Source organism: Dasypus novemcinctus, chromosome 27, assembly GCF_030445035.2.
Source record: "Dasypus novemcinctus isolate mDasNov1 chromosome 27, mDasNov1.1.hap2, whole genome shotgun sequence".
In the NCBI taxonomy this organism is placed as follows: Eukaryota; Metazoa; Chordata; class Mammalia; order Cingulata; family Dasypodidae; genus Dasypus; species Dasypus novemcinctus.
This window is the reverse complement of record NC_080699.1, coordinates 13462679-13606857: the sequence shown is the minus strand read 5'-3', so window position 1 is coordinate 13606857 and position 144179 is coordinate 13462679. Positions and strand designations below refer to the sequence as shown.

The 144179-nt window shown below is 41.2% G+C and overlaps 1 protein-coding gene across 7 annotated transcripts; it reads right to left on the bottom strand.

The window, feature by feature from the left end:
* Window positions 1-51461: 51461 nt before the first annotated feature.
* ELMOD1 (ELMO domain containing 1) lies at window positions 51462-123848 on the bottom strand. Of its 7 annotated transcripts, none has more exons than XM_071212312.1 (12): window positions 122786-122900; window positions 102256-102358; window positions 92372-92517; window positions 92207-92235; window positions 91233-91330; window positions 78358-78487; window positions 71854-71987; window positions 69034-69102; window positions 66922-66945; window positions 63739-63789; window positions 61976-62109; window positions 51462-52867 (listed from the first exon to the last, which is right to left on the bottom strand). In XM_071212312.1, the coding sequence occupies exons 2-12, from the start codon at window positions 102270-102272 to the stop codon at window positions 52695-52697; spliced, it is 1005 nt and encodes a 334-aa protein (XP_071068413.1). In that variant the 5' UTR covers window positions 102273-102358; window positions 122786-122900; the 3' UTR covers window positions 51462-52694. The 7 variants fall into 7 exon arrangements, with proteins under 7 accessions (XP_071068413.1, XP_071068416.1, XP_012385441.1 ...); XM_071212315.1 differs by lacking the exon at window positions 66922-66945 and adding an exon at window positions 96835-96969 and having other exon boundaries at window positions 122786-122884; XM_012529987.4 differs by lacking the exons at window positions 66922-66945; window positions 122786-122900 and adding an exon at window positions 123399-123848.
* Between the last annotated feature and the right edge of the window lie 20331 nt (window positions 123849-144179).

Genomic DNA, 144179 nt, shown 5'->3' with positions numbered 1-144179 from the left:
CCCTTTTCCGGGGCTTTCCCTGTGGCCAGAAGGGCGGGACTCACACTATCCGTGTGGCAACGACGACATGGAGGGAGCCTCGAGGAGGAGGGCGTCTTCTCCCGCTGGGCTTGGCCTCCTGCGCCTGGCACAGTGAGAGGGGATCACAGGGAGCTGCTCGCTTCTTCTCAGCAGCTGGATGTGAAGGCAGGAGGGTGAAAAGGGCACCACGATGACCGAGTTCATTAGTGTGATGTGCTAAGTGCTTATCGCCTTTCATCGAGATCTTGCACAACCTCCTGTCGTGGAATGGACTGGTAGAATTCACGGCCTGACAGAAAGTCTCCATGTTTCTGTTCCCAAAAGGTGGGTGGAAGAGGGGATGACGTGCAAGAAACTAGATTAGCTCCTACTCAGGCCCAAGAGCTCAGCCTCGATTCCCAAAGGGTGTATTATTTTACCCCTGAGAATATCTACTCTGAGCTAGATGCCAAGGAGATCTCAAGGTCATTGTCAATGTGAACATTGTTTTCTTGACATTTTGGGCCAAGGGCTGAGCTCTAGATGAGCAGGCGTAGAAATAACGTCAAAAATTATTTACTATGTCCTGCTGCTGATGAAAGAAAGCTGACTTGGGATGAATGCTAAGTCGGGGAATTCCTCCCAGGAAGGAAAGTATCATCAGAGTTAAGTAAGGTTAAGCGTTAAGGGCTGGATTTGCTTTGGCATTGAGGTTTGAAATCTTGTCATTCTCAGCCTCTCACAGAGAGGCAATAATATTGTTTAGTTTCTTTCTTACGGACCTGCCGATAATCAGGATTAAACTCTCCCTCAAGCCTTTGAATAGTTGTCACTTTAGGTGACTGGCATTTGTTTCTGGAAAGGTTTAGGCCAAACTAATGACAAGCTAATTTCCAAGTCTAATCCCCCTCTCCAGTGACATCCCAGGAGAAACAGCTAAGATGAAGAAGTTTCTGAATGCACTATCTGGTTGCCAAGCATCATGGGAATTTGTCAACCTACTGGGCACAATGGCCCTGGAACTATGTTGAATATGCTCAAAAGGGACAACCAGATAGACTAACTGAACTGACTTGTGAATTCAGTCAAATAAGCCATGTGATTTTTTTCCCCCAACTCACATTCAAGTTGACCAATTCAACTAGATTGTCACAATTGGCCAGGTTTTTTGTTGATATGCTAACATTTTCCCATTTTATTTAATATTTAAAATATTGTAGCGCTAATTCCTATTCCAACCAAGTTCAAAATAATTGCTTCACCTATGAACACAGCTTCAACATGATTTGATTTTGTTTGAATCAAAAAAGAAAAAAGGTTTTTTGGAGTATCAGAATTACTTTACAAAAAATATCTTCAGGGGAAGCAGATGTGGCTCAAACAGTTGGGTGACTGCCTACCACAGGAGAAGTCCTGGGTTCGGGTCCCAGTGCCTCCTGAAAAAAAAAAGGAAGATGAACGCACAATGAACAGACACAGAGAACAACAGTGAGAACAAAACAACAACAAGGTTGGGGGTAGAAATAAATAAAATAAATCTTTTAAAAAAATCTTTGGAATTTGAGGTTGTGTCTTATGTAGTTCCAATCATCTGAATAAAAAGTAATATAAAGTCCCCCCCCTTCAATAGTGAGATTGAAGGTAATCAATTTTTTCTTAAATATTTTGTATATTTTCAAATTTCCTACAATAAATACACAACTTTTTATTTGGAAAAAAATTTAAGTGGTTAAATAAAGGAGGGATGCGGCGTATGGAAAAAATACACTAAATGTAAGCTATGGCTTGTAGTTACTAGTAATATTTTGATGATGCTCTTTCATAATCTATATCAAACGTTCCACAACACTGCGAGGTGTTGGTGGAGGGGTGATGTATGGGAATTCTGCATGTTATATGTGATGGTTCTGTAAACTCACAACTTCTCTAATAAAAACATATATTTTTTGCAAAAAGGGGGGTGGCGGGTATGGCTTGGTAACTTAGGCAAACATCTTAGTATTTTAACAATCTGGCAAGGGCTCGGAAGGAAAAAAACGAAATCTGACTACATCCAAAGAGTGTGCCAGATGGAAACAAATAATTGCCAATGTTCAATTGCGCTATAATTATTATACACTATCTGTCACTTCAGCAAGCTATCCTTTTACAAGGCAAGTGCTGCCAGAATGCTGTATTAAGATTATGCATCGTTGGGCTTTGGTTGAAATGAATAAATAGAATGGAGAGTCTTTCTTTTAGTAATGTCTCTGGGGTGTGTGAAAGTTTTGACTATGAACACAACTATTTCATTTTATTTGTTTTTGCTTTCTGGGAATTTATTATTATGATTGACCCTAATTGGGATTTCCAAAGATTTACTCTATTACCTATAAAGAAAGGATTTGCTGAGCAAACACAATTGCAAGGGTCAAGTTTAAAGTGCTTAATTGATCTGCTTTCAAGTGTAATTAAACACTTCAGAGGTTTCGTTTTCCTCCAAACATCTGGTATTAAAAACTTGTGTTAACAAGTCAATGCTCATATTTGAAATTCATAAAATTCTATTTCCTTCAAATATATTCCATAGTTCATGTTTTTCACTATTTAAAAAAATTTTTTATTCCCCCTCCCCTTCCATGTGGCTCCCTCATCTGTCTGCTCATCTTCTTTAGGAGGCACTGGGAACCGAACCTGGGACCTCCCAAGTGCGAGGCGGGTGCCCTATTGCTTGAGCCACATCCACTCCCCAGATTTTTCACTATTTTGACCAGTTTTCTTTCTACCCCCAATCTAGTGACTGAGTTTTGCTGAATGAGTTTAGCGTTGTATTAATTTACTGACTGAATATGCAAACCTACCTCATATGCAAAACTTCATCAGCTGTTTCACATGAAACTGTATATTAATGTGTAATTTTGCAATGTGCAACTTAACTGGAAAGTTATTGGAACAAGTGACCGAGAGGAACATTTTCACTGCCTGGACTAAAGCCAGTTCTGAAGAAGCTAAAGATGCCTTTTGAATTCTGGTGCGTGTGTGTGTGTGTATGTGCACACAAGCAGATGTGAGTGGAAGACAGAGAACGCTTTATATTACAAATAGTGAAAGATACGAGTGGTGAAGTGAAAATTCTTTACACCCTCACATGCTGAGTAGGGAGAGCAGCCAAATGCAGCACCAATTTGTTGGTAGCAGTCTATCACTCTCTTGGGGTTTAGGATGTTGTAAAGATATGTTAGATAATATTCATGAAGATGTAAGAGTCAAATTAAAGCTCACATAAAATGCACCAAAGTCAACTTTGGAAGCAGAAGGTAAGTCCTGGTAGTGTTAATACAAACTGGCAGCCAAAGGAACAAAGTGTTAGTCAACCTATTTCTGTGTTACCCTAAACACCAATAAGCCTCGAACATTCGGAGGTTGTCTTTTGAGATGGCTCATCGGTGACATCAGTGTGATGCTACCTCCCTGGGCTACTTTAGGCTCTGCCCAGAGCTCGGGAGTCCACACAGCCCAGGAGAGCAAGCCCTGGGGAGAGGAGAGAGGAGAAGCCCACCGCAGCCGGGCGCTTCCTTGACCCTTTTTTGGGTAAGAGCAGGATTTTCTTGTTTAGCATACATTGTGTGTGTGCGTGTGTGTGAGTGTGTGGGTACAAGCCGAAAAAGAGAAAGGCAGAGGAATGTTTATATTTCTTAATGAAATAGGCAATGGCTATTGTACACAATTTTCAAGATGTAAAGTAAATATTATTGATTCTTGCTCTCCTCTTTTTTTCTCCTCATGGTATATATTTTCACCCTTCCTATTCCTTTTTTAAAAAATATTTTGTTTCCATTGCATAGAAGAAGTTCTGTATTTTATCTTCTCCAAGTCTTCATTCAAGGAAAGTCAATGTCAAACTTCCTGCACAATTTATTCAGAGATTTTTTGGGTTTTATTCCATCTACATGGCAATCTTTTGGGATCACATGGTGTGAACTTGACTTCAGAGAAGGCTTAAAATGGGTGCAAAACTGTCCTTGTGGATTAGCAGCAGAAAAAAATGGAAATGTGCTGAACTGAATTTCTGCCTAACTTGGTTCTTTCTGACTGTAGGTTATAAATGTGTACAGTTAGCATAGGTGTTAAACTGAGTCAGCTTCATCAGAAAGTGTCACACGAACTCTTTTGTGTTTTATTCATTTCAAAAGATATAGAACAACAAATATTTCAAATTTATTGTCAAAGTGCAAGAAATAGTAAAAGATGAACCTCAGGAAAAAAAAGAAGTATGATAGGTAGCCAGTCAACTCAAGGACTATTGAAAAACATTTTGAAGAGTACATAAAACATGTACAGTTTAAACAGTAATTACAAGGCAACAAACACCCAGGTGAAGAAACAGATAATTGCTGGCACCCCACAAGTCCATTCCTGGTTACCTCCTGCTTCTGCCCCCCTAGAGGGAATCACCATTTTGATTGCTGAGATTGTCTTTCCTTGCTTTTCTTTATAGTTTTACTATCTATGTCTGCATCCCTAAACAACTTGATTAAATTCCCTGTTTTTGACTTTGTATACATGGAAACATTGTCTATGTTTCTCTTAAATTCTTCTTTTGCCCAACACTTATGTTTGTGAGGTCCCCCCGTCTTGTGCATTGTTGTAGTTCATATATTTTCTTTGCTCTTTTGCAATCCAGCGCATGAGTTTACCAAAATTCAGCGTTTATTCTACTGTTGATGGGCCTTTGTGTTGTTTCCAGTTTGGCCTCTTGTAAAGTGTTGCTGTGTTCACTCTTGTAGGTATACACATTCTTGAGTTTCTAGGGTAGCAGTGAAATCGCTTTACAACAGAAAATGAGCATCTTTAAGTTTAATAACTTCATTTAGCCAACCCAGTTAATTGCAGTAATAACTCATTCCTGTAAGCACTTCTACGGGGGACCATAATTCTGACAATTTAGCTCCAGTCTTTCAGTTCTAGCTCTGCGTCATTACACAAGCAACTTGCTATGCGTCTAACTTGCTCTGCAGCATTACACAAGCAACTTTACTTTTCTCTAAGAGTCAGGTTCTCAGAGAGTGGAAAAAATAAAAATCATAGTAATACGTGCCTGAGTTATTGTGAAGGTTCTAGAATTAGGAAGCTTGCATGAGCAGAGCTGCAGAAGAGCTTTCATGAACATTTCCTCATTTTCTGAGTTTATTCCTTTTGGACCACTGCCCACGACCCTTTATTTAAAAGCTTGTTCCAATAAGCAGGTTTGGTAGGACAGTTACTTTGCCCTCTTTGAATCAGGTTGCTTTAGTCTTTATAATCATAGCCTCATATTTTCTGCATAGCTCTGTAACTCTTGAGAACTTACCCAAATAAGTAGGAGTTTGAACCAGAGTTTGATTTTATTAATGAACTACTCACAAGGAAGATTCTGACTTTGATTCTAATTCCTTTGCCTCAAGTTTCCTTGCCTGGACTAACCAGATGCCTGTTATCTTTTATATATTCTTACATATTCTCTCTTCTTCCTCCATCCATTCATTTTCTTCCTTTAACTCTCTCTGCCAAGCAAATCTTTGGAAAGATTTTTCAAGGGCAATCTGCGAATTTCCTTCATGCTTAGGGCCAAAACGTGGATAAGAGTTAAAAGGAAAATGCCGCTTAAATCAGTCATCATTGGCCTTGTTTTAAATCAAGAATCAGCAACGTGCTGGCTGGCACCATTGATTTGAACCTGTGTGTGACACCAATAATAACATAATTGAAAAATGATTATTCTGCTGATGCCTGCTCAATTATTAATTTGGTCATTTAATCATAGAGTAAATGCAGTTTCAGTCTTGCTACGTGGCTAAACAATATCATTCAGGCCAAAAGCTTAACAATCTTTCCATCCCCCTGAGCTCCTACCCTTAACCAACCAACCAACAAAAACAGCCTTTCCCCTAAACTGTTTCAGTCCATAGTAAATTTTTTGTCCTTAATATCTAAAACATTATGTTTCCTCTTTCATTTAATTTATTTTGCGCAAACAGAGCTCCAGTGCCAATTATATTTCACAGCCGCAGGTAACTGGATTCACGTAAGGCCTAGGTTCTGAAACTTTGATTTCCTGCGTGGGCTATCTGTACATGCTAGGAAGAGGCTCGCCCTGCTCTTTGAAGTGTTTACAATCCAGGCACATCCTGGACCTGCCTAAAAATAGCTGGCACAAGCCCTTTTTGAAATAGAAGCCCCCATGAGGTAAACACTTGCTCTTTGGATTCAGCACCTGCTGGGGGAGGGTTGGCCCAAGGCTCTGTGCCCAAAGCAGGGCTAGCAAGAGGCCGAGCAGCTGTGAAGCTGCTCTCGGCGCTCTCACCAGGGCTGGGTGAAGAAGTAGCAGCCTGAAGCCCGATAGATGACCATACCCCACAGCTGCATGGGATTCAAAACACGGAGACCACGACACCATAGTTTTCTCTGCTTAGCGCCCCTGCTTTCAGGTGTTCTAAGTTAAAAAAGCAAGCATACACGTAGACACTCAAAAGTGGGAGAGAGAACAATTTAATATTGTGGCCTTTATTAGAAGCATCAAAACCATCATCCCAGGAAAAATCAGGGCTGACCACAGAGAAGCCCGGCTCTCCTTGCGCACAAAGCTTCCGTTTCCTTTGAGGAAAGAACTGGCATTGTCTTACAGTAACGCTGATCCCTCTCCCTCTGTTGTTTTGAACGCCCCGTTAGGAGGTGAGGACGAGCCGGCGGTCTTGGGGGCCCTCAGACGTCTGCCTCGAGTCCTGACCAGGCGGCCTTGAGGATGGAGTGGTCCACCCGGGAGCTGTTTCTTAACTTCACCGTGGTGCTGATTACGGTTATCCTGATGTGGCTCCTGGTGCGGTCCTACCAGTACTGAGAGCCATGCCGCGCTCCTGGGATTGACTGCCAGGCTCCCGAGTCGCCGGCCCTGTGCCCCCGAGACCCCACTGCCGTCATGGGGCGCCCTGCTCTGTCCCCCCGGGCGCCTCTAGCCTGCGCTCGCAGTGTCTGAGGCGCCCTAGTCGTAGGATTGCGTGTTCTCCAAAGATGCTGCTCTCCAGGGCTGCCGAGTTAGAGTCCTCCCCCAACTGACACGGCAAAGGTGGTCGACGAGCCACGGGTTCAAATTCAAGTGGATTCACGATGACGTAGAATTGTAACCAGCCCCTGCCCCGTCTCACCGCGTGTCCCTCCAGGCCACCCAGGCTCTAAATCAACCTGCCAGAAGAAAGAAATTAGAGGAAGTCTTCGTCTGCCCCTACAGCTGTCATGTCAATAAAGATACGTCAACCACAAAAACGACTTGTAGAATTTATTTTAGCTTTTACTCGTGATGCCGATTTGACCCTTGGCTGGGATTCAAGTGGCAAACGCTATAGAATTTCTAGAGTTTGAGATGAGCCAAAATGCTTCAGTTGCTGCAGATTTGAAACCAACTCGACGGAAGGGGTCACAAACCAAACCATTCTGTTGGTTCCATGCTTCTCAAACTTTCCCCCTAAGCTGGTTCCAAGCTGAGAGGGAAAATAAATCCATTCTACTAGGAGTTCTGGGGCATAGCCTAATATGTCCCTAAAAGCAAAAAAAAATTTCTTTGAAGTCTTGTGTTTTATCTTTAAAATTTGTAAGAATTGTATATTCTACTCTATAAAGTTTCTATGTTCCTTTCAATATAAATATTTAAAATTCATACCACTGAGTAAAACTAGAAAATGACTCATGTCTCTGAGGGTAGCATATTCCAGTTTTGTTATGACTATTACATAAATAAAGCTAGTTATTAGTGAACATACATATATATTTATCAAAGAGTCAAATGAAAGATTTCTTAAGCATGTTGCTAGAACATCCCATAATAGGTCAAACCTGTTTCTTGAGCCAATTCGGTATGTAATTCAAACTTGTCCTTTTTCACATGCCTTCTCAAAGTGTTCCCCGCCAAGAATCGTCCAGACCCATCACCGAGGCCCTGCTGTGTAGTACGGTGGTTCTCCACCCTTCCTGCAGTTTTTGCACCCATGGGTGATTGTTTTAAAAACAGGGAATCTTGGTCCTCCTCAGACCAATAAGATTAAAAATCTCAGGGGGTAGAGCTCAAGCATCTGCTTCTCAAAAGCTCTTCTAGAAGGCTGTGTAGCAGAGCCAGCGCGGGGACTCTTTGATGCCAACCAGAGCTTCTCCAACTCTGATGAAATGACACAGATCACCACCTGGCAATCTCGTTTATTTATTTATTTATTAATTTTTAGATTTATTCATTTCTCTCCCCTTCCCTGCCCCCAGTTGTCTACTCTCTGTGTCCATTCGCTGTGTGTTCTTCGGTGTCCGTTTGTATTCTTGTCAGAAGCACTGGGAATCTGTGTCTCTTTCTGTTGCGTTATCTTGCTGCGTCAGCTCTCCGTGTGTGCGGCACCACTCCTGGGCAGGCTGCGTTTTTACACGGGGTGGCTCTCCTTGTGGGGGCGCACTCCTTGTGCATGGGGCTCCCCTACACGGGGGACGCCCCTGTGTGACACGGCACTCCTTGCGCACATCAGCACTGCGCATGGGCCAGCTCATCAAATGGGTCAGGAGGCCCTGGGTTTGAACCCTGGACCTCCCATGTGGTACGCGGACGCTCTACCGTTGAGCCAGATCTGCTTCCCTGGCAGTCTCGTTTAAATGCAGGTGCTGATTCAGTTCTGATTTTTATTCAGTTTGGGGTGGGGCCTGAGATCCTGTATTTTCAACTAGCTCCTAAGTGACTACACTCAGATTAGCCTGAAACCTTTAGAAACACACTTACGATTGTGCCACATTCCTTGGAGTTTCTAATTGAATTGGTTTGGGGGTGAACCTGAACAATGACCTTTTTTTTTGGAAGGGCTCCAGGTAATTCTAAGATCCAACAAGGGTTAAGAATCCTGATAATGCTAAAGAAAAAGAATTGTTGTACTTAGAGGGGTTTCCGATAAGAGTGGGGAAACAACCATGTGTGGGCCCTACTCCCCTGTCCCTAATTCCAGAATTGGACCGCATGTGTGGTTGCGCCTCTTAATGACTGAGCATGTGGCCCATGGTTCCTCCAGGCCCTTGGTAGGTAGGGAGCAGCCTGTCCCTTATTTGAAGAAAACCTCCAAGAATCTGCTGGTGTTCGCATGTGTGTTTCAGAAGGTGTGTGGGGGGGTTGGGAATGGACAGGAGTGACACGACATTTCTTTCAGGGAAGTGGACTTGGCCCAGTGGTTAGGGCGTCCGTCTACCACATGGGAGGTCCGCGGTTCAAACCCCGGGCCTCCTTGACCTGTGTGGAGCTGGCCCATGCGCAGTGCTGATGCGTGCAAGGAGTGCCGTGCCATGCAGGGGTGCCCCCCGCGTAGGGGAGCCCCATGCACAAGGAGTGCGCCCTGTAAGGAGAGCCGCCCAGCGCAAAAGAAAGTGCAGCCTGCCCAGGAATGGCACCGCACACACGGAGAACTGACACAGCAAGATGACGCAACAAAAAGAAACACAGATTCCCATGCCGCTGACAACAACAGAAGAGGACAAAGAAGACGACGCAGCAAATAGACACAGAGAACAGACAACTGGGGCGGAGGGGAGGGGAAGGGGAAATAAATAAATAAATAAATCTTTTTAAAAAAAAACATTCCTTTCAGACTTTAGACCATCTGACCTTTCACTGAAATCTAAGTCCCAGGCCAGCACGTACAAACAGGTCCCAGTAACTGCCTCCACCATATGTCAGGCTTTTCCCATACAGTGTGCCACTTAGTAGATGTGGGAACTGGGGATCACAGACCTCATTTACCAGCATACATGGTGAAGCCAGGATGACAACTGTATCATCCTACTCTTAACTGGGAACTGCATACAAATCCTGCTTCACTGTAGGTCCCAAAACTTTTGGTTGCTTTGTAAGTTTTTACCCTCATGGTCCTTAGCAATCTAAAATACCAGCCTCGGAAAGTGGACTTTGCTCAACGGATAGGGCGTCCGCCTACCACATGGGAGGTCCAGGGTTCAAACCCAGGGCCTCCTTGACCTGTGTGGAGCTGGCCCATGCACAGTGCTGATGCGCGCAAGGAGTGCCGTGCCACGCAGGTGTGTCCCACGTGTAGGGGAGTCCCACGCGCAAGGAGTGCACCCTTTAAGGAGAGCCATCCCATGCAAAAAAAGTGCAGCCTGCCCAGGAGTGGCACCGCACACATGGAGAGCTGACGCAGCAAGATGATGCAACAAAAAGAGACACAGATTCCCGGTGCCGTTGATAAGGATAGACGCGGTCACAGAAGAACATACAGCATATGGACACAGAGAACAGATTGGGGGGAAGGGGAGAGAAATAAATAAAAAATAAATAAATCTTTAAAAATAAATAAAATAAAATAAAATACCAGCCTTATTAGGTAAAGCTTATGGCTGTAGATCCCTAGGGCATCTCTCTGCTTGTCAATCCATCTCCTTTCTCCAGCCTTTCTTTGCCTGACTTCTGTGGCTGATCAGTCCGCATCTGCCCACCAGGCTTCTCACATCATGGGCACCTTGGCAAGGTTAAGACATCCATTAGCAATTTCAGTTATGAGGCCAGGAATCATGTATTATTTTTTCCACATTCAGGAGTGCTGGCCATTATAGCTAAATTCCAGTCTGAGTCATATGTCTCCTTTTGCCTGTTTTTATTTTTTATTTTTATTTTCACATGTCTCCTTTTATAGGTAACCTACCCTGGGATCTCGGATACCCTGAGTCATCATGGTATTCTCTGCTGTCCTCACTGTTGGCCCCGCCCACTCAAACGCTACCTGGTTCCCTCAAAGAGGTTGCCGGTCCCTTTCCAGCACCAGAGCTTTGAATTCTCGACAGGACCCGAGGGGCAGCTCATGGGCTTCATTCAGTCCTGGTTTCTTTCTTTTTTGGTATTTATTCATTTAACAAGTACTTCTTGTTACACGACTATGTATCAGGCATTTTACTAGACACTGGGGATAAAATGGCAAGTGAGACCAACAAGTCCCTGTCCTCGAGGAGCAGATGATTTAGTGAGGGAGACAGATATATAAACTGGCAGTTATAATTGTGCAATAAGTTCTTTGGCAAGAGAAGGGTAGAGTGTTGGAGGAGATTCCAAGGAGAGGGCACAGCAAGAGTAAAGATCCAAAGGTCAGAGTACAAGATAAACTCAAGAAATGGAAAGTTTCACCATGTCAGGAGCATGGAGTGCTTCCCCAACCACTGGCAGGAGTTACACCTTACAAGGGCAGCTCTCCTGACTCTGACCACATCCCCTGGACTTCCAAGTTGGACCACTTCAAGGACCGTTTGCTGGCATGCCTCATGTGCTGGAAGAGACTTCCTGCCACCAGTAATCAGCCAAACCACGTCTATGCTTACACAGCATTGAGACAGTGGACCTTGGGCCACCTGGTCACCTCTAACCATAGAGCAAAGGCAGTTCTCCCCACTCGTTATGTCACCCTATTGAGCAGCTCTCTGTTGGGTGATGGTTTCCTTTTCTTGCCACAAGATCCCAGTGTGTCTTAGAGCTGAGATGCCCACATTAAAATACCCACCAACCATTTGAATTAAAAAAAAAAAATCTTGTAGTGCTGGCTTAGTCTTCTCTAAACTCACTACTAAATTGGACATCCTAAAGAACCTCCTATTTTTATCTATTTTCTTCCACTGAAATGAAGATGCAAGCTTTTATCCATTTCTGGCAGTCCCAGCACTGAATCTGGTACCCCACCTCTCTCTCCAGGACTGTCATATAGTTGGTCCCATAAGGCATAAGAAAATATCAAGATAATTCCAGTCAAAAGCCATGGCTGTAAGGGAAGAACCCCAAGGTACTACTGTCCTCTAATTTAACTTGGGGCTTTCAATCAATCTAGAAGGCATCTGTGGCAGTTTCAGATTATTTATGAACTCCGAAAAGAGAGATGATGTTTGTAAATGGGTCTGTTCCTTTGGGTGTGATGACCCTTTGATTGTATTAGATTCAGCCGAGATGTCTGATTAAATTATGTTAAGATTAAGGCTTTGATTCAACCACATTATTAGAGTGCGACTCAGTGCTGAGTCCCAGCCCCATTGATGGGCTGATAAAACAGACACTCACACAGAAGTAGACACACAGAGAAGAAAAACACAGAGGAAGAGAGACAATTTTTAGACATGGCAGAGACCCCAGGAAGAGAGATGAGCCTGATAGTCTACATCTGATCTTCTGAAGAGACCAGAGCAGCGGAGCCGGGAAAGAAATGAGCCCTGAAGAGAGACAAGCCTTATGCCAGCCTACAGCTGAGATCGGAAGAAGTTGGGAGCATGGGTCCTTAAGAGGAAGAGGAAGGCTGAGCCCTCACAGAGGTCACCCGCCATCTTGCTTCAACAAGTGGCAACAGACTTTGGGTGAGAAAGAACCTCTTACGGTACCTTGAGTTGGACTCTTTAGGTGCTTGTCACTGTAAGCTTCTACCCCAAATAAATAACCTTTCTAAAGCCATCAGAATTCTGGTACTTTGCATCAGCACCTCTTAGGCTGACTAGTACAGCTTCTCAAGGGAGCAGCCTCCTTACCACTTATATTTTCTTGTCATTAAGCTTTCCCTTTTGCTTCACTGGCACAGCTTTTCCACAATCCCGCCTGCCCCCACTGCTGTTTGGCATATGATCCATGCCATTCCTATCTGAGATTCCTCAGTAGGCAGAGTATGTCTGTTATCACCTGGAAATCCCACTACCCAGAATCCCATCCTGGATGCCTGGAGTATCCCAGAAAGCAGTGAGTGACAAAATAAGGCAGATTCTATTCCCTTTTCCTCTGAATATGTTATCTACAATCATAGATTTATTTGTATCATTTTTCTGCTTCTGGAATTTAAAAACTTGGCACAGAACCCCTCTTAGCTGAACCATGACTATAGCCCCTCTTACACTTACCTGCCCATATGCCCTCCTGCCAGCCCTCATTTCTAGCCATTTCCTATTTGCAGGTTTCAAATGCGCCGTGCTCTCTTACACTGCCGTGACCTTGCACATCCATTCCCTCTTCCCGGCCTCCCTTCCCTTCCCTTCTTTTCCTGGCTAACTACTAGTTGTTGGTTAAGATTGCCATTAAGGGTTGATACCTCCTGGACGTTATCCCCTGATAATTCCCTTCCCTGGGAGCAACAAGCTCCCGCCCATCTTGCATGTGCCTTTATCGTAGCAATTACCGCGTTGTGTAGGTTTGTGTGTGTGTTTCTTGAGGAGGGGGCTCTTTTCAATGATTACTTTTAGCTTCTAGTTGGTCCGTCATCATCCTTTTATAAGTATTTGTTGAATATACCAAGGAATACTCGGCTAAATATTAAAAACCTTTGGAAAGAAATGAAGTTGTAATGCATATGACAACCTGGATGAACCTGGAGGATGTTATGTTGAGCAAAGCAAGCCAGACACAAAAGGACAAATCCTGTAGGATTGCATTACTATGAACCAAATATATTGTGTGACATAGTGTATGATGAAAAAAATTTTGTATATGTATCCAGTACATTTCGTTGAGAACTGTTTTTATTCAGCTGTGTTTTCTTTCTATTTTTAAATTATTGTTTATATTTTCAATTATTATATGTACAAAATAAAGTTTTAAAAAAGGCCTTTGGAGTAGAGGTGGTTAGAGTAGTTATTTTTAGGACTAAGTGATGATCTGTGCTTACCACAGTGTAATAGAAAGGAGGTATGAGATCTGTAGTTCTAGAAGTACTATTACAGTAATGAGTAAACCAAACTTCTTTGTAAAGTTTAGGTACTTGGAACAGTTTTTCCAAAGTAGTTTCCTCCTTCATGAAACAAGCAGCATGCTTGCATCTTTTGACCTGTCTCTACCACCACCCTGGACAATCTGCTAATGGTTATCAATGACTCATCAAAGCTCAACGTGCTGGGCATATTTTTAAGTTCAACTACAAACAGGGTGATCCTGGAGAAATTTCCATTTTTCAAATTGGGTAAAGTGGGATCAAATTTCATTTATAGACAGCATATTTAAACAAACCTTATTGCACACCTACTGTAGACTAGGGACCTTCACATGTTCTATTTTAGTTAATTTTCTTAGCTCTTGTTCATCTTTAAGTAATTCTCTAACAGTGAGAAGACTGAGACTGCGCAAGGACAAGTGATCAGCCTCCAGACGTGGAGCTAATGCCAGGAAGAGCTGAGAGCCCCTTCCAGTTTGCTCTGGTTCTGAGGCCAGGCAGGGCGCAGAGCACTTCCCAACCTAGGCACGGTCCTTTACTGTGGACCAAAAAATGTGGAAGAAATGGGTTTTGCCAGAGGCCTCCAAGTAACTTTCTTAAACACTCCACTACACAACCACACAGGAGGTACAACTTACACAATCCTCGGTTTTCCAGCAGTTTGAGACCCACGCTGGAAGCACCTTATCTTTGCCAGTTAACTGAGCAGTAGATAAGAAGGGAGGAGAATACTGCGGGCTGATGAGCTGTTTTCAATGTGTCAGTGTTATCTTTGAGGATTAACTGGAAATGACAGCTGCATCTACAGCATTAGCTAGTTATATACTCTTGCAGGAATTTGTCACATGGTAATTTTCATCTCCCACTCATTAGATCATCCTAAAATAAAGCACTGGAAAAAGCATGGTCTTTGGATTGACAAACTGCATTTTGCTGGGACCTCAGACAAGTTACTGAACTTTTGTGAGCCCTAATTTCCTTGGCTGCAAAAATAGGTGGTATTTTTATATTCTCTTGTAAGATCACCATATTCCATTAGATAATATTTGCAAAGTGGTTAGCATAACACCTGGCAATTAGTAAATGCTCACTATATGGTAGTTGATATTTTTATAACATAAGTAAAGTGTTTACAAAGCTTGGCACACAGTAGGTCCTAAAAATATGCTAAGGATTGGCAATGGCAAGATGGGAATGCTGCTGCTATTTCAACACTGTCTTTTTAAAGAGTGATAATAAAACATTTTGTGAAATTGAGGATTTGTTCATTTTAAGCAGGGAGAGGGCTAGGAGAATTGCAGATCCCTTTACTCCTGAAGAATACAGCATCTTTCTCATGAAGCAAGACTACTTTGATCATAATATCTAAATTACTTATTAAATTGCTAATTCCTAGGCCAACCCCAGACTTGCTGAAATGGAATCTCTAGGAGTGGGTTCCGGCTTATTACCTTTCAAGTCAGCTCCCCCATTTATTTTTATTTTTTTTAAAGATTTTTAAAATTTATTCACCTGCCCCCCACCTCATTGTGCTTGCTGTCTGCTCTCTGTGTCCACTTGCTGTGTGCTCTCTGCATCTGTATGCTTGTCTTCTCTTAAGGAGGCACCGGGAACTGAACCTGGGACCTCCCATGTGGGAGACAAGCCCTCAATCGCTTGAGCCACCTCAGCTACCTGCTTTTTGTGCCTCTCATTGTCTTTCCTCTTTGTGTTTCCTTGTTGTGTCATCTTGTTGCATCAGCTCACCATGCCTGCCTGTCACCCAGCTTACTCTCTTGCTTGTCTTCTCCAGGAGGGACAGGGAACTGAACCCAGGGCCCTCCATGCAGTAGGAAGGAGCTCAATCCCTTGAGCCACATCTGTTTCCCCCTCCCCCATTTAACTATTTATTTCTTTTTAAGGAGGAAGTGGGGATTGAACCTGGGACCTCATACATGGGATGCAGATGCTCAACCACTGAGCTACTTCTGCTCCCCCCGATGATTCTTATAGTCACTAAAGTTTGAGAACCACTCATCTACAATCAGCATACCAGTCCTCTGGATTTGCATTTTGAGTATTAAGGATTTGTACACTGGTTGGATTCTGAGAAGATCACACATTTCCATTTTTTCCGAGGCACAGCAGGATTCTTGAACTACAAACTTGAATTCTTCTTTCCCTTCTCCAGGGACAGCTCTCCTTCCATTTTCTATTCCCCATTCTTAGTTCTCACACCAGTCTTGTAGATGTTCTTCTAAACAAGTCTTTTTTTCAAACCTGAGGTTTGTACAGAATGTTAGACTGTATGCAAGAGTTCTATTTTGACACATTTTTTCAGACCACATCAGAACTGTCTTTGAAATTTTAATAGCTTGGAAACATTACACATCAGTAGATCTTCTGAATTATCCCCCTTTGACTCTCACCTGCTTCCAGGCAGTCAGATTACACCCAAGGATAATCAGCATAAAAACAGTCATCAAGACTTCAGGTTAAAAAAATTCAAAACTTCGTTACTTTCTCCCTAGGTAGGTAAAGTGAAAATGAGTTTTCTCAGCAGCAGCAGCAGTTCCACCCAGGGTGTGCTTGATGTGATAGTTGTCTGGTGGCAGCACCACAGGCGCTAGCCAATACAGGCTGGCCCAGATCTGACTGTGTTGGCCTCTCTCCAGCCACTCACCCACTTTATATTCACCTGACAGCTTCCAGAAGACACGAAAAAAATCTATTTTCAACACTTGCTCTGACTACAACGATGGAATGCATAACAATATCTATCACCCACATACTCACCTAGCCCCTCAAAGTCCAAAGCTAATTTGTCCTCACCACAGCAATCTTTTCAGATACCCAGAGATTTTGTGATTACTCAATAATTGTACATGAAAGCTGCTCCTGTCCTTTGCAGCATCCCCACTGAGCTTTCCATCTGTCTCCACAATTGCAAGGCATTCACAGTTTCTTTTTTTTTTAAGATTTATTCCATTTATTTATTCCCCCCCCCTCCTCCTCATTGTTTGAGATCATTGTCGTGTCCATTCACTGTGCTCTCTGTGTCTGCTCATCTCTTTAGGAGGCACCAGGAACAGAACTGGGACCTCCCATGTGGGAGACAGGTCCTCAGTTGCTTGAGCCACCTCAGCTCCCCGGTTTGTTGTGTCTCTCATTGTCTCTCCTCTTTGTTGCATCATCTTGTTGCATCAGCTTGCCATGCCTGCCTGTTGTGCCAGCTCGCTTTCTCCAGAGGTACCGGAAACTGAACCCAAGACCTCCCATGTGGTAGGTGGAAGCCCACTCTCTTGACCAGATCCCCTTCCCCATTCATAGTTTCTTAAAATTGAATTGGAGATTCCTCTGGTGAATGGAAGAGCTACACTTGGAATCAGGTGACATGTCAAGGCCCTTTTCAGAAGTCACCTCTCCCAACCCCACATCCACCCTAGATCTGTTAGAATGCAGACCACATTTACATGGCAGACCAACAGATAAAGGTAGCAAACTGAACTTACAAGATTTGATTTTGTCAAATGTGATAAGACAATCAGACCTTGATTCTGGAAATGAGAGATAGCCATGTTCAACTTGGAAGACGGGTGAGCTGAGATGCATTATGCATGACGCCATATGTCACTGACTTTTAGGTGGTTCTGGACCAGTTCATTTTGAATGTCACTATGAAAATCACATCTCTGACATCAAATATTGATGATGAGTCTCTGAGCTGTAAAACATTCTGTTCCTAAGTGAGGTGTGTTTAGTCAAATATATTTCCCTTGAAGACCTCTGTACTTGGTGTCATCTTCTTTTTTCCACCTTTTCCTGGAATTTTCAGTGTCCCAAATATGCTTATTCTGATACCATAACAATTAATATGGTCAGCTGCAGTTTTACTTAATTGTCAAAGTAATTCTGCAAAATAAAAGGGCATTCTTTTCTATTTATAGTGAAAAGGAAACATGTCTCCAATGCTTCAGACCTAGCTGTACAAACACCTGGCCACTCATCTATGGATAAGAAGATGAAGGAATATCTATCCTAGGAGAGGATGATGTATTAGTACCTGACAGCAGGATACATATTTTGATAAGCACAGCTCTTTATTTAAAATTCAAAAAGGGCAAATGTTCTCTTGATATTGGTATCATGATTTGAAAAAAGATACCAGTTTTGCCATCTGGGTGCTAATCAAAATAGAACTCAGCTGTGGATTATGAGTTGTCCTCTTACCATACTATTTAAATGACAATTGATTACAACTTTTCATTATAAGGCTGTACATTATATTTTCAGGAAAGAGACAAATTTCCTCGAATTTTGTTTGGCGGGAGTTTCCCTGGGGCTGTTTGAGTACTGTGGGCCCTTGAGTTAAATGAAATTAGGCCATAGTTATGTTTATGAAATCATTGTCTCTCGCCCCACATTTTAAATATATGTGAAATTATTTTAAAATCTATATTCTGTTCTTCATTCTCAAAACTGCAAATTCTCTTTCCTTGTAATAGTATAATAAAAACTTGTACAGTACAAATGTTGCCATCTTTAGGCACAACACGGAATACATTTGTTTCACGGCTACGTATATGAAGTACTGCAGAAAAAGGCCAGAAAAAGATAATTTTTCTAAAGAGAGAAGTTGTAGGTTTACAGAAATAGCACACAGGAAATACAGAGTTCCTATATTCCCCCCTCACACATGCAGTTTCCCTTATTATTAACACTTTATGTTAGAGTAGTTCCTTTATTACAATTAATGAAACATTATTATTATAATTTTACTCTTAACTATAGTCCATAGTTTACTTCAGGGTTCAATGTTTGGGTTGTACAGTTCTACAATTTTATATAAATTTTTTATTTGAAAACATATAAACAACCTAAAATTTCCCCTTTTACCCACATTCAAATATATAATTCAGTGATGTTAATTATATTGTGCTCTGCTACCACTAACACCATCCATTACCAAAACTTTTCCTTCACCTTAAACAGAAATTTTTTATCAATTAAGTATTAACTCTCCATTCCCTACTCCTACCCTGGCCCTTGGTAATCTGTATTCTAGTTTCTGACTCTCTAAATTTGCATATTCTAATTATTTCACCTCAGTGATATCATACAATATTTGTCCTTTTGTGCCTGGCTTATTTCACTCAAAAGATTTTCATCAAAATTGATCCATGTTGTCACATGTATCAGACCATCGTTTCTTTTTACAGCTAAAAAATATTCCCCTGTATGTATATACCATGGTTTTTTGTTTTTTGTTTTTAAAGATTTATTTCTCTCCCCTTATCACCCCCCCGCAGTTGTCTGCTCTCTGTGTCCATTCACTGTGTGTTCTTCTGTGACCGCTTCTATCCTTATTAGCGGCACCCGAAATCTGTCTTTTTGTGGCGTCATCTTGTTTTGTCAGCTCTCCATGTGTGCGGCGCCATGCCTGGGTAGGCTGCACTTTCTTTTGCGCTGGGCGGCTCTCCTTACGGGGCACACTCCTTGCGTGTGGGGCTCCCCTACGCAGGGACACCCCTGTGTGGCAGGGCACTCCTTGCGCACATCAGCACTGTGCATGGGCCAGCTGCACACGGGTCAAGGAGGCCCGGGGTTTGAACCGTGGACCTCCCATTGGTTTGTTTGTTTTTGTTAGATCTGGCACTCAAGGAGATCCTTTCACATCATTGAGCCACAGCCACTTCCCTAATCCATTTACTTTTAAAGGATAATGTAGGACTTCTGCCATTTTGCTACATGGTCTTTGTATGTATTATACCTTTGCCTGCCCCACTTTTCTTTTTCCCTTCTGCTTCTCAGCCTGAATAATTTCAATTATTTTGTCTTTGAGTTCACTGATTCTTTCTACTGTAAGCTACAATCTGCTGTTGAAACCCTCTGGGAAATTTTTCATTTTAGTTGTTGTGGTCTTCAACTCCAGTGTTTCCCTTCCATTCTTCTTTAAAATTTATGTCTCTTTATTGAGATTCTCATACTGTTCATTCATCATTTTCCTGATGTCCTTTAGTTCTCTCGCCCTGTTTTCCTTTATGTTTTTGAACATATTGAACATCATTTTTGAAAAGCCTTCTTCTGGTATGTCCAAAATCTGGTTGCCTTCATTGTTAGTTTCTGGATTTTTATCTGGTTCCTTTGAATGGATCATGATTTCCTGTTTCTTTGTTTGTCTTATAATATTTTTGTTGTACACTGTACATTTTAATATTTTAAGGGGTTAACTCTGGGATTGAGTTCCTGAGCAACTGTTCCTTAAGTTTGTAACCACCTAGTGATGTGAAAGGATCTCCTTGAATGCCAGATCTAACAAAAACAAACAAACCAATAGAAAAATCACCTTTCACAGTCTCTGAAAAAATTAGCTCTGTATTAGCTGGTGTGCTCCTTCAAAGTGTAGCCCTCTTATCAAGATGAGTCTGTGGTGAAAGTACAAGGTTCTCCTCTTTTCTGGGACTGTCTTTTCCTGGCTTTGAGCTTGCTCATGGACTTAGGAATTCCCCCATTTACAGTTCAAATGACCCCCTACTCTCTCCTACATAGACTCCCACCCCCTTCCTGGGTGCCCTGTTATTTGTCTTAAAAGGAGTAATCCTTGCTCCAGGCTACTTTGATTTAATTGTTTCTACACTGCTTCAGCTTCTTTTGCCTGCAGGGCAAGTTCTATGAGGAGCACACCAGAGACAAGTGTCCTGGTTCTGTCTTTCAGGCTGCCATGTGATTGTTCGACCATAACATACAAGCACCCCATTATGTGCATAGGGGTTAATCTGCTCCCTCAGGAACAGCAGCAAGTACCCACAATGGGAGTGCAGGCTGACTACGTACCATGCAGGGGAGGGGTTGGCAAGGGTGGGCACTGGCACCAGGTGCTTCTCCTACCATTTTTTTTAAAATATTTTTTTTTAAACTTATTTCTCTCCCCTTCCCCTGCCCCCCCCAATTGTCTGTTCTCTGTGTCCATTCGCTGTGTGTTCTTCTGTGATCGCTTCTATCCTTATCAGTAGCAGTGGGAATCTGTGTTTCTTTCTGTTGCATCATCTTGTTGTGTCAGCAACACACTCTCCGTGTGTGGGGCACCATTCCTGGGTAGGCTGCACTTTCTTTCGTGCTGGGCGGTTCTCCTTATGGGGAGCACTCCTTGCGCGTGGGGCTCCCCTACGTGGGGGACACCTCTGCGTGGCATGGCACTCCTTGCGCACATCAGCACTGCACATGGGCCAGCTCCACACGGGTCAAGGAGGCCCGGGGTTTGAACCGCGGACCTCCCATGTGGTAGGTGGACACCCTATCCATTGGGCCTAGTCTGCTTCCCTCTCCTACCATTTTTAAAGTTGCATTTTCTTGATTTGGCATGCATCACGTTACTGAAACCCTTTAACCATTTCCTGGAGTTTTCAGGGAGATGGTTTTGCCAGTTTTTGCTAGTTGTTTAAAGATTCTGTGGGGAAATGGCACCCTGGAGCATCTTATACCACCATGTTTGTCAACCATAACTCCAAACCAAAAGGAATTTGATTGTAATTCCCACGACTTTTAATCTAATATTGACTAGTCACATATTTACTAATTTTTATCTCAGAACCTCTTTATATGAATAATTATCTGTAAGTTTGTATAAATGCTGCTATATTACCTTTTGTCTTCCCTCTTTCATCAACAAAACTTCTTGATCAAATTTCATAACTTTTAGTTCTAATGATCTATGACTACAAAATGTTTGAGATTAAGTGTTCTGTACCATATATCATATCTCTATGATTACATGAAGATTTAGAGCAGAAGTGAGGAGAAAAGTTCCCATGTAAAGTTTTCTATTTTGATGTAGTGAAATTCTTTGATTTGTAGAAAATATAGAATCCTTTCAAATGGAGGCTTTACCTTGAATGTTATTTAAATTAGGCCACTTGATGTATGCACAAGTTTAAATAGAGAAGCAGGAGAGATACTGCGACAACAATTTGGGGTAAATTTCAAGCAGAGGGAGTAATTGTCTCTATACTACCAGGCCTCCAATAAGGTTTCTGGGCGGTTGAACCTAGATGGCATTTCAAAAATACTTAGTTCAAGAATGAAACTTTATAGAGGGGAGAATGGGGGCTTGGAGAAGTTAAAGAACTACCCATGATTTGTTAGTAGTAATGCCGTGGTGAGAAGCCAGATCCCATAATCTGATGTTTAGGTCAATATTTTTTCCACTGGCAAGTCTGACTAGTTCGATTCCTCTTTTCACAACTCTTAGAAGGTAAAAAAGACAAAATTTGGTTCCTATAGGATGTGGCCCAAATAATGTATCCCATCCCATATGTGTACAACTGACAGTGTGCAAATATACAACTCACCCGTGACCAGGCTGCCAGTGCTATGGGCTGGAAATGCAGTGGCCCTTCATCCTGAAGAGTCAGTTTTTCAATAGTGCATTTACTCAAAAATGGTGGGCTGAGAGGAGCTAGAATCAGAAGCCTGCTGAATGTTTTCAAAGTCTTCCTTATGGTTATTTAATGAGAAACAATTTAACCATCATTAGGGCTGGAAGTGGAAAAAGGGGTTGAAATTTTAGCTGTGAAGGGGAATAAATAGCCCTCATGACCTCTGCGGTTCCCTACAATATCATTGGACAGATTCCCTGAGAACTTTCTTTACAACTCTCAGATGCTGAAACCAGCTGCTTGCAGATATCTTTTTACTCTCAAGGAACATGATCTAAATATGAATCATCACAGGCACCAAGATCTTGGCTGGAAAATCTTCCTAGTGACACAGTATCCTATTCCCTAAGAAGTGCCAACAGAATTCTTTCCATAGCTCCTTCCTCAGAAGAAAGGCAATGGGGAGTAGTGGAAAAAGGACTGGCTTGGCAACAATTAGACCTGGATTTTAATTTCTGACTCAGCTATTTATTGGTTGTTTGATCTAAGACAAGTTAAACTCCTGAGCCACAGTTTTTTTAATCTAAAAACAGGGATGACATTACCTACCTTAAGGAATAAAGTAGAAAAAGTACATGTAAAAATTACATAGAAAGGACTAAACATGGTAGATTCTAGGTAAGTTTTAACCTGTAATTATTATTTTTAGGTTGTGTCTGGTTACTAAATTGGAGTGCCCCCTCCCTGAATGTGATAGCCTTATGTTGGTATAATTCCCCATCAAGTCCCACATGCTTGTAAGTGTTGGGTGGTTAGATGAGAGAAGACAGGAAGAATAAGAAATAAGATTATTGATTTATTTTTTCACTACTAAAATTTTAGTATGCTCTTTCACTTTCCCTTTCTCATTCCTTCCATTCCCATCTACCTTTCTTTTATTTAAAAAAAATTTACTTTTAGGGAAGCGGATTTGGCTCAACTGATAGAGCATCTGTCTGCTATATGGGAGGCCCAGGGCTCAAATCCAGGGCCTCCTTGACCCATGTGGAGCTGGTCCATGCACAGTGCTGATACGCGCAAGGAGTGCCCTGCCACGCAGGGGTGGCCCCCGCATGGAGGAGCCCCATGCACAAGGAGTGTGCCCCTGCAAGCAGAGCCACCCCGCACAAAGAAAGTGTAGCCTGCCCAGGAGTGGTGCTGCATACATGGAGAGCTGACGCAGCAAGATGAAGCAATAAAAAGAGATGCAGATTCCTGGTACCACTGACAGGAATGCAAGCGGACACAGAAGAACACACAGCAAATGGACAGAGAGAGAGACAATGGGGGGTGGAGGGGAGGAAAGGGGAGAGAAACAAATAAAAAAAAAAAGAGAAAAAAATTTACTTTTAAAACTAAAAGTAGTACATCAAAAAGTTCTTGTTTAAAAATGTGAATAGACCTATCTTTGTCATTCCATTCTTCTGACTATAGGAAAGTCAAAATGACTGCTGCTGTAGAGATGAAATGCCAGCAAGTAAACAACCAAGGCTGGCTCTTCTGTTAGAAGTCTAAATTGTCTTAACTATTCTTGCATATTAACTTTCCCATATGAAGTTTTGAGTTTGTTTCTTAAATTTTGTAAAAAATTCACTGGGGGGAAACGGACTTTGGCCCAGTGGTTAGGGCGTCTGTCTACCACATGGGAGGTCCGCGGTTCAACCCCGGGCCTCCTTGACCCGTGTGGAGCTGGCCCATGCGCAGTGCTGATGCGTGCAAGGAGTGCCGCCCCACCCAGGGGTGTCCCCGTGTAGGGGAGCCCCACGCGCAAGGAGTGCACCCCGTAAGGAGAGCCACCCAGCGTGAAAGGAAGTGCAGCCTGCCCAGGAATGGCGTCGCCCACACTTCCTGTGCCGCTGACGACAACAGAAGTGGACAAAGAAACAAGACGCAGCAAAAAGACACAGAAAACAGACAACCGGGGGAGGGGAGGGGAATTAAATAAATAAAAAATAAATCAATAAATAAATCTTTAAAAAAAAAACTCTTAAAAAAATTCATTGGGATTTTTATTTGAATTACATTCAACTATAAATTGATTTCAAGAGAATTGACATTTTTAAAAGATTAAATATTTCCATCTGCGAACTTGGTCTCATTCTCAAAATTTTCTAGTCTATTTCTTAAAATGTCCTTCAGTAAAATTTATAGTTTTATTGTTATAAGTTGTGGTGATGTGGAGCTATGTACCCAAGAAAAGCAGGTTCCAAATCTTAATCCATCCTGTAGGCATGAAACTGTAATCAGGACCTTTTGATGAGATGACTTCAGTTAAGATGGGTCCAACTGGGCGGCGGAGTTGGCCCAGTGGTTAGGGAGTCCGCCTACCACATGGGAGGTTCATGGTTCAAACCCTGGGCCTCCTTGACCCGTGTGGAGCTGGCCCATGCACAGTGCTGATGCGCGCAGGGAGTGCCCTGCCACGCAGGGGTGTCCCCACGTAGGGGAGCCCCACGTGCAAGGAGTGTGTCCCGTAAGGAGAGCTGCCCAGTGCGAAAGAAAGTGCAGCCTGTCTAAGAATGGTGCTGCACACACGGAGAGATGGCACAACAAGATGACACACCAAAAAGAAACACAGATTCCCGTGCTGCTGACAACAACAGAAGTGGACAAAGAAGACACAGCAAATAGACACAGAGAACAGATAACGGGGCGGGGGCGGGGGGGGGAGGGGGGAGGGGGAGGGGGGAGAGAAATAAATAAATAAATAAATCTTTTTAAAAAAAGTGGGCCCAACTGAATCAGGATGAGTCTTAATCTTTTTACTGAAGGCCTCATAGAGAAAAGAGAGAGGAAGCCAGGGAGCAACCAAAATCTGGAAGCCAATGGAACCTGGAAGAGAAAGACGAAGCTCAGAGATGCCTCCATGGGCATTGCCATGTAACAGAAAAGCCAAGGACCAGCAATTGCTGGCAGCCAACACCAAAATGCCACAGACTTCTGGGAAAAGCACTGCCTTGATAATTCCTTGATTCTGTACTTCTCCAAATGTCAAAAACCATGAGCCAATAAATTCCCATTGTTTAAGCAACCCATTGTATGGCATAGTATTTGATCTATCAGCCAGGAAGTTAAAACAAAAGTTTATATATTTCTTATTAGATTTATACCTATGTATTTTATTTATTTTTTTATAATGAATGGAATATCTTTCTATAAATTTTCAAAAGTAAAATTGCTAGAAATAAAATATGGATTTTAAAAATATCCATCAACATTGCTAACTCTTGAAATAGCTTCACAATTGTTTCGGAATTTCCAGGTGGACAATCACCTATTAGACAAATAACAATTTTATCCTTTTTATTCCAATTTGTATATGTTGTGTCTTTTAAAATTCATATGGCATTGGCTACATTAACCACAAAATGTTGACTCACAGGAATAATAGAGGATTATCTGTTTCTTTCTTTAATGAGAACATTTCTACAGTTTCCCCATTAAGCATGATACCTGATATATGTTTCTGGCAGATAAATTTTACCAAGTAAAGAGAGTTTCTTTTCTACTCTGAATGTGCTAATTTTAAAAATAAGGATTATAGTTTTAGTTTTATTAAACACTTTTACAGCATCTTTTGAGTTCATCACATCATTTTTCATTTGACCTGGTAATTACTTAAGCTACTTGTATTCCTCAAATATATCCTACTTGATCACCAGTATACTTTCAGTATACTCTCAAAGTCAACTTACTATCTTTTTAAAGGATTTTTCTATCTGTAGTCCTAAGGGAGATTTCCTTTTAATTTTATTTTCTTATGCTGTCCTTGTCCAATCCAGATGTGATAATATGATTGTGCTGGTCTTATAAAAAGAATTGGGTAGATTTCCAATTCCTCTTATAATTTGTAATGTTTTATGTAACATTGGAAGTATTTTTTCTTGAGGATTTGGAAGAATTTATCACTAAAACTGTCTTGGTGGTACACAATTATTACGGAGTAGATCTTTGGCTATTTGATTTACTCTATAATTACTGTTATCTAGAATTTCTACTTCATGAGTCAAATTTGATCATTTAAATTTTCTTTAAAAATCTTTCATTTGTTATAAGTTTTTAAATAATTTGACCCAACCCTTTTTCTGAGAAAAACTAGAAAAGTCATACATGCTTTAAAGAACTTAAGAGGAAAAATAGTCTATTTTTTTACCCAGATATTTACCATTTTTGTCATTCTCTCCTCAATCTAATTATCCCTCTGGTATAATTTTCTTTCTACTAGAGGAACTTTCTTTGGCACTTCTTTTGGGGCAGGTCTGCTGGTAAAAAATTCTCTTAGGTTTCCTTTTTCTCAGAATGTCTTTATTTTCCTTCATCCTTGAAGGATATTTTCATTAAATACAGAATTATCAGCTGATTGTGGTTTCTCTCAGCCCTTAAAAAAATACTGTTCCACTGTCTTTTGACCTTCATGATTTCTTATAAGAAATCTGCAGTCATTCAAATTATTGTGCCTCTATATACAATGCTTTGTCTCTGACTGCTTTCAAGATATTTTGTTATCTTTGGTGTTTAGAATTCTGGTTACTGGGAAACGGACTTTGGCCCAGTGGTTAGGGCGTCCGTCTGCCATATGGGAGGTCCGCGGTTCAAACCCCGGGCCTCCTTGACCCGTGTGGAGCTGGCCAGGCGCAGCGCTGATGCGCGCAGGGAGTGCCGTGCCACGCAAGGGTGTCCCCCGCGTGGCCCCCACGCGCAAGGAGTGCGCCCGTGAGGAGAGCCGCCCAGCGTGAAAAAGAAAGAGCATCCTGCCCAGAGATGGTGCCACCCACACTTCCCATGCCGCTGACGACAACAGAAGCGGACAAAGAAACAGGACGCAGCAAATAGACAACAAGAACGGACAACCAGGGGAGGGGGGGAAATTAAATAAATAAATAAATCTTTAAAAAAAAAAAAAAAAGAATTCTGGTTACTATGAGCTTTGCTATGGTTTTCTTTTCTTTTTTTTTTTTTTTAAAAGATTTACTTTATTTATTTCTCCCCACCCCCTTGTTGTTTGCATTTGCTCTGTCTGTTCATCTTCCTTGTTTCTTTAAGAGGCACCAGGAACTGAGCCTGGGACATCCAATGTGGGAGGGAGGCACCTAATCACTTGAGCCACCTCTGTTTCCTGCTTTGTTGTATCTCTCATATGTTTTTCTTCTTGTGTCTCTTGTTGCTTCATTTTGTTGTGTCTGCCCATTGCGTCTGCTTGCTGTCTTCTTTAGAAGGCACTGGGAATCAAACCAGGGCTTCCCATGTGGTAGGCAGGCGCTCAATCGCTTAAGCCACACCCATTTCCCTGTTAGGTTTTCTTTGAGTTTATCCTGTTTGTAGTTCACTGAGTTTTTTGAGACTGTAAATTCATATCCTTCAACAAAAATGGGGTATTTTCAGCCATCATTTTTTTTTCAGATTTTTTTTCTCCTCTTCATCTTTGATCCTAGTGACACAAATGTTAGACATCTTCATATTGTCTGACAGGTCGCTGAGGTTCTGTACAATTAAAATTTTTTCTTTGTTCTATCTTTCTATCGCTCTATCTTTAAGTTCACTGACTCTTTCCTGTCAACTCCATTCTGCTATAGAGCCCATTCAGCGGATTTTTTCTTTTAGTTGTTTTGATTCTAAAACTTTCATTTGGTTCTTTTTAATAGTCTCTATTTCTTTGCTGAGAAATTCTATCATTTCATTCATTTTAAGAGCATACTTCATGGAGCATAGTTAGAATAGTTGCTTTAAAGTTTTGTCTGTTCATGTCAACATCTAGGTCATTTCTGGGCTCATATCTGTTGATTGTCTTTTTATTTTTTTTTTAAGATTTACTTTATTTATTCCTCCCTGCCCATTCCCCATTGTCTGCTCTCTATGTCCATTCACTGTGTGTTCTTCTGTGTCTGCTTGTAATCTCATTAGGTGACTCTGGGAACCGATCCTGGGACCTTCTGGAGTGGGAGAGAGGTGATTATTTTCTTGCACCACCTCAGCTCCCTGTTCTGCTATGTCTTCTTATTTTCTCTCCTCTGTGTCTCTTGTTGCATCATCTTGCTGCACCAGCTCTCAGTGTTGGCTGGCACTCCTGCATGGGGTGGCTTTCCTGTGCTGGGTGGCATTCCCACTCAGGGGGGCACTCCTGCGCGGGGTGGTATTCCAGCATGGACCAGGACTGCATGTGGGCCAGCTTTTCACATGGACCAGCTTGCCCTCACCAGGAGGTCCTGGGCATAGAACCCTGGACCTCCTATATGGTAGATGGGAGCCCAATTGATTGAGCCACATCTATTTCTCTGTTGATTGTCTTTTGAGAGTGTTGGGAATTTTCTCATTCTTTGTATGTCAACTAATTATGAATTGTTTCCCAGACATTTTGAATATTATGTTATCAGGCTCTGGATTTTGTTAAAATCCTCTGGTGAATGTGATTTTTTGTTTTGTTTTGTTTTGTTTTATCAGGTAACAAATCTGGTTCATAGATAACTACAAATCCCAATCTACTTTCTTTGTGCTATGGTTCCAATGTGAGTTTAGTTTTTAAAGATGTTGCTGTGATATCTGGGTAAAGGTATGTCCCATGTGTACCCCACCAGAGGCTAGTCTGAGACATGAGTGGTGGTATACATCAAAGTTCATTCTTCAAAGTCTTTGATATGCTTCTTCATATCAGTTTCACTTATGAGGATATCAGAAGTGACTTCATACTCAGATTTAGGGTACCCATTTCTCACAGTCTCTCCTATGATCTCACCAACATTCTTTTATTCCTAAAGCTCCCCCCTTTTTTTTTTTTTTTTAATCCTCTGGCTAGACACCTAGGGTTTAAGCCTCTCTGTGCTGTCCTGCCCTTTCCATAACTAGGCTGACTGAGAAGCAAAGGTTAAAGAGAAGAAAGAAAAACTACTAAAAGTATCCCCCCAAACACTTTTCAAACCACATGGTCCCCTTTCCAAGTTCCTCTTGTCATAAAGAAGTGTTTTCTCTGAGTTTTAGGAGCCTTCAAGGCTGCCACTGCTGCTGTGGCAAGAGTACAGCTTCCTGATTTGCCTCTAAGCAGGGCCAGGAGACTAAAGAAGAAAATAATAGGGATTCTTCAACACTCACAATCCTGCAGTAGCTCCCTTGACTTGGTCTTCTGACTAGTGCTTTTTTCCATTTAAATCTGCTGTGCCAGTTCCAGGATTTGGGCTGCCATAGGGTCTAAGTTAGGAAACATGAATGGGAAAAAAAATTTTTTAATTCACCATTAAATTGGCTGTTCTGTGAGTTGTATGGAAAAGATAAGGTGGATTCACCTTGCTCATTTTCACCCAAACCAAAAGTCTCTGAATTCCAGATTTGAATAATATAAATATTTGATTGTATTGAAGATGACACAAGATTCTAGTGCCTGTCAAAATAAATGAAAATTCTCTCAGGGAGAAGATTACATATTTCTAGGCCTCCATTTTTTTGTCATACAACTTTTCATATATATTAGCCAGAACTCAATGAAAAACAACAAGACTACGTGATCGAAAACAAGAGAGGGCGGCAGACTTGGCCCAGTGGTTAGGTCGTCCGTCTACCACATGGGAGGTCCATGGTTCAAACCCCGGGCCTCCTTGACCTGTGTGGTGAAGTGGCCCCCATGTCCCCGCATAGGGGAGCCCCATGCACAAGAAGCCCAGCGCGAAAGAAAGTGCAGCCTGCCCAGGAATGGTGCCGCACACATGGAGAGCTGACACAACAAAAGGAAACACAGATTTTGGTGCTGCTGACAACAACAGAAATGGACAAAAGAAGAAGATGTAGAGAACAAAAGAAATAGACACAGAGAAGTGACAACTGGGGGGGGGGCGGGAAGGGGAAAGAAATAAATAAAATAAATAAAATCTAAAAACAAAAAGACAAAAAAAAACAAGAGAAACAATGTCCAAGAGAGAAAGACCCACAGAGTATACAATTAATGGATTCATCAGTCATGGATTTTGAAATAATTATATTTAAAATGTACAAGTAAATAAAAAATATATTGCTATATTGTCTTATAACTTTTAATATCCTCTGTATCTACAATTCAGTCTTCTTTTAGAAGACTTGCCAACTTCTTAGTCTCATGAAATGAGTTGAGTAGAAAAAACTTGAGTTTGTTGTATTGGAGTGTAGGATATCACTTTAAAAGAAAAGAATGTTATAAAGTCAGCTACCTTTCCAGGAAAAAAAATGGTACTGTCATCTATAAATAGTTTAAATAAAGAAGTTAAGGTCAATTTTATTTGTTATATTTAATATATACAAATCTATTTCAGCAGTATTTTTTACTCAACTTGCCTATTTAGTCTGCAGGCTCCAGTGTATTTATGTGCTTTCTTTTCTGATAGTGAGTTTTCTTTGGGGCATCTTATTGTTTCATTTTGTTTTTTAACCTTCTTATCTATCTTGCTTCACCTTAACTTTTTGCCTTTCTTTTCTGTTAAGAAATCTTATGATTCCTTTGAACATGGGCCCCTATTAATTGTCTCAGTTAATACCAAAAAAAAAAAAAGAGAGGGAGGGTTGGTTTATAACCCATACCAATCTGTTAATGCAGTTGCACACCTATCCCTATATCCTGATGAGTGTGAATTGTCAATTTCAGCCAAAATTAATTCTAAAGAGACAATCTTCCAGTCTTAGTGGAAAAAGGGGAATAAAGAAGCTTTGCACTGTGCAAAATGTGATAGTCTAACTCATTTCAGCATCCAGCTTTCAGTCTTATGAACATGAGGCATTAGTACAAGAATATAACATTTCTCCTTTATTAACACTTTACTACATGTATTACAGATGACTGGAAAGAAGATGAAACACAGTACTTTCAGTTGTTCAAACCAACTTTCTTTGAATACCTTTTCTTTTAAGTAAAAAAAAAAATACTTTGCAACATTAAAGAGGCATCTCCCTACCCATATTTCCCTTTTCACCACATTGTCCAACAGAATCTGCTAATATAAGGATTAGACATTATTTTCAGACAAATATATTACTTTAAATAATTTGCTGCAAGATTAATTTCATTTTTAAAAAATATTTATTTTTATTTATTTCTCTCCCTTTCCCCCCCACCCCCGGTTGTCTGCTTTCTGTGTCCATTCGCTGTGTTCTTCTGTGACCACGTCTATCCTTATCAGCGGCACCAGGAATCTGTGTTTCTTTTTGTTGTGTCAGCTCTCCATGTGTGTGGTGCCATTCTTGGGCAGGCTGCACTTTCTTTCATGCTGGGCGGCTCTCCTTACGGGGCGCACTCCTTGCACATGGGGCTCCCCTACACGGGGGACACCCCTGCATAGCAAGGCACTCCTTGCGCGCATCAGCACTGCACATGGGCCAACTCCACACAGGTCAAGGAGGCCCTGGGTTTGAACCTTGGACCTCCCATGTGGTAGGCGGATGCCCTATCCATTGGGCCAAGTCCACTTCCCTAATTTCATTTTTTATCACTTCTGTATAAATGTTTTTTTATAGTAATGAGATTATATAATCATGGCATATTACCTGATTTATAAAAATGTGATTTACCTGGACTTTCCTCAGAATTTATTTACTCCATAAATTGAGGTACATCTACATTCAGGTGTTTTTACTAAAATCTCAAGTCATGGACATGTCCCATATTTCCTTCTTTCTTCTCAAAAGGATTTTAAAAATGGCAGGGGAGAAAAAAAGAAAAGTGAAAAAAAAGGACAGGAAATGGAGTTTTGTGATCTGTCATTTCATCTATTCTACTGTTTTTCTTCATTTCATTATCCTATTATTACTTCAGAAGGGCTTATTTATTAACATCTATTATCTAAACACAATAAAAATCTGGACCAAAACATTTTGTTTCTTCAAAAATCAAATAATATGGATGATTGCAGCTTAAAAACAAACTGACCCAGGTATGGCATGGGGAGGGGGTCAGCATCCCGTTAGGGACAGGACCTTTGCCTGGCATGAGCCTTCCTGGAAACATTCTAGCTTAATTTGGGCCCCTTGGAAGTCTCTCTTATACTCAGATGTGTGAACGTAAACAATAGAGGGTGCCACAGCATAACACAGAGCCCAGGGTCACTGGACAGCTCTGCAATTATTGGGCTTTTGCTCAGTTTTTACACATCTGGTGATATTTGCTTAAAGAACACTTTAGGCACTTCAGAGACAAAGATGAATCTGGCTCAATTCCTGCTTTCAAGAAGCTTATGTGAAGTCCAGAAGGGCAGATGAGCATGACTGTTAACTAACTAAAGATACAGCAGCTACCATTTATTCTCCACTTCCTCGGTTTCAGGCACCATGCTAAGGGCTTTGTTGTCATCAGTTCATCTGTTCTCTACAGGAGTTCTTCAAGCTAGGTACCATTATTATAGCCTGACTCAAACTGTGAGAAGTGCTATAATTGAGGAATGGAATAAGAAAGACTTGATTAAGTCATCCTAAGGGAGTTAGGGAAAGAAAGAAGAAAGCAACATTAACTGTTTACTGGTGTACCTCTTCCTCAAGTGTGAGCTGGTTAAGTGCACAGATCATGTCTTTCTCATTGTTGAAACATCAGTGCCTCGCCTAATAAATAACTGATGAATGAAAGAAAGAATGATGTTTGAGCTGGATCTGGAATAATGAGAAGACCCTCACAAGATAGGATAGAATAAAGGGCATCTTAGGCAGAGGGTATTGCATAAAAAAGGCATTGAGATGGTTGTGAGATACTTAGGAATATCAAGTAATTTGGGATGAAGGGGAATCAGAGTACAAGGTGGGAAGTGGGAGGAGAAGCTGGAAAGTAGTTTGGTGTCTCAGCTAGCTATTGCTGTGTAACAAACTGTTCTAAATGGAGTGGCTTAAACAATACACATTTATTATTGCTTTTGAGTGTACAGGAAAGCTGAGAAGTCCTGCTGATCTGATATCAGCTGGGCTTGGTAATGTGTGCAGTGAGCTGATGCAGAAGCTGGGGACTGGCTTGTCTAGGATGACCTCACCCATGTGTGTGGGGATTGGCTGGCTGTTGACTGGGTGGATGGAGGTGACTGAGTTTCTACTTCTCCAGCAGGGTAGTCTGGGTTTGTTCACATGGCAGTGGTAGAGTTCCAAGAAAGTGAGTGCAAGCGTGCAGGCCTCTTGAGATCTGGGCTTGGAACTGGGCACTCTTTCATTTCTGCCACATTCTACTGGCCATAGAAAGCCACAAGGTCAGCCTAAATTCAAAGGGTGGGGAAAAAGACTCCACCTCTTGATGGGAGGAGCTGAAAAGTCTACAAAGTATTGGGATACAGGGTTTGGTGCAGAATTGGGGATATTTTTGCAATCAGTCTATTGCAACTGGGTTCAGATACCAAAGTGCTGTCACCATCTGGGTAGCAAGAATGAATTTGTAAGTGTCTGTAAGTATGTGTAAAAATGGAAGGCTCTCCAAGTGAGATATAAATTTGGATTTTAGAAAGCTGTATCTGGAGGGTTATGAAAGAAAGTTTGGAGGGAGGAGAGACTAAAAGTAAGGTTTCTTTGAGGAAGGTAAACCAGCAGTCCAAGATGAATGGAACTTATGACAGTAGTTCACTCTCTCCATTGAGCCATCCAGGTCAGCCCAAGACCACCTCCTCCATTCTTGGACCTCACCAATTCATTCTGCACAGAAAGTTAAAGATGTGAGTTGAAATATGTGGGCCTATAAATTAATTTACATGCCCTTTAAATTCATTCCCTCTCCAAGGTCATATTTTAAAAATCAAGTTTTATTTCTCATAAAAGTAATTCCTAGTCATCATGGAAAATACCTTTGTTCTTTTAATTTATTCAACAAATATTTAATAAAAGCCTATGTGCCAATCCCTTTTCAAGGCACGAGGGATGAAGCAGTAAACAAAACAAAACAAAGAACACTGCTCTCATAGAGCTTCGTAGAGAAAAGCAAGGGAAAAAAGTGAGGAAAATCACTCAGATTCTCTCTACTGCTACGTTAACATTTTGGAGTATCTCTTTCCAGTCTCTCTCTCTCTCTCTCTGTTTAGCAACATATTGATTATACTGAATAAGTATACAGCTTTTCTCATTTAAATTAGACTTTTCCCCAGTGTTGGTACAAATTCTTCATTACAGTCTCTTCCTGGCTATGTGAACCTGGGCAACCTCTGTGCCTCAGTTTCCTCATCTAGAAAAAAGGATATAATGACAGTGTTTTCCTCAGGATTACTGTGAGGGCCGAGTTAATACAGGTGAAGTGCCCACCACAGTGTAAGCCCTCAACACATTTACCTACGAGTATTATTGTATTATCTTTAATATTAATATTATGAAACATCATTATTTACCACCATATTGCTGTTTTTATTTAGGCTTTCATTTTAAAGTAACTTTCAATGAGTGTTGCTTTATGTGAATTCCTTTTTCTCTATCTTAGATTACATCCTAGGGACTGATACCCAGAAGGTGAATTACACGGTTAAAAGGTACAAACATTTCTCTGGGCTCAGTGGCTTTGTCATCTGACTTTTCTAAATTTGCTGCCCACGTCGATTAAGCCTACTCACAGCAAATCTCTGAGTTACTCTGTGTGATTAGATTCAGTTCTGGTTAAAGCTGTGATGAAGGGGAAAGCTATTTAGGGTCCTCCATGGTCTCCTTTCTATGCTCTTTTCATGTCCTTCTTTTCCTTCATTCCTCAACTGTTTCAAGAGAACTCGCTTTGTGGTAGGGACCTGATTGGGTACTGGACAAAGAGGGCCCCATGCCTGATTTGAAGGAGCTTCCAGAGACACGATTACAGCTTAGTGGCGCTGTGAAGGCAGGACAGGGCATGAACCGGGCTATGGGAGCACCAGAGAGCCCCCAGCCTCGACTGTTCATCTTCCTGTTTCTTTAGGAGGCACCAGGAGCCACCCTGGACCACTGATATGGGAGGGAGGTGACTAATCACTTGAGCCACCTCCACTCCCTGCTTTTATAGTGTCTTTCGTTATGTTTTTCCTCCCTGCGTCTCATTGTGTCAGCTCGTCATGCCTGCCGGTTGTGTCAGTTTGCTGTCTTTTTTAGGAGGCACTGGGAACCTCTGCTCCCTGCTTTCGTTGCGTCTCTCATTATGTTTTATCTTCTTATGTCTCATTGTGTCAGCTTGCCATGCCTGCCCATCGCACCAGCTCGCTGCCTTCTTTAGGAGGCACTGGGATTCGAACCAGCAACCTCCAGTGTAGTAGGCGGGAGCCCAGTAACCTGAGCCACATCCACTTCCCTAATCTGTGCTTTTAATGGCTACCCCAAAAAAGCCTCCTCAGAATGTGCGATGGTGAATAATTAAAAGAGGAACTGCATACAATGCAAGGGAAACAGTATGTTCAAAGGAATGAAGTAAGAGACAGCATGGAGTTTGACTTATTCTGGGGGAATTTATTTTATCAGCCATGATTCTCAGTTATCCACAACAGAAACCAACATAGCTCAAGTGAATGGGAAGATTTTGTAGGCTGTCAGGGGGCTCACATAATGGACATGAAAACCTGGAAACATGTAGACTCCACAGACGCCACAGAAACCTCGGTAGATATTGTGGGGAAGAGGAGCTGGGAGCGCGATAACAGGAAAGAGCAATGCTGAACCCCAGCTCAGCTGGCTCTAGATTCCAAGTCCTCAGAAAGCATCCTTTTGGCCAGGCTTAGTGAGACGTGGAGCCCCTATCCTCCAACCCCCCAGGCCAGGACAGGGGGCTGTCACCTCCTATTATGGGAAACGGGTTCCAAGAATTATCCTCTTTCCAAGACTATACAGCTGGGGGGCGCTATTTCCCCAGAAGAGAAGTGGGGTGCTATTAGGAGGGAGGTGGATGCTGGAAGGTAAATATTGGCCTCGTCCACGACACGTGTTGAGCGCGCAATGGCAGGTGATATTCAGGTAGCTTTCCCTGTGTTATTAAGCAAGTATTTGTTTGAGCCCTGGGGTTTTGTGTTTCAAGGAGAGAAAGACATTCGGTCATTTTCACACTGTCAAAAAAAATAGGCATAGGCCTCATTACTCTTGAGAAATTTGAAATGTTTCTGGGAAAAGATAAAGCCCCAAATTTACTCTTTTTTTTACTCATATGTTTCTTTTTTCTTTTTCTTTTTTTTCTTTTTTTTAAAAGATTTATTTCTTTCTCTCCCCTTCCTCTCCCCCCCCCACCCCAGTTGTCTGTTCTCTGTGTCTATTTGCTGCATGTTCTTTGTCTGCTTCTGTTGTCGACAGCGGCACAGGAATCTGTGTTTCTTTTTGCTGCGTCATCTTGTTGTGTCAGCTCTCTGTGTGGGCGGCGCCATTCCTGGGCAGGCTGCACTGTCTTTCGCGCTGGGCGGCTCTCCTTACAGGGCGCACTCCCTACGCGGGGGACACCCCTGCGTGGCATAGCACTCCTTGCGCGCATCAGCACTACGCATGGGCCAGCTCCACGCGGGTCAAGGAGGCCCAGGGTTTGAACCGCGGACCTCCCATGTGGTAGACGGACACCCTAACCACTGGGCCAAGTCAACTTCCCCCATACATTTCAAATCTAAAGTGTCTTCCCCTCCAGGATCATCACTGAAATGACAGTGGCTGGCTCTTTTCTCCTAAAGCTCCCTGGTGAAGAGTTGATTCTTAGACGAAATAGCCTAGAAACTACATTTCCTGTTTTACAGCTGGGTTCTTTTTTCATACAGAGAGTTAGGGAATTTTAGAAATGGAAGAAATGTTAGAGATAAGCTAATTTCATCATTTTATAGTTCAGAAGTCCAAAGACATTTTGTTTTTTTTTAATTTTAAATTTATTTATTTATTTATTTATTTATTTATTTATTTATTTATTTATTTATTTATTTATTTATTTATTTATTTCTCTCCCCTTCACCCCCCCCCAGTTGTCTTTTCTCTGTATCCATTTGCTGCATGTTCTTCTTTGTCCGCTTCTGTTGTTGTCAGCGGCATGGGAATCTGTGTCTCTTTTAGTTGCATCATCTTGCTGCGTCAGCTCTCCGTATGGGCGGCGTCATTCCTGGCAGGCTGCACTTTCTTTCGCGCTGGGCAGGTCTCCTTACATGGCGCACTCTTTGTGTGTGGGGCTCCCCTACACGGGGGACACCTCTGCACAGCACAGCACTCCTTGCGCGCATCAGTACTGTGCATGGGCCAGCTCCACACGGGTCAAGGAGGCCCGGGGTTTGAACCGCAGACCTCCCATGTGGTAGATGCACGCCCTAACCACTGGGCCAAGTCCGCTTCCCCCAAAGATATTTTGTATCTTGCCCAAGATCATGGAAAAATAAAAGCTAGGGCTCCTGATCTCCACTCTCTGCTTTTTTCCATTCAGGCACATAGTCAGTGAAATAATGGTTTTTCTCCCAGATTTATTTTTAATGGTTGGCAACTTGACTCAGATTCTTCAGCAAACTTTCTGAGCTTCCAAATTTTGGGGGTATTTTATTCTCTCCATTTCCTGGGGAAACCTGGCTCAGTTTTCTTCTTCTGTTTCCTGCACCCCAGTACCAATTCCCTTCTCCTGTTTCTAACGCATCACGCTAGTTTGCACTAGGTCATACCCCAAAGGATCAGATGCTCTGTTTATTTCAAAGAATGGGTCTCCTGTCTCCAGGGCCTTTTCCCTTGTTCCTGCGCCTGGAACATTGCAACACCTAATAGTATTCAATAAATGTATGAATGGAAACTTGTAAGTTTACTAGTTTGACTACCTCTTTTTATGCACCATACTTCTGCTTCTCAGCCTTGCTGGCTTTGCTTTCCAAGGCCTCAGGCTATGCAAGTGTCCACTGGAGTAACCCACTCAGGCCTCAGCCAAATATCCAGCTCTTTCCTGTTGTCTTTCCCACCATTAAGGGAAGCGGGTTTGGCCCAATGGACATCCACCTACCACATGGGAGGTCCAAGGTTCAAACCAGGGCCTCCTGACCTATTTGATGAGCTGGCCCACATGCAGTGCTTGATGCACGCAAGGAGTGCCGTGCCACGCAGGGGTGTCCCTGTGTAGGGCAGCCCCACATGCAAGGAGTGCGCCCCATAAGGAGAGCTGCCCTGCGTGAAAAAAGTGCAGCCTGCCCAGGAATGGCGCCGCACATACAGAGAACTGATGCAGCAAGATGACACAACAAGAAGAGACACAGATTCCTGGTGCCGCTGACAAGAATACAAGTGGACACAGAAGAGCACACAGCGAATGGACACAGAGAGCAGACAACTTGGGGAGGGGGGTGGGGAAGGGAAGAGGAAAAAAAGTATTAAAAAAAGAAAAAAATTAGCCCAAGTGTATCTTATGCTTTGTTACCTTTGTTACTTTTGATAAACGAAGCCATGATTAAGCATAAATGGAGAATTTGTTTCAGATGACTAGTACTGTATTATAAGCTGCCCCACAATTTAATGGATTAACACAACAACCATTTATGATCTCAGGAATCTAGACCTGGGTGGCTCTGCTGATCTGGGTGGGCTTGGCTATCTTGGCTGGGCTTGCTCTCGCATCTGCTGTCAGCTGGTAGATCAGCTGGGGGCTGGCTAGTCTAGGGTGGCTTCAGCTAGGACTTGACCCTCCTCCACAAGACCTTACATCCTCCAGGAGGCCAGCCCAAGCTTGTTCTTATGGTGAGGGTCAAGTTCAATATGGAAGAGAAAAGTAAAAAAATAATTTTTCAAATCTCTCCCGTGTCAAGTTTGATATTGTCCCATTGGCCAAAGCAAGGCTACAAGACCAAGTCCAGCATCAGTAGGGAGGGCAAAGTGTTTGGATTCAGACAGGCAGGTAAAAAATTGGGAACCTTCATGTAATCAATCTACCACAACATCCAAATAAAAGTACCTTAAAATAATCCATGCTGGGAAGCGGACTTGGCCCAATGGATAGGGCATCTGCCTACCACATGGGAGGTCCACAGTTCAAACGCTGGGCCTCCTTGACCCATGTGGAGCTGGCCCATGCGCAGTGCTGATGTGCGCAAGGAGTGCATAGGGGAGCCCCACGCACAAGGAGTGCGCCCGGTAAGGATAGCCGCCCAGTGCGGAAGAAAGTGCAGCCTGCCCAAGAATGGCGCTGCACACACGGAGAGCTGACACAACAAGATGATGCAACAAAAAGAAACACAGATTCCTGGTGCCGCTGATAAGGATAGAAGTGGTCACAGAAGAATACACAGCAAATGGACACAGAGAGCAGACAACTGAGGGGGGGGATAAAAAATATATCTTTAAAAATAATAATAATCCATACTGATCATGCTTTAGAGAGACACACAATACAAATCAATAGTTTTTCTCCAAAGTAATAATAACCAATGGATTGGACAATGGTTGTCTTTTTTTTTTTTTTGCTCTCCTCCTGAAGTATCCATTTACTTCCCTTGCAAAAGTACCTGTTTTCTTTAGGGATGAATTATTCCTCCCTAATCTTCAATGTATGTATTTTGGGAAGGAGGTTGGCACATAACCCAAACAGTTAAAGCACCATTTACCCCTAGCAAGAGTTTTTGTTCAGGATGGGCACATGCCTCAAATTGAGCTAGTAAGGGATGCCGTCCCTGTTTCTACTTGAAGCAAGCTCCCCTCCCCGCAAAACACCTCCCCAGGTCTGAAGTTTGGGGAAGTTGCTTCAGTCATTTTGCCACTGTGAGCCAAGAAGTGGAGACAAATGTCAGTGACAGTTTTTGAGCTGCTGTATCTATCTGTATCTGAAACCAGATACATGCCTCATGTCTTCAATTTCATGAGTCAAAAAATCTTTTTAAGTGAGTTAAAAGGATAATACATACAATGTTCTTAGAGTAATATTTAGCAATAATAAGTGCTCACTATGTGCTATTATTTTTTCATACCAATTTGAGTTGGATTTTGTCATTTGCAACAAAAAGGATCCTAACTGATGCAATGTGACGTAAAAAAGAGCCCATTTATGACAGGAATAGGAAGAAAAAACAAAAAACAAAGACAGAGGTACTAACCTAGGAAGAAATAAGTAGACCTATTAAAGAAAATGGCAAAGTTTCATTGAGGGACCAAAAGATCTGAAGATTTCAAAGACATAACAAGAACCCAGATGAGGATTCCATACTTTAAATAGATCAAATTTCCACTAAGTAATCTACAAAGTTTCCTTTTCTGGGTTCCTTCCTCCCCTCTCCCACACCCTTGTACTCCTACCTTGGCCCCTCTGAGTGCACACTGTCCTCATATGGTCATTTCATAAATCCTTCTGATTTATTTTTCTAAATTTTTACTGAATCTATTTCTTCTTCTATATACCCACCCCCGTAAGTACAGCTTGGGTTCCCATAACTTATCACCCAGATGCGCTACCGGTGTCCCAGGAATCCTCTCTATTTTGACCCCTGCCAATTCCCACTCTAGTCCCAGCTCTCACTTGGCATTCAATGGCCCCATCCTGGACCTAGTTGCCATCCTCACCCCCTGCTCCCCGAGCTCTGTCCACACCGTCCCAGCTAGACGTGGAGGCACAAAGTGTACAGCAGGTGCTCGCCTATCTGCTGACGTGGATGAATGAATGCGCCGTTCCCTAGCCCGCTGTCAGCGCAGGGACAGGAAGCGAATAGTTGTTAGAGGGGATATTCCACCTATGAAACAGGACAATGCCAGTCTGCGGCAGGGGTACGGAGCTGCTGAGTGGGAGGAAACCAGGACAGAATATTCAGGAAGGACGGAGCTGGTCAGCTGTGCTGAGGCTACCCTTCTCTGCAGCACTGATAATAACAAGATCAGCATGCAGGCTGCTGTTACTCGGGGAGTTGTGAAGGGCCGGCGGAGGATGTGCTGTCTGGAAGTTTTGCTTCAGGGTCTGAAATTATTACCGATAAAATCTCTGCGAGGGAGCGAGGTGAGGAGATGCTGTCGGTGGCTCCACGAAAAGAGGGTCTTGGCCAGCACCAGCCCGGGGGCTCCCATCGGACAAGGCTTGACCTGGGAACGTGGTTAGGGCTGTCATTCCTGGTGGCAAACTGGGCCTGATTATTTAAGACGGTCTCCTTTTTCCTGCCAAGGGACACACATAAACTTACATTCCTGGGGCTCTTTCTTTCTCACAGTGCTATTTAAATAAAAACATTATTTCCTTCAGACCATAGAAGCTGTACATGCACCTTGAAGAAAAATTGGAAAGCAGAGGTATAAAAGAGAATCACTTACCCTATCATCCAAAGGTAATCATTTTGTTATAATTTCTTTCAGTTCTTTTTCTTAAAAATACTGAATTTTAGTATGAACTGGTGGTGTACAGCATATGGGGAGAGCTCCAGGCTGAGCCAGAAAAGCTGGGGCTGCCTCAGATCCTTGCCAGTTTTTAGCTGGAAGGCTCTGAGCGGGGCACTCCATTCTTCTCAGCCTCAGTTTCTCTATTTGTAAAGTGTAGATAAAAACAATATCCCACAGAGTTAGTTTGGTGGTTAAATAAGCTCTTGACTTGAGTAGAACAGAGTAGGTGGCCAGTAATTGGCTGTTTCTCTGAGGTGATTCACAGTTACCTCACGACCTCAGAGCTCATCCTACGTGCCCCCCGGTGCCCTGAGTCCCTCTGCATCCCCTCTGTTCGCCGAGGTTCGGGCCCTCAGGGTTTCTTGTCTGAGCATCACAGTTCTCCGGCTTCCCCTCCTGCCATTCCCCACGCAGATTCAAACGTCCATCTGACCCCATCGCGCCCGCGTGCTGCTCACAAGGCCGCGAGTGCAAATGCGTGTGCCCGCAAACGCATGAGTGTGCGCAGGCGCGTGGCAGGGCTCGAGAAGGGCTGTGTGCGCATGCGCTCGTGGGCCTTTGGGTGCTGAGGGGGAGGGAATGAGCTCTGAGTTTTGGCTCCCGGAGGAGAACGGAGCGCACGGGTGGGGGCTGGATCCCACCGAGGCTCGGGCCTCCCTGGCACGGAGGGGCGCGCGCGGGCCTGCAGCCTTCCCGGCGTCTCTGGGGAGGCTCTGCGGGCGAGAGGAGCGGCTGGACAGGCTGCGGGTTCCCTGCCGACGCCTCGGCGGGACCGACCCCGGCGGCGGGGGCGCGGCCCAGGGCTGGCCTCCCGCAGGGCCACAGGAGCCCAGGGGCGCCGGCAGGCCCAGGCCGGCGGCCTCGCACACCCGCCGCGCCGGGACCTGCCTGGACGTGCAGGGACTCCAGACCCGTCAGGGGGGATTTATTTTTTCTTCCTCTTTCGATTTTTTAGAAACTGAGGTGAAATGCATGTAACATTTAAAATTAACCATTTTAGAGGGAACAATTCCGTGGGATTTAGTACAATCCTGTAATGCAACCACCACATCGACCTAACTCCAAAACATTTCCCTCACCCCCACAGGAGACGCCCCACTCACTCAGCATTCATCCCCATTTCCCCCTTCCTGGCCCCTAGCAAACGCCAGTTTGCTTTCTGTGGCTGTGGACTTAGCTATTCGGCAGATTTCCTACAAATGGAATTGTTGTGGAATTTAAGAGAAGTTCAATTATTTGAGAATAGAGAGGCCAGGACTCAGGAATGATTTTGAGAAGGAAAAATGGTTTATTGACGGCCGGCCGGACTCGGGAGCTTTCTGTTTGAATCCCGAGCCCGGAACAAGATTTTCAAACGTCTTTTATACAGAGAGGAAAGGCCAAATCGTCCCTTTGTTTCAGTTCTCAATAGGCTTCAATTAGCATATATCTCTTCCACATCTTAGGTAAGCTTTTAGCAAGGACTCCAGACATTTTAGATAAGCCTTGGTTTTTGCATTTCCCCTAAATACTTAAAGTTTATAGCCCTTGCTTTGTTAAACATTTCCTGGGACTGGAGCCTGCTGGTCCCCAAGAGCAGGACTGCAGCCTCTTACCGTTTCACACCCACAAGTCAAACAACTTAGTTATCTCTGAAGAGACAAAGAGCCTTCCACCCATAGCCCACATCATTCCCCCCTTTCTGCCAAAGATTAACTTGCTAAGCTTTGGCATAATTATTGTTGGAGCTATGAGGTGGATGGCTGTTTGTTGTTTTGATTGATTATTTATCAGTCTTTAGTACAGCATCAGGACTGTTTTTAGAAGTTTAGAGCTTTTCATTCTGGACAGCAGAATCTTGGGCAGGGGCCTCCTGCAGTTATTCTGTTGCCACTGGCACTCACGTGGATTTCCAGTCAGGTTCCAGATCCATCTATTACTTTTATTTTACTCTTAAAGAGTTTACACCTTTAATTTAAAAGGGGTGCTGAAGGGAGACGATCTCTTTTCTGTAACTGCTTCCTGCTGGCCATGGGCTGTAGTCATTGCCTAATAAGGTGTAAAAACTCTTTAATTTATTCTAACTGGAGGAAGATGGATCTGGCATTCTGTACGAAGTTGGATGAAGTTTTCATATGGTTAATAAGATGTTCACTCTGAAAGAAACAAACTTAATTAAAATTTGGAATACCCGTTTTTAAAAGAGGACACATTGGATTACAGAGATAGACAAGATTAGATGCCTATAAAGATGGCATTCCCCAAAAGCTGGTGGGAACAGCATATACGCTCTTTTTTAAGTTATCCATCTTTAGAGAGAAATTGCAACAGACACTTAGCTTTGTCTGAAGACACATTCCAAGCTGTTCAATGATCGACACTCATTTGCTTTGTCAGATGCTCCTGGTGAACTGGCACTCCTTGGGCAACTGGCTTCACGCAGGATTAGAACACTAATTTGGAAATACTCTTAGTTTTCACCTGTGGGAGTGATCAGAACTACAGAATAAAGATTTTTACACCTTGGTTTTCATTGTACAATTTCTAGCAATTTTGACTTGTTCAATAGGTGACTCACCATCAGCAAGCAAGCCTCACTTTTGCTAACTTGAGACTGGCTGAGACTGCCACCTTATTCTATAGACATGTTATTAACTGTTTAGAAAATGATTTTACCAGGAATTTAACATGTCTAATATACTTCTGCACTTGATCCAAAATAGAAAAGATAACATTACAATTATTAGGCATATATTTAGTACAGGATAAAAGTACAGCACTTAATATTAACTAATGTATTACTTAATGCATAAGGATTCAGAGTTGCCATTATTAGTTTTGAGTTTCAGGTTTGTAATACTTTACATGTTATCTCTCCATGAAAGCAGGCCATAATGCCAATTGTGTTTAAGTTTTACTTACAGTCTCCTGGTATCATGGCTCCACTCAGCATGTTCTTCAACGCAGTGAGCAAGTTGCAGCATCCTTCCAGTATTCCAGAGATTTTCCAGTATTCTACTAGCCTGGTGCATAGTGCTCTCTGGCACCATGGAACAGTGCCAGTCTGGAGGCGATATCCATTGTACACTTGTACCGAGTCATTATTGGCTGCAGGAGCTTGAAACTGCAATATAGTTTCCATCGACTTCAGGAGCAGAACCAGAGACTGATATAGCACATATTTTTAATTGAGGGGTCAGTGACCAGCCTAGCCAATAACTCACATGGAGAGGCCACCTGTAATGTATACAAGGCCTGGTTCGAATGCACAAGAGTTTGACAATGTTAAAGTTTATTCCTTGTTTTATATATATTTTAAACAACTTAACGCAATACATATATCAAATGACTATTTACTTACACAATTTTACTATGAAGATAACAGTAGGTGCTTTACTTTAGTAATAGAGGAAAAATATTATTTTTCATTGTTAGAATGAAAACAATTTTTCCAATAGAATCAAGACAACTTTTTATTACCATTTACTTAAATGTGTATTTTGCAGTGGCCTTCAGACAGGTTTATTATTATGAAGTTATTTCTGCTACCAATACCAATCTAAGTTTCTTTAGTTAACAATAACTTCTACAACTAGAACTATTTAAACATTTTCAGTTTGGAAGATGTTTTACAAACTCTTTATAATTGACTATAACCACATTGACTAGCCACCTCATGTTTAAATAAACTTACTAAATTACAATTACCAATGAAAGAAATTTACTCTCTATTTAAGAGAGCATATCTACAATCTTTTCCCTTTAGCCTAATTTCACCAATGTGAACTTACAATTTTCACTTACAATTTTCATTACTGTAAAGATTTTGTACATATGTTAATTTAGTTTATAAATTAACTATGGGAGATTACACTCAAGTTAAATAAAATTGAAACCATAATAGTTTATGCAAGGAATGTTCTCTTTTTCCCTTACAGGAAGCTAAAAACTTCTTTTCTTTAAGTTATGAAAATTATTAATTTAAAAGCATAACTGACTACCAGGTTTTAAAACACATGCATACTGACTTCCAGGTTTCAAAACACATTACACAATTACTTAATTTTTTTAAAATCATAACCCAGGAAAGATCTCTCCATAGTTTTTATGGACTTTCCTTTACTTACTGAAATTTGTTAATAGAGCCACTAATTACCTTATTTTGTTGGAAAGAAATCTTCTGGAAGAAAATAAGGCTCACCAGATTGTGGAGAAGAAAATACTTTATTCTCAATCTTGCAAGAAGGGGCGCAGAGCCAGATATGGCTGGTGCCCCGAACAAAGAAAAATGACACAATTTATACCCCTAAGCCTAGCATGCAAGCTCTTCCTGTTTTTCCATAGATTGGATACTTCAGAAGTTACAGCTTATCTGAGATTTAACTTTCCCACGCAAAAGTTTGATTTAACTGCTTCTTCTATCACATTCCAACCATTTTAGTTTTTACCTGCTCCCCCCCTTTGTCAAATAAGGAATAGAATTTAGTGCTGAAATGGCACCGACTTAGTTAGCTCCTTCTTGGGCATCCTTCCACTGCCCATAGGACTGGCCTAAACTGGTCTCCTCCACTGCTGTCCAACCCGGGAGTGGGAGACTGAGGCAGCAGGCCGCCGGGTTACATCAACATTTTTCTTCTGTGAAAATTAACCTAATCTTTGTTTTTTTTTTTTTTTTTTTTTTTTTTTTTTCCAATTTATGGCTGACAAAGGTTTAAACTGGGAAATTACCAGGCAAACTGATTCTTAATTCCCTAGCCTAGTAGATAGGTTTAATCTGCCACACCTAGTCTTGCCTTAAAAGCTCTTGCAAAGAGGAGGCCCTTTCCCAATTGTTTCCATAATCAGATTTCTATGACTTTCTCATCCTGCTTAGTTCAATTTGGGCTTTAAGAATATTTATAAATATAACTGCATATTTAACCTCAACAATTTGAGCAAATAGGCAGACATGAATAGTTTGGCACAACAACATGACTTTAGTTACTTTAAACTTTTCAAAGACTTTTGAAACTCTTCTTAATTTGCACTATGACCATGCAGTTTACCACAAGAATTTTCTTTCTTACTTAATGGATTGTAATAACCAAAATGTTCTCAATGCCTTAGCACCATTTTGTTTTAGAACTTTATATTTTACTTTGAAATTAGCAGAATTTTGGATAAGTAACAAGATTAATTTTATATATATTTACTGAGGCTATTTGAAGCCTCAGGGAGACAGACTGCTTTCTCTCATGAATTGCCACTCTTAGGAACACTGACCGTCAAGGCAGGAGACTTCTCCCCCTCCACCCCCCTTTTGATTTTGGAGATAATAAAACTCCAGTGGCCATTTAACCTTATTCTATCAGGCAGCCATTTATTTAGTTTACACTTGAATTCATGAGAGAAAGGGTTACTAATACCAGAAGAGGAGACAGTGATGTCCCAGCTCTTCTCAATTATGAAATAACCATAGGCAAAGGCAAAGGGTGAGGTTAGGCTTGAAGTAACCATAAACAAAGGAAAGGTTAGTGTAGAATTTACACTTAAATAATAGTTTCAGGCTAAATTCACCCAGCTATAATCTCAGTTATTGTCTTTCCACTGTTTTACAATATAAATGCATTTATAAATGATTTTAACTCTTAGTTACAGTTTTTATTAATTTTTTAAAACCTATTAATTTTATAACACCTTTAAATACCTTTCATTCAACTTATAACATATTAAATGAACTTAACCATTACTTTAATTTTTCCTTTAAAGTGAAAGAATAAATCTCTTGCAGTTAGTTTGAAATAAAAGGCTACTTTTCAGGATTTGATTTCTAGAACATAAAATGTTCTTTTAAAAGAGGTAAGACTCTTCTTCAAACATTGAGGATATGATGAGGTTAAAGCACAAGAAGCTATTGATAAAATATTTTCTTTGTATATTGATCTTACTCAATTTAATCATAAAAATTTCCCTTCCACAAACCTTCTACACTTTCAGTATTCATTCAGGTTCTGTCCCACACTCTACTCTTTCCAATAATCAATCATTTTATCTTAGGACAAAATCATCTTCTGTTGCCTTAACAATAAAAACACACTCCATATATCCCACATACTAAGTTACCAGGCAAACTTCTTGCAACATATAATTGCCATTAATACTAAACAAGTTTGTTAAAATAATGAACTTTTCTTCACTTTAAATACTTAGTAGCATGTAATACCAGAAACAGTTTTTTTGGAAGCAAGTTGGCAGGGGAGATTGGCTGCCGAATAAGTTTGTTATAAAATTGCCTTTTATTATTATTATTATCAATTCAGTTTTGTTAAATAATGACTTTCTGCAATTAGCCACTTAAATACCTTAAACAATGCTTTGTAAAACTTTTATAATTATTTATACCCTTAATACAAAGTTTACCTTCACAGAACACATTCTCTTACTTAAGGTTACTACAATACCTTCTAAGAACCTGAGCAGAATGCAAACGTATTTTGGCTTTGACACCCTAAGGAGGGAACTTTACTGCATTTATTCTGATTCTGCTTTTCACCTCCTTCACTTCCCCCCCTTCCAGGCAGTCGGGTGCACAACAAACAGGAATGCAGCTTATGAATAGAAGGGTGGACTCACTGGAAAGGGGCAAGCCGCTCCCCCCTTTCCAGCTTTCAGCCAAAATGGGCAGACAGAACCTACTCAAATTTGGCAACTCTCCCAGGAACCCAGCCACCCTGACTGGGACATTCCCAACAGACTTGGGTGCTTGGCGCGGACACAGATGGCCTCCCAGCCAGGGCAAAGGGCCAGACCAGAGACAAGACACCAGAACATGCACAAACATCTAGACTCCTCAGCTTTTGCCCCAGAATCATTTCACCCCCTTGCCAATGGCAAGGGAGGGCTCCAGCTCAGCTGTAATTCTACTTCATGTAAGGACACAACTCCAACACTAACATTGAGCTGACACAGACAGAAGCACAAAGGTCACTAATCTGACCCACAAGTTTATATATTTATTTTCACCACGGCTGCCCCCACAGCCATCACAAACCTCAGAACACTTAACATTTGGTATAAAGCAAATTCATTCACAAATTAGCACCATAACAAAAGATTCCAGCTAGACTTTTCCACTGTTTAAACTTTACACCCAGACCAAGCTCCACCAGAAAAGCCGATCCATTTTCCTGTAACCAAGTTTTGTTTTCCTTAATCTAGACCAATTTCCAGGATATTAGGACTCGAACCTATAAATACCCTTCCTATTAAAATTGAGACTCCACTCCTTTAGTGGATATAAGACCAGTACCAGATTCTAACATGCAGTTAGACAAACCCAAAACACCAGGGCTTTTCCCCGGTTTTCCTCCTTTTCTCAAGCCTAGAGAGAACGGCTTCCCCCCAGCCTTCTGGGGCTACTAGGGTTCTCTCGGGAGGTGATCAGCCTCCCCTTCCTAGCAATTAAAGCTAGGGCCTTCCAGACTGTGCTCACCCGGGGAGTCTTACCTTCTTCCATGTTCGGAGTTCTTTTTCGTTCCCAGAATCTTTCTCTTCAGACCTTCCATTGCCCTCGATTTTTGTCGGGAAGATTCTGGTGGAGCCCACATCTTTTCTGGATTAAATTTAATCCAGGGGCGCCCAGATTTGGGGTTCACCCGAGTCCTCCCGGCTTCCTCGGGGATTTGGAAGGGGCAGCAAAATGCTACCGTCTCTGGCCTTCATTTTTGTCCCTTCGTGGTCGCCATTAATGTTGTGGAATTTAAGAGAAGTTCAATTATTTGAGAATAGAGAGGCCAGGACTCAGGAATGATTTTGAGAAGGAAAAATGGTTTATTGACGGCCGGCCGGACTCGGGAGCTTTCTGTTTGAATCCCGAGCCCGGAACAAGATTTTCAAACGTCTTTTATACAGAGAGGAAAGGCCAAATCGTCCCTTTGTTTCAGTTCTCAATAGGCTTCAATTAGCATATATCTCTTCCACATCTTAGGTAAGCTTTTAGCAAGGACTCCAGACATTTTAGATAAGCCTTGGTTTTTGCATTTCCCCTAAATACTTAAAGTTTATAGCCCTTGCTTTGTTAAACATTTCCTGGGACTGGAGCCTGCTGGTCCCCAAGAGCAGGACTGCAGCCTCTTACCGTTTCACACCCACAAGTCAAACAACTTAGTTATCTCTGAAGAGACAAAGAGCCTTCCACCCATAGCCCACATCAGAATCAGTGTGACCTTTGGTGACTTCTTTCACTTGGCATGTTTTGCACATTCACCCACGTTGCAGCATGTGTATTTCATTCTATTTTGCAGCTGAATGAGTCTCCATTACCTGGATACATCACATTATCCAGTCGTCTGTTGATGGACATTGGGGCTGATTGCACCTTCTGGCTCAATGTAACCCGTGGATGGCGTCTGCTTGACAGCTTTTCTTTTCCCATGGCCAAATTCCCATAGGCCCCAAATTTAGAGCGGAACCGTCCACAATCAGACCAAGCTCACAACTTGGATTAGTCTTTAAGATTTACCTTGAATATAAAAATTTCTGTTTCTATGGTGGTCTTCTGTCAGAGATTAGGAAGGGAAAGATTTGGGTGGTATTTGCCTAATTGAGTTGTGGTGAGAAAATTCCTTCTAATGCCTCTCTCTTGACCAGGCTCATCGAACATCTCAGTTTCTTCAAACTGTCCTGGTTTACTTACTCTTTTGTCCTAAAGATATGATTAATAACATCCTCTTTCTCTTTCAGAAGTGTCCTGGTTTGGAAGATGTATTATAAGGTTACCTTCTCTATTGGGACTGGAATATATTTAAGTCTCTTTTCAAACATAGAAAAGATAGTGGGTTGCCAAGCAAAAAAAAAAAATTTTTTTTTTAAATTTTTACACTACAGTAAGAATTGGGAGAAGGAAAGTCAAACTGAAGCCACAATTTTCAGAAATGGTGCTTCAAAGGGTTTTATTTCTGTAGTGCAAACTGGAATACGTTTTTATCATAGCAAGCAGTGTTTTGGAAAACTTGGAAGGCACTTGCAACACAATTTACATTTTAAGGGGTCAACCCTTGTTCAACTAAATAAGTATCAAGCAAGCAAAGAATGCTCAAGGGGGAAAACACTCACACATTTCTGATGCTTCTGAAATCTTCTCCTTTTCCTTTTCTCACATCACTTCGTGTTACTGGGTAGAATTCAGCTTCCAGAGAGAGGTGTGAATGAGAAATCTAATAATACTTAACACTAGGAGCTGGCAGAGTTTGTTCATCCTGAAATTGTGCAGCCGTGTTAAGATACAAGAGATCGTCCAAGGAGCTGGGAGGGGAAACTCCTGGCTTTGTTAGCATCAACCACCTAGTCTTGAACAGAAGACATGAGCTGGTGTAAATGCCACTTACCCTTGAGCCATGTCACTGACCACGCCTCGCTGACAAAGGCCACACCGCATGCAGAGTTACGCCTTCGCCTACGCAGTGCGTGGCGGGGAAGCTCAGCTGCGGTGGGAGCCCCAGGTCCCCAACACAGACCACTTACCAGGTTCACAAGGTCTTGCTTACTCTGGAGAGAAAATATATTCTTGTCATCACTTACGGTGCATGTCATTAGCCAACCTGCTTCCCTTTCTTTTTTATTTTTTAGGAGGTCCCAGGGATTGAACCCAGGACCTTGTATATGAGCAGCAGGCACTCAGCCACGGAGCTACATCTACTCCCCAGTGAGAGTTGGTTTTTTCGTTTGTCTTTAGGAGGTACCAGGGATCCAACCCGGGACCTCATACCTGAGAAGCAGGTGCTCAACCACTGAGCTACTCCCCTATTCTAAGCCCTATTTTTGCACAGGGCTGCAAAAGGTGTGATGCAAGATGCTACCCCCTGGTGCCTGGCTGAAAGCAAGAGGACAGCAATGGCCCAGTGGAGGCAGAAGGGGCAAGGAAACTGGCAGGGAGCTTTAAGTTCCCTCTTTACCAGCTGTTTAGCAGTAGAGAAGCCCGGACTTGCGGGAAGTCATGAAGGAAAAGTTGGACCCTTTTCTTTCATTGACGTGCCACCAAGTACGTCTAAGATTAGTTAACGAAAAGAAATCTTTCAGACATAACACATTCTAATTTACATCTGGTTACTCGGAAAGATGGCGAGCTTTTCAAAGACTGTCTTCGACATTCTACCCACTCACATATTTGCATAGAGAGACTGTATGAGCACAAAAGCATTAGAATGAAACCCACCATATGTTTCAGTAGAATGACATGTAATTTATTCATATGATCGACAGGCAGTACTCAAAAGTCATTTAAATAAGCGAGTTGATTACACAAACATCTAATAATACTAAAATTGAGAGAAGGTATAAAATACCATGGGTATGAAATGCCATGGTAACTACTATTCAACAGACTACAATCATAATTCCAAACTAAATTGTGGGTTTTAAAATGATTTTTAGCAGTTTTGGAATGATTTGCTTTCCCTCCCCTTTGAGCAATTTACTCTTTCCACTGATACAAGACCGTCATTATTTTCAAAAAATAATGCAGAATGACATAGCTTAGGTTCCTCTCTTACAGCATATTTTCTTGCAAAATTAAAAAAAAACAAAATTGCCTCTAGGCCCAGGAAACAAAGCAGTCAGCACTCAGTTCCCTAAGCAAAGGTGCCTGGGTCAGAACAAGGCCAAGGCACAGCTCTTGAGTTCAACAAGAGTCAGGCAGTGAAAAATCTTTTGCAGTTTTTGAAATATGCATACTTCTTTTCTGAGGCGCCGAGCATCATAAACATAGTTAGGCATCCAGGCCAGCGAAATTATGGGAATAAAATAATTTGATATCCAGATGTCTAAGACACAATTGCCACCAGGATTTAAGTTACAACGCAATTCTGCAGTACTTCAAACAAAAAACAGCATCTGCCTAAATGTGCGTCTTGTAAGACTTATGACATTTTCATGAAGTGCAGCTATGTTTGCAGGAACAGTTTGGCTTATCATGTGTCTGTATTATTTTAAAGTCTTATACTTTATCGGAATGAGGTCCAGGCATGCACCTGGCTTGAAAAGCTAGCAGCAGTAGTCATGAAACATATCAATAAATTAAAAGGCTTTCACAGAACAAGAATCAGCTAAATCTCTGACATACAAAATACAGCTAGAGAAATACAATCCTTTAATGCTGAATCATGAGGGGGTGGAAAAAAATCTAAAAAAATAGAAAAGTCTCTCCATACTTGGATGTCAAGGCAAGATGTAACACTGCATAATGCCACAATATGAGCAGTCACTGGATGACAGGTACTCTAGAAACCGTGGGATCTGCAGAGCTGGTGATTATGACCAAGAGATGAAAATACTGTATCAAAAGGCATGCATACAATCACTGTGTGCATTCGGAGTGTGAGCTGGGACCTAAATGGAGATGCAACACGACAAGGAGGCAGTGTTCCAGAGCATCCGTTAAAAGCGGCGCGGGCGACTACATGTTGATTAATCCCTCCGAGGCAGCAAAATGTGGGCACAACGCCATGTCTGGGTTCTGCAGTTGTTTTATGATCCTCTTGCGGAATTTCTCCCGCACGCGATTAAATTCCATTATGTCCATGGGGTCCTCTTCGATCCAAAATTTATGAAATTCGTGCATCAGATAGCCTGGTAGAGATAACACCGTGTAAGAATGTAGGGGGAAAATCCACAATCATATTCAAAACCATCCCCAATGGTGAAAGAAGCCAGACCAGACAGTAGCAGCCACAGAGCTCAAAGAAGAGATAGAATGTATAGCAAATACTACTGTATAAGATTATTCTATAAAACCCGTGCAGTAGAGGCTACAAATCTTCATGATTTTTACAACTGGTCCTGGAATTAACCTCACTCTTCTTCAGCAGTTCTGCCATCTCCTGAATGTGAATCACATTGGGAACGTTTTCTGAAAAGCCAACAGTGACTACTTCAACTTTCCCCTCCTAATAAAATTAATATAGTAGTCTGGTTTTTAAAAATTATTCCACTTTCTTTTTCCCTCTTGACATCTGATCTGACAACAATTTTACATTACTCTGACAAATCAAATGTGTTCTGACAATTATAATGAGACAATAGAAATTTGTAAATCAACTCTGAACAACACAGACTGGGACCTTAAACTACATGATATTTTTAATAAGACTTCCTTGCTTTGAGCATAATTTCACAATCAAACACTTTTGGGTCTCAAATATGTGATCTGTGAATTACCTGGATGGTAAATGTTTTTGCATAACTGTTAAGTATGTGATAGAAGAACCTCTTCCTTGTGTTCTGTTGCCCATGTCCTCTCCCTCTATTACATTTAGAATTGAAAAGTGAATACTTTTTAAAAAAGATAATACTAGAGACTTGTATACTGTAGTAAATCCAATGTAAGCTCAGGTATTTCCATATAAAAGAAAAGCATTCTTTAAGGAAATACTCTTAGTTTAAAAAAACAACACGAACATCCTATAAGCTTTTCTTGGTCTTCGTGAGCTTTTTTTTTTGTTTTTATGTTAGAGGGTGGTAAAAAGCAGGAGAAGCATGGACTCTGGAGCCAGAGCCTGGTTTGAATACTAGTTCTGACACCTCCAAGTGTAAATGGTGATGGGAAGGAGGGAGCACTGGGAATAATGGGTGTGTGGGAAGAGAATTTAAAAAAAAATTTTTTTTTTAAAGTTAATAGATCACACAAAACATTATATTAAAAAACATAAGAGGTTCCCATATACCCCACTCCCCACCCCCTGAGAGTTTTTAACAAACATACTCAACACTAATAGTGGAAAAAAAAAAAGTACAGCTTTTGCTTTTCTGGTAACTTGCTACTTAATGACCTTTGATGTAGTTTCATAAACAGATGTTTAAAATCTTTGCTCACATTTTCTATAATACAAAAGTAGAAGTGACCTTCCCCTACCCACTGCTAGGTGTTGGTGCTTGCCACAGACTCACGCCTCAGATTACTCATCTTATGATATGGATGCCTGTGCATCCAGGACAGGCTCTCTCTACAAATACAGGAAGAAGGGTAGTATGGAAAGAGAACTTATCACACATTTCTTTGGGGCTGACAGTTTCATTTCTCTGGGGAGCCTCGTCTCTGGGCCTTCCACACACCAACTGCCATGACTCTTTTCACATCTCTGATGGGGATACACCTTAATGCTTCCCCAACTGGTCTTGGGGCTTGAGAGCCAGGGGTCACTACCAGTGTCATGAGAACATGGCCCCATCAGAGAAGCCCTAAATCAGAGGCATCAGCGACCCCAGGAGCCACCCCAGCTGTCTCTGCCCCATCGACGGTCGATTCCACATCCCGACCTGAAGTCCTTGCAACAGCCATGGTTCCATGAACGAAGAACTCTGATGCTTAAAGGTTCCTCCTCACACTCGGCCAAGTTCTGTTGCCCTGAATTTCACCCATTAGGCTTTGGGATCAAACCTTCTCCAAGTCACAAAGTGCTATTTGCACCCCCAACTATCTCTCTTCCAGGTTGAACATCCCTATTTCTCCTCACAATTTCTCACATTATGTGGTTTGGTCTGTTTATCATCCTGGCTGCATTAGCACACAGTTTCTTCTGATATTAAGTATATTATTCAGCCAAAAGAGTTCAATAATCTTTCCATCTCAGTGAGTGGGCCAAGTCCTAACATATCCCACAACCATATTATTTTTTAATGTGTGGTCCACAAATCCTCCTGTAAGAGAAGGGCCTGAGGTGCTTATAAAAAATGCCCATCCTCTCAGAGCTAACCAGACTCTGTCGCTCAGTAAAGTCGATCTCATGTCATTAAAATTTGAGAACCACTGGTCTAGAGAACTCTCTTTTTAAGTTCCCTTGGCTTCTAATTACTCAATTTTTATGGTTCTACAAATAAATCTATGATAATTTGTCATTTATTTTTCCTTCACTGGGATGGTTTGAAGTGTATGGACCCCAGAAAACCATGTTCTTCAAGCTAATCTATTCCTATGAGTGTAAACCTATTGTAAATAGGGCCTTTTGATTAGGTTACTTCAGTTAAGGGCCTTTTAATTAGGTTACTTCAGTGAGATGTGGCCCCAGGTGGGTCTTAATCCTCTTACTGGATTCCTTATAACAGAACGAAATTCAGACCATGAGACAGAAAGCCACAGAAGCCAAACACTGAAATCAACGAAACCCGGAAAGACCAGCAGATGCCGCCATTTGCCTTGATGTGACAGAGGAGTCCACGCTCCCTGGAAGAAGGCATTGTCTTAATGATGCCTTGATTTGGACATTTTCACAGCCTCAGAACTATAAATAATCTTGTAAGCTAATAAATCCCCATTGTAAAAGCCAACCTACTTCTGGTATAATGCCTTCGACAGTCTAGCAGACTTAAACACTCACTATATAAAACACAGTTATTCCTTCCACATCCCAACTTTCCTGATCGCAATTTCAACTTATCAAGGGTTGCATAAGAAATTATATGGGAATTTTGGGGGAGGTTTATTGAAGCAACAGGTGACAAGCGATGGCCAACAGATGACACAGAGAAATGTGAGAAACTCAGAAACTGCATAAAATATATGTATAGTATTGTATAATATCAACATATTTTATCCTTTAATATCACAAATATACCCAAATTTTACAAGATACTGTAAACACCCCATAAAAGGAAAAAAAAAATTTCAGATTTCTCTGGTAGGAATGGAGGGTCAAAAATTTTTACATAGATTTTCCAGATTATGGTGACACCACACCCCTAACCCCACGATGTGGAATGGGATAACTGCTTATACAAAATATTTTTGCCTTGGCTTCTGAGCTCCAATAAACAAACCTGAGCTATTTTGTATGAAGAACAAGGTTTCTGATACTATGAATTAAAATCATCCATGCAGCACCTCTAGTATCTCATGGCAACAAGGTCTTTATTCAGTGACATTGATAAATAGGCACTATGAATAATTATTTTTGAAGGCCTCACCTTTATGCAATATGCATAAAAATTTCACCTTTCTACTTTATGCAAGTATATTTGCAACTCACTCTAAATATAAACATAATGTAATATAATAAAGCGTTCTAGAATAATGTAGACTCATTTGTTTTCCCTATTTTTCTACCTTATACACAACTACAGGAAAGCAATTTTGAAAGGCTTAAAAATGAGCTAGGTTAAGAGTAGCAATGGTGGGGGGGGCTGTTCATAGTAAGATACCATCACAGGATCAGTCCTTTTAAGCTCACAAAGTCAGGCCGTGAAGCTTGCAGACTGATTCCCTGACTCCTCTCTATCCCATCAGGAAAATAATTAGAGACCATGTAACATGATTTTAATCAAAATACGGAAATGGTGGCATGGCTTCCAAGATACCTACTGTAAACATGAAATTTTGTTCTTTTATATAACACTATGGAGTGCTCAAAAGTTCATTTAGTCAATTGAATGCCCAAAAAGCAAAATTGGAGTAAGTTCAATATTAGGTATTGAGGCTGGAAGAAGCAGGAGAGTTCGCAGGCTCTCCAATTCTCAGTCTCTTGGAGAGAAGGACACAGGTAGATGCTTTCAGGACTAAGTGGTAAGGAGGCTAACAAAGTGGCGTGAAAGAATGGGGAGGAAACAGAGGCCAGGCCACGGCTCACTCTTTCTCATTTACTTTTTTTTTTTTTAGATTCCCCTCCCCCCGCCACCCCCAGTTGTCTGCTCTCTCTGTTCATCCGCTGTATGTTCTTCTGTGTCGGTTTGTATTCTTGTCAGCAGCACGGGAATCTGTGTCTCTTTTAGTTGCGTCATCTTGCTGCATCAGCTCTCTGTGTGAGCAGCACCATTCCTGGGCAGGCAGCACTTTTTTTTTGCACTGGGCGGCTCTCCTTAAAATACTCCAGTTCTTATTCCTACAGATAGCTCCTTCTTTTGAAGGTCAAAGAAAAGAAAACTTCTTTTCCTCTTCTGGCCACTATACCTCCTTCTATTCACTACACCCAATCTCACTATTTCAGTGAGGCTGTATACGTTCTGTGGAGCTTCAGACTGAACGTAATTTTTATATCACATTGCACAGGCAGTGAAGTGTTCACTGAATAATACTGTAAAGTCAGAATGATGGAGCTATTATTTTCTTATATTCCTTCACCTAGATGCAATACTTGTTCTGAATACAAATTTGACCTTCCCACTCAAGCTTGTAGCTTCTTTGCTACTGCTTGCCTGCATCCTGGTTGTGCTCTGCTGCTTTCAGTTAGTAGAGAGCAGAGACAAGTGCCAGGACACAGGTAGTTCAAGAGCATTACAGAGGAGACATTCCTATGAAGGAACCATGCATCCAGGGCACAGTCTGCTTCCTTTACTTTCCTTTAGAGAGGACTAGGTCTCTCTGACTATACCCCAATCCATAGGGAATTCCTGCTTTTCCCAAAACCTGCTGAGATCTTGAGAAATAAGTAATCCTGTTGCCTGCTTGTTCACCTAGGCTAGGATTCTCTTGGAAGCACATCAATCCAGGCTAAGGCTAAATCTTTTCAGAGGAATTAAACTTTCCTTCCTCTAACACCCCCTCCCCTAACAAAGGATAACCCCAACAAAGAATACCATCGATCATTCGTCCTCCCTCCTTCCCCCACCCACCCATCCATGCAACAAGTAGTTACTGAACACTTACCCTGGACCAGGCTTTGTGCTCAGGGTACAGCAGCAAGTAAAAGAAACATTCCTACCCTTAAATATCAATTCCTTATGATACTTTCCTATTTTTGCATTCCCTGGGGGGATCCTCCGCTGCATGGCTTTGCTTTTCACCTCAATGCTGATGAATCCATGAACCTTTCTAACTCCTTAGAAAGCCAAAGACTTACATTAGATTACCTACTAAATAGCTCCAAAAAGAACTTGCCCTTGGTTTGCCAAAACTAAACACATCCTGTTTTCCCCTGAAACTGCTTCCCTAGTTTCCTAAAGAGCATGATAAACAGACTAGAATAAGTACAAGGAGCTAGGGAAGCATAGCAGAGGCTCTTCTTGATCTACATATTTATGCTCTTAACAGAGCTAAGATCTGCCCTCACACCCACTCTTACCTCTCCAGGCTCCTCTTGAGCCTGCCTCTCTCTCAAACTCTATGCCCTATTTCTTGAAGCCGCCATGCTCTCTTGTCTTATATCCTTTGTCCAAGCTGCCGCCTCTGGCTGGGTCACTCAGCCACCGTGGCTTTATTTCCTGCCACTCATCCTGCATGGCTCATCTCAAGTGGCACTTGCTCTGATGGTTCCCAGACTCCCAGACTGAGTAATCTCTGCCAGGCCTTTTCAGCTTTTAAAAATAGTATCTTTACTTACTCTATCACAAAATTCTTTACACTATGTTGTAATGATTGGTTTAGATGCCTATCTCCTTCAGCAAAAAAACCTGATTTTAGTAGAACGTCAGTAATACTTGTTGGAGATGGTCAGATCTTTGGTCTTCTCTTTACCCTCTGTGGGTTTTTGTTTGTTTTGTTTTTTGAGATACGGTGGGTTGGAGATTGAACCTGGGACATCATATACAGGAAGCCGGCACTCAACCACTGAGCCACATTGGCTTCCCTGAGTTGGTTTTGTTTGTTTGTTTGTTTTGCTTGTTATTAGTTTTGTTTTTTTCTGAGACACCATAACTGAGCCCAGGACCTCGCAAGTGGGAAGTGGGCACTTAACTGCTTGAGCCACATCCCCTCCCCAACCCTCCGTGTTTTAAGCATTTTAGGTTCTCAGGAGTGACTACAATTCATCAGTTGTCATAGTAGGTTCTGTAATAATATATGTAAGGGACTTACCCACATTTTTCATTAATAGTCTGGTATGTTTTATTTTTATCTAAATTATTCATGCACAGAGTCAAATAGTTTGTCTTATTACAAAAAATAAGCATCATCCCTGTCCTAATTCCTGCTTCCCTAATATAATATTTCAATTCTTCCAGCTGATTCTTTTCAGTGCTAAACAGCATGCTTCCATTGCTTGATTTTTTTAAATGTCCCTTGACAGAAGATGATTTGGTTCCCTTTCACCTATCTGAACCACATGATCACTTATTTTCTCACAATTTTCTTTCCCTAGTTTTTTTCCCCCCCTAGTTTTAATAACTCCCTTCTTTGTTCATCTGCTTGCTTCCACTGACTTAATTTAAACCTGAACTATCCCTAAGATCAGCTCTTGGAGATTGAATCTTGTATCCCACAAAAGGCAAGTTCAGGTTGTAATCTGTGCTCCTGCGGGCGTGAATCCATTAGTAAATAGGACCTTTGAAGACGTTATCATCAGTTACTGTGTGTGGATTCATTTGTGACTATTCAGATGAAATCAAATGAAACCACGGTGGGCCTTACTCCTTATTACTGGAGTCCTTATAAGCAGAGGAAATTCAGATGCAGCGAGCCCATGAAACCAGAAGCCAGAGAAAGCCACGGGAGGAGACCAAGGAGAGAGCTCACTATGTGACCAAGGTGAAATAAGAGCCAAGGAACCCAAGAATAATGGCAAGCCCAAACCAGAGTGCTACAGACTACAGGAGACGGCATGGCCTGTTGAGACCTTGAATTTGGACTCCTAACCTCAAAAACTGTGAGCTGATAAATTCCAGTTGTACAGCCAATCAGTGTGTGGTATGTGTCATAGCAGCTCTGGCAAACTAAGACATATGTTAATGTCCTCTCTATGTTCAAACACAATAGATGTTCTACCAATTTCACCTTCAAAGAGGCTCCCCCAGAACCTCAGACCTGCTGAAACCTGGACTTATTATTCTCAGCCTATTGCATAGATGTCATTCTGGGCTTTCCCTTCACCTTTATCCTGAAGTTTCCCTTCACTTCTTTCCTGTGATAGATTTCATGCTTTCAGGATCCCATTTATTCCTTTTTGGATTACTCTCTTATTAAAGAGGACCATCCTGCAGGAGTGTCCTGAGAAAGGTACAGGGGAGATAAAATGTTTGAGACCTTGCATTTTCTAAAAAAATGTCTTTATTCAACTACCATATTTAATTGGTTAAGTTAGATCAGGTATAGAATTCTACATTGGAAATCGTATTCCCTTACATTCTTTTACACTTTCAAATATTTGAAGACATTATTCTACTGTCTTTAGATTATAATGCTGCTGTTGAACAGTGCCATGTCATCTTGATTCCCTTTGTGTGATGACTTTGGAAATTTTTAGGATCTTCTGTTTTCAGTGTCATAAAATTTCACAATGATATGGACTTTGGAGAGTGGGTCTAATTTAATCTGTTATGCTGGTGCTTATTGATATCAACGTGAAAACTCATCTTTCAGTGCTGAAAGTTTTTCTTGATTATTTTTTTGATTCCCTCCCCTTAGTTTTCACTGTTTTATTTCTGGTATTTCTATTATTCAGGAATCATACTTCCAGGAATGGTCCTTTAATTTCCCAATCTTTATTTTCTATTTTTTATCTATGTTTTTTTGTTCTTGTTTTATAGTTGTAATTTATTCTCTTAAGTATTTGGATCTCCAATTTTTTCTGTCCTAGTGGGTTTGTGCTTGCTTTAAAAAAATTTTTTTTTACATTGACTTTAGTGGCGTTTCAGAAGGGAAGAGAGCATTATGTATGCATGAATTCTGCTATCTTTGACATTAGGTCCTGAATAAGCAGATATAAAAACACAAAATTCTAGATACCATGATTGGTATTCATTTAGGAGTTTAGATTAAAAACACTGCTGGCAATACATGACTTTGTCACATTTTACAAATGACCTGGGGAATATCGCTCTCCTGTGGTGAATTGGGACTCAAACAGCTATGTCTTAACTACACTTAGCAAATCAACAGCAGGTAAAAGTTGAAAGGAATATGAAGAAGGAAAACCATGTAATTTTCTTCTAAGAAAGCCTAGACACGAAGCCATCAGTGCAGGAAGCGTGGTTTAAATGGCATTTCTCCTTTAAACTGATGAGGTGGTTGGACTACTTGTGAACTCTCTTTACAAGTTTCTCCAAACCAGTTTGTTTCTGGTCTACAAGATCCATAATGATATATGGCTGGGTTTTAGGACTCCGCCTCTATGGGGGGAAAATATCCCAGGGTTCTACCACACGATGCAGGCTTTACTTTTGGAAACTTCGGCACAGTTTAACCCAAAAGGCTCCCTCTCAGTCAAGGACAATACGGGGCTCTGGTTCAGGGGCACCACTACTTTCCTCTATTACTCCCTACTTTCACAGAGGATACTAATGCTACCCTCCCTCCGTAGTAGCCAAAGGAATTCCAAGGACAACTCCTGAAACCAATACCTCCTCTTTTCAGCAGTTAACTGAGCACCAACCATGGGACTAGCTACTAAGAACAGTTTATCCACTAGCTCAATGTATCTTCACAACAACTTGAAAAGAAAGGGCTCGTTTTTTGGTGAGACAGCAGAGGCTTCAAGAGGTTAGTAAATGCAGATCTGGGAGGCAGTGTAGGTGCTCTGTCTTGAGAGCACACTCTTAAACACTAGGCGATGCTGCATGAGAGAGAGAGGAAAACCCATGTGTCTTTAGGTGAGACCAGCAGTCGATACACAGGATATTATGCAAGCGCTAGGAAAGAAAAATCCACGATGCTTCAATATGTAAGTGCAGGTTTCTGAATGAGAAAAAAAAATCAAAACCAAAGGAGGAAGTCCAAAGACCCTACAGAGGCCAGATCACAAAGATATCTCAGCTTTGACCTGAGTCTAGAATGTTCGGTAGAAACCTATATTGATAATTAAGCAATGGGACACTTACAGAACGTCTGTTGGAAGTGGGACAACGTTGGAGCTTCGGGGGCGATATTGTAGAAGTGGGTTTTCAGCGCTCCATTGACCAGCAGGTTATATGCCAGATCCGTTATATTGATGCCCACAATTGCAAATGAGTACCTATGAAGTATAAAACAACTGCATGTCACATAGGAGAAATAAGCATTTCAAAATACAATAGGATTGTTTAAATTACTATTAAATTATTTGTCAGGGCACTAGGTTTCCCTTCTCTCTCAACCTATCAAAACCCTAAATTTTGTAACTTAACAGAAAATTTCAGTAATATTTACCAAAAGTACCGAGACTTCATGTGCTTTGACTTGGTGATTCCATTTCCAAAAATATTACAGAAAACAATCAGATGTGGATGAAGTTTTATACACAAGGATAGTCCATTACAGCATTATTATAATGGCAAAGATATGGAAACAATTTATTCTAAAAAAGATAACTGGTGAAATAAATTATGGTAATTCCATATAATGACATATTACAGCTAATAAAAGTACATTTTTAAAGGCTATTTAAGCAGGGTATATAAAACATTATGTATAGAACTAAGTTTTACTATATACAGACATATGTGCATAAAAGAGGCTAGAATAAAATACCACAAAGTATTAATAATTGATATGCTAGAGTAATAAGATTGAGATGAATTTTTATTTTCTGATATTTTCTAAATGTGCTATATAATAAATTGTATATTATTTTTTTTTTAGGCAAGTAAAAAGCTTTTATTTGGGCAATGGGGGAAAGAACAGAGCTTGCTGAGAAATGGGAGAGAAAGAAATACACACCAAGATTTGGTACAGGCCCCTCTAGGCAGAGAGAGCCTGTATATTACTTTTAAAATTAGAATTTTAAATAGGCATCATAACGTGCAGTTTATATTTCCTTGCCCCATTTATACTTATCTAGACAAATTGAAAATTAAATCCTCTTTGCTCATATAAGTTCAGCACAGCAAAAAGGTGTTCCCTGTTTAGAAATATTTTTGAATGAAACAGGGTGTTTTAACTTTTAAAGTAAATTTTTATCTAACAGCCTGATATGTAATAGAAATCCTTAAAAAAAACTACCAAATATAATTTTAAATGATGATTTCTGAAAATTATTTCCATATAAAGTCATTTCATAACTTTCTATGTATGCTTTGCCACAGGGAAAGTAGCATCATATACTCATAGAAATAAGAGTCAAAAACATATAAATGAGGGAAACGGACTTTGGCCCAGTGGTTAGGGCGTCCGTCTACCATATGGGAGGCCCGCGGTTCAAACCCCGGGCCTCCTTGACCCGTGTGGAGCTGGCCATGCGCAGTGCTGATGCGCGCAAGGAGTGCCGTGCCACGCAAGGGTGTCCCCTGCATAGGGGAGCCCCACGCGCAAGGAGTGCGCCCGTGAGGAAAGCCGCCCAGCGTGAAAAGAAAGAGCAGCCTGCCCAGGAATGGCGCCGCCCACACTTCCTGTGCCGCTGACGACAACAGAAGTGGACAAAGAAACAAGACGCAGCAAACAGACACCAAGAACAACCAGGGGAGGGGGGGGAATTAAATAAAAAAAAAAAAAAAAAAAACAAAACATATAAATGAGATCTTTGAAAAATTCAACTGGATTATATATTTCCATCAGGACAAATGGATTTTTACTCTTGTCATCTTTCACCATGCCCTTAGGACATAATTATTGACTAATTTCTGATTATTTTCAGACTGACAACTTTCATATATGAAATCACACTCACCCAATTGCTTTATCCATTCTTTTCTTTTCCCATTCTGCTTTGCTGAATTTGCTAAATGAATGAATAAATAAAATTGAATTACTAATTGGTACTTGCTCTCTTAATGCTAATGGTGTCTGTAACTCCTTTCTCAAACACTAATAAATTTAAACCTTTAACAATTTGAAAAGTTACAATAAACTTATATAAAGCTCAGGAATGGAATTATTTAGAGTCAGGCTACTTACCCACTATTCACTTTAGAACAGCATTGAGAGACAGTCCTCATGAAACCTTGCCCAGTAGCTTTCTTTTTCTCTAACTAGATGCTACTTCATCCTTTCATAATACCCTACTGCATTTTGTTTGGTTTTATCTCATAGCATTTATTTTGCTCAGCCTTATTTGTGATGCCTGACACCAGCAGATACCAAATAAATGTTAATTGATCAAATGAATGAGTTACTAAAAGAAAGAACAGAAAAGAATGAAGGAATGAAAGAAAGGAAGAAAGAAAAGAGATTTTAAAAATTCTGTTCCAGCAAGTTCTGGGGTATTTCCTCAGGCGAAGTCAGCTAAGCCACAGCAGTTCTACTGAAATCTGTTTAACAATTTGAGCTTCTGAATAAGACTGTTTGAAGAAAGAGTTCTAATGGAGAAGCAATTTGAAAATACTCTTAAAAGAGTATTTGAAAATACTCTTGCTTTTCCCCAGTGATGGTTAATTTCATGTGTCATCTTGGTATGTTATGGAGCCCAGTTGGTCAAGCAAGCACCAACCTTACTGTTAATGTGAGCTTATTTTGTGGATTTAAATCATTAGTCAGTTGATTGCACCTATGGCTGATTACATCTACAGTCAACAAAGGAGACCGCCTTCAACAATGAGAGAAGTCCCATCCAATCAGTTGAAGGCAAAAAAGGAGGACTGATGATTTCAGCAGTCAAAAAGAATTTCCATCTCTGCTTCAGCCAGCTGGCCTCTCCTGGGGAAGTCAGCAAAACCTTCACCAGAGTTGCCAATTTGCGGCCTGCCCTCCGGGATTCAGGACTTGCCAATCTCCACAGTGGGATGAACCAATCCCTATAAAAAATGCCTTAATATCTGCATATGTATATGTAGGTAGGTTGGTTTTGTTTTTTTGAGTGCCTATCCTGTATTCCCATCCCTCTTCAAACTGCCAGTGTCTTGTGGGTACAGACAGTTCCGGTCTTCTTTGTGACTTGATGTATTTTACTCAGTGTCTTACCAGAAAAAATGTACATAGCATTGGAGCTAAACAAAAATTTTAAACTAGAGTTAGTATGGGCACGTAGTTTCTATCTAAGAAGGAGAAAAGCATTCTCTAGACTACACTGCAAACACTACATCAGAACACACACACACAATACACAGCACAGAAACATCATGCAAATCTATTTTAATTCATGTGCTTTCTACTCTGTAAACAACTGGCTATCATCCCAAGTAACTGCCTTTAATTCATGTTAAAATATGTTACCTCTTTTAAAAGTGTAATGGTCAACAAATAAATCAATTATCCAAAGAAGCATCAAGGAATTTTTACCCTTTAAGATTCATATCCAAACTAAAATGTGAAAGGTATGTGAAAGGTAGGAAGTTTTATATATACGAATTTATAAGCATCTCTATTTTCTCTTCGAGAAAACTTTAATACCTAGTGTCTCTACACTTGTTAAATTAAATCTCTGTCTACATTAGAAATACAAGGAAAGGTCAAATGACCTCCATTCACTTGATAACTTATAAGATACCCTGGCTCAAACAGAATGGATCCCTCTCTTCAAGGGAAAAAAATAATCTAATAGTTAAAATTCTCTTAAACTGGAATCCACTTTTATCCCTCAAGTTACTGCAGGACTCAAAAGATGGGTGTGCACAGGCACAGTGGTGTGTAATGCTCACTGCAGGATGCACAGCAAAGACTTTCCTCAGCTCAGGACCTGAGAGAACCTATGTTGACATCACGGCTCATCAATATACACTTCCTCTAGACACTGGTGAAGGACAACAGTGTTTCCAAAACATTCTGATGTGTATGCAGTGACATGTACACCAATTTGAAGTAATTAATATATATGAACTTTAGCTATTCAGTTTTATTGTACCTTGAGGGACAGAGGATGGTGGTTTTATCTCCATGCCTATATACACATATCTATACACACAACACACACATGCTAGACTTTTCTTAAATAGGAATGTTCACAAAAAACACTCAAATCTTGGTTTATATAACTATACAAATAGGTTTTATATTTATACAGTTTATAAAGCCTTTCTTTGAAATGCCGCATATACAAAACTAACCCCCTCCAATGGTTTATCCAAGAAAATTTTGGGCTTATGGTCACTTTTCAAGGACCACGGAGGAGTTGTGTTTTCTGGTTGGTATCCCTTTTGGCAAGACACACAGATTGCACAGTCAATTTAATTAGAGCCAATTCAGGGTCTTGATGTTACAGAAAGATGCTATTTAGAAAACCTCATTAAAAAATTAAAGTAGCTTGATTTTTTAACCACGTAATATATGAAGAAAGAGCCAATGATTTTAGTGTTTTTCTTAAAACAAATAACAGAAGCTGACTTTTTTATCTTTTGCATTTGGGAAGCGTAATATAATTTAATGCATCTTAGCCAAATGAAGCTAGAATGAGAATAATGGGGATGGGGGTGAGGAACAAATCAACTTATTCTTGAATTCCGAAAACGTTATAATAAAATTTTGGGTTTATGTAGCAAAACTGAACATTAACAAGTCACAATTATACTATAACATATATTGTGTGCACTTTATGATAATCAAATTATAAGTACACTAACAGAAAAACAAATTTTCTCCATGCAACAAAACTCCCAAGTAAAGGGTCCCTTTCGGGGACATAGGTAGGGTGAGCGCGTGTGGTGAGTTGCTCAGCCTTCAGGGGGAAGTGTTTAAAACGCTTCTCCTCAGGGACAGTAGTGGCTGTAGAAAGGCTCTTTGACATTTCCCATCACGTTAGTATAATCTAGTTTTTAGTTCACACGAAGCCCAAATATAATTAACGATATTTGATTAAAAAGTTGGGAAATGTCTGCTTTTTGAAAAATTTTCCTGGATTTAGATATCTTCTAAAAATCTTAAACAAACTTATTCTAAACTAAATAAAAGCAACAAAACGCAAAAACAAAGGAAAAAATACCTTATCTCCTCTTTAGTGATATCTCTTCATGTAATCAGAGAAAAAAAATTTAGAAAGGTGAATGAAAACGCAAATAATTTAGAATCTAGAGTTTCACAGAATAACAACAGAAAAATCCTCAGCAATTCCACTGTCTCAGCTGGTTCCTGATTTCATGATTTCCTTTACGCCTTGCATTCATCTCCCTATCACCCTGCCTTGCTTCAAACTCCTCCTCCCACTCTGCTTTCTCTTCTTCCACATCTTTCTGGACACCAGTGATCCTATCAGTCTCTCCTTCCCCACACTTTCCTTGGGTTTTTTCTTTAAAAAAATTTTTCAATTGTAGAAACATACACATATAACTCAAAATTTTCCATTTTAACTATGACAAGAATTCAATTAAGTGGTATTAATTACATTCACCATCCTATGTTACCATCACTAACATGTTACCCAAACTTTATTACCACAGATAGAAACTGTTCCCATTAAGCAGTAATCCCCCACTCCCCTCAATTCCCCTACCCCCTGGCCCCAGATAACCCATGATCTACTATCTCTCTCTCTGAATTTGCTTATTCTAGGTATTTGGTATAAGTGAGATCACACGATATTTGTCTTTTTGTGTCTGGCTTATTTCGTTCAACATATATCTTCAAAAATCATCATGCTGTGGCATGTTTCAGTCCCTTTCCAAAACTGCATATGCCACTTGAACCATGGCCCTCTATCCCCTCAATCCCATCATAATGCCTTAAATTCCAACCCTCCTATTCTGCACTTGTCAAGATGCCTATTCGAAAGAGAGCTCTACGTTGCACTTCTGGGAGGTTGACTAGCCTGAGAATCTCATCAACAGATCCCAGTGGAAGATGAAGTTAACTCTGTAGACTTTATCCAAGCCCAACACATTATCCCTAGTTTCTTGTTCACTGAGACAGCAAAACGGAAGGCAGAGAATTTACCTAAATTTTAAAAAGAAAAACATAAAACAGTAAAAGTGCTTTGTGAAGCACTGGGTAGAATGAAAACCAACCAGGAGAAGAAAAGAACGCAATCCAGAATCCCATTCCCATGCTACTCACAGAGCCTCTTTCCACCTCTCCCATCCCTGAATTCTGATATGCCCCTAAAAATATCATTCCCATTGATCCTCGGATTGAATCAAAAGAAAATGGTTAAAACCCGACTGCAACCTTGTTTGAAGGATCTTTTTTTTTTTTAGGTACTGGGGCCAGGAATTGAACCTGGGGCCTCATGTGGGGAAAGCTGGCACTCAACCACATCAGCTCCCCTTAGTTGGTTTTTCATTTGTTTACTTGTTTTGCTTTTGTTTTTAGGAGGTATTGGGAATCAAACCCTGGACCTCCCATGTGGGAAGCAGGCACTGAACTGCTTGAGTCATATCTGCTCCCCAGAAGGATCCTTAGTGGGCCTGTTAAAAGCCAAGGCTGAGAAGGAGGTTTGATTTAATCTGTGCCCTTTAAACCTAAAACACAAACTGCAGGCGGACTCAGAACTGCACAGCCTCCAAGCACATCTCCTTGTTGGCACCGAGACTTGGGCAGTTCTGAAGTCCTCTGCATTTCATCTCCTCACCTTTGGGGCCCAGAGTTACACAGGTCCCTGGTGTAGTCACGTCTTTCTGTTCTGTGGAATCCAAAACTAAATCTCATGCTGGCCTCTTTTAGAGAAATAGGTAGAAAGAGGAAAACAACTTCCTTCCTTCTCTTCCTGCTAAGGGTTGGTGAGAGAACCATCTAAAACATTAGCGGATCTGAAAGTTCTTTCCAACCATTCTTAATCACACCAACTCCACAGGGAGATAGACAATTATCTGAGATGTCCACTTAGATTTCCCTCTCTTCAGTAAAATGTGTATTTTCAACTTGTCAAATTTCCACTGAATATTTTCTTTTATTTTTTTATTCCTTTATTAGGAGGTCCCAGGGATTGAACGCAGGACCTAGCACATAGGAGGCAGGCACTCAACCACTGAGCTACATCTGCTCCCCTTCCACTGGCTATTTTAGGTAAACATGTATGCCTTTAAAAATAATATTGTGTTATGAAAAAAATGACAGGAAAGGAGAGGTATAAAGCCTTACCCATCTTTTATTCAGTAATTACCTGCATTTTGGATGAAGAGAGTCAGAAAGGATCTGCTGAGCTGCTGTGGCATCCCTTTCCGCAAAATACCTGCAGTTGGAAGGAAAGGAGACCTTGACTCCACGCTGTTGAACATATGTCTTTTAACTGCATCGACTCCCTTATGGTGGGAGAAATGGATACTGGCTGAAGATTATCACTTGTTTTAAGCACTCTCAGGGAGTGAAAATGTTTTTTCCAGGAGAGGATTTTCCGAAAAGAAATGGTACGGTAGGGTTGCTATGAAATCCATGTAGATTTTGAGAGGTATCCAGTAGGTTTGAAATCTTAATTATGAACATTGTCGTTCCCCAGAGAACCAAGGGATTCTTATGAAGCAGGGTCCCGGGTGGAGGTGGGATCGCCTGGCATCTGAGGCCCTCGGGTGGCGGACGCCTGGGTGAGGGGCTTGGCAATGGGCTGTGGTGTCCAAAGGGCACCGAGAGCAGTTGGGAGAGGGTGTGTTTCAAGTGCATTTTCCTTTAAGATTATTCAATGGGTATTTGAATTCTGGACAAATGGAAAATATCCTAATGGAGCTTAGAGATGTTAAAAAACAAAATTCTGTTCTGGGAAGAAGGGTGGTGAAGTTTCCTAATATATACAAAAAATCTGTATTTCCTCAAAAAAGATGTCATAAAAAGAGATTCATAAAGACTATTATAAAACTATAGCATATATTAATTGGATGAATATATTTTCCCTGCGTAAATCTAAGATTATAACAAGCACTTAAGTTTTCTCTCAGAAAATTTAGACCTAAAGTGAATAATTTTTATAGGAGGTATCAGGGATTGAACCCAGACCTTATACATGGGAAGCAGGCGCTCAACCACTGAGCTACAGCTGCTCCCCTAACGTCAGCAATTTTGATATGCATGGCCATGATTATTAATGAAACTGAGTCTCTTTTCACACTTTGGTTGCTTATCTGGATTTCCTCTTTTACATCTTATCTGCCATATTTCTGGGTCTAGTATATCTACAAATGGCCTTAAATAACCCTACAGAGACCACACTGGATATGGAGCCTTTATCATTTAGTGTCAAAAGTATCAGTCTTCGTTTGTCTTTTTACTTTGTTTATGGTGACTTGTCAAATAATTTTCAATTTTAATGTGTGAAATTTACCAATTTTTTTCCTATATGGTTTACACTTTTTTGGGTATCATTAAGAGATCCCTCCAAATATCTTAGATTTTCTCCTAAAAACTATGAAGACTTATTTTTCACGTTCAATTTTTGCACTGAGTGGAGATGATTTAATTTTTCCGAATGGAAGGTTTATGGTCCCAATGCCACTTGTTCAAAAGCTCATCCTTTCCCCATATTTGTAAAGCCAACCCGGTCATTAAAATTTACTTTCTATTCACTCATATTATATTCTAATGCAGCATTTAAAACAACTCTTAAAATAATGGGTGGTTTTTAAACCTCCTAAATTTGGAATAAAGGGGGAAATCTAGGGGAAAATGAGGTGCCATCAAACGTGAGTGAGGCTAAATTTCTTTTAAAGATAAATAACTATCACCACTGAAGGGTAGTGTCAAAAGGACACAGGCACACTGCGACTTGAAAAATGACAACAAACGTTTGAATTTAAGCATCAAAAAATAATGACTGCAACTGCTAAAATCACATTAAATACATAAAAACAGGAGTTCAACATGATATTTAAGAAATAGATAAAGCCAAAACAAAACTGCTCAGTGATCACCAGTGAAGGGAACTAGGGCAATCCCTCCTCTGAAAATTGGCAACTAAAGGGAAAAATGGAGATCTATCCTGCCTGTATTTTAGAGAAATCAAGCAGCCTAAATTAAGTAAACTTCACAGAAGTACAGCTAATTGTGGGAAGAATATCGGAACTAGAAAAGCCCTTTCTGCACGATCAATTAGTTGATGCAATGCTCAAGGAGGAAACCTCTAGACTAAGGACTGGTGGGGTCAGCACAGTGGAGCCCTTGATGCGTCTCAGCACCATCCTGGGAGGGCTGTGACGTGAACCCGATTCAGTTCAAGCCTGTATGAACAACTCCAATTCTCAGGCACATGGAGGTCGGTTACAAGTGCAGACAGTTCCAGACTGTGGGATGTTTTACCAGACACCTGACCTGAAATTTCCCACAAGATAATGGGGAGCGACAGCAGGGGGAGGGGCAGAGGGGGAGAAGAGGCCGCTTAACTAAAGAGACCCAAGAGACATAACTAAACGCAATGTATAGACCTTAGTTGGATCTGAATTAGAACCAGCCAGCTGTAAAAAGCCATTTTTGAGAGAACTGGGAAATCTGAATATGGATTAGATATAGATGATACCAAGGAATTATTGTTAGTTTTTAAGTGTGATTATGGCATGGTGGCTAATGTAAGGAAATGTTCATATGCTTTAGAAATGCATGTTAAAATATGAGGGTGAAATGGGATAAACCATATAGGATTTTCATTAACATAATTTTGCAAAAAAAGTTATATATGGCAAAACCTTAATAATTATTGAATCTGGGTAATCAGTGTAAGGGGGTTTTCTCTGCTTTTGTATATGCTTAAAATTTTTTATAATAAAAAAATTAAACATAAGTACACATGAGATTTGCATAAAAATTCCATGAACTCTGCAGATATAAAAGCAAGATGGTAGTAGCTTTTAAAATTTTATGAATCTTGAGTTACCTCTTAGAGAACTTGAATGTTTCCTTGGAGTCTTCTGGAAAGTGGATCCTGAAACTAATACCTCCACTTTGTTATCAATATGAGACCAGAATATCAAATCAATACTCAACCATTCTTCATTTTACTTACTGTAAATTGTACAGTCCCAGAAGTCCCATTCCTCGAAAATCTGTTTTAGGATCATCACCTTGGAAACCAATTTCACACCACTGCTTAGAAATTCGAGACTCTAGTGGAATATTGGGCTTCAAGAATTTCCATAACTGGAGACGAAAGAGAGAATTACACTGTTGATATACACACACAAATATTCTCTCTTTATTTTTTCAGTTCAGATTCTGTAAACTACATTATTAGAAGGAGCTTTGCAAAGCTGAATATATGCAAACAAACTAGAAATAAAGGACTGATCATCTTTCAATTTATCTTGGACAGCAGTTCTCAAGGACTCCTTGGATCCATCTAAGACCTTTTCATGGAGTCTGGGAGGTAAAAAGTATTTAATATTTCAAAATAAACTAACACATTATTTGCCTTTTCACTCTCCTTCTCTAATGAGTCAATGTACAGAAGAATTTTCCAGAGGCTGTATGATATATGATTAGGTCACCACTCTGGAAGTAAATGGAATATCTGCTTGCGTTTCTTAGAGTTTACCATTTTTTTTTGTTTTGTTTTAATTTCTATTGTGTGTGTGTATCTCTCATAAAAGCTCTTTGGAGCCCTCGAAAATATTTTTGAGTATAAAGGGAAAGGGAGAGCACGAAAAACTTTGAGGCAATCCATCATTCAAATCAGAAAATGCTTATTTAACTTTATATCAAACTGTCTGCAGAGTTGTAAACAAAAAGAAAAACGGACTGACTTGAGCTTCCTTTCTTAGGTCTCACCTACAATAGGAGAGTAAACATTATCATGTTGCTGGACAACAGAAGGCCACCAAAGACCACCAATGTTTGCGAATAAATCTCAAAACAAATTTTAATCTTTAAAAGGTGCCTAAAGAATCTCAATTACAATCAACTGTATAATAATGAACAAATACAAATTCTAAACAGTATGATCTTTTCTGCTTAATGACTTGATTCTAACTTCTAAGTTTTCTATAGAAAGATTAACTTCAAACCTAGCACATATCGTCACTTTAGTGAGGGAGGGAAAATGACAGCCTCTGTGGTATAAAAATGCAATGCTCGAAGTATAAGTTCTTTCTAATAGTGATTAGCATGTGAGAAAATTTACCCTTTAAACTATCAAAACTATTTTATATTGCAGCTTCATTAAAGACAAGGCACAAATACAAATGTAAAATTTCCTTTTTACTATTTCAGAAATAATTCAACTTCTAAATTGTCTATTTCTGCATTATATGGATTTTAAAGCTAAAACAGTACACACTGTGCTTTATGGAGAATTCTCTAAAATTTAACATAATACAGTGAAAGAAAATATAAACTTAAAAATGTTGTAATTCATCTCAGTTCTTCTTGGTACTAATCCAAAATTACTTATTATTCTTATGATACAATATTTTATCTTAGTGGCAGGAATGGTAAATTTGATTTATCTAGAAGGTGAGAGAAAACCTTCAGAGGAACAAAAGTAAATCTTTCATGCCTGGAAGCAAATTATGAAACACGGGGGAGTAGATGTAGCTCAAATGGTTGAGCGCCTGCTTCCCAGGTATGAGGCCCTGGGTTCGATCCCCAGTACCTCCTAAAAAATATATGAAACATGGGTATAAGAAACCTTTTTTTTTATATTATCCATATAGGATTTTGTCAGTGCTCAGTATTCATCAAAACAAAATATTTCTGAGTTCATCAGAAGAGTTCTAAATAATAAGAGACCAGTGAATCACTCATAAAAGGTCTTTTAAAAATTCCTTTAGCAATTGATTTGATCATTGCTACACTGGAAAAACAACAATAAAATGTAATAATTATCATATTCATTTGAATAATGATTTGAAGTAACTTTAGGGTCCTACACAGTTTTAAAATAACTGGCTTCCAATGAGTTACTGAAGTAAAATGGCAAAAGCAAGCATTTCATTTCTATGGGTAGTTATAAACCTCAATCGCTAGGCCAATACAAAAGTCTGACAGAGTAAGAACTTTGAAAAACGAACACTTTAAAAATAAACACCATTCTAATGATTTCATGTATCCAGACTGGACTAATGGCTAAAAAAATGTTCTTAATTAAGGTCTTAATCCTATCTGCTTTAATAAGGGTCACTTTCTTGGAAAATGAAAGCTGATTATGCTGAAGTCCTTCTATGAAGTACGCGTCTATCTTTCTCGTGAGCTGCCCGAGTTCCTGGGTTCTCTTCTGACAGATCGGCTCTTCCCTGAGGAGGTGAGGGAAGGGGCAGACTCTGCCTCAGGAGGAGGCCATCTGTACCCCTGAGGCCGAGTGGAGACCTGAACTGAGGAGGGGGCCTCGGAGGGTCCACACCGAAGTCTGTGCTCCTGGGAGGAGTCATGACGAAGCCAGCTGCCTCGAGGAGATGGGTGCTAGGAGAGGTTCCCCCGGCAGATGCCGGGCCACGGCTGTGGAGGCCCCATTTTGAGTCAGACTGTCCCACAGGTCAAGGGCTTTGGTCTTTGTACTGGGCCTCTACTGTCGGCTTTTTTGGAAACGTCAACCTTGTCTTGGTTCTGATGCCCAAGAGAAAGGGCAAGGTTTCTCTCTGGCTCAAGCCAGGGGCAGCTTCTCACCCTGGCCACCAGGGCACTGTCTTCCCAGGGCCAATCTTCGAATGTTAGGGTATTTTTTAAAATGGAAAAATGCTAATTTTTAATATAAATGGGGAAAAAGCTTATGTTATTAAGATCATGAATCCACCTAAAATTTTGCCTTCATTATTTGTGAGAAAACTTTTACTAGAAATGTCAATTTGAATAATTCATGAACAGTGCTACATGAATATAAAGTGATATTAACTATCATCCCAGCCTATGTTCAAATGATCAAAAAAATCCAGATTTTAAAAATATTTTAGGACTCTAAGTGGAAACCCTGATAATGTTCTCCTACGATTACAAGCAAAGCACTTACACAATATGGTATTATCTGAGCCTCTGAACCAGGGGCTGGCAAACTTGGTCTGAGAGGGTCAGTTAGTAAACATTTTAGGCTTCACAGGTCATACGGTCTAACTCTGCCACTGCAGTGCAAACCCAGCCACAGGCAATACACAAAGGAACGAGCACAGCTGTATTCCAAGAAAACTTCCTTTAGAAAACCAGGTGGGGGAAAAAAAACAAAGAAACAAAAACCAGGTGGTAAGTCAGATATGACCCACAGGCCTATTTGCTGATCCCTACTGGAACCAATTTTATGGAGTGGTAACAAGGGTATTATCATCCATTTCAAAGAGGAGGAAGGCTAAGCTCAGAGAGTTAAATAAAAATCATGGGCCAGGCTGTGAACAAGACATGGCTTTCCTCTCAAAAGGGAGTGTAGGGGAATGGATGCAGCTCAAGTGGTTGAGCGCCTGCTTCCCATGGATGAGGTCCTGGGTTCATTCCCCAGTACCTCGTAAAAAAAAACAAACAAGAAGGCGAAGAAACTGGCTCTCATTGGGTAATGGATATAGTTTAGTTGCTTCTCACGTATAAGGTCCTGGGTTCAATCCCTGCTACCACATTAAAAAAAAAAAAAAAAAAAAGGTGTAGGACAGTAGTTTAGGGCCCTTTCTAACTCTGTGAGCATGTGCAGTCAATAACTGCCCAGCCTCCATTTCCTAATAGGAAAAATGAGAATGATACCAGTACCTTGCCCCTAAGATCACAGAGATATCTCAATGAGAAAAAGCTGTAAAATACTTACTGTCATCACTGGCACATATGAAGCACTCAAACCATGTTTTTATTATGAATTTTATTCTCATATGAGGAATTCGAATAAACCTAAGAGGAAAATAAAGGTCCCAATCCTAGGTTCAAACTCAGGGCGTAAGGACTTAAACCCTGAGCGGGCTTCTGCCTTCTGCTGTGTGAATAGCAGGTGACGGGGGAACGGCAGGAGCAAAACCTGCACGTGTGGAATGGGGTGGCCTCTTCTGGGTCGCGGTGAGACTGGGGCATGTGCTGTACGTGGGTATACAGGAGACGGAGCTTAGAGAAACAAATGGGGAAGGGGCCAGAATGCCATGCTAAGATGCAAGGGGTTTCTATTCTAGGACGTAAGGTGCCCAGCATTTTTAACTTGGGAAATAACATGACTAGATCTGTGTTTTAGAAAAGCCCTCCAGAGTATTTTAGAAGATGCACTGGAGGAAGGGAGAGGCTAATGGCTGAATTAAAAAGCTCTTGTTGAACAGCTCAGGATGGAGGTGATGGCTGGAATCAGGTAGTGGGCAAGGAAAATAGTTGAGAGATATTTTGGGGGTGTTCTAGGGATGAGATTTATTGATTTTTGTAGATACTGAGAATCTTCCCAATCAGACTACATAAACCACGGTTTTCCTCAAAGTGCCTAACACAGTAGTGGTTTTACGAGTTGCATAAGTCAGAGCCTGAACTAAAATGCTTGTAGTTTGCTCACCTCTAAAATGCAAGTAACAATCATCACCTTGTTCACAGCATATAGCTGTGACAATCAAAAGTGGTAACACATAGGTATTTAATGACCACAGATAAAAGTTGTATGAAAAAAGATCCTGACATGCATCCAGTGAACTTCATGAGTTCTGCCCACATTTGATGAAAACCTACTGTGTGCCAGCACATGTATGAGGTCAGCTAAAGATGATGCACAGCAGGTACTCAACTGCCATTAATCAATTTTGAGGGCACCTCCACCACGCTAACGAATTGCTCAGGTGCGATGGCCAGCCTGTTAATTATACCTCTTTTCTCTGTTATTCACCTCTTACTGCTCACCCTTAGGCCATTTTGTTGAACTTGACTGTCAGAAAAAAAAGACAATAAAAGGATATGAAACTCAGCCTGTATGTTAGCTACAAATTAAGAAGGGAAGAAGAGAAGAAGAAATACTACTGCCAAGAATGAGGTTTCTTTAATTTTTAATGAGTCACATTGGATCCAGCACTAATTAGCAGAGACAAATGAGTCATCTGCTTAAGTACTTATGTACACAAAAACACACACTCCTTCACACAAAAACAACAGGAGTATAGTTTCTGTAGATATTTTTCAATAAAATAAATGTAAGGCAGCTAAACAAATGTTTTCTTCCTATTTTGTTACTGCCATTTTGACTTCTAGAAAAAGGCAAGGAAGGACTTCACACTAAAAAGACCTATATTCAGAAGTGAAGCTTAAAAAAAACATTTCATATGAGTTGCCCTAAAGGTTGGTCTTAAAATTTTTAACTCAAAAATCAGTATTTTGAGGTAAAATTTTATTGATGTTGAAAATATACCATTCAATCATGTAAGATTTTTAAGATTTTGCTCTGATAGACAGAAGGAGTAATTGTTAACTCCGTATTATTCTTTGAACATTTCTAATATACCACATATAAACCATTACCTCCTCTTCTAATACTCTCCAAGTTACATGAATAAATAATCACCATTAAGATCTTGGGTAATTTCCCAAGAGGGCTATTGCTGAAGCAGAAACCAACTTCATCTTCTCCGATGTGTATTAAAAGTCATAAATGAAAATCCCAGGTCACTATTTGACAAATGATATTTTGTCTACTGGTTTTTAACACATTAAACACTCTAACTTGAGCCAAATGTGAGCCCACAGAAATCACTGTTGATGCTTTTTCAGGCTACGAAAGAAATTGTCGTTAAACTTCTTGCATGAATTTTCTAATGATAAATTTACCTTCATCATCTGAACAAACATGAAAACTAGATCTTAATAACCAGCTACTGTGCCCATGTCTTATTTATCTTTTTTAAATCTTTGTCTTTTTTTTTAAAGATACATAGATCACAAAAAAATGTTATATTTTAAAAAAAGAGGTTACCATATACCCCCCCCCCCCCATCCAACCTCTCCCACATCAACCTCTTTCATCATTGTGGCACATTCATTGCATTTGGTGAATACATTTTGGAGCACTGATGTACCGCATGGATTATAGTTTACACTGTATTTTACACTCTCCCCCAACCCTTACAGTGGGGTGTGGCAGGATATATAATGTCCAGCATCTGTCCCTGCAATATCATTTAGGACAATTCCAAGTCCCGAAAATGTCCCCACATCTCATCTCTTCTTCCTTCTCCCTGCCCTCAGCAATTTCCCTGGCCACTGTCTCCACATCAATGCTACAATTTCTTCCATTGCTAGTCACAACAGTTCTATAGTAGAATACCAATAAACCCATTCTAATCCATATTATATTCCTCCATCCTGTGGATCCTGGGATGGTGATTTCCACACGACCTCTAAATTGAGAGGGGACTTAGATCCCACATGGCTGATGGATGCGATTCTCCTGCTTGCAGTTGTAGGCACTCTCGGTTCCCTGGTGTGGTGGTTGACCATCCTCACCTCCCTGTTAGCTGACCTGGATACTCTATTATTTACCTTTGTACTCCAATGTCAACACAGAGGTCAGTATGTAGCAGGTTCTTGTCAAATGTTAGCTGACCTAACCAAGTGACATAACCCAGTCACTTTAGAGCATGCAAGGACTAACCTTCAAAAGCATTTCTTCATGTTGGGGATTATCAGAATCATAGGGCTCTCTACGCAGTTTTTCAACATCTGCAATTAGGTTTCTGTACCCAACAATTTGCAGAAGGCAAGCCTGAAGAGAGATTCCCAACCTAAGGTGTTCAAAAAGAGAAGAAATACAAATGAGGAAAATAAAACATATATTTATTGGCATTTGTTCACTTGATGCATGTTCAACAGAACTTCTCCTATTCATGTAAGATAGAGCAAACTGCTCAATTATCATCTATTTAATAGCACAATTCTTCCTGAAGCTCCACCAAGAGAGCTGTAGAAATTGTCTGCATTTATAGTTAATCTTGGCCTTTTCTTAAGCCAGTTTGCAATGGTATGGCTTAAAAAAATGAGGAAATGGACCAAGATGGCAGTGTCCATTCCCTTAAATAACCTTTGAACAACTCTAGCCAAAACTGGCAGAGTCATCTTCATCAAAACTCCAGAGAACAGTTAAAGGGTTGTAGTACCTCGTTGAGTGCCAAATCAAGAAAGCACAGCTTTGAAAATGGTAGGAAAAATTCATAGGACCTAGCTGGCCAACTACTCCCTGACATGGTACAGAGCTGGCCTGTGCTACCATTGTGGGTCCTTGGTCCTGTTCCTGAGGGAGCAGGGTAACCCCTATCTGCCTACTGGGGTGCCCTTTATCAGTGCCAATCTATTAGGTGGTGTCTGAAAGACGGAACCAGGTCACTAGTCTCCAGTTCTCTCTCCCACAACTTTCCCAGCTGGCAGAAGTAGCTTGCAGACAGCTAAAGCAATAAAATAGAGGCCTGGGGCAAAGGATTAGCATCTCTAAGAGATACAATAAAGCGCTCTGGAAAGGGGAGAGGCTATTTCATGGGGAGTAGAAGGGACAATGGGATTTCTGTAAACCTGTAATTCCTAAGACTATGAAGGACCCCAAACCCAGAACAGAGAAGGTTCAGAAAAGACTGAGAGAACCCTGTACTTCACTTTCCCCTCAGGCTGACCTTGATAGGAGGACTAAACTTTGAAGGCAAGTTCCAGCCAACAAAGAGCTAATTTGCAAAGACTGTGAAAGGTGGGTTTTTTGCCTTGGTTTGTTTTCATTAGCTCCTGGGACTCAAGCTCTGTCATCTCAATGACTGGATATAAACTTAAGTTCCCAGAGCTAACTGTTTAAAATATTAAAATGTACAATGTACAAAAAAAGATTATAAGACAAAGGGAAAAACAGAAAATGATGGCCCATCCAAAGGAACAAGATAAAAACTCAGGAATCATCAATTAAGAAAACCAGACTATTGACATACTAGACAAAGATTTTTAAAAATGACCTTCACCAAACTCAGCATGTAAATGCAATGCCTTCCCCCCAGCGTGGGACATGACACCCGGGGATGAGCCTCCCTGGCAACGAGGGACCACTATCAACTACCAACTGATGATGCAACTGGAAAATGACCTTATACGGAAGGTTCAATGCGGATCAGCAGAATATCCATGTCTACATAAAATACCATGACTTTAAAATGCTGTTTGACCTAAAGTAAGGGGGAAATGGAAAGGAGAAATGAGTTTATATGGCTACGAGTTTCTAAAAAAGAGTCTGGAGGCTGGCAGAAGGTTTGCCCTCATGCACAACTGAGCAGAGTCAGAGAGACAGATAAAGCAGATACAACCCCCAGATATTGGTTCCTTTGAGGGCTAAAGAGACCCATGGGAGTTATGGTCATGGCCGATGGGGTTAACTACCAGGGCAGATGGCCCCGCTTTGGAAATGGTGTTTATGTGTGATGAATCTGGACTCAGATGGGATCTCCCTTCATAAGACTTTCATGCTAATGTGCTGGAGGTGCAGTTAATGTTGGGGTTTAAGATATATTTAGGGGATTTGAATCTCTGGACTGACAATGTAATAGCCAGATCCTGAGCCTCAACAGACTCCAGCACCTACAATCTGATTTATTGGACTTACCACACTCAGCTAAGATGGAGGTGAAGAAGGACAACCACCACACCATGGAGCCTAGAGTGATTACAACTGAAAATGGGAGGATTGCATCCAGCATCCAGGTGGAATCTGAGCCTCCTCTTGACATAAAGGTGCAATGGACACAACCAATCCAGTGTCCACATAGAAGAGGTGGCATTGGATTGGGAAAAGTGGACATAATGGACAAAGGGTATGGGGAAAGGCAGGAAGAGATGAGAGGTGGAGGCGTCTTCGGGACATGGAGCTGCCCTGGATGGTGCTTCAGAGGTAATCACCGGACATTGTAAATCCTCACAGGGCCTACATGATGGAATAGAGGAGAGTATGGGCCATGATGTGAACCAATGTATATGAGGTGCAGAGGTGCCCAAAGATGTACTTACCAAATCCAATGGATGTGTCATGATGATGGGAACGAGTGTTGTTGGGGGGGGGGGAGAGGGGGGGTGGGGGGGTGGGGTTGAATGGGACCTCACATATATATTTTTGATGTAATATTATTACAAAGTCAATAAAAAATAAAAAAATTAAAAATAAAAAAAAAAATAAAATAAAATAAAATAAAAATGACCTTCAGTATGTTCAAGGAGATAAAGGAAAACATGAAGAAAAAACTAAAAGATATCAGGAAAATGATGAATGAACAATATGAGAAAATAAAGAAAAAGAAATTTTAAAAAGGAACCAAGCAGAAATATTGACGTTGAAGATCACAGAAACAGAAATGAAAAATTCCCAAGGGTTTCAATAGCAGACTGAAACTGGCAGAAGAAAGAATCGGTGAACTCAAAGACAAGAAAACTGAAATGATTCAGGCTGAGGAGCAGAAAAAAAAATTGGAAAACCATGAACAGAGCCTAAGAGACCTTTGATATACCATCAAGCATACCAATGCAAGGATTATTGGAGTCTGAGAAGGAAAAGAAAGAGAGAAAGGGGCAGAAGGAATATTTGAATAAATACTAGCAGAAGACTTCCCAAATTTAATGAAAGACATGAATAAACACATTCAGGAAGCCCAACAAACCCCAAATAGGATGAACTCAAAGAGAATCACACCAAGACATATGGTAGTCAAACTGTCCAAAGGACAAAGAGAGTTCCAAACGCTGCAAGAGAAAAGCAATATGTTATACACAAGAGAGCCCCAATAAGATTAATTACCAATTTCTAATCAGAAACTATGGAGGCAAAAAGGTGGTAGAATGAAATATTTATGTACAGAAAGAAAAGAAAACGCCAAGGAAGAATTTTATACCTGGTAAGAGTGTCTTTGAAAAATGAGGGAAAGATTAAAACATTACCAGATAAACAAAAGCTGAGGGTATCTGTCACCATGACACCTGCTCTACATGCAATGGTAGAGGGATTTCTTCAGGCTAAGAGAGAAGTACACAAGACAGGGAACTGAAGTGGTATAAAGAAATAAAGATCTCTGGTAAAGGTTCTATGATGCAAATGCATAAAAAGTTATGATAAATTTATGGTTTCAGACAAAATGGGTAAAGATATAATTTGTAGCAAGTACAAAAAAAAGTGGGGGAACAGTGGTATATAGGAACAGTGTGCATGCTTTTAAAGCTGGTATCAAATCAAATATGACTGTTATACATTTGGGATTTAAAATGTAAGCTCCATGGTAACCACAAAGAAAATATTTGAAAATATATACAGAAGGAAATAGGAAGGGAAAATGGCACATTATTAAAAAATCAAGTGAATATAAAAGTAAGTACAATAGAAGAACTGAGGGACAAAAAAGGTAAAAGAATTAAAGACCAGATAGCAAAAGGGCAACAGAAAGTCCTTTATTAACAGTAGTTAACTATAAATGTAAATGGAGAACTCTCCAGCCAAAAAGCAGAGATTGGTAGAATGGATAAAAAGGCATGATCCAACTTTATGCTGTTTACAACTGATTCACCTTAAATTAAAAAACACAAGTAGGGTGAAAGAGAAGGGATGGAAAAAAATATACCAAGCAAATAGCAACCAAAAGAAAACTGGGATAAACTACACTATTATCAGATAAAGTAGACTTTAAGTCAAAAACTGTTAAAAGGGAAATTCACTTTATACTAATGAAGGGCACTTTATACTGATGAATATGTCAATTCAACAAGACAACATAACCATTATTAATATATGTGAACCTAAAAGCAGAGCCCCAAAATATATGAAGGAAATATTGACAGATTTGAAGGGACAAACAGATGATTTTTTATTAATGATAGGAGACTTCAATATACCATGTTCAATAGTGGCTAGAATATCTAGGTAAAAGATCAGTAAGGAAACAGAAGAGCTGAATGATACTATGAATCAGCTAGACCTGAAGGGGATTGAATCATGTATCCCAGTTTGGACTTGGTCTTGGTGTTCATATTGGTGGGTGTGGACCCATTATAAGTAAGATCTATTCAAGATGTTACTTCAATTAAGATGTAGCTAAACCAATTAAATCAGCTTGAGTTAACTTCAAATTACTGGTATCCATTTTAAGTGGAATGAAAGTCAGATAGAGAGAAGCCACAAGGAGCAGCCAGAAGCTGGAAGTCAATGGAACTCGGAAGAGAAATAAGAAAATGCTACTGTGTGCATTTCCATGGAATGACAGAGACTGCTGGCCAGCCAAATGAAACTGACCCTGTGAGGAAGCAAGCCTTCTGAAAATGTGAACCAACAAATTTCCATTGTTTAAGCAAATCCTCTATATAGTGCTTGTTTTAGCAGATAGATAACCAATAAAAGACCTAACAGACAAATAGAGAGCACTTTACCCAACACCAGCAGAATTTCATTCTTATGTCATACACATGGATAATTCTCCAGATTAGACCATATGCTAGGACACAAAATAAGTATCAATAAATAGAAAAATATTGAAATCATAGTATATATCTTCTCCAAACAGAATGGACTGAAGCTGGAAAGCAATAATAAGAGGAGGGAGAACTGAAAAACTCACAAATATGTGCAAATTAAACAACACACTCTTCAACAATCAAGGGACCAAAAAGAAATCACAAGGGAAATTAGAAAATATCTTGAGGCAAATGAAAATGAAAAAAAACAACATACAAAAATTTATGGGATGCAACAAAAGTAATACTGGGAGGGAAATTTATAGCTCTAGGTGCTTACCTTAAAAAAGAAGGTTCTCAAATCATAGACCTAACCTCACAACTGGAGGAACTAAAGAAAGAAGAGCAAACTAAACTCAAAGTAAGCAGAAGTAAGGAAGTAACAAAAGTTAGAGCATAGACATGAAATAGAGAATAAAAATCAATGGGGGTAAATTCATAAAACCAAAAGTTGGTTCTTTGAAAAAGTCAATGAAATCAACAAACTTTTAGTTAGACTGACAAAAAATTTGAGTGGATGCAAATAACGAAAATCAGAAATGAAAGGGGGACATTACTACCAACTCCACAGAAATAAAAAAGATTATAAGGGAATACTATAAACAAATCTACATCAACGAAATAGAAAACCTAGATGAAACAGACAAATTCCTGGAAATACACTAACTATATTGACTCAAGAAGAAATAGAGATCTCAACAGACCATTACAATTAGAGATTGAATCAGTAATCAAAAACCTCCAAAGAAAGAAAAGCCCAGGACCAAATGGCATCACTGGTGAATTTTACCAAACATTCCACACAGAAATAATAGCAAAATACTGAAGAAGAGGAAACACTTCCTAACTCATTCTATGAGGCCAATATCACTCTAATACCAAAGCCATATAAAGCTACCACAAGAAAGAAAGTTACAGGCCTCTATCTCTTTTTAATATAAAGGCAAAAATCCTCAATGAAATACTGGCGAATGGAATCCAACAGCACATTAAAAGAATTATACACCGTGGTCAAATGGGATTTATCCCAGGTATGCAAGGGTGATTCAACAAAAGGAAATCATTTAATGTAATACATCACATTAACAGAAAGAAGAGGAAAAACCACATGCCACCTTAATACATTAACTGACACAGAAAAGGCATCTGACAAAATCCAGCACCTCTTCTTGATTAAAAACACTTAGACTACTAGGATTACAAGTAAAATTCCCGAATATGATAAAAGGAATATATGAAGAACTCAAAGCTAACATCATACTCAATAATGTAAGACTGAAAGCTTCCCCTCTTAGAGGACAATAAAAATAAAACAAGAAAATATGGGAAAGCACATATGTGAGAAGATTTTAATATCTAGAATATATTTAAAAAGCCTACAACTCAACAACAAAAAAGACAAGCAACCCAACAAAAAATAGGCAAAAGACTTCTTTCCCCAAAGAAGATATACAAATGATGAAAAAGAACATGAAAAGATGCTCAACATTACTAGCCAATGGGGAAATGTAAATCAAAACTACAATGAGATATCATTTCACACCTACTCAACTATTAAAAAAGCAGAAAATAAATTTTAGATAGGATGTGGAGAAATAGAAATATTCTTTTATTGTTGGTGAAAATGTCAAATGGTAGAGACTGCAGTTTGGTGGGACCTCAGAAAGTTAAATATAGAATTACCACATGACCCAGCAATTCCCACTCTCAGGTATGTACCCAAAAGAACTGAAAGCAGAAACTCAATCATATACATGCACACCAATGTTCATAGTGGCATGATCCACAATTGCCAAAAGATGAAAGCAACCCAAGTGCCCATCAACAGATGCCTGGATCAACAAATTTGTTTATACAAACAGTGGAATATTATTCAACCATAAAAAAAGAATGAAGTTCTGATAAATGTGACAATGTGGATGAAACTTGAAGCCATCAAGTTGAGTGAAATAAGCCAGACAGAAAAGAATATTACATAATCTCACCATTATGAAATAATTAGAATAAGCAAATTCATAGAGTCAGAAACTAGAATACAAGTTACAGGGGCTGGGGAGGAGATAGGGAACGGAGAGTTAAAGTTTAATTGGAGAAGTAGATCTGGCTCAACTGATAGAGCGTCCACCTCTATACGGGAGGTCCAGGGTTCAAACCCAGGGCCTCCTGACCCGTGTGATGGGCTGGCCATGCGCGGCGCTGTGCCACACAGGGGTGTCCCCCATGTAGGGGAGCCCCACATGCAAGGAGAGCTGTCTTGTGCGAAAAAAACGCAGCCTGCCCAGGAGTGGCGCCGCATACACAGAGAACTGACGCAGCAAGATGACGGAACAAAAAGAGACACAGATTCCTGGTGCCACTGACAAGAATGCAAGTGGACACAGAAGAACACACAGTGAATGGACACAAAGAGCAGACAATGGGGGGGGACAGGGAATGGGAGAGAAATAAATAAATAATAAATCTATTTTAAAAAGTTTAATTGGTACAGAATTTTTGTTGGAGATGATGGAAAAGTTTTGGTAATGGATGATAGCAATGGTAGTACAACATTGGGAATGTAATTAACACTAATGGATGATATATCTGAACGGTTTTAAAAGAGGGAAATTTTAGGTTGTATATGTTACTAAAATAAAAATAAAAGAACTACATGTAATAACGGTTCTTGGGGCTCATTTATTACTTGGTGGGTATGTCAGCATTGCCTCAGAAGGGGGTATATGAGAGAAATAGCCCTCAGGATCTAAGAGGCAAGAAAAAGGGAGGCCAAAAAAAGAAAGAAAAGTATTTGGGGAGCATCCCTAACAGACGAGGGAGAGAACCTACTATTTTACAAGATTTCCCATTCCTTTACAACTGCTCCAGTTTTCTCAACACTTTTTCTAAGGAAAAAAAAAAATCTGCTCTCATTATTACTAAGTGGTTCAAATTCTGTCTCTAGGCAATAGAGAGCAAATTTATTCCCACCTTTCCCCTGCCATTCCTGTTTATGGTAAGACAGAGACCTTCTTCCGGGCTCTTAATAAATGTCTTATTCCTGCAATTCCTTCTCATGGACATGGTTTTCAGAGCCTTTACTAGCTTGTTCTGAGTGTGCACTACTCCAATAACAGCCCTCTAAAATCACATCACCAGACCAGAAAACCTTCTAGCCAGCTTTACACACAGAAGATCCTTGCTTCCTGTAATCTGAAAGCTCTCTTCCTTCCCTGCAGCCTACAAGGTAAAGTAAGATTTCCTCAAGTAGTCATAGAACATTACAAGTTTATTAAATAGGTACTAACTAACCACTACCATCTTTTTTTCATATAAACTACTATCACATAAATCATTCTCCTATCTGGGACTTTTTCTGTTTGTTTTTATTTTTGTTTTCTAAATGGTACTTTTTAATAGCATTTTTTAAAAAAAGATTTATGTATTTATTTATTTAATTCCCCCCCCATCCCCCGGTTGTCTGTTCTCTGTGTCTACTTGCTGCGTCTTGTTTCTTTGTTCCCTTCTGTTGTCGTCAGCGGCTTGGGAAGTGTGGGCGGCGCCATTCCTGGGCAGGCTGCACTTTCCTTTGCGCTGGGCAGCTCTCCTTACGGGGCGCACTCCTCGCGCGTGGGACGCACTCCTTGCGCGTGGGGCTCCCATACGCGGGGGACACCCCTGCATGGCAGGGCACTCCTTGCGCGCATCAGCACTGCGCATGGGCCAGCTCCACACGGGTCAAGGAGGCCCAGGGTTTGAACCACGAACCTCCCATGTGGTAGAAGGACGCCCCAACCGCTAGGCCAAGTCCGTTTCCCCGCATTTTTAAATCTAAAGGTAGGACTTTATGTTGATTTATTCCTGCTAAATAATTCATGGCCAACCTTTGGTGGGTTAAAAATAGCTAAACATTGCTAATTTCATGACTCAACTCAATAGTTACTATTCAGTATACTCTGGCTCCTTGTTTACTAAATTTGAACATTTTTGTTGTGGTGGTGGTAGTCATCATTACAATCATGATGATTTTTGGTGGGGTAAATGAGAGGCATAGAGATTAAGTCTAAAGTTGGGAGTACAAAAGTAATGACAATTTTTAGAGTGTATACCTATTCCAAACACAGAGGGCAGTGTCAGATAACCCAGGAATACTAAACTTAAATTAAACTGAGTGTTCAATAAATGGAAAACGCAATTACTTATTACCAAAGCACTGAATAATGAAATCAGATATTAAAGTTTAGGAAAAGAGCACAGTGGCACTGGTTTCTTAGGAAATCAATGCACAACTGAGAATTAATTTTGAAGGAAAGAAGAAAGTGGGAGAAATGAAAGAGGAGGGCACAAGGAGACCCAAATAAAATTTTACTATAGTAATTCTTACCACCACAAGCAGCACTTTTTAAAAAAGATAATTAAGACAACGTGCACTTACCTCACATCAAATACAAGAATAACTCAAAATGGGTCAACTGCCTAAAATAAAAGAGCTAAAACCATAAAACTCAGGAAAAAACATAAGGGAAAATCTTCAGGACCTCTGATTTGTCAATGGCTTCTTAGACTTGACAGCAAAAACACAAGCAACAAAAGAAAAAATAAACTGGACTTCAAAATCAAAAACTGTTGTGCATCTGCAAAGGACATTATGAAAAATGTGAAAAGACAGCCTAGAGAATGGGAGAATATATAAAGAACTCCTACAACTTAACAACAAAGAGACAAACAACTCGATTTTAAAATGGTGAAAGAACTTGAATAGACATTTCTCCTGAGAAGATATACAAATAGCCAATAAGCACACGAAAAGATGCTCAACATCATTAGTTATTAGAGGACTGCAAATAAAAATCACAACAAGCTACCACTTCACACTCACTAGGATTTAAAAAATGAAAAATAACATGTCAGTAAGGATGTAGAGAAATCAGAACTCTCATATATTGATGATGGGATTGTAAAACTGTGTGGCTACTGTGGAAAACAGTTTGGCGGTTCCTCAAAATGTTAAACATAGGATTACCATATGACCTGGAAATTCTCTTAGGTGTAACCCAAAGAACTGAAAACAGGGACTCAAACAGATACTTGTACACCAATGATCATAGCAGCTTTATTCACAATAGCCCAAAGATAGAAATAGCCCAAGTATCCATCAACAGACAAATGGATAAACAAAATGTGGTATATAATACGATTGATTATTATTTAGCGGTGAAAAGAAATGAAGTTCTGTTATGTGCTGCAAATGGATGAACCACAGAAACATTATGCTAAATGAAAGAAGCCAGAAAATAAATAAATAAAAATAAATGAAAGAAGCTAGAGACAAAAGGACAAATATTGTATGATTCCACTTACATGCAATTTCTAGAATAAGCAAATTCAGAGACAGAAAAATGATTAGACATTACCAGGTCCCTGGAGGAGGAGAAATAGGGAGTTATTGCTTAACGGGTATAGAATTTCTTTCTGGGGAGATGAGAAAGTTTAGTAATCTTTGGTGGTGACAGTAGCACAACACTGTAAATGTAATAAATGCTTAAAATCACCATCTCAAATCTTCAAGACTGGGGAATGAACAATGGACTCAGTAGACTTGTTATTCTACTGCACACATTAATTATTCTAGCAATGGAAGAACTCTTATCATTGATGTAAAGGCATTAGCCACCAGAGGTTCTGAGAGGAGGGAGAGGAAAGAGTAGATGTATATGGGGGCATTTTCAGAACATTGGAGTTGTCCTGCATTACACTGCAATGATGGATATAGGCCATTATTTATTTTGTCACAACATACAAAACTGTGCAGGATACAGTGTAAACTATAATGTAAAGTGTAGTCCATGGAAGGTGGCAATGCTTCAATAGGTGCTTATCAATTGTAATAAATGGGCCACACTAATGAAGGATGTTGTTGATGTGGGAAAGTGTGGGAGGCGGAGGGCATGGGGCATATGGGAATCCCTTATATTTTTTACATAACGTTTATGTTATCTAAAGTTTCTTTAAAAAATAATTACTTTTTAAGAAGTTCAAAATGATTAAGTGGCAATTTTTGTGTTACATGTTACCATAATAAAATTTTAAAGAAATTAATAAAACGAAGGAGGAAGAATTCATGGTATAAATATCCACAACATGAAGAGAAATAAAAGTTAAACTATTGATGTCCCTCCAAAAATAAAAACCCAAAAGCAAAAAATAAAGTGAGGTTATTAGTATGAATACATTGATAAATTATAAAATGTTTCCCCGTCATTTCCTCCTATTTCTTTTGTTTTCTCAGAAAACTAATTTTTTATCAGAGTTTTATCAATGTCAGTTTGGAAATATGGCAGTAGAATCCATATTGACATGTAAAACAAAACAAAACAATCCACTACCTGCAAGGACTTTTTTTTCCTAGAGGAAATCAAAGAATAGATGGCAAGGAAATGCTTTTGCAAGAAACTTATCTAACTTTCACTAGACAAGAAGAGATTTGCTATTAAATCTAATGTAATCTCTAAATATGGAGATTTATTTAGAGATTAGTCTCTAATATAGTCTAAATAAAGGACTATATCCCTCACGCCCAGTTACAATCTTAAAATTTTTGGTTTAACCTAATTTAAAATGAATTGCATCCTTATCATCTTCCCATAGGAATAAAACATACGTCAGAAGGTTTCAAAAAGACATTCACTACATAATTAAATCAACATTTAATGGGTTTAATAAGGAAAAGGCAGCTCATAGCTGAAGTGGCTGCAGAAGAGTGCTATGGAAACCAGATGTAAGTGGAGTTTTGTGATGAGCCCCTGGACGGCTAGCACAGAATCCCTCCGTGAGACAGGCCTATAAAAATGTGCTTGAAATATCCTTCAACTATACTCCCTGTCTTTGGCAATTAAAAATCTTCCTCAGAAGTTCTGGTGCACGCACATCCAAAGACAGTTTGATTGCTGCCCACCTAAACTGTCTCTAAATATATCTGCATTCAGAATTTATTCCACCCAATGTGCTTAGTCCCAAATTTTACTGAAAAATCGCTATACCCAATGGAAAACATCAAGCTAATTTTAAATAACATGCATTGCCAAGTGCATTTTAATACTTCCAAGATGAATGACTAAATTATAAAGTTCTAAACTCTTCATATAAAAACCACCGCTCCCTCCCACACAGGCCTGTCTTCTTGACAAGCAGGTAGGAACTGTCTCCAAGATTATCAGCCTGTCATGAACTGAAGGAATATTCCTGACGGGCCAGAATCAGCCTGGGTACATTTACAATTTGAACATTTACTGTGAACGTAAAACTGAGGCATCACGTTGAGCCACAGTAGATGAGTGGGCTCCTTTTACCATCTTTTCCAATATCAGGGATATCCGTCAAATTCCTTACACTCATCACATCTCAGAAGTGTAAACAAAAATCAAAACAAAATCCCAGCCCTCTTGGGCTGATAAACAGACTCTCACACAGAAGTAGATACACAGAGAAAATACAGAGACTCCTGCTGTCCCAGGAAGAGAGATGAGCCTGACAGTTTACAGCTGATCTTGTGGGGCAACCAGAGAAGCTGAGCCTGGAAAGAAATGAGCCCTTAAGGGAGAGACAAGCCCTATGCCAGCCTACAACTGAGACAAAGAAGCTGGGCCCAAGGAGCCTTAGGAGCAGAAAGGCTGAACCCTCACAGACCTCGCCGCCATCTTGCTTCAACATGGCAACAGAGTTTGGGTGAGGGAGTATGGCATGGCCCTTCAACTGGACTCTTTAGGGCCTTGTACCTGTAAGCATTTATCCCAAGTAAATATCCTTTACAAAAGCCAAAAAAAAAAAAAACCCAACAAGAACCACCACCAAAAAAACAAAAGTATAAAGTTGCTGCCATTTACAAACATGAAAAGCCTCTTTTTTTTCTTTATTCTTCATCTGAAAGTTACAACACTACAGATGATTACCTTAGGCAGGAAGAGTGAGAGCGCTAAGAAACATTGTGTGTGTCCATGTGACTTGTGCTCTGTATTTTTCAACATAAGAAAACATTCTTACTGTGGATTTATGTCAGGATTAATTTTTTTCAGCTCCATGATGTCGTCTATAGTTTTTTCAATAGCATCAGGGTGAACGCTCACGGAAGTCTGCAACAGCTGGGAGACATACTTTAATCAGTTCCCTTGTCATGAACAGCAGGGACTAAGGCAGGGTCGACATGGGTAGGGGCGGCAAGTATTTGTTTTAGCTTCTAGATGAAGATGCAAACTAAAAGCAAAAATTGATTTTGGGTACCTGAGTTCTAATTAATATGACATTTTCTCAATGGGAGTAATGCCATCTCCTAATTAAGGTAATTAACGTAAGGCAGAAATAAATAAGGGTGTGCCTGTGTGCACGTGTGTTTATCATTTTCATCTACTTCAAGGTATTAATATTGAAATAGTATATTCTTTTCCTCGCCCAGCATGGTTTCCATTGTTAATAGGCATTGTGCCTATGACAAAGTGTAAGGCACATAAGGCAAATAGTTTGCGAAAATACACATCATAAGGATGCCTAAATTAAATGAGCTGAAATGATAAAGAATCTTGAAAAAGAAAACAGACTTTCACTCTGTGCATGCTCAACCATGTGCCATGAAAGTTAGCAGAGTGGCTTGTTTGATTTCTATTGGAAAACGTTGAGGAAAAAGTTAAATGATTCGGATATGGAGGAAATACTAGAGAGTTAATACTGTTCCTATTTTCAAGGAACATTTATTTCATTACTGGGAGAGAGGTATTAAAAAAAGAGATCAATTCAATAATGAAGTATTAAGTACTTCACATATCTGCCTAAAAATCTGCATACAATGGTTTCTCTCACTTCAAAAGTATAGTAGTTTATAACAGGCAAACAATTCTTTCTTCTCTGCATTAATTTTCATAGCCAAATGGTATATTTTTGGTTCTTAGTTTTTTTTACTTTTGATGATGGACATAAGCCTCCAAGTGAAAAGTTGCTGAAAAATACAGAAACTATTTTCTTACCTTACTTTTTGAATCCCTCAGTGATGTTTCTGTTAAAGTGATAACAAAAAAGTCATTCAAAAATTATCCTTCATAAATGGTGTAAAATTACTATACTGCAGTAAAACACTGTCTCCTCAGTCCCACCAACACAACATTTTGCTTACTTCTTTCTTTGGTGCTTACCAATTTTCATGGTTCTAGAAGCTCCGGGCTTGGTATTGTAACAGATCCGTTGCAGTTCACATCGTCCTGTCAGCTTCCTCATTACAAATTTCAGGCAGCGCCACAAAAACTTACAGTAAAAGTACAGGCACACCTGGATCAACATTCTGTCAAAAACAAAAGATAGCACCCTTCCAGTAGAACTCTGGAAGAGAAGAGAAAGCACCCACCACCAGCCAGAAAAGCCGAGAGACAAAAGTCAGCCGTTAGACATCTCGATTGGCAGGCACGTTTCATCTCTCTAAGCCCGTGCTGCTCCACTGGAGGGGCTACAACACTTATCACTGGAAGCCCAAGGTCTGTTTGGACACACTTAGTATGACTGCAAGCGACTCCAGAGTGCTGATAAATGGGGTATTTCCAACAAACTAAGGCTGATGCTGGAATCCTTCCTTTTCCAACCTTTGCCTAAAAATGTTTCGGAAATAAATCAGTACCCTGACAGCAGAATCCTCCCCTAGACACGGGGAGACAGTGCTACGGCTACTTTCCTTTCTGCTCATTTCTAGCCCCGTGTGTAGACTTTCTTGGGCCACTGTTTTATTCCCTGCCTCCTGCCCATCCTTCCCTCCCCCTCTCTGCTTTCCCTTAGGCATTTTCTCCTTCTTGAGGACTTGGTTGTGTGGCCAGCCGCCTTTTCTGCCCACCAACCCGAGCACCCCTTAAGCCTGCCGACAGGCCTTCCTGCTACTCCCCTGAACAAGCACTGCTGACCTTTGGGCAGCCCTTGTCTGATTTAAACCTTTCAAACCTCGGCCTCCTGAGAAGTCTGTTCTTAGTTCCTCCTAACAGCACACCCTACTTCACTCACACTCTCAACAAACTATGAGAGAGAGAATCACCAATTAGGAACTTACTCCTATGTCTCCAGTACATGCAAATTCGTGTTTTATGCTTTTAATTAAAAATTATGTGAGTACTGCCTGCCTCAGGACACTGTTCAGAGGCTCCAAAAGACTCAACTGTTGAGGTACAGAGGCTCTATCAAACAGGAGCTTATGCTCTAGTTGTTTTCAACCATCTTCTCTTCATGCTATGTATTCCTACCAGGCAGGATTATTTATATTACTTCCTAAAAGTAACTAGGAAAAGGAATCGATATTACTTCCTTTCTAAAAGGTCTCTAGAAAACGTTCTTACTCAAACTTCACTAATCTCCTCCAGCTCCTGGTACTCTCGGGTCATTAAGATGAGCAGTTAGCCAACAGCCTCGATGCTGGGATCCATCTCCAAAAGGAGCCAACACCTCAGCTGTGTTCACTGCCAGGACTGCTCTGGCTCCAACAGCTTCAACAGACTTCAGTTTAAAATGTAACTTCTAGCAGTCTGCCTTGTACAAAGGCATGGGCTGAATTTCTTAAAAATGCAAAGGGAATGGAAGGAAACGGTACCAGCAACCAAGCCACTACACTAAGGGAGCAAATGGATCAGGTTGCACGCCATATCCTTATGTCCTAGACTATCAAAGAAGAAAATGTCCACGATATGTTTATCAAGTAGGAAAAGCTACAAAGGAGTGGGTATAGAATGATATACCCTTCCTTTAAAGAAATAAAGTGAAAATTATAATGGCGATGTATAAACAGGATAAAAAAGACTGTCAGGATGCACACCAAAAACACTGACAATGGTATCTCTGCATAATGGAATTATGAGTAATTTTTATTTCCTTTTAAAATTAAGTATATTTTCATTTTTCCATTATGAATATATATTATCTTATATTAAGGAAAAATATATAAAATTATCACTAAAAGCCACTTCAAATGTGCACATAAAATTTCAACATAAAGGCGGTTGGTATGAAGTCTTTCTCTGGAAAGACAATAAGTATGTTGTAAAGCCTGACATTCAACTCTTCTTACAGTCAAATATGTTCTAAGAGCTATCAGGACTTAGTTTAGCAGCTTTCCCCAGCCCCAAAAAAGCAACCCTAAAAATAAATTTAGTGGAACATTAGGCAAGTGAGAAATTTTCTAAAACCTCAGCTTGCTCTCTTGAAAAACATTTTCTACTTTCCCAACTAATAGATAGTTATGCTGGAAAAAAACAACACACTGAGCAACATCTCTGTTAACTGGTCATGGCTCTACGGCAATAGTAATTACTGGTGAGCACTCTTCCCATTGCTAAGTCAAGGATGAAAGCTCACGCTATCTGTTCCAATGGTGCAGCAAAGCCTGCCTCACACGTGCACCACACGGCCAAGGCAGCCTCTTCCAAGCTGTGCATCAGTGTAAGCAAAACCACAGAACACTCCGGTTCTCAGTCTTCCTAGAGGAAAGGTCTCTGATCACTGCTTATGGAGAATCTTTGCATTCACCCTATTTAGGGTACAGGTCACCAGGCCATACTATAGCTTATACTAAGCTACAAAAAGTTATCCCGTGCAACCTCTTCAGCAGGTCTCTGCAAAGATGCAGCTGGAGGTGCCGTCCTAGGGTCAGGAGGTGTCTGGGGGTAGAGTGACTTGCAGCCTCCTGTAATTTCTCCCACTGACTGTCCTCCCTGCTTCTGAGAAGAAAATACCTGTGGAACTGCTCTGCATCGAGGTGGCCTTACTTAAAAGGAGAGAAGGGACATCGTGGTCCGTTGGCTTTTCTCATGTTTTTCTCTCCCCTTAGGATGTTTACACACTGGGGGGTTAGGATGAAATACCATTTCCTAGGGCTCACAACCTGCGAGGTGTGTCCCATAATCACATAAACAATATCACAAATCAGTAACGAGAAATGCCATTTCAATTATGAAGGGACATTTATATACGGCTGACTCTTTTTGCAATTTCTAGGCCAATAGGCCTGAGGAGGTTATTTATTATCCAGGATATATTTTTAATTTTTTTTCCTTGCTCTTCTACTGGGCCAATATTGCCCACAAATCTTTCATTTAAAGGCCAACTAGGTATGTTAGATACCATATGCTTTCAAGTCATATCACCAGATCAAACAATACTTAGATAAAATTTAATCAGCATTTAATTCATAAACCCCATCCAGGTAAGTCGTAGTGAGAGATGGAAATCCTAGCTACCCCTCACTTTGGAAGCCTTCTTTCAATGACAGAAACAACACATGCCTCCTCATGAAAGGTTCAGATGAGCTACATCTGCTCCCCAATGAGAGCTGGGTCTTCTGTTTTATTTTTAGGAGGTACCAGGGATTGAACCCGGGACCTCATAAATGAAAAGGAGGTACTCAACCACCTGAGCTACATCTGTTCCCTTAAATTATTATTTTACATATTTAAATCTCTCAAATCATCAAAGATTTATGGAAAAACTGCTGATGGTTCAAACAGAACAATATAAATGATTAAAGGTTTTGGGAGAATTTAAATTGGTTTAGGATGTTACTCTGAAAATGAAGAAATTAAGAAGATCTTTAAATGCTCTTAAGATAAACAATGGTTGGGGAAGGAAGGGAGGAAGGGAGAGAGGGACAGGATGAAAGACAAAAACACAGACAGGTTTGCCTGTTTCTCATCTGAATTTAAACTCTTGTCTCCACTGGCACCCTCTCCTTTTAATCTCCTGTCTTACCTCCGTAGGTTTCTGACTGCATGCCCAGAAAGGAGCATCTCAAATGTACCTGTGGGGCAGATTCCACAAGCTTTCTTTTGATGGGTGCTGAGCTTTTCCCTTTATCCCTGTTCTTGGAAGAGGGATCTCAGCCAGACTCTCTCTACCACCTGAATCCTGTGTTCTGGAGGTCCACAGCTCTGCTACTTTTTTCCTCCCAGCTTTAACGAGCAAATCTACAAGCTCAGTTTTAATTAGGGGAATATTTTGATTTTTTTCTTCTTAGCACAAGGTTTCATTTTCTTAGTTCTGATGGAAGAGTCTCAACTCACAACTGAAAAGATCTGTTAACACTTTGCAGGAACAAAAATTAAATTTTCAAGACTGCTAGAAGAAAAACCTGATTACCACCTCCTATGCTTAAAAATTACGTGCACAAGCAGCAGGTTTTCTGTTTCTGTTTTTTTAATCACAGCTGTGGGACAGTGTTCCAAAAGGAGTTGCTGTAGCTTCCTATAATAAATAACTTGCTTACCCATCGGGGAGAACAGGATTCAACAAGAACTACTACAAATGCTCTTTCCAATATTTTCTATTACTGCCATTTATTAATATGCTGCAGAACGAAGTTTATGGCTCTGTGAATGGAATTCACAGCAATGATCTTCCACAAAGCAATTATGGTCACTTTTATAATTTAACATTCTTTCTCCCGCTTGAACCAGAATAGCCGCCCAGTGTAAATTATTCAAAATGAAGCATATCTCCGCTACCAAATAAAATGGAGTTCCTGTCTTGTGGCGCTTTGTTAGAGGAACCCAATCAGCAGGGGTGGGGCTTCTGAAGCAGTAGATACACCTACGACCAGGTAGCTTCTGGGCTGCAGGGTGAGGGCAGTGGGTACCTGTCACGCAACACTACTCCATCATCTTAAATGTGTCTCTGACGTCTTCTTTTGGAACAGTAAGAGAAAAGTAGCTTATTTTGAATGGTTTCAATGAAATGTGCTAACAAAAGTTAATTCTTGCTTGAAGAAATCCTGTAATAAATAAGAAGTATACTATTGGTGAGGAAGGAGATGTATAGAAATAAGCATAGCACTTGGTTCAAACCACAAATTCCCAAATGAATACTTTTCATCTAAACAGCCACAGAGAAGAGCAAGCTGTTCAATGTTTCCAGCATTTTGTATACTTTCTGAAATGCCTTCTTTTATTTCAGTTGCTGCACTGAAGTTCCCAATTAGGGGCACTGGCAACCAGTTGGAAATTAACTTATTAACAGGTATTTGGCCTAGTAAATGGGACCCTCTTTATATTGAGTTCTTCCTACTAGGAAGAGAGGCTGGAGAGAACGTGATACATGAACTGGCAATGTGACATCACACAAAGAAACCATCCGTGGGCCTCAAGAAAAATAAGTGTATCTTCCCCAGGCAGAGCCCGGGAAAGGCCCCAAGCCCCTGTGCTTGGGGTGAAGGGGTGAGGTGGGGTGGGGTGGGCAATAGTCATACTGCCTCTGAAAAGCAAAAATGAAGGCGGATAAGCTATCATGGATATACATTATATTATTCCACATTCTATATTGCTATTGCTTTAGCACAGGACACTGTTTTTACATTATAGGGAAATTTTATCTGAGGGTTTGGAGAGCAAGAGCAGCTTGTGGAATAATTAAAATAAATTAATTGATGGTTTTTCCTTTTCCTTTAAAGGAGGCACAGGTTTAGCTTAATTTATGAATGATATCAATATTCCATTAAAAATTTGGTGCTTAAATATTTACATTTTACAAGATTTAGTTTTAAATTTTTTGATTTTTTTTTTGCTATTTGGATAATACTTTTTTGACTTATTAATACAGAGGAAGCAGCAGACACATTATACTCTGACAGAAAAGCATTTAAATGTTACCCCAAATAAAACTTTTATTGGAAAGTAAAATATATATTCTAAAGAACCAAAATTAAATAAATACATAAATAAAAGAAAGGCATTAAGGGGTTCTACTAATGCTCTAGCAGCCATTCGAGGCTTGAAAAGCTTCTGTAGGGTGTGAGGAGTGCGCCTGGTACTATTAAAGAAGCATTCAGAGATGGTGAGATTTTTAAAATTTAAAAGCCACTAGGTTAGAAGATATTCTCAGTATTATGAATAAACTAATTTCTGTTGACTTAAAGAGCCTTCAAGCCTCTGAAACTGAAGCCAATACATTCCTGTTGTTAAGGTATTTGTAAGACATTTGTTTTAGCATCTGGGAAAATAATACAGTAGTTTACTTAATCCTTCATTGAACTGAACAATAACAAATCTAAAATGAGAACACTGGTCATGTAGTACAGAAAGGAAAAAAAGTGGGCATTATGGCCGAGGAAAAAATGTGAACAGAATCAAGAACTTAATTTCACTGCAAACCATACAACATCCCAACTACAAGGAGCTTAAAAAGCAGTATGAGTCTGTCAACAGATGAATGGATAAACAAAATGTGGCAGACACATACCATGGAATACTATTCAGCTGTAAAAAGGAATGAAGTCCTATGCATGCCATGATATGGATGAACTTTATACTAAGTGAAATAAGCCAGACACAAAGGATAAATGTTACATGACTCCACTTACATAAAAATCCTAAAATAAGCAAATTTAGAGGCAGAAAGTAGATTAGACATTACCAGGTACTGGGAGAGAGTAGATGAGGCAGCTTTGCTTAATGGATAAAGAGTTTCTGTTTGGGGTGATGAAAAAGTTTTGGTGAGAGTGGTGGTGATGGTATAGCACAATGTTGTGGCTGTAATTAATACAACTGAACTGTACACTTAAAAATTATTAAAATGGGAAATTTTGTGTTATATATGTGACAACAATAAAAATAAAATAAAATTTTTAAAAAACACACCAGTATAATTCTATAAAATAAAAATGCCTGGGGTGTTCCAGAGGCAGAGGATAGCAACACCTTCATCCGAGACAGGGCAGTAAGGCCAACTGTTGTTTATCCTACAGGAGAGCAAGAACAACCTGGAAAATCAGCAGCCTTACCCATGCCAGAAAAAAAGTAAAAAATAAATTCGTTAAATGAGTAAAATTCAAACCAACATCTATTGAGGTGCCATGGCTTTCATAAACCTTGCTCATGCCCTGCTGCAGGGTTTACTGAACAGTGAAGTGACCACAGAGCTGAGGGCAAGGAAAAGGGACAGGACAGCTGGACTGCAGGTGCAGACCCAGCTCTGCACAGATCTCTGCCTCTGGCCTGATGGCAATGGGCAGCAGCTTTCAGAGAAGCTGCTAGAAAAGTATCCAGGTGACCCTATTTCAGCAAGAGTGTGAAACAGCTTTTACTTGCTTTAATGTAGGAAACAAAATAACTTAATAAATATGTGTGTTCAGGTGTAAGTGTATATATGTATGTTTCTATGAGTATACACATATGTGTGTGTGTCTGTGTGTATGCTAAGAAAGAGAAGGCTATGACATGGCTAAAAGCACCAGTCTACGGGTCTACAGCGAAAGAGATATTTGGATGAGCAGGCCATAAACCTTCTGCTTCTCAGGACTTGGTTTCTACAACTTCTAAGCTTAAGCAATGCCTCAAGCAGTGCTAATCAGATTCTAGAATAACTCAGTGACCCTGTAACGTCTACCCTTCAAAAATAGTGGAAATTTATAGTGGAGATTTGACTAAACAGGGAGGTGTATGGGAGTTTAACTTTGAGTCTAGTCCCAATTTTCCACTATGAGCTGTGTGACTTTGGGCAACTTACTTTGCTTCTCTGGTTCTCTATCATTTATAAGGTGAAGGAAATGGCCTAGATTTCTGGCTCTAAGAGAAGGCTAGACATGCACTGAAAGGGGGAAAAGAAACTTCTGACTCTCCCTTCTCTTTGAGGTCCATGCAGACCATGGCTAAAATAAGACTGGGGGAAACTATGGGCTGCTTATCTAATATCCCCTATCTACTGTCAATCTAAAATACATCCTTTAGCTGGGTAGTCAAATCCTGTGGCATTTATTTCTACTACCTCATGTGATTTTAAACAAACAAAATATTTTCTTCATTCCTTTTACACTTTGAATAGTTGTACATTTATATACCTGATTATAGCAAACAGGAAATGGGGGGGAAGCAGAGTATGGGTATCAGTACCTTATATGGCCATTAAAAATCCATTTTCTCCACAACCTGGTTTATTTAAGATTAACCTAATTCCTTCCGGGGCTGTGCTCAGAGCATTTCATTCTAGAGCATTGCAGATGTTGACAGATAAAATCACTCTGCTCCGTGGACTTTTGAATCAGGCTAGAATTGCTCATGGTAAAAGGCAATACCTCCTTCTTCATGTTTGCTGAGCTCTGGAATTAACACCTGATTTATTTAGGCTATGTTTACCTACCTTCTCTTTGGTTCAATTGAAAAGACTGCCTAAACTGTCCAACATCTGTGGGAATGGTCTAGACAGTATAATTAGTAATTTACATTTTCTGATAGAGCGTGTAGTGTAATGCCCGGTTATTCCTTCTTGCTCCTCTTATTCTTCCACATTTCATGACCATTTCTATATAATGTATACATACCTATATTACAACGTAATTTAAAAAGCATTAAATGCAAAACCTAAAGCCAAAAGCAATGATTAAAAAGAGGCAATGACTGAGTTTCCTTTTATTACTTCAAAATCAATTATCAATGAAAATCCTCAAGTTTATTTCTTGAAGTATAATCTATTTATTATCTTAGCCTCAGTCTCACATAAACATAGTGATAAAATATATAAGCAAGTAAAAATGTATACCAGAACACATAACTGAGAGTGACATGCTGGCTCCATTAATAGGTGTGAGGCTATGAGGAATTATAGAGTGGTAGATAGTCACTGGAACCATTCCAAACCATCCTATAGGAATTGATTTTAAAATATTATAAGCTCCCCTAAACATAGAGCTGAACTACTCGATTAAACAATAAAAATAACACAAACAAATGCTATTTTCTCCTAAAATGGTTGGTTTTGAGGCTGCTCAAGTTTTTCTAAAACAAAGAAAACACTGAAGAAGGAATAAGATAGTCTTTTTACAAAGGGAGAATAGAACTTCTGGGTACCACCTAACATTTAAGCTTTCAGTTAACATGATTATTCCACTTTCACATTCAGGAGAGAATCATAAATAACAATTTTTCAGGAATGTGTAAACAGATGGGTTAATTACCATAGCAACCAAAAATATATCAGGTCAAATGCTCTGCTGGCAAACATGCTAGTCATTTTCCAAATACTATCTTTTTACACAGATTTGATAAACAGGCTGAAGAATATTCTGTACAATAAAACAAATGCTAGTTTCTGTAAACGGTTTTTTAGTAACCTCCTGAGAGGTTTTCATAATCCTACGACAGAGTAAACACTAAAAACGGTCCCAAAGCATAGTGAAATCCACCCAAACTGACTTAGTGTTCCAAAAACAAGGATGGAACTAAAACCCAGTGGGAAAAGAATATCCTAAAACTGCAGCCTTTGAAAAGAATCCAGTCATTTCCCCAAGAAGCCAGAGCAAGGTGCAGGAAGGTAGAAATGGGCAGGCCACTATCTTGAGGGAAAGGATCCCAACCTTCTGGGGAGTCTGCTTTATTTTCTAACATTTCAGGACCATACTAACTGTATTTTATATTTTAATAGTATTTTATATTTTAATAGGATAGGACATTTCTCTGAGAATTTCATTAATAGAAGAGTGAACAGCAGCCAATTCAGGTCCAGTCAAATGGCCTTCAAAAAAAATAATCTCTCAAAATGCTCTGATTTGTACTATGCTCTGGGCAGTGCAATTTCCAGGGAAGCAACAACGACGCAGATTTCAAAGATATCACCAAGTCTGAAGAGCAGAAGCTTAGGGCGTGTACTTTGACCAATAAGGTGGTTGGCGTGGACTGGCCAACCAAAATCTAGATTAAGGGGTATTTAAAATTGCTTGTTTCAGAAGAATGACTCCACACAGATCCCATTACCTGATTCTTTGACTGCCAGTCCTTAACCCTCAACCTTCAGCCCAGCAGCACAGGATTCCTCGGAGTCCCACGGCATCAAGGCTGACGGCGCCCGCCCTGCCTCGTGCTCTCCCGTCACCCGCACGGGCTCTCTCGGCACCAGCGTACAGAGCTAGCGGAGGACTCCCGCGATCAAACTAGTCTTCACCAAATACAATGTGATTCCATGCAATCTGAAGACACTGGTCACAGGATCACAGGCAGTGGACAGAAACAGCATCCGCCCGGCAAGCACGCCTCCCCTCCGGAGGCTCCCCTCGCGGGCCAGACGCTCTTACCTCAGGAAGTGCTTCATGGTGCTGGTTTTGACTCTCCAGATGCTGCACAGAACAGTCCTCAAGTACCTGCTTCCAAACTTGTTTTTGTCCAAGTAAGTGTAAGCTGTGGAAAGAAATTGGATATATTTACTAATAAAGGGGCTAGAAATCCCAAACCAAACATTTCCTCTTCCCGATGGGACATTCTAGACCCAGAACATTACCAACTGAACTGCCCACGGAGCACGGCAGAACCATGGAGAGAGGGCAGCTACAGCTGTTCACTTGATAATCATGCAACTAGTCTTCCATGTTAAGTCACTTGCTGGAGAAGTTATTCGTTTCATGAGCATTCCTTTTAACGGTATTTTTTTTCCTTCTAGTTTTGGTATTGTGCCTGTATCTTGATGAACAATATTTGCAAGAATAATAAAATTATCCTGGTTTCTAGATAGACGGTAGCCTGGAATCTAGCAGCCTCAACCTTCCAGAAGATGTACAGGCTCAAAACTAACTAGCAGCAACTGATAATGTCTTTAAGCTCAACAATAGGTGCTAATGAGCCAAGTACCATGAACAAATGCATAATATTCCCCAGCTCCAGGGGAGGGGTGGGGGTGGGCACTGTGAACTGAGCAGCTCAACTTTACGGCTGTACAGCACCTTTCAGTTTGCAGTTTGCTTTCACAAAGCCTACAGGACCTGGTTGTCTGTCTTCTAACTTCCAATAAGGAGGGCACCTCCTACAAACAGCAAGTGGGGACGAGATGGGATGAAACAGACTAGAGAAGAGAGTGGCTGGAAGTTAGTTTCCTCACAAGAGTCCAAACTACTGTGACGCCAGCTGAGCAGCGGTGCAGGAGAGACAACTGCCAACCAGAGCGGCTCTAGAGTGTGGGGAACTTGGCCACGCAGGAGCCAGTCACTTATTTCCTGTGTAACTGTGCAAATGATCCATGTTTCATCAGTGCTTGAAATAAATGTCCACACACCAAACTTAGCACTGTGGTTGCTTTGGGAAAGGGGGAAACGGCCTTACCAATTTTATTCTTAAATACATATGAAGCGAAACGTAGGAAGAAACCTCAAAATTTATTCATTTTTGGGTGCTGGGAACCTATGTTATTCCTTGTTCTTATGTGGCTTTAATAACAAATCCAGATTTTGAAAGTGCTAGTGCCCACTCAGCACCCAGGTATTGGTTTCTAGTACCATTCTCCAATAGAAGGAACCAGAGTTCCCTGGAGAAATGGTTGAAACTAGGGTTGGGGCAAGGACTATATTTGGATGGGCCTAGAGCACTTTGTAGTGCCTGAAAGTAAGGAGATGCTAAAAAAAACACACACAAAGGGATATGGGAGCAAACTAAGAGCAGCCGATGCCTAAAGCTAGAACAGTTTTAGCAACAGAACAAACAATAGTATTAGATTATAACCCAAAGTAGAAAAGAAATATCCAGGAGTCCATCCTGGCATAAATAAATGATTGAATACATAAATACATAAACAGCTCTCCTGGGCAGAATTTCCAATTTGCAGGTCTCTTCAAGGAGGTGAAGCATAATTCCTCACCCCTTAAGTGTTGGCTATGCATGATGACTTCTTTCTAGAAAGTACAGTTTGGAAAGGAGGGGTAAGAGTAATTTTACAGGAGAGAAACATGACACACAACCTTGGCAAGGTGACAAATGTTGATATCATCACTGACAAGTCAGAGCGATAGCATGTAACCTTGATGTGAGGTGATGAAAATGGCACTCCCAATAAACCCATAACCCTAATCATGAGAAAAACATCACAAAAACCCAAACTGAGGGACATTCTACAAAATACCTGACTCCTCAGGACTGTCAAGGTCAAGGAAAACAAACAAGACACCATCACAGCCAAGAGGTGCCTAAGAAGATACTACCACTAAATGTAGTGAATGGGATCCTGGAACAGAAACAGGACATTAGGTAAAAGTTAAGGCAACCTAAGTGTGGATTATGTACCAATTGGTAATTATGTACCAATATTTGTTCATTAGTTGTGACCAATGCATTGTAGTCATGTTACATAACAATAGGGGAACCTGAGGACCAGTACATGAGGACGCCCTGTACTATCTTTTAACTTTTCTATAAATCTTAAGACTTTTCTAAAATAGAAAAGGTTATTAAAACATGTAGTGCTTACCATGCTCTAGACACAGAGTTAGTCACTGGGACATGGGATGAACAAGGGGCATGTCCCACCCTCACAGGCCTAACAGTTTTGAGGAGAGAAAATGATGCAGAACCAGGAGCACTTTACCATGGTATTACGAATGGAAGGTGGGTGCTGGCAGAATGAGTATCAGAGAGACCCACCCTCCACTTAGGGGTCAGGGGGTCTCCAGAGTAGCACATGCAAAGTCATGGAAGCAAGAGAAAGCGCAATGTGTAGAGGGGAAAATGTTCAATACGACTTAAAGTGGTGCTCGGGGAGAGGGGCAGGTAAAACAGGGTGGCAAGGGATGAAGCTGGAAAAGGAGCAAGGGTCGGGTCATGCAAAGCTTTGTAAGCAACGTTAAAGAAGTTTGGACCTTATCCCACGAGCTATGAGGAAAGTTTTCCAGCTGAGATATAGCATGATCAGATTTCTCATGTTGAAAGTATGTTATAAATGTACAATGGAGAATAAATTGGATTGTGGTGAAATTATAGGTTGGGACAACACTGAGAATATTGTCAACAATAACCCAGGCAATGATAATAATGGCAGGATAAGGCAACCCACAGAGACACAAGCGTGATGGGTTTGAGAAATATCTACAAAGTAGAAGTAGTAGAATCTTTATTAATTGAATGACTGAGGGTTGGTAAAGTAAAAGGAGGGGTCAAACATTATGCCCAGACTTCTGGCTGGCAACTGGGAGACAGTGGAATCATTTCCTAAAGTATGGAATTTCCAAACCAAACATTTCCGCTTACCAAGGGGAAGGCTCAGAAACACTTAGAAGGAAGAATCATTTAGACTTTCTGATCAGATAGAAAAAGTGAAGGGAAATAACAGTTTGTTCTAATTACCTGTACCCCAGATGGGAAACAAAGATAAGATAACAGAATTGGGAGAAACATTTGGGACATTCTGAGTCTGAAGGACCAAGTGGTGATGTGGAAATAAATGGATCCGAAGGTCAGGAGGGCAATCAGGCTTAGAGACAAAGATTTAGGCTTCCTCGGTATATGGTTGGTAATTAAAGCTATAGCCTGGAAGGAGTAACTAAACAGTATATTCCACTCTTTTTTTTAAAAAAAAAAGATTGATTGATTTATCTCCTCTGCCCCCTGCCCCCAGTTGTCTGTTCTCTATGTCCATTTGCTGTGTGTTCTTCTGTGACCGCTTCTATCCTTATCAGCAGCACCAGGAATCTGTGTTTCATTTTGTTGTGTCATCTTGTCGTGTCAGCTCTCCGTGTGTGCGGCACCATTCCTGGGCAGGCTGCACTTTCTTTCGCGCTGGGCGGCTCTCCTTACGGGATGCACTCCTTGCGCGCATCAGCACTGCACATGGGCCAGCTCCACACGGGTCAAGGAGGCCTGGGGTTTGAACCGCAGACCTCCCATGTGGTAGATAGACGCCCTAACCACTGGGCCAAGTCCACTTCCTATTCCACTCTTATAAGAATAGTTCATGTCATTTGGATAAAATTAAAAGAGAATTCTCATACTACTAAGGAAAAAGATATGTTTCAGAAGGATGTTATAAAAAAATTTTGCTTTTTTTTAAACTTCATCCTTAAAAGGTTTAATTTTAATTAGGTAGAAAACTGGTGTACCTAGAAGATCTCATTTCATATGATGTGGGATAAGTGAAGTAATGGAGAACTTCAACTTCCTGCCCTACACATACGTGTTCCTGAATCCACCCATTAAAAATTGAACAGTGAAGTAGACTTGGCTCAACGGATAGAGTGTCCACCTACCACATGGGAGGTCCAGGGTTCAAACCCAGGGCCTCCTGACTCGTGTGATGAGCTGGGCCATGCGGCAGTGCTGATGCACTCAAGGAGTGCTGTGCCACGCAGGGGTGTCCCCCGCATAGGGGAGCCCCACGTGCAAGGAGTGCGCCCCGTAAGGAGAGCCGCCCAGTGCGAAAGAAAGTTCAGCCTGCCCAGGAATGGCACTGCACACACAGAGAGCTGACGCAGCAAGATGATGCAACAAAAAGAGACAGACCCCTGGTGCCGCTGACAAGAATAAAAGCGGACACAGAAGAACACACAGCAAATGGACACAGAGAGCAGACAACTGGGGCGGGCAGGGAAGGGGAGAGAAATAAAAATAACAAATAAAAAAAAATTGAACACTTAAGACACTGTGCTGGGTGATGCACCATATTTTACTACTGCAAGGGAGCCTTTCTATTTAAGGGAAAACTCAGCAGGGATTGTGTGTGGTGATTAAGAGCACTGGTTTTAAGACGGAGTTCATATCTGGGCTCAACCACCAGCCACGGGGTAAGGTGCTTAATCTTTCTAGGGTTCAGTTTCCTCCCTGTAAAATGGGAAGAGAAGTTCCACCTCCTTCAGGGCAGCTCTAAGGATGAAATGAAGCAAAGCTCATAAGTTGTATGAGCTCGTGGTTCCTGGTGTGTAATATGCATTCCACGAGTGGAAGTCACAACTAGTATTATTTTTGTTCTCATTACTGTATCCTCCTCCAAATTAAAACATCATTTTTGTCAAGTGAAGAATCCTCTAAGAGGCTGTTGAAATAAATTCTGGCAAGTTGATGTGACCTGAAATCGGACAATGACGGTGGTGATGGAGAGAAGTGAGTAGAGATGAAAAATACTTAGAAGGTAGACTCATTTGGACTTTCTGATTGGATGGAAAAAGGGAAGGAAAATAACAATTTGTTCTAATTATCTGTACCCCAGATGGGAAACAAAGATAACAATTCTAACCATCTGTCCCCCAAACAGGAAACACCAACAGTGGCTTTGGATAGTAAAAGAAAAGTCTGTGCTAAAGTTATTGAACTCACTGCTCCCTGGGCATTCATTAAATAACATCTCTAAATATTTTATTTAGAAAAACTAATAGAGCCATTGCTTCCTCTCTTTAAATGCAGCTTTGTTTTAAAGGAGGCACACTTATGTCCTGTTTTAGGTTAACTTGACAATCTGGGTAAAGGGTAGGAACATGTACCAAAGCTCTCAGTGTGCAATACATGGTGAGTCTGCGCCACTCAGTAAGAAATGCGCCGTGAGCTGTTTTGCCACGAGTGGTTCTGAGTTAATCTCCTTCTTCTCGCTAGACCTCCTGGTACCCAATACAGCATTTCTGAAGTGGCTGAGCAGAGCTTGGGGTACAACAGTCCAGGAACAGGGACAATTGAAAATTGCTGCTTATCTGCATGGACCTGCACCAAAAGGATAACCATGGTAGACTTCTGAGTATTTTTACTCAACTTCCTGCTGACTTTTAACTTGACTAAGTGTAAGTTGCTTGCCTCGATTTATTAATATAGGATCCACTAACTGAAAAATACAGATATTAATTCTGTGTTTAAGTCAGGTTATTGATATATTATTCACATGCGGTGAAATTCACTCTTTTATAGTCAGACACTAACTTTAATGCCACCTGTTCCACAGGACGCAAGGAGATCATGGAAACTGCTATCTCCAGTCCCTTCTTTGCAACTCCCTCTCTATAGGGATTTTTTAAACCTGGGATGGACATCAGAATTACCTGCTCTATTTTAGGTTCTCATATGGTTCTGAAATGATGTTTTCATGTTTCTTCACCCTCTGAACTAGCTGCTCCTCTGGGGAAAGCCAGGCCTGGTAAAATGCTTGGCACACCATGCTCACAATACATTTTTTTAAAAAGAACTTGGCACCCTTTTAGAAAAATGCACTTCTAACTGCATTATTTAACAACAGCGCTAATAAAACAAACCAAAACCCTCCCAAATAGGAGGAAAAAACACAGATTTTTTATACCAACATAAAGAATACAATTATAATCCTGAGTTTCCCAACTCTTTCAGCTTATCTGCAGCACTTTTTCTCCATGTGTATGGGGACAGTGATCTGAACTCATCCAAAGGGAAGGATCAAAGGATTGTGCCTGCTGGATCAAACACCCCCAGACATCAGCTGACACCTGAGGCTGCGCTGTGGGATTATCTGCCCCTTGCACTTTTTTTCAGCTGGCAGGAAAAGGGTCGCAGTGAGTGGTCCACCACTTCTGAAGGCTCCTCCTCACCTGCTATCAAGGAACCTGTCCGCTGGCTTTGAGGGAGCCACCCCCCGAGGCTCTTTGTAAGGTACCACGTAACCCTTCCTCTTAGAAGTCAATCTGTCTAGTGAGTGTCCCAGGGAATGAATTAGAGACTGCAGTAGAGGGAAGAGAACTCCTTTCTTTAAAATCTTAATCCCTACGTGAGATGAAAAGAAGCTCCTTTCTATGGAGAGCCCTTCAGATCATAACTGTGTCCTGCAACTACCAAAATGCTTGTGGAGTCACATTTTATACATAAATAAAAGACAACCCATAACCTAAATTGGGGTTATTACCTAGGATTTTTTAAACAATGCTGTGTAGGACACCTTTAAAAATAAAATTTAATTTTAAAAATGAAAAGGCTCAGCATATGGTCTTACAAAACTAGTAGTAATAATATAGCTCATTTTTAAAAGTGTTCACTCTGTGCCAGGCATTTTTCTATGGCCCTCTTTATATTAACTCACTTAACCTTATTCATCCTATGATGTAATGATTATTATCTCCATTTTAGAGCTGAGGACCCTGAGGCACAGAGTGGTTAAGGAGCCTTTCAAGATCACACAGCTACCACAGAGCAGAGCCGGGAATCAAACCCTCAGACCTGGGTGTTGAGGCAGTGCTGCCTCTAGAAACCACTGGGGTGAAAGTTTGGATGGACATAAGAGTGAAGAGAATGAATAGTATAGTCAATCCAAACTAAACTGCAGAGAAGGGGATAATCAAGGCCTGGACAGACTCCTGTGCCTCCAAACTAAGCAGCCATCCCCTGGGAGCCAGCTCCGGCTCGGAGTACTAAGCCTCCCCATGCCACTGATAATTAACTCCTTGCCTTTCCCAAAGTAAAGGTACTGCGGATCTGGAAGTTTCTAAACAAGAATATATTATGGCGGAAATTACACAACAGAGCCCAAAATAAGAAGTTTCTGTTATCCTTCATTGTGGTCATATTTCCAAGGAGAATCTTTTGCAGTATAATTTTGAAATAACTAATAATAAAAGTACCCCTCCAAAATGAAAGTCTAATGTTACCTTGGGTTTAGAAAATGCAACGAAATTCAAGCTCCTGGTTCACACTGCTAGTTGAGTGATGATTTCGTTCTCCCTAAACTACTCCCCCAAGAGATACTGGTCAGTGTGACAGGGTCTTCAAATCAGTTATTTTTTTCCCTAAAGATTTATTTTTTTATTTCACTACCTTTCCCCCTCCCCCCCTCCCCCATTGTCTGCTTTCTGTCCATTTGCTGTGTGTTCTTCTGTGTCCACTTGTATTATCTGGCGGCACTGGGAAACTGTGTCTCTTTTTTATTGTGTCATCTTGCTGTGTCAGCTCTGTGTGTGTGTGGCGCTACACCTGGGCAGGCTGCGCCTTTTTCATGCTGGGCGGCTCTCTTTGCGGGGTGCACTCCTTGCACGTGGGGCTCCCTGGGTATCGAACCCTGGACCCTCCATATGGTAGGCAGATGGATGCTCTATCAGTTGAGCCACGTCCGTCCCTCAAATCAGTGTTTTCTTTCATTTCCTTCCAGTCTACCGCTATGTTTTTAGTCTTCGAAGCACATTACATCTTTTCCTTTTTAGATGAAAATATGTGTTTGCTTTTTTAAAATAATATACACATAAACTAGATCTAACAGCTGGTAAAATATTCTAAAACTCCCTAGGAAATATATACTAACTTGAATTCGTTTTCTTGAATTCATTGGAAAGCAAAATAAGTTCAATTCTCCTCTAGATCTCTCTGTCTCTTCTTCTTGCTTTTGTTTTCATGCTTAAAATATGGCTAGAAGAAAAAAAAATCAACCAAATGGGTATTAAAGGTCACCCTCAAAATACAATTTACTGTAACTGTTAATAACTAGAAGATGAAAACATGTTTTACTCCTCCTGCCGTGAATCTAGATTAAAAAGAGAAATTTGGGACAAAGTTTTCCAGCAGTGAAAAAAAAAAAAAGGCACAAAAAACCTATATTCCACTTAGCAATGGGGGAAAAACACAATCGTATCCATACCCAAGCTTACTCTGAAGTTAATAAATTAAAAATCAGCCACCTCTAAATTATGTGCCATTGATTTAATTTCCTCAGCTTAGGCTATTCTCCCCATTTCAAGTGAAGGAAGAAAGAAAACAATGTTAAATTATAAGACCCATAAATAATAATTTTTATAGTTTTCTTTCCTACTAATAAGATTGGTTAAAATCTGCTTTGGATATCAGAAGAAAGATTGTGGCTGGTTTGGTTCATTTCCATTATATTGTATCTTTACCACCATACCACGTGAAAAAATTTCCTGATGGCAAAAATAGGCTCCAATTAAATTTTCTTACCCATATGAAAATGTCAGCTTCCCCTTTCAATGGTCCAACAATTTGTGCCCTTCTGGGGTCTAATGAATCATAATGGTGACATCTCACAGTCAGGTAGAGATTTGGGAATCTAATAGAAACAGATATAGGCCTCTCTTCATCCACCCTTTCTTTAGCAATGGCTATGTCTATGCGGAGAACATAAAATTTTATCAGAATAGTTGCTATTTATCAGAACTATTCTGATAAAAGACCCAAACTTAGATAACCAAAGCCCAGGTAATTTTAACACGGGGTTGACTCAGCTTGCAGTTCCCATTAATTCTCTCTCATGTGCAGTGTGTATGCATGCCTGTGAATGGTTTCCAAGAAATTAAAGTTGTCCAAAACAAGCCTGACCTTGAGGCATGACCCTGTGGGAACACGAGGTGACGGGAAGATGGTTTGTGGATAGGAGTGACCGGTAAGCCACCAGCTCTGGGAGGAGCTGGGCTCTGGTCAAACCGACCTACAGAACAACACAAGGAGGTCCATCTTCCGATAGCAGACCGGCCAATGATCAGGCTCAAATAGGAGAATGAATAGCCTGCATTTCCAAGTTCAGATAACGGCTAGGTTTGTGTCATGCTTCCTGTTTTGTCAAGTCCTAAGAGGCACTGTTTCTGTGCAAGGGAGACCTAGATAGAGAAGGGTCTCATCATCTTCAAAGGTTAAGATGCTGTAAGACTTATGACTTGAAAAGAAAAGAGAAGAGAAGGACAAGGTAAAGAAGGGAAGGGAAGGGAAAGGAAGAGAAAAGAAGGGGAGGTGAGAGGAGGTAAAGGAGAAAAAGAAAATTTCTAACGCTGTTTATGAGCAGTTAAACCAAATATAAAATGTAATTTTTTACTTTATAGGCATGCACAAGAGAAAACAAGCAATATAAAAAACTACCATCAGAGAAAAATGAAAAAAAAAAAAAACTTTCAAATTACGCATTTGCATTTCACACATGCTGTCCAGCACGTCAAATCAGAAGCATAATGCTCATATATAAGGATCACCCTGAGGCCACATTCTAGCACTTTCCTTACCTCCATCTCTGGTGATGAGCTTGACAACCACTCTGCTGACACTCACTAAAATGACAACTAAGAGGTTTTTTGTTTTGTTTTGTTTTTGCCTTTTTCGGGAATAAAACACTCATCCAGAGATAATTTTTGTGATTTACAGCAATGGAGGTCCATGCCAGCCACACAATTCAGGGCTGCCTGTAAAAGGATGTACAATCTGCTTCAAAGGTACCGTGACTCTCCTGACTTTCACCGCAGTCGCTACAGCTTCTGTCCTGTCTTCAGGGAGGGAGAGCACAGTTGATGAAATGTGGCTCCAAAGTAACGCACAAAAGAATGAGGACATTTCAAAATCCAAATAGTAATCCTTCTTCCCCACAAACTACTCCTTCTAGATATTATACATTCTCAATTATATATTTTAATTTTAAAAATTAAACCTCTAAATAAAACCACAGTAAAAGAATGGTAAACTTATCTTTGCATAAAAATTAAATGGATGTAGTTTTGCTAATATGATATTTTGCAAAAATTTTGCTTTCTTATCATCATAACATAGTGGAGCCATCTATCTGGAAAGGACTAGACCGAGCAAACGGAGGCACTTCCAGGAGCCTAGAGACAAACAGGGGAACCTGCTTCTCAGGCAACCGTCGACCCTGACCACACAGATGAGGTAAGAATATTCACTCCTGAGAAGTGAACCATTTCAGGACATTCAGGACGGGATTCTGCAACAACTCATACCGTAAAACAAACAACAAAATGTTTCACTTGAGAGCTATGACGATGCATGACTTGACAAAGGTTTGCAGAGCAAATGTTCTTTCATTCTTTCCAATGGTATTTCATCAGTGCCATCAAAATGCACCACTATCTCAGGTGCCCTTAAGAAAGGAAAAATACTATGGCACATCCCAACTTCAATGAAGTGGGGGGGGCCAAGTATCTTAGAATCTGAAGCCTACTTATTTCTTAATTCCAGGCTACGATGTTTCTGCAGGAGACTCTACTGGTTGGTGACAGAGTGTTAATGGCATGCTGCCAATCACACTATAGGATGCTTATTCCCTGACTCAAACATTTTTATTTAGGTTGAACTAGGTCAAGTAATTCCAGAATATGTTTTAGCTGAATTACGTATGAGCAACTCCGATCTTTCTTGGCCTCGCTGGAGGGCTTCCCAACCCCTGACTCCACAGCCTCGGGGCTCTACTCCCCTTTCCCCAATCTCATTCTCCTCTACACACACAGGCATACACATTTATACACACAGCTGACTTCCTTTTACCATAAAGACATCTCTGACCATAAACATCTGAGGAGTGAGAAGAACTCTTATCTATACAAAGGATAGGTGTGTAAGTAAATCCTTGGTTGAAGGTGGACCATGCTCCAGTCCAAACCCCGTTTTCCTATTCTTATCTCATTTCACCTCTCACACAAGAGATCCTGCTTTTTTGAAAGGCATAATCCAGAAGGCCAAGGCAATGGGAAACTACATGAAGATAGCAGAAAAATTTTGGAAGTTGAAAAGGGATGAACAAGTGGTAAGTGTGCAGGGAGGGAAGTAACCCAGAGGCAAGCCAAGGCAAAGAACAGAATCTCAGACATGTTCGGGATTTGAGAGCACCTGACTCCTCTGAAAGTGAGGTGCAGGATGAAGCCAAAACAGGAGGCTTAGCTGAATGGTCTTATTAGAAGTTATAGTTGTAACTATACAGCTATAATTGCCCTAGATCTCCTTCCCCATCCTTTGAAAAAGGCCTCTCCAAGTTGAGATTTACTCTTGGAAGTTGAGTCTGAGAGACTCTGAACTTGGGGACAGGAAAATGAGGTTGAGGTGCCATACTGAATACAGGGAGGTTAAGTGAAAGTCTACATGGTAAATATAAGACGCTTCAGCCTTCTGCTCAATTCCCAGCTGGAATGCTATTCCCCAGGCAGGAAATCAGAGGACTGATCCTTCTGGAAACCAGTCAACTTATGACAAGACACATGTGGATCTTTCCCAATGAAAAACTCTGCACACTCCCATTCAACTTCTGTGAAGCCACATGGTCAACAAGCCTCAAAAGTGCATAAAAAACTTCAAAGCATTTTAGTGCCTCAACGTGTAAATACGAACATTCGGCTTGAGAGTATCATATAATTAAGGAAAGTTTCTATATAAATTGTAGAGACCCAAAACAAAGGAAAAAAAGAGGGGCGGGAAGGAGATTTGGAAGAAACAGAGGCAATGCAAAGTCTTGACTGGACCATGCAAAGAGAAGAAAACTACCAAAATACAATCAATTTCAGAGATAAAAGAAAAAAATGTTCTTGGAAATTTTTAAAACAGATGACAAAAATGGAAGATAAAGTTGAAGAAATTTCCCAAACGTGAGAAAATCTGTCTGAAGAAATTTAACAAAAAGATGGAAAATGGGAGATAAATGGTGAGAAAATTTTCCACATCCAAATACCAGATATTCCTCAAAGAAAAGAGAAAAGAAAATGGAAGCAAAGGACTTATAAAAGAAATAATCTAAGAAACTTTCCCAAGAACTAAACACGAGTGTCCAGTTCAAAGGAGCTCACGGTATCTCCAGCTCCCTGAATAACAAAAACACCTCCTCGTGACATTTCACAACATAAAAGTGTCCACAGAGGAAACAAAAACAAACGGTCACATCCAAAAGACTGAGAATCAGAAGCATTAGTTTTGTTAACAGGAACATGGAAGCAAGAAGAAAAGACTCTGAGAAAAAATTCTTTCCAACCTAAATTTCTGTACCCAGACGAGACACTGTGTGCGGGAAGAATGAAGACAATTTTGTACACACAAGGCCTTCCACTTACTTTTTCGATTTTAAAAAATCAAAAAAGCAGATTATTTAGAAGTAAGGTGGAACACACCAGAAGGAACAGCTAAAATAATTAAAGTGGGTGTTCCAGAGAAGCGGAAATCTGGAGTGGGGAAGGATTATGGTGCAAAGGACAGCTGTTCTTTCAATAAGTCTTGCATGATGTTTTAAATAATATGCAAGTATTACTTTGATTTAAAAAATCAGAATTTTTAAATGGTGCCACAATTTATAGATGATTTTTTTCAGGACAATAATAATGTGATTAGGTATTTTTTTAAAGTCCTTAACTTTTAGATATACATATTGGAATATTTATACATGAAATGACATGGTGTCCAGGGTTTGTTTCAAAATAAAAAGGGGTGGAAAGAGAGTAGGGTGATAGATCAAAAAGGACTGCCCATAAATTTTTGATTGTTGAATGGTGGGGTCCATTCATTATGCTCTTCTGTCTACTTTTTGTATATATGTGAATTTTTCCAAAGAAAAATGTTGAAAGAGAGAGAGAGAACCATACACAAAGCTGAGGCTATGATGATTAACACCTTGAATTCTAGTCAGATTAGAAATTAGAGGTAAACCTATTTCTATTTCATAGCTTTGGGAGACAACAATGACGAAAAGGAGTTTTGTATTTAACTACGTCATTTCCACGACTGACTTGTTTCTCCTAAGGTCTCTTTAAAAATCCTAGTCTAGAGACCCCAGCACAGTGTTAGGCAAAAGCCATATTTTAGTAAGTGAGCTTCTGCTCCTAGAGGTACAAAAAATGAATGGTGTATATCAATGACACCTTAGCCTCGGTGAAATATGGTAGCTAGAGGAGAAAAAAGCAGCAGTTAACACACAACACTCTTACAACACATCCTAATTTCAGAAATGTTAAAATGAGGGAGCAGATGCCTCTTGGATTTGAATAAAAGCTTATTTTCCCACAAAACATTCCTTCTTACCCCAACTCATCATCCCCACACCTAATCAACCTTTAAAGTCATCCAATCTGTAAGAAACGTTATCTGCCTCTAGTATAGTTTGCCAGCAGTGCCCCTGCCCTCTATCAGTGCCTACAGCACTAGTTTAATACCAGCTTTGCATGCCTCTGTTCAATGCCACACAAGTCACTCTGTTCCATGAACACTCACAGACTGAATAAAGATCTCCTTTTATGCCTTTCATCGTGTTTTGTGCTCGACAGGTTCTAATGACTGACCAATACTCCAATGTCAACACGGACTTGCACCGGAACCACTCAGGATTATTATTCCAAGCAATAGAGCCTGCCTCTGACTATTTCAGCAGAAAAAGAATTTGTTTTGAAGGTAACTCACAGAATTTTCAGGAGGGCCAGAGAACTGGGTTTGGAGGCTATGTTGCCAAAAATAATGCTTATAATGATGGCACAGAGAAGCGGACATGGCTCGAGCCATTGAGCTCCCGCCTACCACACAGGAGGTCCCTGGTTTGGTTCCCAGTGCTTCCTAAAGACAGCAAACACGCGATGGGCAGGCTCAGCAAGCTGACGCAACAAGCTGATGCAACAAGAGACACAAGCAAAAACACAATGAATAACACAGCAGAGCAGGGAAGGGAGGTGGCGCAAGTGATTAGGTGCCTCCCTCCCATATTGGAGACACACAAAGACAAACAAAAGCAAACAAACAGAAAAAACCAAGTAAGGGAAGCCAATGTGGCTCAGTGGTTGAAGGCCTGCTTCCCACTTACAATGTCTGGGTTCAATCCCCAACCCTGGCACCTTTGGAAAAAAAAAAACCAACAAAACTATAACCCAATTCATGTTTTATAAGCCTTGATTTTTATATATTGAGTTCATGTATTGGACTACATACATCTTAGTCCATGTGTGTATTACTACATACATCATACACATTACAAATGAGGCAGAATACGAAAGCTGAATTTCTGTTAGTATTTTAAGAGGCTTTTTAAATTATGACTAATGATGTACATAATATGTATCTGAATTAAAACAGCTTTGATAAATGTTTGCCATGTTAAAGAGACTGTACCATTAAACTTTTCAACTAGAAAATGTCTTAAGTTTTCTGCTAATTTATGTGGATTCTAAGACCAAAGAAAATCTAAAATGAAAATGTAGGGTTCTGCTGCAATATGGACTCTTCAGAAAATGTGGCTTTTTAATTCTGAAGTTAGAATATTCTTCTTCTAAAAAAAAAGAAAGGAAAAGACTAGATTTTTTCTTTTAAAATAATTTTTATTGCATTTTAATCACAAAAGACTAAGTATTTTTAAGGCCAAATGATGATTCAAGAAAGATTTAGGGAAAAAGGTTCGTGACGTCATTAATGACATCTGCTAAACCAAGTAACAGACGATAAATTATCTGTTTCATCACGAATGAATCTTCAAAACATGGCAGCTCCTCACCAGCTACTTGCAGAAAGGAGAGTTAAGCAGCTGAAATAAGCGCTTACACTAATCATTCTAATTAACCAAGTCCTAATCCCAGTAATTAAAACAGAAACTACATTTAAAGCTATGTAAAGACCACTGAATCTGCAGCCATTAACTCGCAAGAGACTGATTTTTTTTTAAAGTGGCTTACTGAGCCCTCAAGCATTTAGCACAATCACTTAGCAAATTGTGAATTATTTTGAGGGCACCTGATGCATCATATAGGGTACACAGACATTATATAAATACCCTAATTATATCGAGAATTAAGATATTCATCTCATTGAGCTATAGCAAAAGTTAATGTTTATTTTTCACAGATAGAGGAGTGGGGCTGACACTCTACTCTTTAAAAAAAAAAAAAAAGGCCTGTATCTTCTGTTTCACAGTATAGAAACCGTTGTAAAATAAATGATATGCCCACGGTTAGCCTAAGTGAGCTGCAGGGTTGAGCTCTCCCGGGATGCAAGAACAGACTGTCTTCAGAATCTTTAAATTCAGAGTGTTTAATGAGGATTTAGGATGTGAACCGAGTACACAGTATTCCAGGTAAGGCTCTCTCTGGGTGATAATTATTAGAGATCACTGCACGTTAGCCTTTCTTTAAAAGCTATGTCCATGCAAGCCTTGCTGAAATTAAAACGTCTGACCTAATTACCTTAAAAATTTTAGCAATTTCAACATGTTCTTGGTCACTTTTTCTTTTTTTTTTTTTTAACTTTCAGAATCCTAGAGCAGGACATATTTGGCAAACACTGCAGAGAGGAAGTACAATACCTGAAATAAAAGTGTTTTCTGCTTTTTTTACTGGAGGTACAGGGGCCGGGGATTGAACTCTGAACCTTGTACGTGAGAAGCTGGTGCTCAACCACTAAGCTACACCAGCTCTCTCTGCTCTCTTTTAATAAAGGATAATCGTTTGATAAGAAAGACCCTAACGACCTCATTATACATTTCAGCATAGGGTAATTTTATATGATTTTAAGACCTTCTTGTCAACTGTAACGGAATGAATTGCATTTCCCAAAAAGAGACGCTGAGGTTCTAATCTCCAGGACCTCAGAATGTGACCTTATAACGAGGGTCATTACCGGTGGGGGTAGGCAAGCTAAAGCGGGGTCAGCTGAAGCAGGGTGAGCCCTTAATCCAGAATGACTGGGGGCCTTGTAGGAAGAGGGAACCTGGCCACAGAGACACAGACACAGGGAGAACGCCCGGTGACAACCCACTGCCAGCAAAGCGCCAGCAGGAGCCAGGAGAGACACAAGGTGGAGACTCCCCCTGTGGACTTCCAGGGAAGCACGGCCCTGCTGCCACCTTGATCCTGGACCTCTGGCCTCCAGAACTGTGAGACAGCAAATTTCTGTTGTTTTAAGCCACCCAGTGTGTGCTACTTTCAGGCTGCCCTAGAAAACTAAAACTACGGAGTGGAAATTTAACCAACATATGCGTATTCAAATATATTAGGCTCTTCTAAAGCAGGGTCCCTGCCCTAGTTTCCTAGCCTGCTCAAAGCAGAAACTATGAAATGGGTTGGCTTCAACGACGGGAATTTATTTGCTTACAGGAAAATATCATCCACGCAATCCTTGCCTCCTCTGCCACATGGCAAGGCACATGGCGGCGGCGGCTGGCCTCTCCCTTCTCTTCCGGATTTCACTGCTTTCAGCTTCTTGCCTCCACAGCTTTCTCTCTCAGTATTCATCCCATTTATAAAGAACTCTACTAATAGAATTAAGTCCCAGTCTGAATCAGGTGAGCCACACCTTAACCGAGGATAGGCTCATCTAAAGGTCCTACTTACAATGGGTTTATACCCACAGGAATGGAGTCGATTTAAGAACGCGTTTTGCTGGGGTACCTACAGCTTTAAAACACCACAGTCCCTAAGACTGATTATTGATTCTTTGACAGAAGTGCTATCTAGAATGTCACTCTATTGCCATTTGCTTAATTTTTTGCAAACTGGAATCTTCAAAAAAACAAATAACTGTTCTCTACATGGACTGCACTGGTTTAATCTTCAACTTCCCTGGAAACTACCAAGGCTGATCAATAGTGAAAGTATCTGCTAGGTCTTCAAAGACATAAAGGTGTATGGTGTGCTACTTTTTAGAATTAATTACATTTAGAACATTCTGAGTAGATACTCCTTGGTACTACAAGCATATGGCCATTTTCATATAGTGTTAATTCTGTAAAACCAACATTCTTTCCATCATCAGAATCTGCTTCCTTAAAGATGGGGGACTAAACTAGAAAATTATCGCAATTTAATGTCTTTTCCTACTTGAAGCAACAGATTCTGTGAAAACCGAACATCTGCTTATCTCATTTCAGGAACTTATGCCAGAAGTTCTGACTATTGATCAGCATCTCAAATATTATATTTAAATACTTTTATGTAAAGGAAATAGAAGTCTTAAATAACATACTCCAGGATTATCAATGATGACTTTTCACCTGATGAGAATGAGATGGTAGTAGAATGGCAAAGGAGCATTTAGCATATAAATCAATGGGCATACTAACTGCTCTTTTTTTTTGGTCTTTATTTTTTTAATATTACATACAAAAAATATGAGGTCCCCATATACCCCCCACCCCCTCACCCTACCCTTTCCCCCATAACAACAATCTCCTCCATCATCATGAGACATCCATTGCACTTGGTGAGTACATCTCTGGGCATTGCTGCACCCCATGGCCAATGGTCCACACCATAGCCCACACTCTCCCACAGTCCACCCAGTGGGCCATGGGAGGACATACAGTGTCCGATAACTGTCCCTGCAGCACCACCCAGGACAACTCCAAGTCCCAAAAATGCCCCCACATCTCATCTCTTCCTCCCACTCCCTACCCCCAGCAGCCACCATGGCCACTTTCTCCACACCAATGAACTAACTACTCTTTTAAATGCAAGGAGACACAATTCACCCAAGTACCATTTATTAATCCCCACACTTGTCCCTTTTCAGCTCTGTCTTCCATTCCCATCAGCAACTACTCAAAATCTTTCTTCTAGAATCCCTTTCTTACTTCCCTCAGCAGGCCACTCTAGCGAAGGTCATTAGGTAAAACTCCTTCAGCTTCCAGCTCCACTCCACTGCCTGTAAACGTACTTGTTTCTGTCCCTTTCCTCCTAGGATAGGGACTTACCCTCTTATTAAAGGCCAGCCCCATTAAAACTGCTGGTGATCTCACTCCCTGACCGGAACCACCCAGCAGGGATTGCTGTCTTTCCCAGGCTCCTGCAATGGACCTCACAACACTTCTGACACAAGAAGTCCTTATCTTCTGATATAGTTCCCCAGCCTCTTCCCTGCCTCAACTCATCTTTCTATCCTTGGCACCTCCCACTAAGCCTAGCAAGCAGAAGGTATCCAATGCATGTGTTGAACTGAACTCGCTTTCAAGCATGAGTTATTTTCAATAGCTTAAATCAGGACTGAGCTTGTCCCAGATTGTCTGCAGAACAGCATATGATTTCTGCTCTATTTTTTCCCACCCATAAGCAATCTTAAAAAAAAAAAGGGAATCAGACATTTGCAGTGACCAGGGTTGCCAGATAAAATACAGGCTGCCCAGTTAAAACCAAATTTACAAATAATTTTTTAGTAAACGTATGTTCCAAATATTGCATGGGATGTACTTCTACTTTAAAAATTCACTTTTTTATCTGTAATTCATATTTAATCACGTGTCCTGTATAAATTTTATCTGCTAAGTCTGGCAACCCTACCAATGAATCTTTAAAGATTCCAAGAGTACTCAAGAAATGCTTCTTGAGGTCACCGGGCAGTTCATATGCAAGCCCTGCGTACCTTCTAATTAGCCATATCCTCTGTCTAACCCAGCTGAGTTTGTCTCTGAGCATCTCTGGGGAGGTCAGTTGATATGCTTTAGGAAACACTGTTTACCGTAAAACATTTTCACTTACATTGGTAATTTCATACAATTTCCTTCTAATGAATAAAAAAATTTTTTAGCACAAAGAATACAGTAATGTTGCTCAAAATTTTTTAGAAAACTGCTATCCACAGTTATTAATATGCTTGAGCTAAGTCCTGGCTACATCTATTAATAATCATTTGTCAAATTTTTGTATTTGCAATCATACCAGCAAAATACAATAAGGAAAATAAATAAATCCTTCCTTTTATTTCATTAATCGCACACAGGGGTACAGAGCGCCCTTCCTGGCAGCGACCTCGCAGGCGGAGGTGGAGCCTGTGCTGCGACTGCAGTGGGGCTCTGTGGGCTGAATGCGAAACATCTGGAAACTGAAACATCAGCTTAACTGTGTAGGGGCTGACAAGAGAAGAGAGTTGCCTCCTAGGTCATTCATGAGATTACACACTGTCTCACTAAAGGAAGGGAGAGCGGGCTTTTTCTGCAAAGAAGTACCATTTTAGAGCATTAACCACTGTTTGCCGGGTTACTGATTAATGGTGACGGTGCAATGGAAGTGATAAGCCAAAGTGTGGGAGAGGGGCCCTACAGCCTGTCCCAATCCTGAGATTTCCCTCCATTAATGGGTTCTTCTTTGTGTTCTTGACGGCGATGCTCATTTCTTATTCCCACAAAAGAGATAAAGGAGAGTATTTTCTGTTCCAGTGCAGAGGGATGAAGGGGTGAACCTTCACCAAAATTTCAACTAGACTGACCTCCGAGAAAACTTCCAGGCATGGAGGGACTAATGTGCGGTACCTCGGGAGGTGTCCTAAGATGACAGTGAATTAAGATGTTGATCCCAGCACAAGCCCGCCACCTGCTCGCCACCATATTGGCATCTCCAGTTAAGGACGGTTGTCACGCTACCAGCACAACACTCACACTGCAGAGACGCAGGACAATGCCTGGACGCCTGCCCAAAACCGGTCCCTCCAAACGCCAGCCTCGACCTAATGCACCCTGTGCTGAGCGGGGGGCAGCTTCTTTTCCTTAGTTGGTGCCAGGAAGGGCTGAAATGTGGAAAAGCTCCAGGCATTGGCGGTGGCGTCCACCTGCCTGCGCAGAGCAGAAAGGCCGACAAACACGTTCATTAAACTTGATCCGAAGCAAGCGAGCCTGCGAGGTCGCTGCTGAAATATTCATCCAGCGCGTTACCCGAGGAGCCGCTGAGGAGGTCGGAAACCGGCGCGCCCCCCCACCAACCACGCGCCACCGTCCTGCCTTTAATTGTTCTGTCGTCGGTCGCACCCCACCTCTCCAAGTCCCCCCTGCCCAGGAAAGAGAGCCGCGCTAATAAGTGAGGACTTTCCCAGCAGCTGCCGGGGAGTCCCTCCGGGCTGGCAGCGCGGATGACCTCCAGCCCCCCCGGGGCCCAGCCAAGGGCCGAGGCCGCTGGGGCCGGGGCCTTCGGGGGGCCCGGAACGGTGGGTCGCCCCGAGCAGGCCGCCCTGCTCCGCCTGGCGCTTGGCCTGCGACCAGCGCCCGCTCCCCAGAGTCCCCGGCGTGCGGTCGCGGGGCTACCGGCGCCCGGGCCTCCCGCGCGCCCCGGCAGCCCGAGTGCGGGGTGGGGAGCGGCTCGGGGTCCCGGGGAGCCCGGAGCCCCCGCGCCCGGGAGTGCTCCCATTCGTACCCCTTCGGAGCCCCCGGCCCTCAGCGTGTCCGCGCCGCCGCCAGGGCCCCGCGCCCCGACTCACCTGCACCCCGGCGGCGGCGGGCTCAGCGAGTGGCGGCGCGCGGCCGCCCGCTCCCCATCCCCGCCGTGCCCAGGCCGCCCGGCTGCGCGCTCCGCCGCGGCGCCCGCCGTCTCCCGCGCCGAGGCTGAGCAGCGCCGGCCCCCGCTGCCGCACCGGCGGCGCGCGCGGGAGGGGCGGGGCGCGGCGGGAGGCTGCGCGCGGGGCCGGCGGCGGCGGCGGGGAGGCGGCCGAGAGCCCCGGGCGGGCGCGCGGAGGTGGCCAGGGGAGCGCGGGCGGGCGGCGCCCGAGCCTGCCCAGTGCCCGAGCCCGCGCGCGGCGGGCGGCGGGCGGCGGCGACGCGGGCGCCTGCGCGGAAAGGGTTAACTCTGCGGACTCGCCGGAGGCGGGCAGAGGGCGGGAGCTGGCGGCCGCGGCCCCGAGCAGCAGAGCCCGGGCGGGACCCCCGGGGGCGTCCGGCCCTCCGGGAAGGTGACCTGGGAGACCTGGCCCCGCCCCCTCCTCAGAATTGTCCAGAAGTTAAAGTTAGCGCCGCTCCGCCCGCCCCTCGCCGGGGGTCCCTCCCCGCCGGGCGCCCAGGCCCCCCGCCTTTCCCGCCTCGTGGTCGAGTGCTCACAGAGCTGGCTCTTTCCTGAGGTGCAGTCGAGGCCGCCTGTCAGTCCTTCAGGTCACGGGTGGGCATGTCGACCAGGGCTCCCGAAACACCGCCTCAGCCCCAGGGCTCCTAGGCCGAAGCAGTTAGAGACCCGCGAGCCGGGGGTCTTAGGGGAACCCCGCTCCGCAGCCCCCGCACGTGCGCGCTGGGCCCAGCCCCGACCCCGCTTCCCATACGCGCGCGCACGCTCTCCGCGAGCCGTGCCTGCCGTCGGGATTGAATTTCGTGGTCGAGGAAAAACATTTTCTCCGTATTTCATTACAAAGCTTCTTATATTAGAGACAGCACGGGGTCAGGGAAAGAGGCTGAACTTGAGGTCGGCCTTGGTTTCGTTTCACTGACCCCTCCGGCAGGTGCCTTGACCTCTTGGCCCCTGCCCCGGCGTCCTCATCTGTGGAGCTTGGTGACACCTACCTCGCCGGGCTGTGGGGAGGATCGCTGAGGCAACGTGCACAAAGCGCCTGGCGCGTAGTAGATGCTCATTGAGTAACAATCTCTGCAGTCTCCACCTCCACGTTCTGTTTTTGTGGAAGGTTGGCTTAGTGCTTATCTTGCATTCCCTCTTGACGTTAAAAAACCTCGAACCTTTCGTCTTTCTTATCACTTAAAAAGCATTAGCCTCTTTCTACTCTTCAACGCTCCAGTTTCTTCACAACTGTCTTGAATAAAGCTTTGGAGAAAACCTGGACCCAGCTCAGACGCAAGTCCTCTTTGGAAGGAAAAGCTTTTCAGGAGAGAGTCATTAAGGCCAGATTTATTAACATGAAAAAGGATCTCACTCCATACTCCTTTAAAATTAATTTAATTTACTTGCATTCCTCGGTACTCCTTGTTGCACATCTGTAGCATAAAGTAAGATGCGCCTGTCTAGGAAGAATTTTTTCCCGCTAATGCTATCCATTTTTTAAGGTATCAACTTTCAAAAAAGAAACGTTCAATCAGTCCCCAAATGTGCCATGTTCTTAATCTCCCTTTACATTTTGTCATGGTGCTCCACTCTTCCTGGAATCTCTTCTCTTTCCATTCCTCTTCACAAAGTCCTGCTCAGTCTTCAAGCTCAAATGCCACCTTCTCTCTGAAGCCTTCCCCCAACCCCCAGGCGAGTTAATGCTCTGCTGCTGGGGCACCAGGGCATGCTGCCATTGCAGCCCTTATCACCGTCTATTGCTGTTGTTTAACAACGTGAAAATATTTACTCAGCGCCTATTATGAGCTAAGTACTGTTCTGGGAAAACAACAAGAAAGAGCCAGTCAAGTTCCTACTTCTCATGAAACATACAGTTTAGTTGAAGAAGCTGGCAATAATCACTTAAATAATCACCAAGGGCACGGTCATTCTCTTTGTCTTCCGTGTTATCCATCAAATTCCCCAAACATCAATAAAGTATTAAAATTGGTCCCAGGCCAACCAAACATTGCCGACATGATCCCTGTCAGTTTGTTGCTAAGCCAATGATTACTGCTTCTTTCACTTGTATCTCTCACCTAAAACTTTCCTTATCCCAAATCACTCCAGGTGGATACCAGGAATCCCGTATGATGAATGGAAGGGAGGCGGTAGAGCGCCTGAGACTTTAATCCCCCTACCAAATCGTATCCCTTCTCCACTCTCAAGGAAGGGGGTTTTCTCCAATAGCCCAATACAACCTGGATTCCCAGATCTCCTGAATCCCAAGCATCTCTCCTAGGATGGTGCGCCACTCTCACTTCCACTCCCTCACCTTTCACCATTTAAAGCACACACGTTTGGCTCTGTTTATGTCAATAGTTATTGCCGATTGTCCATCATCTGACCGTTTGGTTCTAGCTGCTGTCTGCAGGAGTTAAGCTGCTCTCTCTGATCCTCTTATTGTCTGATTATGAGAAAGAGTGGGCACAGTTTAGAACCAAATTTTCCAAAGCATATTTTTACATGTGTATTCCAGAGCAGTTAGTGACAGCCTTGCCACTGTTTATGTGAGCAACTCCAGGACAGGATCTCATTCCTTCTTGTAGTCCAGAGTTTAGCAGATGACCAATATGGAAAAGTCCTTAATACAAAGTTTGTGGAAAAATGAATGAATGTATGCAGGCATTCATCCACCCTAGGTTCTTAACTCTTCTTCCTCAGACCATAGTTGTTTTCTAATTGCTCTTCTTACTAAACTTAGAATTGATACACCAATATTTGACTTAATTTTGCCCTTTCCCAGTATGTAAATTTCCCTGGAGCCACAGATCCAGTGATCCCTTCACTTCTGGATCCACAGCGAAGTGTGGAAGAAAATCTTCACCATAATTCATATAGATTTGTGTTTTCAGCCGAAGTTACAACCTATCACCTATAAATCAATCTTGCTATTGCTTCTTCCAATCCATAGCAACTATTTTTTAACAATTCTCCTACCTCCCCAACTTTGTGTTTTTAACAATGCCTGTACGACTCTCCCCTCTATACCAGAAAAGAGTGACCATCAAGTATCATCTCCCTAGAAATGAGCTCATTGTTGTAAATATATCCCCTCACACTGTTTCCCCTCTTCCTCCTCAAGCTCAGCAGGGGAGATATTCTTTTTTCTTGAATGCCAGTCTGTACCCATAAACCCTCCTTTTCCCTCTGTGTTCTCTCTCTTGTAGATATCACCAACTTCCTGCCTCTTGCTCTCATCCCTCTCAACCACCTTCCATTTTCTAATAAGCATTCCCAGAGTTCATTAGGCCTTTTTAAAAAACTGACTTGACCCTACTGCCCTTTTCAGATGTCTAAAAAGGAACTATCTAGTCTAATGCTTTCAGGGGTCCTTTAAACAACAATTTATTTGTGCTTTCCTATCTCTAGGCTTTTCTTTTGTGCTTTTCCAAGGCTGTAGTTACACCGGCCAAACCTGTAAGTACACGAGGATGCATGATCCCGTGCTGAGCTAACCAAGAGCAGCTTTCCTGAACATTCCCATCACCAAACATCTTCTAGTAGAGGCTTAGGCTCTCTGCAAGGAAAACTACACTGACCGGCAGATTTGTCAGGCAAGTAAAGCAATTCTCATCAGTGAAACACATCTAGTAGGATTATAGACAGAAGTTTATAGAATTTTAGGCAATAGACTTATTGGAGACTTGTATATCTTTGGATTAATCCAGGAAGTCCTCATGGAAGCAGTGGATCCCTGCTTCCAAACTGGCAGGGATTCACGTCCATATAGTTTGAAAGCGGTTACTTGTGTGAATGAAGGAGGTAAGGTGTTAGGTGAAATTTTCTGGAGCAGTGGTACAAAATGTTAAGGCACCAGCCTGGGAGTTAGAGGATCTTGGGCTGAAGCTCTTTCAGTTTCACCTCTAAGGTGAGGATGCTAATCAGAGCACCGTGTTGCTGTTGGGATTAAACTAGTTAGTGAATTGTAAAGTGCTTAGCATAGTGACTGGCTCATAAGGGCTCAATAAATCTTAGCCAAGAGTCCAGCTGCATTATTTTTGGATTTAAAAAAACCTATTTAGTAGATTAGCATGAGATCTCAGAGAACTGAGATCATCTGATGCAATATGTGCAAGTAATGAGTGAAGAATCCATGGAAGAGGAAGTTGTGCCTCTCCAGCTCACCCAAAATTACACCAGCAGAGCTGAAGAGGAAGGGTACCACCTGGGGGATGCTGTGCTCTGCCATTAAACCCCACATCAGCCCATCACACGTGACACAGACTCTGGATCTTTTCCAGACAGGTGGATATGCTTCCTTGTTCAGGAGCTCTCATATGGAACATCATCCTTAGGTATTTATTTGAATAAAATTTTCCCCCACCCAGCTATTTTTCTTTAGCAAGATTAGATTGAGCAATAGGACCAGTGGGAATTTCCTGCTTGGATTATTCTGTGGGTGGAGTTGGAATGATGGCCCATTTATCCTTAGTCTTGCTCTGGTCTTAAGCATTATAACTTGAAGAATTGGTAGTTGGAGAGTATTCTTTGATGCATGGGTTTCAAAGTCAAATCAGAAAGGAATCCTCTAGGCTTAAAATATATTAGGCCTTGTCTAATTTTGCTTGATTGTCGTGTAAAGTTTAGCAGCTAAACTAAGGCCACTCTGCTTTCCCATAGGTGGATTTTATAGGCCTATGGAATTCGGGGTACGAAATCCAAGTGGCATGGGACTCAACGTGTCTGTTAAGATCTGTACTGATAAAATTGTGACTAGTATTACTTGAGAGTCGGTCATTATATTAGAGAATGCTTTAAACCAAATAAATTAAGACTCAGTCCTGCTGATGTGGCAGTGGTCCTCAAAACATAATCTGCAGAGGGCTTTCCTTGCAGCCTCAGGACTGGCCCCAAACAGTTCATGTAACAGTCTTTTATTAAGCACCTACTATGTTTCAGGCACTATGCTCGATATTGGGGATACAAAGACGGATAAGACACGGTCATGGTCTTGAGGAATTCATCTCCCCACGGAGGAGCAAGTGTGCACGTGCACACACACACAAACGCACAAACACGGACAATGCAGGCTTTTCCTCCAGGTTTGTTTCCAATAGAGAATTAAATCTGTACTAAGCATTCTTTTCCTCCCCGCTCATTTGCCCAATCAGAATACTCTGTGCCCGGTTTTTGTTTAAGATAGAATTTCCTCATGACAGTGAAGGCCAAGAAACGCCTAGAAGGCTTGATGCTCAGAGCCCCACTCCTTTCAGTCAAGTCCAAGAGTGGGCAATTAATCTTGAATAGCTGACCCAGCAGGAATCCAAGAGCAAGAGACTGACGTCCCACAACAGGGTAAAAGCCCAGGCATTTTGTGAGAGACACTATGACTGACACTCTTGAGGCCAGCTAAGAAACGAAATGCAAAAGGAATTCTTTTAAAAGCTCAGGTCTTAACAGAAGGACGGGGGAAATGATTCTTTAATAATGGATAAAAAGGTGATGTTTGTTGAACAGCCCTAAAGTGGAGGTACAGCTGTTAATAACAGGTGATTGGGACTAATTTAGAAAGAAATCAAGTTCTGAACCAAGGTATGAAAATGAACACGATGATGATTGCTGAAGCCTTAGATCTTTCTGGAGTAATCTATTTGGAAATGTTATTTTCCATGGCCTTCACTGATGGGCAGTCTTTAGCAGGGGCGTTGTCATTTAATAGGTGGCAGCTTCTACACCAGGTTTTATTTTTAAGGAGAAAATTTACATTTTTGAAGCCTAAAGTACAGTCAGGTTTAGTTAATGGGAGAAAATTGAGGCTTTTATGGGCCTATGGAAATCAGGGTGTGGATGAAATTAAGAAGCTATGTAATTTCTTCCTGAAAATGGATTCTCCTTAGATTGAAATGAAACCTTTTAGTGAAACTCTGGAAGGACAAGTTGTTTTTTGATGTTTTTTTATTTGTTTGTTTGTTTTTTGCCAAGATAAACTTGGGGTAACAAAGCAGAATACCCACAAAAAGACATGTTTGCCATGGACAACAAATAAAAAAAGAGTCAATTGGAAATGAAGTCACCAGATATGATGTAAAATAAGTGATGGGAGTATTACTTGTTTTGTGAAAATGTTGGGCTAGCCGTGGCTACCTGTGACATCATCTCCCATAATGGTCAACCAGCCAACTTCTTGGATCTTAGTAGTGGTGGGAAAAAAGCTCAAATGTATTAAACATTTAAATTGCTTGTTGCTGAGCCTAAATTTGAAGCCATCCTCAACGTTGCTTTTAATAGCAGACTTCGCTGTCATTGCTCATGGCTTCAAATACTGCAGAGACCTAGAACTCAAGGACCCTCTCAGTGTCAAGTTTGAAAGAATCAATGTCCAGGAGCTTCAGAACGTACTCGACAGCCAACTCTCCGTTACTTCTGCTGTTGACTTGGAAGATGAACCACTGTGGAAAGAAGTCTGCATGCAATAAGAAGGACGGCTCTCATCGATGTGCAAAAAAATGGTTCTTTTGATTGATAGAGTGGGGAGGGATGGGGAAACCCGGATGATGCAGGTGTGGTTCAGGATGCATTGTATGAAAAAAATTTAAATCTGTTACTTTTTCAGGAATAGAGATCTAGATAGCCTAGGTAATTCCAATTTCACATACGGTTTCCATAAAATAACAGCCTGCATTCTCACTCTTCGTTATCCTGGTAAGCCTGCTAGCGGACAGTATACTTTGGTAACTTTTGGGAGCAGTCCATATGGCCAAACACTGTGGATATAGTGAAAATTTTTAATCAGAACCTGGTTTATTTAAGAGAATTCTGCTGGACATCTAGTCTAGAATAGTAAGAAATTAGAGACAAATAAAAATCACAAGCAAAATTACATTCAAAACAAATGTAATTCTTTACTATTAACTGTTGAAAAGATACAATTTAACAGCCTAAGAAACAGCTTTACACAGTAAGTTTTTACAAGTTTGGGGTTGTTTTTATTCTGAAATATTTCTCCAATGAAAGATCCACATTTCTATCCCAAAGGTGTATTTGCCTACCTCTTAAATATACCATTTACCTCCTTATAACAATAAAATCTAAGGTCTTATTTGTGTCTGTGGAGAAGATGTTTTCATTTTTATTTCAAAACTGAAGAATTCTGATCCTTCTGAAAATCTAATTATAATTAATTCATTTTCAGGTGAGACAAAAGTGAAGAATAAGTTATATTATAGATGGTGCTTTAATTTTTTTCCTTCAGAATCTATCAACTTGTAATAGAAAGATGGGAAGATATTAAAAAGAAAGTGTGGCTTTTTTTATGACAGCTACTTATGTGGTAGATAAGAATTTTATTTAGGTTTTTGTTTAAATTTTGATAAAGCTTTTTAAACCTGTTCACTAATTTAAATAAAATCCTATATTATATGAGCTATCAGCAAAAAATTCTACATTAAGGATTACAAAGATTAATCTTTGTGACCATCCATTTTTAATAAGTCAAAAGTAACACATTTTCTCTGTTTTTGGAAGTATGAGTTGGTAGGGTACTTTCAGTAAATAAGGGATAGATGGATGAATGTGTGGATGGATAAGTAGCAGTACAAAGACGGTGAGAGGGAGGGAAGGAAGGAAGGATGAATAAGTGAATAACGTAACTAGCTCATGGATAAGGTATTCATCTGTCCAGAATTTTCTGAGACAATCTAAATTTTAAATATCTGCTTGCATTGTCCAGTTGTGTTCCAGATTACGTGTCTTAATTTTTGGCTTAGAAAATAGATTACTATATTCGTGAAGACATTTCTACTAATTAATATGCAAACAAAAAAAATAAGATTACTGTGACTTCCTGTCTTCATTCAACATTTCCTGAGTTCTTTCTATGTACTCGGTTTGGGGAGTGGGGCAGGAGATATGAAGATAAGTAATGTGGTGCCTGCTATCAAGACGCTCTTAGTCTCGTAACAGAAAAAGGCAGGTAAACAGGTAAATTAAATGCAAATGGTAGGAGGTGGAGTAAAGACATAGACAGATTTCTGAGCGGAGCCCATTGGCAGGGGAGTGTGTTGTATCTTTCTTTAGTCCTGTAGGTCCAGGAACTTCCTACACCCAATGAAGTTTTTCCACCAATTAGCACGTCCCTGCTTAGCTCAGTGGAGTCATGACAGTACCCTGTCACTCTCGCGGTTCGGGCGTGTAGGTCATGTAAAATTCTGCGGCATTCCATTCCATGGCATCATGTATTTAAGTGTATTCATCACAACACAGAGCCTTGAGTGCTGTGCCGTTCCAGAGACTGACTTTTCAGCTCTTAAAATCTTATGTACCAGCTGTGCTTAGAATACCTGTTCTTTCTTTTGTTGTTGTAGAAAAAGAGTGCCAGAAACTCAAAAACATTTTTTTAAGTCACAGTCCATTCACTTCCTTTACTTCAACTCAACAAGCATTTCTCGGGTATCTATTAGTAATGTAAATAAGACACAATTCTAGGGGAGATGCCACATATTAAGGGCCTAAAAATGATTGTATTGCAAGGGCAATGATGATGATACCTGATGGAAAAAATCATAATCCTAAAAATAACTAATACATGTTGCTCTTCTATGTGCCAGGCACTGTACTAAGTATCCTAAGCACTTTACAGAACTAACTCAATTAAATGGACATGGGGCCCAGGGGCTCTCACAAAGCTCACACTGAATTTTTATTTCTGTGGACTTGGGAACAAAGAAGATGAGAAATTGTGTTTGAATGTGCAAGGAAATAGAGTCCCCTTTTACTTATTTATTTTTAAAGATTTATTTATTTATTTCTCCCACTCCCTCCATTGTTGGCTCTCTGTGTCCATTCACTGTGTGTTCTTCTGTGTCTGCTTGTATTCTCATTAGGCGGCTCCAGGAACCAATCCTGGGACCTTCCGGAGTGGGAGAGAGGCTTTCATTCTCTTGTGCCGCCTCAGCTCCCTGGTCTGCTACGTCTCTTACTATTTCTCTTCAGTGTCTCTTTTTGTTGCATCATCTTGCTGCATCAGCTCTCCGTGTGGGCCAGGACTCTTGCATGGGGCAGCACTCCGTGTGGGCCAGCTTGCCAAATGGGCCAGCTTGCCTTCACCAGGAGGCCCTGGATATCGAACACTGGACCTCCTATGTGGTAGACAGGAGTCCAATTGCTTGAACCACATCTGCTTCCCAAAGTACCCTTTTAAAAAAATCTCTTTTTTGTTTGCCAGATCGCTTCAGCCAGTGTTTCCCTAGAGCTAGTATAGAAAGGCTTTTACAGATGGCAGGATTATGAACAATTCTGAGAGGCAGAGAAGCAGTCAATAATATTAGATAATATCTATTCTTTTATGAAACTAAAAAGTGTGCTTTAGTTATTCTAGAAAATAATTCGGTTATATTTGCCCTGTTACCCTCTTGCCTGCAGACTGGGATTCCTCATATGGGAAGGTAGACAAATATCCTCTATAAGAAAGTAGGAGGAAAAGCAGCAAAGAGGAAAATTAAAATTATAACAGTAAGGTCATCATGCTTTTAACATCCCAACATAGAACCAGCTTCTGGCAAACTGAGTCACAGAATTATCATGCACAAAGTCTTTTTAAATGCTCACTAAAACGCCAGAAAAGGGGAAACGGACTTGGCCCAGTGGTTAGGGCGTCCGTCTACCACATGGGAGGTCCACGGTTCAAACCCCGGGCCTCCTTGACCCGTGTGGAGCTGGCCACGCGCAGTGCTGATGCGCGCAAGGAGTGCCCTGCCATGCAGGGGTGTTCCTGCGTAGGGGAGCCCCACGCGCAGGGAGTGTGCCTGTAAGGAGAGCCACCCAGTGCGAAAGAAAGTGCAGGTTGCCCAGGAATGGCGCCGCCCACAGTTCCCGTGCAGCTGACGGCAACAGAAGCGGACAAAGAAACAAGACACAGCAAATAGACACAGAACACAGAACAGACAACGGGGGGGGGGTAAATAAAATGGCAGAAAAGCCCTTTAAAGAGTTGCTAGTAGCTCAGTCCTAATGGAATATAATTCATAATTTCATGGTTATGTTAGGGACACTAACTAAAGACATTTTCTTCTGTGAGTGGAGGATTTGCTAAGAAATTTCTAGTGCACCTAGTTATATAGAGAAGTCAGTCAAAATTGTGGATGGTCTTTAACTTTTGGTTTTCGTCAAGTGGGAAGGAAGGGGCCAAGAACACTCGGAGCAGTAGTTCTACATCAGAATCGCTCGGGGAACGTTCTCCAAATGAACATGCCAGAACATCACCTAGGCCTAGTGATTCCAAGGAACACAGCTGATTGCACCACACGCTTAGGGACCATGCCAAATTCTGCAAAAGCATTAGCTGCAGCTCATTTGTTTCATACTTTATTGTATTCTTGCAATAAAATAATAAAAATCATATTGCTCTAGGCCGAACCTTCTAAACAGACCTATTATGATTAGACTGTGATGTGCTTCTTTCCTTTCTTTGCTGCAACAAAACCAGCGTGTTACTAGCATGACAATGAGAGCGTTTACTAGGCACTCCATGGAGAGAAGCAAGAGCGCCAACTGCCACCATGCTTGCCGTCGTTTACCACTGACATTTAAGAGGCTGTGGCAGGCACGGTAAAGCCACAAGGGGCAGAGTCGATTCAGTTACAAGGGAGCCTGATGCAGCAGGCAGACTGACGTTGCCTTAAAGCAAATGCTTCTGTAGTGACAGAGCCTTACTTTGTGCCAGCCTTCTCCCAAACACTTTACCCGCATTGGCTTGTTTCATCCTCATAACCACCTTAAAGGTAGGTTCTATTATTATCCCCACTTCATAGATGAGGAAACTGAGGCAGAGAGAGGTCAAGATCACAAAGGCTGAAAGAGGCAAGATTTGAATCCAGGCAGCCCGAATTCAGAATCCACATTTAAACTCTGTGGTAATGCCTTTCAAAATCACATGGGTTGACTGGTATTTGGTGAGAAGGGCTGGAGGGTGCTGGTTTTATTTTTTGTTTTTATTTATTTATTCTATTAGATAGTCAAAAATCAGCCCCATATTTGGTGGAAATTTGGGATATATATTAGAGAAGAGGCAAGGAAGAGTGGATATCTTCCAATGCCAAGAGAGCATCCATATCTCCTTCCCCTCTTACTCCTCTTGCTCCCGCTCTCCTTTGATCTTTCTTCTCCCCATCCTTTCCCTTCTCCATTGATTAGGCCATTGGTCTCCAGACGTTACTTAGTGTTCTTGGGGACCCTCAAAATAAACATGGGGAAGCAGATGGGGCTCAAGCGATTGGGCTCCCACCTACCACACAGGAGGTCCAGGGTTCGATGCCCTGGGTCTCCTGGTGAAGGCAGGCTGGCCCGTGTGGTGAGCTGGTCCATGTGGAGTGCTGGTCTGCGCAGAGTGCTGCCCTGCACAGGAGTGCTGGCCCATGCGGAGAGCTGGTGCAGCAAGATGATGTGACAAAAAGAGACACAGAGGAGAGACAATAAGAGACGCAGCAGATTAGGGAGCTGAGGTGGCACAAGAGAATGATCACCTCTCTCCCACTCTGGAAGATCCCAGGATCAGTTCCCAGAGCCGCCTAATGAGAATACAAGCAGACACAGAAGAACATACAGTGAATGGACACAGAGAGCAGACAATGGAGGGAGGGGGGAGAAATAAATAAATAAATCTTAAAAAAAAAAAAAAGAATAAATATGCAGAGGGAAAAAGAAGCCAAGTGCTATGACATGCAAAAGAGGGATGCAAACAAGCTGCAGGTAAGAAGATGATGGAGAGGAAAAGGAGGAGGCACCGGGCGTGCATTAAGCTAAGTGGTGGGAGGGAGGTGTCCCAGATCATTCTCCCAACAACCAGGACACCAATTAGGGTCATACCAAGGCTGGAGGGAAGGGAGGAGCTTGCAGGTTTGAGATGACTCAGCCAGGAGTGCACCAGAGGTATGCAGGTAGCTGTTTCTACGTCATCTCTGTGGGATGGGGAGGCCTCGTCAGAGGCCAGTGAGGGCGAAGAGAAGCAAGTTCATAGACCTGATGGGCCACTACCAAATAAGACACTTGTGCCACCTAAATGCCAACGAAAGGACAAAATCATAACATGTTAGAGCGAAGGGGACCTTTCAGATAATCAAGTCAGGTACTTTAAAAACTGTTTAGCTATAGAACCTTATAAATGCCCTTCTACTATGAACCCCCAAATATAAAAGACAAAAGCAGATTTGCTGTCAGTAAAATGGGTGTAGGGTCAATGTCCCTGTCCCCTCCCCACGTCGTGGTAACTCCCTGAGGCATCTCCAAGAAAACTTAAAGCTCGAAGGAACACAATTTGAAAATCAGTGGTTTGGTCCAATGGTCCCATTTTATAGAAGAACAACTGAGCTGTGGAGAATAGACAGGATTTGCCAGAATTAGATTCACCTCACATGTACTCTCATGCTCTGTGCTCTCTGTTGTAACATGCTGCCTTTAAATCAGTGAACAGAAAAAATCAACAAAAGTATCTATGTGCAGCACTTTATCTTGGGTGCTCCAATGCAGGGATTCCTAACAAGTGGCCTGTCAGCTTGAATTGAAATTGAAATTGAAATGTTTCAGAAAAACATTCATCTTGTGGAGATGTGTTGGTGCAGGTGTGATATATTTATTAAATAATACACAGTGTAGTGTGGACTTAGTAAGGGGTCTGTGGTTTTCACCTGACTGGCAAAGGAGTCCGTGGAACACAAAAGGTTAAGAACCCCTGCTGTAGAGTAAAGTATAAGCTGTGGCATTCAAAGAACTTATTGCTTAATTAGGGAAATTAATAACAAAGAGTTGAACAAGTCCAGGAGGTGGTACAGGTGGTACTATCTAATCACTTAGGCTGGCTATAAAGCAGTCTCTCTCTGATATCTGTCCTTGATGGCTTGGGCTGTTCCCACAGAGGGAGCCTATTAAGTTCACTTGGAACGTTTGATCTTTCACCTGTAGGCTCAAATCCGCCCCAGCTACCGCCCCCAACCCTGTCCCCAAGACAGTAGGGATTTAAAGCTCGCACAAGCACCTCCCTACTGCATGGCTGGTTTGTGAGTAGCTTCAAATCTTCACAGTGGGCTCCTGCCTCATTCTATTTCTAAGTCCATGTCCCAGGAACCTCCTTTCCCTCGGAAGCGAGGTCTTACATTGGTTTTGTGAGTTCTCCTAGGGAGTGGACTTTAGTTTTAAACCCTAGCCCAGACGCTAAGGCCTTTTACCCACTGATAGGCTTCCCGAAGATGTTTGCTGGGAATTCCAAGACCTGCCTGTTGGATCTTTCGGTGTGTTTGCTTTTGTGATGGTTCTGCTACCTCATGCTGCTTGAGGGTCACTTGCAAGTCTGCATCCTATTTCTTGGATGCACTTCCAGTGTTTTCTGGTGATGCTTCCAGGACATCCCAGTGGACTGATGTCTGGTTCCAGGTGTAATTCTCCATCTTCCCTTTGGGTTTAAGCAGCCCTTGCCAGAAGACCTGACCAAAGAGCTGCTGCTACTGAACTGACTGTGTTTCGACCTTACCTGGGTGTGCTTGTGACTTTCTGGCCCTGATTGCTACTAAGGGGTTGGAGAATCATTCTTGTTATCCTACTTTGCAAGGTAGAACATAGAAGGACTAGCACTAGCAGTCTCAACCTGTGGCTGAGTGGCACTGAACTTCACCATGGTAAAAATATGGCTCAGTGCTGTCTAGACCAGCAGTTGTTGGAGGTGAATGCTCTGGGCCTTACATCTCCTTCCTCACTGAGGAGGACCAATTCTTGAAGACCCAGCATATGGGGCATCTCAACAGTGTGGCCTACCTTACTGACTGGTGGAAATATGTGGAGGAGTTGTAGAAGTCCTGTTTAGCTATTTGGTGTGGACTTACCTTTTTCTAGGTTTCTAGGGTCTAGACTCTAGTCATAGACTCTTGTAGTGACACAGGAAAATTGGGCTTCAAATCACTTGCCTTAAGTGCTAGATGTATGTGCTATATCTGTGAACAACAGTCCCTATCGAATGTCCTTATAGCAATGATGGCCAAGCCTTTAAAGTTTTTGAGGGGGACAGTGATGATGTGAGAGAGAAGCAGTAAAGTAGCTTTTTAATCTTGGCTAGCAGTTTCTCTCCAATGGAACTTGAGGTTCAGTGGTGCAGAGAACTCAAGCCTCAACTGCCTACAGCAGATTTAATGTTAAAATTATGGCAGTTTGAGAATTCTCTAGCCATATATTCAGGGTGTACCCCAGGTGGGCAATGGCTCAACTCCATATTTGAGTCCTGACAGATCTCTCCTACCTTGGCTTCTTCATACTATCCACTTATAGCACCTTTTCTGTACATGCCCCTTGAAATCTGGCCTCGAAAATTCTTGCATGGAATCACCCTTGGGGGACAGAAGGATGGAGATCATTACTTGATGCCTCAATCACCAGGTCAGCTAGGACCTCATCTGGAGGCACTTTCTTCTGACATGTGTTAATCTCCTAGCACTTATTTGGCTTAACTAACCTAGTGCACCTGAGAATTGGCCCTTACTTTGTTTTTTTCCTTGTTGTTTTTTTCTCTCTTTTTTTTTTAATGTTACATTAAAAAAATACAAGTTTCCCATATACCCCCCACCCCCCTCAACCCACTCCTCCCACATCAACAACCTCTTTCATCATAATGGCACATTCATTGCATGTGGTGAATACATTTTGGAGCACTGCTGCACCACATGGATAATGGTCTACATTGTAGTTTACACTCTCCCCCAGACCACCCAGCGGGCCATAGCAGGACATACAATGTCCAGCATCTGTCCCTGCAGTACCACCCAGGACAACTTCAAGTCCTGAAAATGCCCCCACATCATATCTCTTCTTCCCTCTCCCTACCCTCAGCAGCTACTGTGACCACTTTCTCCACATCAATGCTACAATTTCTTCCATTACTAATCACAATAGTTCCAGAGTAGACTATCAGTAAGTTCACTCTAATCTATACTCTATTTCTCCATCCTGTGGTCCCTGGGATGGTTATGTCCACTTCTATATTGAGAGGGGGCTTAGATTCCACATGGATGATGGATGCAATTTTCCTGCTTGCAGTTGTAGGTACTCTTGGCTCCCTGGTGTGGTGGTTGGCCTTCTCCACCTTCCTGTTAGCTGTTTGGCCCTTACTTTGAATGCAGCACCTTCCTTGGTCTTTTAGGGTAGAGACCACATTCCATAGTTAATGAGCAAAATTCTCAAGAGACAAGAGACTCCAAGGAAGTCTGATACATAGAAATTCCTGAAGGATTTGATCACCATGGTATATACCCTTGAGCCATGAAACACATGGTGACAAAGGCCCTTGCTCCCAAAACACTTCTTGTGATTAAGTCTGATTTTTCCATGAACCACCTCTTTAAGATATTGGGTTCATTGGCTTTGTTTTATCTCACACTTTGATTTCATCCTGCTCACTCTACTTACTTTAATAATTCTAATTGGGGGAAGCAGACATGGCTCAACTGACAGAGTGTCCATTTATCATATGGAGGGTCCAGGGTTCAATCCCCAGGGCCTCCTGACCCGTGGGGTAAGCTGGCCACGCGCAGTGCTGTGGCGCACAAGGAGTGCTGTGCCACGCAGGGGCATCCCTGCTTAGGGGAGCCCCAAGCACAAGGAATGTGCTCTGCAAGGAGGGCCAAAAAAAGTGCAGCCCACCCAGGACTGGCACAACATGCACGGAGAGCTGATGCAGCAAGATGACGCAACAAAAGAGATGCAGTTTCCCAGTGCTGCTTGGATAATGCAAGCAGATGCAGAAGAACACACAGCAAATGACACTGAGCACAGACAACGGGGGTGGGGGAAAGGGGAGAGAAATAAATAAAATAAATAATCTTAAAAAAATAATAATTGCTAATTGGAACGAGAACATTTTGTGACCTACACGTTTAGATTTTAGCTGCTCTCACTTTCAGTATGACCCAAGAATCAGAACTACCCCCAAATACCTGATGACTGCATTGCCATAACACCTCTTAGCTCAGGCCCCGTATTCCCATGGAGGCCTGCCCATATGCTTGGCACCACTAATTAGAACCAGGAGCCCAGTCTAGGTCATTGGCATTGGCTCCTGTATCAACCTCTTTGGTTCCCAGTCAGATTTGACTTTTGCTCTGTGGCTTGTGGTGCAAATCCTTGTACATCTTTCTGCTGCTTATTGCAGTGCTTGGGTATCTGCACATTTATTTTATGTACTTACACTCCCCTCCCTGCTTGTTGTTTGAGGTCATTGTCTGCTCTCTGTGCATTTGCTGTGCGCTCTCTGTGTCTGTTCGTCTTCTCTTTAAGAGGCACCAGGAACCAAACCTGGGACTTCCCATGTGGAAGAGAGGTGCTAAATCACCTGATCCACCTCAGCTCCCTGGTTTGTTGTGTCTCTCCTTGTCTTTCCTCTTTGTGTCTCTTTTGCTGAGTCACCTTGTTGCATCAGCTCACCATGCCTGCCCACTGTGCCAGCTTGTCTTCTCCAGGAGGCACCGGGAACTGAACCTGGGACCTCCCATGTGGTAGGCAGAAGGCCAATCACTTGAGCCACATTTGCTTCCCTCTGCTTGACTTTTATTGGTATAAATTGGACTTTTTAATTTTTTATCTTTATTTTTAAAAATGTCTCTCCCCTTCCCTAGCCCCCAACCCAGTTGTCTGCTCTCTGTGTCCATTCACTGTGTGTTCTTCTGTGTCTGCTTGTATTCTTGTCAGTGGCACCAGGAATCTGTGTCTCTTTTTGTTGTGTCTTCTTCTTGTGTCAGCTCTCTGTATGTGTGATGCCACTCCTGTGCAGGCTGCACCTTCTTTCACGCTGGGTGGCTCTCCTTTCAGGGCGCACTCCTTGTGTGCGGGGCTCCCCTACGTGGGGGATACCCCTGCGTGGCACGGCACTCCTTGCGCGTATCAGCACTGCATGTGGGCCAGCTCATCACATGGATCAGGAGGCCCTGGGTTTGAACCCTAGACCTCTCATGTGGTAGATGGACACCCCATCAGTTGAGCCAAATCCACTTCCCTGGACTGACTTTTGAGAGGCCGTTCATTACCTTAGTTTGGCAACACTTGCTGGGTATTCCTTACCTAGACTCCTCTCTTGGCCTCTAAGCAGGAGAAGCCGTGATGTGGCACCTCCTAGAGGCCTCACACCAGCTAGAAGCCTTAAGTGGCTAGGGAGCGCTTGAGGTAGGCTCCTGACTTCCCACATTGTTTGCTGGGATTCCATTTTTTCCGAGAAGTTCCTACTTTTGCTGCTGCCATTTCCTGATCTTAGATGTCTGCTACGTTGAAGGGAACATGGCTATGAGCTCACTGTATTCCTTAAGGCCCTAGAATTCCATTCCTCTAACAGTCTGTCCCTGACTCCTTTGGTCTCCTAAACTCTTAGGTGGCAAGGCTTGTCTAACTGCCCCTCTCCCCCCCCCCATACCTTGAGTTATATCAGAATCAATATGAAACTACTGCCATATAAAACTTATATTCATTATGTAAAATAGGAGATAACGAAAGAAATATGTCAAGAGACTCCTAACCCCAAATAATGACAGGCCATGGGAAGTATTTGCTCACATGAGCTCATGCTCCATCTATAGCCTTGTGTTAATAATTCAACTTCACTAGTTTATCTTGATTCAAATGATTTTTTGAAGCTATCTATTTCCAGTTTGGTGTGTTAAATTTCATGAAGAAGGATGCCATAATGAATGTTAATTATTAATACCTGGTCCTGAGGATGACAACAGGCTTCCTGGAGATGTTGAAAAGTAGACTCTAGGTTCCAGTTAATTTTTTATTGACCACAGGGTCTCAATTTCAAATATATGAGAAAACGATATCCAAAGTTTTTTTTTTTTTAAGATTTTATTTATTTCTTCTCACTCTCTCATTGTTTGCATTTGCTGTGTCTGTCTGTTGTGTGCTGGTCTTCTTTTGAGAAGGCACCGGGAACCAAACCCGGGACCTCCGATGTGGGAGGGAGGCACCAAATCACTTGAGCCACTTCAGCTCCCTGCATTCTTGTGTCTCTTCCAAACTTATTTTTGACTTTGGAAGTTGGGACAATGAAGAAAATAAGTAATGCTGTTTGTTTTTCTAAATGTAATATAGCATTTAAACGTTCAATTAAGATTCTGTGCAGTCTTTAATGAAGGTTAAAAAGTTATATTGTATAAATTATTCTTGCATGTATCTTGCTTAAAAGATGCACCCACTTAAAGAAAAAGCAATATTTGTGTTTGTCCTGTGTATATTTGTCTTACTACACTTGGATAAATTCTGAAACATCAGAAAAATAATCTCTGTTGTGGTGTACCGTAGCAACAGTGCAAGCAGTTAGGAAAAAGGAGGGACACTATGTTGAACTCTTGACTCCCTCACTAACTGTATGACTTTGGAAAAGTTACTTAACCTTTCTGAGCCTCATATCTTTCATCGATAAAATTGGAAGAATAAAAATCCCAGTGTTACCGGATTTCCTCTAGATTCTTGACTACGTTACATGAGATAATTTAAGAACATTCCAGTTTAGTTAGGCCAGTGGTTTATTAGGAAATGAGAGAAGAGAAATTGGAGAAAATAACAGATTATGGGTCTGCAGGTGTACTCGCAGGTGGGGTCAGGCAGAAATGGGAGAGAGCTTTCTGCTTGTGTGGTTACCTTTTAAACCATTAACTATTCCTCCCCCTTGCTAATGTTTGGGGGAGGGTCCCACTTGTTTGCTGTTGTGATTGATTACCCCGTCAATGTGTGTGTATGTGTGGGGGTGCGACAACAACGATAAGGCCCTCGGGGCTGTTCCTGGACCCCAGATGAAATCTCGTTCCAGATGGAGGATTCTCGCAGGGTTCTTCCAGCAGCCTTCTTGTGGAGCCTTTCCCTCTGGATTTACATGGCTATGTGGAATTACATGGTTATGTGTTTCACAGCCATGTTTTTTTTTAAAGATTTATTTTATTTAATTCCCCCCCCCCCCACCCGCCCCCGGTTGTCTGTTCTCTGTGTCTATTTGCTGCGTCTTGTTTCTTTGTCCGCTTCTGTTGTCATCAGCGGCACGGGAAGTGTGTGCGGCGCCATTCTTGGGCAGGCTGCACTTTCTTTCGCGCTGGGCGGCTCTCCTTACGGGGCACACTCCTTGCGCGTGGGGCTCCCCTACGCGGGGACACCCCTGCGTGGCACAGCACTCCTTGCACGCATCAGCACTGCGCATGGGCCAGCTCCACACGGGTCAAGGAGGTCCGGGGTTTGAATGCGGACCTCCCATGTGGTAGACGGACATCCTAACCTCTGGGCCAAGTCCGTTTCCCTACAGCCATGTTTTTCTGCCAGGTTTTAGGTTCGTCTCCTCGTTCCCTAAATTAGCCTGCGTCACTAACGTTTTTTGATGAAATAATACTGAGGTGTTAAGTGTAGATAAAGAAGTATGTGTTTCAACTTATAATATTGAGCCCTTATATTCATGTGAGAAAAGACATGAATGTCAACTAGTCTTTAAAAAAATGTTCCCTAAGCAACTCGTACACTTTGTCTTTCAGTCTCGATTGCCACATCTGTAAAACAGGATATGGAGATGCCAATAACTAAAATTATTTTTGAGACACAATTTTATGGGTTCTTTATTAGTTTATAATCTGAGCTCTGAGTCATCTGGTTTCTTGGTCCCTTGGACATTATATAATTACAATTTTTCATCTAAAATGAAAAACCGAAAATATACTAGAAATCTTGCAGCTTGTTACTCTGGGACAGATTTTTAAAAGAGTCCTATCTTTTTTTTTCAGTGGTTTAGCATTTGAAAAGACAATAGAAGCGCTTATTAAACATGCAGATTACCAACCCTGTCCCCAGAGATTGAAGCATGTACTATGATCCATTAGAGTTCAGAGAGAAAATATTAAAACTTGGATTTGCTTTCACTTGACTCTTTATGGCTGGTGAGGTCTGGGGCTTTAGTAAGTGCTCTAGTGACTCTGATGCAGGTAGTTATGGGAAACTTGCCCTTGTGCAGTGGCCTCTAATGTGAAGTATGTGCACAACCTTGGGGTTTGAGATTATTATACTGGAAATTCTATTTATCTAAAGTAGTATCCATTCACATTTAATATACTGGAGCCTTCATTAGGTCTGCCTGTCATTGTCACAAGTCACAGACCTATGAGAGGTATTCTAGAACAGTGGGAGTGCACAGGCAGGGGAGCTGACTCTGGCACCCCCCTTTCTTTGCCTTAAGCAAGACAGAATTTTTGTGCCTGGAAAATGGATTTTGGGGTTATGTAATGCAAGAACTATTTTCACAAAAATAAGGTTAAACCATTTTAATCCCTTAACATAATGATAATTCAAGCACAAGTAACCAACAGAAAATGGCAAAATGGAAGCTCCTAGCATGCGTTCTGCCTCATCCACAATGTGAAGTAAAAGCAAAGACCATCCATTCAGATCTTCCAAGAAGTCTACCCCCAAAATTAAAAATGATTAAGAAGACTATATGAAATATGGATTTACATCCAGTATAGTTAATAATGAAACTTGCCCTTTTTGGACAAGTATCTTTGGATCTTTGAGAGAATAATGGTAGTATGAAACCATTAAGTAGCAAGAACTTAAGAATGAAGTGTTTATAAGGTTTTTTTTTGTAAAAATAAGGAAAACATAAAAAAATTTATTTCATTTTATCACAACCTTTTAAAACCCATGAATCCTTCTGTAGCCACTCCAAAGTTTTTCCTGCACCCTAAGTTGTTTGCTATTTTGTTATTCTCTTCTACTTGAAAAATATGTTACAGAAAAAAGAATAATTCTGTGTAGTAAGCAGGTCTTCGGGGTCAAGAATAAAACCATTTTGGGGGAATTAATGCTTACAGCTAAAATCTTACGTTTTACAAATGACCAAAAACAATCCTTCAAGCAGAGTTTCATGTTCTGTGTTACAAATTAAAGTCTACCCCCTTGTGTGTTCTTTCTTTTTTGTTGTTTGCTTCTTGCCTCTAATTACTGCAGGGGGAATACTTTTACCATATTACTTTTTTTTTTAAGATTTATTTACTTATTTTATTTCTCTTCCCTTCCCCCCAACCCCTCCCCCCAACCCCTCCTCCCAGTTGTCTGTTCTCTGTGTCCATTTGCTGTGTCTTCTTCTTTGTCTGCTTCTGTTGTTGTCAGCGGCACACGAATCTGTGTTTCTTTTTTTTGGTGTGTCATCTTGTTGCATCAGCTCTCCGTGTGTGTGGTGCCATTCCTGGGCAGGCTGTACTTTCTTTCGTGCTGGGTGGCTCTCCTTACGGGGCGCACTCCTTGTGGGTGGGGCTCCCCTACGCGGGGGACACCCCTGCGTGGTAGGGCACTCCTTATGC

What these genes read in the sequence shown, in the direction of transcription:
- ELMOD1 (XM_071212312.1), bottom strand. An exon ending in TGAGGGATTCAAAAAGTAAG is followed by an intron (nt 91,331 to 92,206) that starts GTAAGAAAATAG and finishes TATGTCTCCCAG; the next exon opens with CTGTTGCAGACTTCCGTGAG. An exon ending in AATCCTGACATAAATCCACA is followed by an intron (nt 78,488 to 91,232) that starts GTAAGAATGTTT and finishes TGAACACCTTAG; the next exon opens with GTTGGGAATCTCTCTTCAGG.